This window comes from Plecotus auritus (assembly GCF_963455305.1).
Source record: "Plecotus auritus genome assembly, chromosome: 8".
Lineage (NCBI taxonomy): Eukaryota > Metazoa > Chordata > Mammalia > Chiroptera > Vespertilionidae > Plecotus > Plecotus auritus.
The window spans coordinates 154895100-155039278 of NC_137782.1; the positions used below are offsets into that span (position 1 = coordinate 154895100).

At 42.4% G+C, this 144179-nt stretch overlaps 2 protein-coding genes across 9 annotated transcripts; one reads left to right on the top strand and one right to left on the bottom strand.

Moving 5' to 3' along the window:
• Window positions 1-20359: 20359 nt before the first annotated feature.
• On the top strand, window positions 20360-46398 carry THUMPD2 (THUMP domain 2 tRNA and snRNA guanosine methyltransferase). Of its 2 annotated transcripts, none has more exons than XM_080684715.1 (10): window positions 20360-20543; window positions 24074-24209; window positions 25622-26031; window positions 27102-27179; window positions 29159-29211; window positions 32742-32829; window positions 38957-39028; window positions 39503-39617; window positions 42544-42652; window positions 45603-46398. In XM_080684715.1, exons 1-10 carry the CDS (start codon window positions 20415-20417, stop codon window positions 45925-45927), a joined length of 1515 nt encoding a protein of 504 aa, XP_080540841.1. In that variant the 5' UTR covers window positions 20360-20414; the 3' UTR covers window positions 45928-46398. The 2 variants fall into 2 exon arrangements, with proteins under 2 accessions (XP_080540841.1, XP_080540842.1); XM_080684716.1 differs by having other exon boundaries at window positions 20367-20543; window positions 24074-24199.
• On the bottom strand, window positions 32655-106973 carry TMEM178A (transmembrane protein 178A). Of its 7 annotated transcripts, none has more exons than XR_013961456.1 (6): window positions 106391-106938; window positions 77250-77363; window positions 75457-75594; window positions 62462-64278; window positions 59308-59426; window positions 32655-32818 (listed from the first exon to the last, which is right to left on the bottom strand). XR_013961456.1 is itself a non-coding variant. In XM_080684717.1 (4 exons), exons 1-4 carry the CDS (start codon window positions 106788-106790, stop codon window positions 64037-64039), a joined length of 894 nt encoding a protein of 297 aa, XP_080540843.1. In that variant the 5' UTR covers window positions 106791-106973; the 3' UTR covers window positions 59932-64036. The 7 variants fall into 7 exon arrangements, 1 of the variants encoding a protein (XP_080540843.1); XR_013961457.1 differs by having other exon boundaries at window positions 75457-75599; window positions 106391-106842; XR_013961458.1 differs by lacking the exon at window positions 106391-106938 and adding an exon at window positions 104856-104984.
• Between the last annotated feature and the right edge of the window lie 37206 nt (window positions 106974-144179).

Genomic DNA, 144179 nt, shown 5'->3' on the forward strand with positions numbered 1-144179 from the left:
AGAAACAGTGATTGGTATGGCCAAGTATATAGTAATATGCAGTGATTGTTAAAACTACTGAAATTTAGGAGCCATAGTATACACTATCCTTTCAAACACAGTGATACAGCTTGAGAATTGGCAATATTATAAAGAATGTATACTTGTGGCATGACATTGAACCAACCCAGGCTGCTAGCTCCCTCTCCTGAACCCAACCCTAAAAAAACAAAACAGTAAAAACAAACCAAACAAAACGATAAATAACCAAGAGGGAATCACATACACTTAAAAATCTAACATAAAACCCTTAAGAGACCCCCTGAAGATCCAGAAGGTGGTTATAACCTTGAGATAAGAGGAAATGGAAATCTCACAAGGAGGTCTACAAACCAGGGCTCAAGCTTTGATTCTCTATCTGGATACTTATTAAAAGCCCAGGTAGCAAATATCCCTAAGGGAATATAAGCTCAGAAGGAAAGTGGCACTTGAAGAGAGTAAGTGCTAATAAAGCAAAACACAACACGCCATAACAGATAGCAAGCAAGATAAATTAATGGAAGAAAGACATTAAGAATTTAAAGTCAATGTAAGAATCAAGTATTGGTTACATGATGAAGAAACAAGAATTTTAAAGAATTAATGAAGAATCATGAAAGGCAGTATGGACACAGTGAAACTAATTTAGTGTGCAAAAAGATTCAGTGATCAAGTAACAGGTGAAATATATGTGGGATATTATGAAAATGTGTTAAAGATGTGAGTGTTACCATCTGCATAATAGTATAATGGGAGAGTAAACAAAAGGAAGTAAACATTTGAAGAATTAATGACTAACAGTTTTCCACAATTAAAGATGAAAGGCCTAGATTAAGAAGGTATATAGAGTGCCAAGGGCCAGACAGAAGAAAGAGAAAGAAAACAAAAATCCAAAATTTAGACATCAATGGGGGAAACTAAACTACTTCAAACTCTAAAAGAAAATTCTAAAAACTTCTAGAAAGAAAGAGCAATTCAACTACAAAGAATAAAATCATATTATTAGTCTTCTCAACAGCTACGCTACAGACAATGGGAAAATATTTTTAAAATGCTTCAAGAAAAGAATATTAAGGAGACAACCAAGATGGCGGCATAGTTAAACTCCTGTACTTGCTGCCTCTCACAACCACATCAAAACTCCAACTAAAAGACAAAACAAATATCATCCAGAACCACGGGAAACCTGGTTGAGTGGAAATTCTACAACTAGAAGGAAAGGAAAAAGTGCATTGAGACTGGTAGGAGGTGCGGAGGTGCGGAAGTGCAGAGGTACGGAGGCGTGCACGAAACAGGCTGGCAACTGGGTGCGCTGTTGTCTTTTTCAATTGGGAGAGGGATACAAGCTCCCGATTGTTCTGAACTCCAGTTCCGGGCAAGATTCTGGGGACCCAGACTCATACGGGGAGAAATTGTACTGTCTGGCATTGGGCAGGAACGTGAGGGCGGCTTTCTCTCAGAGGTGCTCGCAGTGAACATTGTTCCTGCATGGGGCCCCAGGACACAGAGACCCGGGGACCTCTCCAAGGGCAGGGCAGACTGGCAGCCATTGCTGTTTGCGCCGCCCTGGTGATTCCCTGAGACCCCACCTCACCCAATTTACAACCCCACCCAAGCTGTGTGCAGCAGCTTTTGAATATGAATGGCCTGTCCCTCTTGCAACCTAAAACCTAACAAACTACAGCTGGGGCAGAGAGCTCCAAAGCGTCCAAAAGAAGGCATAAGGCCCTGCAGCAGCAGCCTGCATTGTTTCACAGCTGGGCCTCATCTGGGCACTTCCAAACCCCAAACAAAGAGGAGGAATCTGCAGATCTCTCTGTAGCTCCTGCTGGGTGGCCGCAGGCAGTGGCTGACTTTGCACCTCCTTGGCCTTGGAGATCCAAGAGCCAGTGTACCCAGTGGTCAGTGTGAGACAATACCAGATTACAACTCTTCACATCCATAAGTGACACACTCAAGGGGCAGACTCAGTGAGCACCAAAGCCCCACTGAAGCAAGTCCTGCCCCATAAGGGTGTCTCCACCACAGCAGTTCTCCCATTGTAGAAAGAGTTGGTCCTCACAACCAATTGGCCTGGAGGTCAATTCCTCCCAGTGATACCAACAGCAATCAAGGCTTAATTACAATAAGATTGTGCACACAGCCCACAAAGGGGTGCACCAATAGTGTCCACATCAGGTAATTGGGGAGGCTGAGCCACTGGGCCCTATAGAACACCTAGCACACAAGGCCACTCTATCAACACAGGGAAGCAGCCAAAATGTGGAGACAAAGAAACATGTCACAAATGAAAGAAATGAATGAAAGCAAACTACTGGATTTGAGTTCAAAACCACAGTTATAAGATTACTCAAAAATCTTCTAGAAACCTCCTAGAAATTTAGTGAGACCCTCAAGGATATGAAAAAGGATCAATCAGAAATTAAGCATACACTTAATAAAGAATACTATACAGAGATCCAACAGCAGACTAGAGGGTCCCAAGAATCAAGTCAAAGATTTGAAATACGAAGAAGCAAAACATACCCAACTGGAAAAACAAAAAGAAAAAATAACCCAAAAATATGAAGATAGTGTACAGAGTCTCTGGGACAACCTCAAGCATACCAACATCTGAATTACGGGGGTGCCAGAAGAAGAGAAAGAGCAAGATATTGAAAACCTATTTGAAGAAATAATGACAGAAAACTTCCCCTACCTGGTGAAAGAAATAGACTTACAAGTCCAGAAAGCACAGAGAACCCCAAACAAGAGGAACCCAAAGAGGACCACACCAAGACACATCATAATTAACATGCCAAGGGCAAAAGACAAAGAGAGAATCTTAAAAGCAACAAGAGAACAGTTAGTTACCTACAAGGGAGCACCCATACAACTGTCAGCTGATTTCTCAACAGAAACTATGCAGGCCAGATGGGAGTGGCAAGAAATATTCAAAGTGATGAATAGCAAGAACCTACAACCAATATTACTCTACCCAGCAAAGCTATCATTTAGAATTGAAGGTCAGATAAAGCACTTCACAGACAAGAAAAAAGCTAAAGGAGTTCATCACCACCAAACCAGTATTATATGAAATGCTGAAGGGTATTCTTTGAGAAGAGGAAGAAGAAGAAAAAGGTAAAGATAAAAATTATGAACAACAAATTGACAACAAATACATATCTATCAACAAGTGAATCTAAAAATCAAGTGAATAAAAAATCTGATGAACAGAATAAACTGGTGAATATAATAGAATCAGGGGCATAGGAAGGGAGTGGACTGACAATTCTTGGGGGAAAGGGAGGGTGGGGGGTGCGGGAAGAGATTGGACAAAAATCTTACACCTATGGACAAGGGCAGTGGAGGGGGGGTTAAGGGCATGGGGTGGGATGGGAACCCGGTGGAGGGGGGCTATGGGGGGGAAAAAGAGGAACAACTGTAATAAACTGAACAATAAAGAGTTATTAAATAAAAGAAAAAAGAAAAAAAGAATATTAAACTTAAAATTTTGTCTAATAAAGCTATTGTTTAAATATGAGATAGTCTTGAGGAAAGGCAGGGGAGGCTGGGTGGGAGGGAGGTAATCAACCAAAGACTTTGTATACATATATGGATAACCCATGGACTCAGACAATGGGGTGGTTAGGGCCTGGGATGTGGGGGGGGGGGGGGGGCGGGTTGGCTTGAGGGCATCGGTGGGGGAAAAGGGAGGACATATGTAATACTTTCAACAATAAAGATTTAAAAGGAAAAAAATGAAATAAATATACGATAGTGATAAGACTACTCTTCGTATGCAAAGCCTCAGAACATTTACCACACAAATACCTGCTGTGAGAACTATGCTGAAAAAGTACTCTAACAGGAAGAAAATAAATAAATAAAGCCAGTTATCAGAGAAGTTAGGGTGAGTGAATGATTCAGTAAAGTTTACTTTATCTAAAAAAGCAAGAGCAAAAATATAAACATACATAATCCAGGACTAAAACAAGATGATACTAAATGATCTTTCTTTAGGGAAGAGGGAAGTAGAGGCTGCAGTCAGAGAGAAGTAAGACTCCATTTTACAGATAAGGAAACTGAGGCACAGATAGATAGGTTAAGAAAATTGTACAAGGACACACAGCCTATAAAAAGCAGTGCCAAGATTCAAACTCAGGCATTCTGACTCATAGTCCAGTCTTCAAGAAGAAGATATAGATATTGATAAAATCAAGAACTGTGACAGGGAAAATAAAATGTAAGAGTAGATCTTGAGTTTTAGGTAGCCACTAGATAAATAAAAATAAAATATGTATAACTGTCTAACCAGCATAAGAATATTTGATTTATTCATTGGAAGAAGAGGAGGAATAATTTAACCAAATGAGAGTATGGTAAAGGAATAATATTAATTAGATGGTATCAATAACTCTAAATGACAATAACTAAACTAAATGTAAATGTTTAAATTAATCAACAAAAAGAAACAGGGTATCATATTGGCTTAAAAACAAAAATAAGATGCAAAACCAAGTTTTCTATAGAAACATACATACAGAAAAGTTGAAAATGAAGGGAAGGAAAAAGATTTAATAGGCAAGTATGAAACAAAAGAAAAGCAGAAAAGCAATTTTAATGTCAGGTGCAAATGTCATCAAGGCCAAAAGAAGCAAGGAAAAGCATAAATATTATATAAAGAGTAAAAGTATATCGAAAGGTATAAGGATTATATCCCTAAATGAACCTAACATCTCAAATAATAATGCTTCACCTTTACTTAGGGCTTATCATATTCCAAGCAGTATTCTAAGAGCTTTCCATGTATTAACTCATTTAATCCTCCGCAATGCTAGGGGGTAAATATTATTATTAACCCCATTTTACAAGGGAGAGAACTGAAACTCAGAGGGTTAAGGGGCACAAGGACACACTCAGACTGTCTAATTCAGGGTTCACATTCTGAACCTCTATTTTCTGCTACTCTTCTAAATTATAAAGTAACAACTGACAAGTTTTTAAGGATGTAAATAAATAATAAATTTATTTGGAAATTTTAATACACTCTACAGAAACTGATAGATCAGGTAGATAAATAACGTAATAGAACATGGGTCAGAAAATTATGGTTTGCAGGCTGGCTGCCTATTTTTGTAAATGAAATTTTATAGGAACACAGCTAGATTCATTCATTTACATATCGTCTATGGCTGGTTTTGCATTACAACAGCAGAGTTGAGGAGTTATGACAGAGACTTTGTGGTCTGCTAAGTCTAAAATATTTACTATTTTTCCTTTAAAGAAAGTTTCCCAGCAATTGCTATAGAAGATTTAAACCAAAAAAATTAATCAGATCAACCACTGATATATAGAGCATTTTACACCCAAAGAGAGTCTACACATCTCCCAAACAGTGCATCAAACTCATTACTGTAAAGCTCTAATTCTATCCTTTTCACACAATAACACAGCTGTCCAAAATATAGCCCTGATCACAATATTAGAGACTAAAATAAACATAAGAACCAGGTAAAGAAGAAGAAAATTAATCCTTAAGAAAGGGCATTTGAATGGGCCAGTAATGTACAGATCTTTAGTACTAATTTAAATGAGTGCAGATCCACACATTAGTAAAATGTCTCAATGCAACTGTGACTATTAGCCAACACATCCCATCTAATAAAGAGGGAATATGGTAAATGACCATCACACCCTCACAAGATGGCAGCACCCACAGCCACAAGATGGCGGCTCCCAGTCCCCTCAGCCCCGCAGGGTGGGGGGGGGGGAGAGGCGGCAGGTGCCGCACGCCTCATCCAGCTGGAGTCCCCTAGTCTCCTCAGCCCTGCAGGGGAAGGCAGTTGGGGGCAATCAGGCCAGCAGGGAAGGGCAGTTGGGGATGATCATGCCGGCAGGGGAGCAGTTACGCATCAATCAGGCCGGCAGGGGAGCAGTTAGGGGGCTATCAGGCTGGCATGCAGAGTGATTAGGGGCAATCAGGCAGGCAGGCGAGTGGTTAGGAGCCAGCAGTCCCGGATTGTGAGAGGGATGTCCCAGATTAGAAAGGGTGCGGGCTGGGCTGAGGGACAACTCCCCCCCACACACACACCGTGCACGAATTTCATGTACCGGGCCTCTAGTTTTAAGTAAGCATGTAATGCACAGTTACTTAAAACATCTACTGCGTGTCCTTTGAAGGAGAAAGAGTGAAGTATAAGAGCCTGGGCATTGAGGTTAAGCAGCAAAAATTCCATTCTCAGCTCTGCCCCTTAGCAATGTGTGTCTTGGGAAAGTCAGTTACCCACTCTGTGCCTCAATTTCCTGATCTGTAAGATGAGGTTAATAATAGTACCCAGTTGATCATAGAGGTATTGGGAGTATTAAGTCAGATAATGTAAAGGAAAATACTGAGCATAGTTCCTAGCGCATAGGAAGTTTTCAGTAGATATATCGGATAGTATCTTTTGGTAAATGTGAGAACACTCCAGAAACAATGCGCTATGAGATTACTTTCAGTTTTAAAAATCATTTTCCTATTTTAGCAGCTGAACTAGTTGTATTTTGAGAGTCCAGGTTGCTCCTATCCACTATTCTCTCATTTACTAAGAATATCCAAGTTTAGAAGCAAGAGCATTGTGGGGAGGAGGTCGGGGAAAGGGCAGAGTATTTGTACTAAGGGGAGAATGGACTCAAAATGCAAGGAAATTCAAGTTTGGGAGGCTGTATTTTACTTAGTTCTGTGAATGTCTCCTAATAATGACGATCACAAATGATGGTCAGAGATGTTTTTATGATCAATACCACAGAAAGCAAGATGTTAGTGCCAAGGTCCTCTCTGATAGGAAATCAATTTTAAAAATAGAGGTGCAAAGGATATTTTCTCCTAACTCTAACTGTACCCATGATGCTGTTGTTCAAAAAGCGATATCTCATTTCAATCAGAACTGAAGATATATAGTAACAGGGTTATCAGACCTCAAGACAGACAAAGCTTCACCAAAATTTAGGGAATCCAATTTATTTTTATTTATTCCATTTTGTTAATTAATCCTCACCCAAGGATATGTTTCCATTAATTTTTAGAGAGAGTATAAGGGAGGGGGAAAGACAGAGAGAGAGAGATACTTCGATATGAGAGAGACACATCAATTGGTTGCCTCCCACAGGAGCCCTGTCCAGGGCCAAGGATTGAGCCTGCAATCCAGGTACATGCCCTTGACCAGAATCAAACCCGGATGCTTCAGTCCCCAGGCTGATGCTCTTCCCACTGAGCCAAACCGGCCAGGGCAGGGGATCCAATTTATATAGGTATCCTATCTAATAAAAGAGTAATATGCAAATTGACCGTACCTCCGCTACACCCACAAGCCATGCCCACCAGCCAATCAGGAGTGAGTATGCAAATTAACCCAACCAAGATGGCTGCAGCCATGGAGAGAGCAGGAGGCTTGAGTTTCCCTGGCAATGGAGGAAGCCAAGCTTTCCGCCTGCCCTGGCGTGCCCAGGCCTCCACTCAAGGCTACAAAGTTTCAATTATAGAAAATAAATAAATCCCAACAAAAATGGTAGCAGTCACGGAGCTGGAGAGAGCAGGAGGCTTGAGTTGCCCCCAGCAATGGAGGAAGCCAAGCTTCTACAGCCCTGGCCTGCCTTGGCATCCGCTAAAAGGCTACAAAGTTTCAATTATAGAAAATAAATAAATCCCAACAAAAATGACTGCGGCCATGGAGCAAGCAGGAGGCTTGGCTCCGCTCAAGACTACAAAGTTTCAATTATAGAAGATAAATAAATCCTAGATACCAGGGCCTCCGCTTGCGTCGCTGGGGGGCATGGCCAGCCTGCTAACCACCACAGGCCCCTTGCCCAGGCCGCCCCACGCCCCAAGGGAACCCCCACCCTGATCTGGGACACTCTTCAGGGCAAACCAGCCGGCCCCCACCCATGCACCAGGCCTCTATCCTATCTAATCCTATCTAATAAAAGAATAATATGCAAATTGACTGTCACTCCAACACACAAGATGGCTGCCCCCATCTGGTCAAAGATGACTGCCCCCATGTGGACACAAGATGGCCGCCACAAGATGGCCAGCAGGGTAGGGCAGTTGGGAGGGACCAGGCCTGCAAGGGAGGGCAGTTGGGGGCGATCAAGCCTGCAGGGGAGGGCAGTTAGGGGTGACCAGGCCGGCAAAGGAGGGAAGTTGGGGGCGACCGGGCCTGCAGGGAAGGGCAGTTTGGGGGGACCCAGGTCTGCAGGGGAGAGTAGTTGGGGGAACCAGGCCTGCAGGGGAGGGCAGTTAGGGTTGACCAGGCCTGCAGGGGAGAGAAGTTAGGGGCAACTGGGCTGGTAGGGGAGCAGTTAGGCATCAATCAGGCTGACAGGGGAGTGGTTAGGGGGTGATCAGGCTGGCAGGCAGAAGCGGTTAGGGGCAATCAGGCAGGCAGGCGAGTGGTTGGGAGCCAGGAGTCCTGGATTGTGAGAGGGATGTCCAACTGCCCGTTTAGGCCTGATACTACCTGGATCAGGCCTAAACGGGCAGTCAGACATCCCTTGAGGGGTCCCAGATTGGAGAGGGTGCAGGCTGGGCTGAGGGACAACCTCCGCCCCCCGTGCACGAATTTTGTGCAACGGGCCTCTAGTCAGAAATAAAAGCAGAGCAACAAAAATGATGGTTGGTGGCCAGGAGTTTAACTTTACATATCTCCAGATGAACATGTTAATTTAATATTCACTCAGAGAACACCCATCTCTGGAGAAAAGGAAGCCTAAAGAGAAAGATTAAAGTATGGTCATCATTTAAGGTCAAGTTTCTTACAAGGTTGTGAATCTCTTTTGTTTGAAATTTCGAATTGGGATTATCATTTATATAAATAGTACCATTTGACTCATGGCTGATGTTGTGTACCATGTGCTTCATGTGATCTGAGACCCTTTATATAAAATGTAGGAACCTCCTAAGTGATCATCAAAAACCTTCAAACTCATCTTTTCTCTAAACCTTTTTTTCTCTTGTGCCTATAAGTCTTCAGAATACACTTGGCCTATTATCTCATCAAGCCTCAATAATAATTATCAAAATTGGTCATCTTCATTTAGACTGTTGTTAAAAAATCTCCAAAATAAACTCTGAAAAATTAATACCTTGAGTAGTTTCATTGTTCTTGTCAAATGTTGAAGTGGTTGAATTAAAACTTGCATTTAAGTAAATACCATCAACTCCAAAGGAAAAATAATTAAAACAAGTTCATCAACACTCCATTTACTGATCCTTTTCCCATGGGAAAAGATTGTCTTTGGTTTCTAAATATTTTTATTGAATTAGGCCTAACCATACACAAAATTTATAGCTGTGTTGACTTTCAAAATCATAGGAGCAACACCAAGCAACTTGGAATTAGTTGTAGATTTCCTTCTGACATTTATTTATTGAAATGCTTGTTGAACAGTAAGAAGGAGAAGGAAGGAAAGAATAATGTCGTAACACAAAAATCTCATTTCTGTAGGCAGTGCTAGGGTTAATGCAATCACATGGAATAAACAGGAAAAGACTTATTAAAAATGTTTCCATTGATGATTACTATTTTTTAAATTTGTTCCTCAGGTTGTATTTTATCACACTTTGGTTTACACTTAATCCAGGATGTAAGATTGGATGCTTTGGCTCTGTCAGATGCTGACGCCTGGGTAAAATAGAGAGTTTTCAGTTGGTGCCATAAAACTTCAGACCAGAAGGCCATCACAATAACTCAGGGAGGAAAGCAGAACACAGACGAGTCCAAATAGAACATTTTTTTTCTCCTCTCACTTACAAAACCAAAAGGGGCTGAAACTACACAGCCATAAAACATCAACCAACCTGGACCACGTCTCTGGAAGGCCCTGACCTCCAGAAACTTGTTTGTTCCACATAATTTTTTATGAGAAAACACTCATGATAATCAGTCCCCCTAAAGAGAGCATGAGGATTCCCATACATGGCTACAGTTTGGATAAAGGTGAACTGTGTCCTTTTCATGGATATTTTTGCACAAGAGTAGCGTTCTCCTTGGTTTTCCATGTTTGCTCCATTCCCTAACACCCTATTACATTGAAAAAGACTCTTCTTTTAAAAAAAAAAATAAGCCAAGGGGTAGTTAGTGAAGAAGTTTTCCCACTGGACTTCCTACAAGAACCTTTACTAGTATGTTTAATTGAGAAATAAGACTAAAGAGTTTATGCAAGAACAAAGGATATTTTTTCATTTATCAAAATCTTTGAACAGCCCAACTACCCTTTTCAGTAACCATCTGTCTCTGCTCTTTGATTTCATCCTTTGTGGCCTGGTCCTGGGACGTCTACCTTGCTCAGAATGTGGCCAGCAAATGGTAACAGCAGTTGCTGCACTCAGAGGCACCCAGAAGGCACCCTCATGGGAGAGGAATCAGAGGCAACAATGCCAGGCCATCAGACCATGGGACTGAGAAGTCTCAAAAGGCTTTAAAGGGTTGAGCTCATGCCTTTTTCCTGTCTTATTTTTTTAATTTTTTTTATTAAGGTATTATATGTGTACTTATCTTACCATTGCCCCCCCCAACCCCACTCCCATACATGCCCTCACCCCCCAATGTTTTACATCCGTTCGTTACTCTTATATGCATGCATACAAGTCCTTCAGTTGATCTCTTATTTCCCCCACCTCTCCCTAACCTTACCGCTATAAATTTCCAGTCTTATTTACAAACAGGCCAGCATCCCACTAATAATCTCAAGGACATATCTAAAGCTAGTTAAGGCTTTTCTTAACCTTCTCTCATTTCAGCAAGCTAGACAATTTCAACTCCTTTCAATCTTTCATGTGAGATTTATTTTCCTTAGGTCCTTTTTATTCTTTTCCCTGAACTTCTCTACTCTCATATCCGTGTCAACAATGAGATTATTGTAATGAATGTCAAAAAATACTATATTAAATAACAGTTAATAAATATATAATTTGTGGTCAGTTTGCAGTTCACTTTTAGTAGTTAGGTTTGTAAATTAAATTTGGATTAAATTTCTGCCCAGCCAGTTTTCTCCATTTTTTCCTTGCATCTGTTCCCATCAGATTTATCTTATTATTGAGATTTTTTTCATGTTTTTTTTTATAAATATATTTTTTATTGATTTCAGAGAGGAAGGGAGAGGGAGAAAGAGATAAAGATAGAAACATCAACGATGAGAGAGAATCATTGATCGGCTGCCTCCTGTACACCCCACACTGGGGATCGAGCCCACAACCTGCCTATGTGCCCTTGACCGGGATCAAATCTGGGACCCTTCAGTCTGCAGGTTGACGCTCTATCCACTGAGCCAAACCGGCTAGAGCTTCAAGTTTTTGAATATCATTTTGACAGCATCTGGTAAAAAAACAACAACTATAATTTCAAGAAGAAGAGCAAGGAATTTCCAAATCAAGCTATCACCTAAGACAGTTTTCAAGCAAGTTATGTATATGAATGTTTTTAATTCTATGTATATCCAGTTTGAAGTAGCAAATACCAAAACTGAGCCATACATTTAAAACATATAGGTGTCAATTTTATCTTGAATTGGTTGGGTTAACAATGGTTTTCAGTATTTGTTATGTGTCTTCAACTCCCTTCCCTGGACACTCAATGTCAAAGTCCCCTTCGAGGAACTCCAATTCTCCAAAACTAGCTGCTATCTTCACCCCACAGAAAACAAGCCTCAAGGTTTGTACCAGCATTCCCGCTGGCCCACACACACACACTTTCACCACTTCAGGAACTCATTACTTAAAGAAGCCAACCTCACCACCACAGGTGAGAAAAATGCTGCCGACTTAAAGAGTGTGTACCAGTATTCCCAGCCTAAAAAGTCTGAGAAAGCTACACTACAATCTATATCCAATGTAAATAACCAATACAGCATCTAGTACAAACTACATGCAATGTCTAGATAACAGATTTAAGCAATTCTGATTAATGATTAATCCATGAGCTAGTACTACTTTAAAGTTATTTTTTTAAAAACTAGAAGAAAAAATATCATGCAAAAGTATAAAATTGAGAATGTTGGGCCTAACCCCTAATTATAACCCCCATTAGTTAATCTGTCCTGTGTTGCCCCAAGACTGCAATGTCTATACCTGGCAACAATAAGTAATGAGCACTTAAATATTAGACACGTGGTTTATATAAAATCTCTTGCTCCAGGTGAGGGATAAATTCAGCTGAACCCAACTGGATTAACTTCATCTGAAATTGGCCTGCATTCCTATCCTCTGTCAGAGATGACCCAGCACCCCTCTTTGTACATTCCCTGGTAACAGACATATACATGTAGGTCTCCCTTACCACCTCTTCTCTGAGTTCTTGCTTTGGTTGAATTTACTCAGATCAAAATTTCTACAATCCATATAGAAGATGCTGTCCCTTTTCCACATCACGATACCCTGATTCTTTGAAATCTAAAATACCTGAATCACAAAGCTAATGTTTTGTCTATTTGTTTTACTAAAAGTTTGGGTCACTGGAGAGGGTTTAGTATGACGGCACCAGAAACAAACTTAAATTGAGTATTGACCACCCTTCTTAGAAGGTCTTAAACACCCACACCACAGGCAATCTCTCTCTCCCTGGTTGCTTACTCCTGCCAGCCCCCAGCCTCAGCTTCCCACAATCCTGACCCACATACTCCCTTTCCTTATCTGATTTTTCATCCTCACTATATGTCCTGTTGACATCTTATACAGAACAGTTTAATTATCTATACATTTCCTTGGTCAGTGACTTGAAGCCTCATTGAACTCCATCCAGGAATTTTCTTAAACAAAGACTATTTTGTACCTACAATAAATTCTGAGGCCAGCTTTTAAGATTACTTTTCCCCCAACCTGGCTAATTTCAATTTTGAAGTTTATGAGGCAGAACAACTGTATCATCTAACTTGATTAGAGTGTCAGGACAATAAAGCAAAATAGAGTGATTAAAGATTCAAATATTATCTGTGATCTATAAGCTCAACTTTCACCAAGTAATTTCTGGCACTATGTCTTATTCCGAAGCTATTTTATGAAAGAACCAAATGATGCCCTACACTGATGCTGCAAGTTGCATGCTTGTATTCTGTATCTATACTGTTTTACTGTTTAGTCAAGTAATTCATACCATTATAAAAAAACATACAGCATTAAATGTAAATAGTCTGTTCTTAATTATTGAATTTCAAACTTTTAATAAGAAAATTGTTGGGTGACAAGCCTGATTATATGTGGCTATATATCAGAAAGAACTTGTCAAGGATGCAAAAATCTATTATTCAAAATAGCACAAAATGTCCTGTAGACAGCAAAGAATTATCACCCATCAACGAAAATAAAAATAGAGATGAATATATAACAAAGTAAGCTTGTCTGTTCCACTTTCAGCTCTTCATGCCAACAATGGGAGAAGAGTTGATGGAATTAAGCCTACATTCAAATAAAACCTTCAGATTCTATTCTGCCAAGTACCATACAAAACACAGTACTATATGTTTCTAAGAAAATAAATATGTTCCTTGGTTGGGTTTGTTTATTTGCAAATCACATCTGTCTGAGTTTCAAGGTGATATTTTTCAATTAGCACAGAAAAAAAAAAACAGGCAAAATAAATAACCATCAACTAGAAAGCAATAAGGCTTACAGAAGTAATGAAAGGGGGAAATGCCAAAATATGGGTATTCTAGCTAGTTTTGGACATAATGGAAGCTTTCTTCAGACTAAGGAAAGATAGGTAATAGCAAACCTCAAAAGGAAAATAATTCACAGTAAATAGACAGACAAAATGGAACATGAGAAAAGGAATATTAAAACAACAGTTTGAGTGAGGTGAGCATAAGTGCAAGAAGAAAATGGCTTTATTTTATTCAAGCAATATAGCTCATTCAAGTAAATTGAAGAAAATTGTAGATTCAGTCATTCGTTCAGTCAGCAAATTTGTTGAAGAAATAATTTCCACACTCTCTTCCAACTGGAACATTATAAGGGTCTATCAAATATAAATATGGTTTTATGGGCTCAAAATATATTTGAATAAATAAAACCACATCAAATATCCTAGTGTTTCAAAACATACATTAAATACATGGCACTTTTTTTTCAAAAAGCACTGGATATACTAGACTCTACTTGTACATCAAAATAATTTCATGCACTGCATAGCTAAAGCAATTGACTTGTCTCGCTAGATTAAAGCATGAAGATTACATCTTTTGAATTTTGATGCTACATTTAAATACAGTAATATTAACACTAATGAATAAATATCACTTTAAAGGCAGTATTTACATCCACAATGCAATAATTTTCTACTAAATTTTCTCTTTCTTAATTGCATGTTCAAGAAGCACCATTCAAGGTGATTACTGTGTGCATATAAGTGGTTTAATCAGCATGTGACCAGGAGCTTTTTCCTAAATTGCTTTTACAGTTGCAGCCATAAAAATATGTTCCTTTTTCTTTCACAATCTGCACTGATTTGGTTGGATTGTATGTTTGACAGACTTCTGTGTCTGTATCTATGGTTTTGCCACAATTCAACTGAATTCTAAAAAAAAATGTACAAAATCCTACTCTTTACAAGTTAATTTGCTGAGTTGTATGAGCAAGAGTCCATCAAACCTCCACGGTGCTTACATATAATATATTGACCATGGGGAGGTGGGCCTCAGAAGGCAGAGAATGCCCCTTCCTGGCAAAGATGCTCCAAGGAAGATGAGAAGTCAAAACATGGAAAATGCTCACTCGACTTCAGAATAAGTCCATTTATTCAACCTTATTAAGTATCTACTATATGCCAGACCCAGTTGCTTTCCTTCCCTTCCCATAGGTCACATTGTATTGTCATTCTTCAGATGTCTCTCTGAGCAATCCAACACCATCACCATTACCTCCCATTAAACTGGAAGTTTCTCAAAGGCTGGGACCTTGTCATATCAGCTGACACATTGCCATGGCCTCAGTAGATATTTATGAATGAATAAAACATGATAAAGGTATGAAATATTTGTTAAGTAAAAGGGTATAAGAAAGGCAGGAGAGAGCATCATGGGAAATGTGACATCGAGCTTTACCTTAAAGAATTGGAAGAGAAAAGGGTTCCCAACAAAGGGAACGGTATAAGCAAAGATCTGGCCTTGGAGGAGGGTAAGAGTGGGCATTTTGGAGAAGCTGGCGGTTGAATTGGTTGGTATATAGCAATGGCTCCTGATTTCCTAGAGAGAAAGGGTCCTGGCTCAACACCAACCCCACTCAACTGCAAAATTGTGAAGAAGTTTATCTTCGGGGTCCTCCTATCCCCTTAAATGACCTCCACTGGCCTCAGTATTCTACCCTTATCTCGGTATCTGGATCACAAAGGCCCGTGCTGATATGGTGGTTATAGCAATTCCTCCTAGCTGAGGGGGTGCTTCTTTAGTGAGTGAATTTCCATTTGATTATATTCCATTCAATTCAGCATACATTTACTGAGAGCCTTCCACAGGCAAGCCAGTGTGCTCTCTAGGAATGTCCTGGGAAATGAGATCATCCCTTCCTCAAAGATCTAACAATCTAAATCATTTGTATTTTAATATCTAAGTATATACATCAAATGCTTTTAAGAATTAAAGAATCTGTCAATTACACCAAAATAGGAAATCTTTGCTCTGAATTCCTAAAACACCTCACTTAAAAGTAAGTCTATCTCCAACTTCCTACATGTTGAATATGCACTATTATCCAAACAGCAAAATTTAGCTGATTATGCTAAACATCTGTAGGGATCAATGGTTCTTTTCAGTAGAGATAATCATATATAATAAAAGGCTAATATGCAAATTGTCCCCTCGGGAGTTCAACCAACCAGGAGTTCAACCGCTCACTATGATGTGCACTGACCACCAGGGGGCAGCTGGGGGAAGGAAGGCTCTGATCAGCCCTGGTCACTAGCCAGGCCTATGAACCTGACCCATGCATGAATTTTGTGCACCGGGCCTCTAGTGTTTAATAAGAAGCAGAAATGATGGAAGACAGAGTATTTGATTAATGGGGAGAGAATTTGAAGCAACTCTCCTCACAGAAACCCAATTATGTTCTCCCTAAAAAGGCAAAACTCTACCTATTTCATCTCATCTCAAGCATTGTGTAAAAGGCATTCTTGGAAGTGCTGTGCTGAAGCAGGGTCCAAGCTGAGCAAATGCACTTGACCCACCCAAGTGAAGGAAAATTAACCCCTGACCTTACTGTCAGCTCCTAGAGGGGGACAGACAACAGAAAGAAAAAGGATAGGATAAGTATGAGGGGAAGATTGGTTGGAGGACTGCAGCCTTGGACTCAGTCATGGTTCTGTCCCCAAGAGAATGTTGCTGACCAGCCCTTGGCTGGAGAAATAATTTCTTCATCCACCTGGGGCAGTACTGTGATAACCTGCTCCCTACCCACCTCTACTTCTCAACTTATAATTTACTAGAGGCCTGGTGCACGAAATTCGTGCATGGGGGGGTGTCCCTCAGCCCAGCCTGCACCCTCTCCAATCTGGGACCCTGGTAGGATCGGGCCTAAACAGGCAGTCGGACATCCCTCTCACAATCCAGGACTGCTGGCTCCCTACTGCTCGCCTGCCTGCCTTCCTGATTGCCCCTGCTTCTGCCTGCCAGCCTGATCACCCCCTAACCACTCCCCTGCCAGCCTGATTGATGCCTAACTGCTCCCCTGCCAGCCTGTTTGTCCCTAACTTCTCTCCCCTGCAGGCCTGGGTCCCCCCCAACTGCCCTTCCCTGCAGGCCTGGTTGCCCCCAACTTCCCTCCTCTGCCGGCCTGGTCACCCCTAACTGCCCTCCCCTGCAGGCTTGATTGCCCCCAACTGCCATCCCTTGCAGGCCTGGTCCCTCCCAACTGCCCTCCCCTGCTGGCCTGATCGCCCACAACTGCCCTCCCTTGCAGGCCTGTTCCCTCCCAACTCCCCTCCCCTGCTGGCCATCTTGTGGTGGCCATCTTGTGTCCACATGGGGGCAGCCATCTTTGACCACATGGGGGCAGCCATCTTGTGTGTTTGAGTGATGGTCAATTTGCATATTACTCTTTTATTAGATAGGATATTCTAATAACACCTAGCTGCTCTTGTCGCCCCACCCCTCCTGCCCCACCCTTCCACCACACACACACACACACACACACACACACACACACACACACACACTAACATCTGTTGTTCTTTCTACTTAAAACACTGCTAGAAACCGATCATTTTCTCACTAATTAGAAAGGTGTGGACAAGGAACCTTGGAAGGCTGGTCAACCCTGAAGCTCTGAAAGGTCAGAGCCAACCACTCCCTATCTAATTGAGACAATGGTAGCTGAAGCAACTTCCCCACCAAATAATCAGATAATCTGCCTGTTACTGGAATTACCTGCCTAAGGGCTATGGGTGTATCCCAAACCTGAATAAAAGGGATGGCAAGGCCAAAGCAAAGGGTAGTCCTCCCACTAGAGGTGGGCTTCCGCCTGGCCCCCATTTCCCAAATTAATATTTTTCTAGTCTTTTTTCATTTGTGTGCGGCCTTCTCCAGAACCCGAACCCTGAACCGGAACCCTGAACCACGCGGGATGTGAAAGGGGTTCCCACAAAACACTATACCACCACTACAACCCTTCCACCACCATTCCCGTGAGTCATTGAACTCATACATTCTTCAACACTTAGCACAAGAGTGATTTTCTTCAGGAAGCTCTCCCTGCCGCCTTTTTTTTGTGCTGCCACACATCCTGCATACATCCTTGATAAATCAATCTCACCATCCTCTAAACCCCTTGAAGTACAGAGCCTTGCATACTTGTCTTTGTATCCTCAAGACTTCATGGTGTGTGGCAGAGAGTGGTGTCCAGTATTTGTTGAACTCAATGGGATACCTTATGTCTGCATGTTTACCATATTGGGTACAGAATGTAGGATGTACTCAGGAGATTTCTTGGGTCTCCCCAGACAGACCTGAGAGTCAGGAACCCCCAAGTATAGAGAAATTGTAATGAGCTATGGCAACTGCTAAGAGAAAGAGAACATAAGTCTGGAGGCAAAACAAGAAAGGAGTTCGCCAAAACGAAAGGATCTGAGAAGTCTTAGGACTGAGTCTTTGAAAAGCTCTTGCTTCGTGGCTCCATAAACATTTTCATGATACTGTCCCATAGACCATGATGCTGCGGAGAGGGTGTGGAGGGGAAAGTACATGGGAAGCACTTGCCAGAGAGATGGTCATTCATTTAATGGTTTCTATTTATTCATATGACTATAGCTAATTTAATGCTGTTTTGTTTTGGAGGCAGTAAAGTTATACCTAGAGCCCTGGCGGGTTTGGCTGAGTGGATAGAGCATCGGCCTGCGGAATAGAGGGTCCCAGGTTTGATTCCGGTTGGGGGCACATGCCTGCGTTGCGGGCTCGGTCCCTGGTGAGGGGCATGCGGGAGGCAGCCAATCAATGATTCTCTCTCATCATTGATGTTTCTCTCTCTCTCTCCCTCCCCCTTCCTCTCTGAAATCAATAAAAAATATTTTTTAAAAATTATACCTAGAAACTGATTCTTTGTTGGCAGTTTATCCGTGGAAATTATAAAATGCTATACAGCATAGTATCTCTTTAACAAGCCAATAAGGAAATAACATACTCCAAACAAATGATAGAGTAAGCACAGTATTGATCCAGGCAAGGGGAGATGAAGGAATAGTGTTCACATTTAATAGGAGGTGTACCTTATTACTCGAGGAGGCACTTCAGGAGAAAAGGCAACCAACCAAGAGCTGATCTCCAGCTGCCAGCTCAGACAGAATGCTGCCTGTTGCTAGAGCATGTTGAGGGAATAAATACAGGAAGACACATGCTTCCATTCTAGAAGGAGTCACCTCACCAACACAGGAGCAACTGCCCCCGAAGATCTTCAGAGAGTTTTAAGGTTAGGGAAGAGTCACCTTGCTCAAACCAGAACTCAAATGGTCCTCACAAAGTCTCAGTACAGCTGACCTTGAACAACATGGGTTTGAACTGTACTGATCCACTTTACACTTGGGTTTTTTTTTTTCAATAAATACAGTTGTCACTTGTATCCTCGAGTTTCCCATCGGTGGAATCAGTATTTTCCATTCCCATCCACAGTTTCCCAACCTCAGGTAGAAAACAGTTTGAAGCCTTGGATGCGAAGGGCCAACTGTAGGTAAGCTTCGGGGGAGTCAGAAGTTATACACATTCTTGACTGTGCAGGCGTCAGTGCCCCTAACCCCCTCGTTTTTCAAGGGTCAGCTATATTTATCGTCTAAATGTCCTCTTGCCTTAGTTGCTTCTCCACATGTTTTTATGGACAAGGCCCCATAGGGGCCCCTCAGCAGCTAAGCTGAGTGCTTCTCAAAGACAACGGATGAGACAATGACATCCTGACCCAACTTACTTCATCCTCATATCAAAACAACTTTACTTCTAGGGTGGGGGCATGTACCAGAATGGAGTGGGGGGGGGGCAATGTGTGTGTGGGGTAATAAGGACACATATGTAATACCTTAATAAAAAAAAAAAACTTTACTTCTAAAAGCAACTTTTTTTGGGGTCTCATCATAAACAAGTGGATTAAAACAACTTACCTGTCATCAACAAATGGGTTTGAAATCATATTAAACCGATACGCAACAAATGGTGCTCCTTTTGTAATATGGATTCTATTCTTCCCAAGAAATATTTTCACTACCAATTAAAAATTCAGAGCTAAAAGAAAAAAACCACCTCGAAATACTGTTAGGAGACCCAATCAAATCAGGTTGCCCAAACTGGATGGTGCATTTGTTCCCTTGATGGTTAAATAAGTCGTGCAGGAACGGTGACCTGTTTCATGAACATGAGGACATTTGGTTGGAGAGCGGGGATTCCTGCTCGTGGTCCTGGGGATTCCCAGCTCTGGCCCAATTCTTGGTCAAGATAGAGCAAGGCTGCTTAGGAGAGGAGAGCAGTGCGGAGGGGTGAAGAGGAGAGGAGGTTGGGAGGAAGGGAGATGGTTCAGTATACCAGGTATCAAGACGTCTACCAACAGGTTCCTGCCTCTCCAGTGCCTGTAACTCGCTGTTTCTTGGCATCAACTTCCTCAAGCTGAAAAGTGAGATGGATGGATTACTCTCGATTCCAATAATCACAGGCTGTTGTTGTTCCTTGTGATTAAGCCCCTTAGATGATCAATTCTATCCCTTCCACGTGGGACTCTGAATCGTTCCAGAGACCTCACCAAGGAGGTTCCAAGCAGTTAACCAAGGTGACTCACTGGGGCTCCCTCTGCCCCGCGGGCCTTGAGCTCCACCCGCCAGTCTAACCCCCGCGCCGTGCGCGCCTGGGACCACGTGACCCCGACTGCGCCGCGCGCGCGCCCGAGGCCACGTGACCCTGCCCGCGAGGCCGTCCCAGCAGCCATGGCGGCGGCGGGGCCCGCAGATCCCCCATCGGGGCCCGCAGCGGGCGCCCGCTTCTTCTGCACCGCGGGCCGCGGCTTGGAGCCCTTTCTGATGCGGGAGGTGCGGGTGCGGCTGCAGGCCACGCAGGTGAGTGGGCCTCGCTGCGCCCCGGAGGGAAGAGGGAGGCCCCGCCGCTGCACCCCGTCCCGCCGGGTCCGACTTAGACCCGGGAAAGCGACGCGACCCCCGCTCTCAGCTGCACACGCGTGGCGGCCGCGGCCCCAATCCTTGGAGTTGCACTGGCCGGTCCTGTAATTGCGGCTGGAAAGGACCCCTGTCGTGTTTCCCTACACGTCTGTTACCGCACATCATTCACAGCTGAAGTTTTTTTAAAAAGGGCTTGAAACAAGTTATTTCCTGGATTCTTTAACGGAAAACGTGTGATAGTGTCTGTAATTAGAATTAGACCTGTCAGAGTTAGAATCCCTTCTCCACCCTTTTAATGCAAATAATCTGCAGGTTCAGTTCCCTGATGCTTTTCAGTTTCCTGCCGGTGATGGTACTTACTTTGTATGTTGTTGGGAGGATTAAATGATAAAAAGTGCACCTTAAACACACAGTAAATAGTAGCTACAAAAATACAATACTTTGAGGCCCCAGCCCAATTTTCAGAGAAAGTTAATAGTTTCGGTATTTATAAGTTATTAGTTTTAGTGAACAAGGTTCTAAACATCAGTTTTGGTTCATTTAGAATAGGCTGAGCTGGTTTCTTGGAAGCAGAGGAAAAAGGTGTAACGGAACCCCTCCTATCCTGATGGGTAATATGAGAGTGCAAATGATGTGATATTGGAAAAGGAAAGCTGAAATTGACGATTCCAGCAGCTCCTCTATTGTTGGAAGCCCACAAAAGCAGTTCCTGCCGTGCGCGGGTGGGGTGAGAGGAGGTCATGGAAATGTCATCAGTCTTACTAGACTACCTGCCATTTGTGGATTTGATCACAGCCTTTAATAGTGTCTGATGTAGCTAATCTAAAAAGCAATATAATAACAACTGCTGACATTAAGCATTTAATGTATGTCAGGCACCTGTTCTTAGGTACTTACTCTGTATTCACTTGTTTAATTTTCACAACAACCCTGGGAGGTAGGCTTCACATTTAACAGAAAATGGAAATAAAGCATAGGTAAATGCAAATACATTGTTCAAGGCATGTAACAGAAAATGGCAGAGCTGGGATTCGAACCCAAGCTGTCAGGCAGGCTGACTCCTGGCTCCAGTCCTTGACCACTATGTGACCATGACATAATGCTGCACTAATTTGTTTTAAAAATATTAACTTAGAGTTCTTGGTATGAAAAATAGAAGGCTTGACCCAATCTGGGTATGTCAGAAAAAAGACGCTCTCTGCTTGTTCTCTATCTTTATATATATATACACATATGTTTATATTGCTTTCAGAGAGAGGGAGAGGGACAGAGAGATAGAAATATCAAATGATGAAAGCCAAACATCCATCAGCTGCCTCCTCCACGCGCCCCCCCTAGTGGGGATCAAGACTGTAACCCCGGCATGAGCCCTAAACTGTGATCTCCTGGTTCATGGGTTGATGCTCAACCATTGAGCCACACTGGCTGGGCATCCATCTTTACAGACAAAAAGAGGTTGGGGGTGGAAATGTATTTTAATCACAGCCACAACATTCACCTTATTATAGGGGAAAACCTTTGGCGTTGAGAAGAATTAAATGCCAAGAGACTTGGGAATTTCCATATTTTGTTACTCTGTCTTAAAGGTAGATATGCCTGGAAATGGGATCTGAACAAATAACCATGCTGTTCATTAGATTCCCAGAACTTGTTAAACTTATAACCAGAAGTATTTGAGTTTTAATTGGTGTCAACCTAGGGCTTCCTCAGCAGAGATTCTTCTTCAAGCTAGAATGTTAAACCCAGACATTACCATCCCAAAAGCTTAATTAGACCATGTCAGATCAAAAAAACAGAAGTACTTGGAGTTCGGCTTCCCACTGAATGGGAGCTGCCTAAACACATGGGTACCCCAAATTCCCTGGTGCTTCAGTTCTAGGAGATGAGTTATAACCATGTAGTCAGGCCCTAGCCACTGCTAAAAGGAGAACTTCAGGACAATCCACATCCATCCTGAATTACGGGAGTTGGGTTGACCCAAAAAGGTTTAGGGTTCCATGGGTATTGAGCACCATTTGCCATACCTCAAGAGACTCCCCATAGTCAGTGCTCTTCATTTTCTTTTCTTCCCTGACTTTTACCACATATCTTACCCTATCTCCAAAGCCTATTTCTGTTTGATGCATATTTCTTTTTTTTTAATATATTTTATTGATTTTTTATAGAGAGGAAGGGAGAGGGATAGAGAGTTAGAATCATCAATGAGAGAGAAACATCGATCAGCTGCCTCCTGCACACCTCCTACTGGGGATGTGCCCACAACCAAGGTACATGCCCTTGACCGGAATCGAACCTGGGACCTTTCAGTCCGCAGGCTGACTGACGCTCTATCCACTGAGCCAAACCGGTTAGGGCATGATGCATGTTTCTTGCTTCCATCCATTTTTCAGTTCCCACAGCCAAGTGTCCCATTATTTCTACCTCACTAATCTGCTTCTCCCTCCAGCATCACATCTACACTCAGTCCTTTCTGCTTTTTCCAAAGTAATTTTTTTCCTACCAACTAATTTGGTGCTGTCAGTTTTCATCAAAAGTCTATAATGTTTGACCATTACCATCTGTGGTACTCCATTTCATGACCATTTATCAGGCTGGCCCGAGCTACACCATCCATCCACCTGACACTCAATCAGCATAACACAGCACATGTTGCCATGCTAACTTACGGTTTCCTTCAGCCAGGTTGTCATCCCACCTCTGCATTTTGCCCTTCGTTCTTTCCTTAGAATCCCTCTTCCCAGATCTTGTAAGATTTTTCTTCAAGACTTTTACTAATGATGGCTTTCATATTCAGTGTTAACATACCATACATACAGCTTATTGTTAAGTTTATTATATTGAAACTTTTTCATTTTCTTCTGGGTTTAATTCACATTACTGTCTTACAAATTTTACATTTTAATTTGTATGTCAGAGTATTGTTATCCATCTTTAGGATATTTGCTTCTGGTATACCACACAGTAGGTGTTTAATAAATACCCATTGACATGTTAACCTTGGGCTAGACATGCCCCTGTCCTAGCCATTATACCTTTTCTTTGCCCACTTTCAAATACTCTGTGAGATGTGGCAATATAATTACTGAGTATTTTGTGTTCTATTTTTCTAGTAGTGTATGTACATGCATATACACATGCACAGTTTGCAAATGGTAGCATAACATAATAAGATTATGGTATTGGTCACTGACTATGTGACTTTATACAAAATTTTTAACCTACCTCAGCCTCAGTTTCCTAATCTGTAAAATGGGGGTAATAAAGTCTACCTTAGAGAATTGTTGTAAGGCTGAGGAAAAAAAATATATTCAGAATGCCTAAACCAGTGTCTGACAAATACGAGATACTTCAGAAATGGTCATTTCTATTGTTAATCTAGATGTTCTGTTTTAATGCATTGAGGGGGGGAAGAGAAATGGTTCTTCCTCTACACAAGACTAAATCAATACCTATTTTTTTTATATCTCTAGGTTGAATATATTTCAGGAAAAGTTTTTTTCACCACCTGTTCTGACTTGAATATGCTGAAAACATTAAAATCTGCAGAAAGATTATTTTTGCTGATTAAAAAGCAGTTTCCATTTAATGTTTCTTCTGTAAGTAAAGGTATGGTGTATACCCACACAATATACTAGTATGTACTCCAGAATTTTCTGCTTGATAATAAGTAGCCATTTGACATTTTTAAGATTCATTCCTATATTGGGGATCATTAGTTATTTATTTTTCTATATTTTCTGAATATTATCAACTCATTGTATTACCACCTAATTGTGTCTCTTCTTTTTACAATCTGCTGCCTATCTTAACTAAGATTTTAGTGTCCTAAGTCACATTTCATCTTTGCGAATTCTGATCAGACACCTTCTCGACAGTTATGTATGGTCAGTTGCATTTATTTAGATTTAGGACATGTAAGAATCCAAAATGCATTGTCTTAATAAATTGTTCAAAACTACCACCTTGTAAATTTTAACTAATGAGTGATATAATTGAAAAAATACTGTGTAGTAAAATATCCTGTTTTCGGGATCTTAGATGTTTGCATAAACTGTTAACCATTTATAAAGCATTAGAATTAAAGGGGGCTTAAGAGATTTTCTGTTTTTATAGATATGCTTAAGGATCTTGATAAGAGCAACAAATAAGGGCCAGACACTGCTGGATTACACATTGCCTTAAACTTCATTTTGATTGCTGATTATGCATAAGAGATCATGTAAGCGTATAGTCTATAATAAATTGTATCAAGGAAGATACAAATGGCAAGAAATCAAAACATGGCAGAAAAAAATAATTTAAAGCAAATACTAAGATGTTATATTGTGCGATCAATATCATTTCATTCCAATAGTCCACACATTCTCATTATTAGAGAAATACAGTAATGGCTCTTGAGTCATCTTGATGACACACATTCTCATTATTAGAGAAATGCAGTAATGGCTCTTGAGTCATCTTGATGACCCTTGTTCGTCAAGAAAAGATTACGTTATTTTGAGTAAGTTAGGAATGGGTTGTGTACCTGAAGTGTTCCTTTATGGAAACTCCTTTGCGATGTGTGCTAATACTGTATGGTCTGACATAGTCTCAAAATTTAGTTGCTCTGTTTCTGAGCTCTGTGTTTTGTAATTCTATTTTTTTTCCAACTTAATTTTATAGGCAAGATTAGCATTATTTCAAAGATTGATATGCATTCTAGGGTATGCTTACATTAAAGAGATACATATATATATTAATATAGGACAGATGATCTTTCTGTATGAATGATATAGGTAATTCTATTGGAATTTTAAAATGGTTTTGATGTTTGGTATAGAATATAAGAATGAACCTATTTGACACAATATTCTTATATTAAATGATATAAATTCCATACGAAAGTGAAGTCATTCTTCATGTAGTTTAAAAAAAACTTATTTTATAAAAATAAAAATAATGGCATTTAGGGGTGATGAATATAATATACTGTCTTTAAAGCTTCGATATAGGATAAACTGAAATTTTATTTTATTTAGGAAAAATATTTTATGAAATGCAAAGATTTATAAATGATGATCCTGCAAGTTGGTTGAATGCCATTTCGATTTGGAAAAATCTTCTTGAACTTGATGCAAAAAAGAAAAAACTTTCTCAAGGAGATGCTAACCCACTAAAAAGAAAAATAGGAGAAAATGACAGCAGTATTGCTAAGAAATTAAAAGCAGAACAAATGCAAGAGACACGAGAGAATGGGGAATGCCAGCTGGAAAAGCCAATAGAAGAGGAAACACTGGAGCGAGGAGATTTTCTCACTGAAAGAGAGAAAGGTCAAGAAGAACTTCAGAATGATGTAGCAAATGCAGGAGATATTCATAACCAGAATGACTTGACCTTCAGAGTTTCTTGTCGCTGTGGTGGAGCCATTGCAAAGACCCTTTCTGCACAGGTACACTTACCTCCACAATGGGTTTCTATTTTCTAGATGAATTAACTACTCCTTCGATTTAAAATGAGACCAGAACCTTTCACAGAATAGGTAACTCGGCTCAGGCAGATAACTTGGCCTAATATAACAATTAAATCTCTTTAAAAATGCATTTTCCATTTTAACTTTATCTCAGATTCTTAATAGGAATAGTATGCCATGTACTGACCTCCTTTACTTACTAAGTTTTCTTAAACTCACAGGTATCTTTTGCATTTGGAAATCCTGATATCATGGTCTTAAGCTTTTTGGGTTTCTCTTCAGTTCAGTTCAGTTCTGTTTATTGAGTGATTACTCTGCACCAGGCCCTATAGGTGTGGTTATCACTAGAACCCACACATAAATACACACAAGGTCTCAACTCTATGAGAGGGTGAACACTACAAACAGTTTCTTTAAAAAACCCATATTGGTGACCCTTACAAAGTTCAGTGATATAAAAGGCATATACCCATAGGTCTGGGTTCTTTGTCCAACCTTAAAATCAAACCCTAAAGTCCGAGTCTAATGTTACTGGTCTGGCCATTTTTAAACATATAGGCTTGCAGTAGGTAAATTAATCTTTCAGTTTGCATCTATTTCCTAAAACCCAGAATGGTTTTATCAGGTCATGATTTGGTTATTTCATGTCTCTAAAATCACAAGAATAGAGATTGCACATAAGTAGATATTAATGCCATAGAATGTGTTGGGGGTGGGGGGATGGAAGAAGGTGTAATATTTTAATATTATAATTTAATATTGTAATTCTAAATTACCATTGGGTAGTCTGCCTTGACTTTCCTACTGACTGTTAGGAAAATCTTATATCTTATTAGAGGCCCAGTGCACGAAATTCGGGGTCCCTAGTGGCTGCTGGCTTCCGGCCAGGGCCTCCCTCCCTTCCCTCGGCTGGCCTCGACCCCTGGTCGAACTCCTGGACGAACTCCCAGTGGAGGGGACAATTGGCATACTATGCTTTTATTATATAGGATACTCAAGTTTTTCATTTATAATGTTTTTATCTTTTCTATAACTTGCTGCTTTTCCAGGAAGTAGGAAGAATAATTGGAATTGCTCTTATGAAACAGTTTGGATGGAAAGCAGATTTGAGGAATCCGAACTTAGAGGTAATGAATTTTTATTTTATATGCTTATTTTATTTTATATGCTTATAACCTAATTCTTTAAAGACAATGTCAAAACTAATCTATTGTACTTTTCAATTTTGCTTTAGAGTTTCAAAAAGCATGTCTGCATGGATCTAGCAGTCTGATTTTTTTCTTGTATAGAACAGTGCAGATAATTATGTTAATTATGGCTTTGTTCGGGTTGTGGGATTGTTTTTCTTTTCTGTTTCTCTATTTTTAAAAATTGATGAGGTTACACTGTTAATTGGAACAAAATAAAACACATGAGGAAATAAATACAAGTTATAAAAAATAATCTTCACTGTTTGAGAATCGTCTTTTCACCATTCATTTGTAAATTCATTGTTATACAGCTGTAAATGAAGTAATTGCTAGCCAAAACAGAACACTTTGTGTTGTTTTATTTTTTAATTTTTTAATATGTTGTTCACTTTTAAAAAGTAATGCCTGGTGTATATCTTTTATACCTGTCATGTAAAATACTTTCACCCCAAGAATATTCTGACATAAGGGGTCTGTCCTTCTTTCATCTCCCCTTTCTGCTCTCTGGTTTCCTCCTCTTCGTCTTCCTTTTGATTATCTCCCTGTCTCAGAATTACAGTTTTCCATAGTTTAGCTCATGAATAAATATAGTTAATTGAATCCCTATCATCCACTTAATGCAATTAATGTTAGCTATTATTGATAAAAATCAACACAAAACAAAATAGGCAACACAAAAATCACACAGTAAAACGTGTGACCAAAATTGGCAGAAGAATCAAATCTTAACAAATTTTACTCTGTGAAATTAATAGAAAAAAATTCATGGAGAGAGAAGCTATTCTTAATAACATTTGCTGTATAAAAATAACAGTATATCATATCTTTACTCTAAATTTTAAATAGAATTAATCCCAATAAATAATTTTGCTAAAGTTGAATATTATAAAAAATTGGAAACTTTAGCTGTGATGATCAAGGAATTAAATTGACTAAAGGGAATTCATTTCAGATCTTTTTTTCCTTGATGAAAATTTATCAATATTGGAATAATCCTGATTAAACTGCATATATATAAAAGTAATCTGGAAGTGAAAGTATTGTGGTCTAAATGCTCTTGAGGTCAGCCAAAACCGGTTTGGCTCAGTGGATAGAGCGTCAGCCTGCGGACTGAGGGGTCCCGGGTTCGATTCTGGTCAAGGGCACGTAACTTGGTTGCGGGCACATCCCCAGTAGGAGGTGTGCAGGAGGCAGCTGATCGATGTTTCTAGCTCTCTATCCCTCTTCCTTCCTCTCTGTAAAAAATCAATAAAATATATTTTTTAAAAAAATAAATGCTCTTGAGGTCAAACAGCTGAATTAGAATATTCCATAAACTTCATCAGATTACAGAAGTAAGATTCTAACTTTTAAAGTTTATTTGGGCTACTAATTATAACTTGAGACATTTAAGAACTTTATGGTTTGACTAAGAAAGAGAGGAAGAAACTCACCTACAGATAGTAGAGAAAAAAGGTCACCCTTGTGTACAATATATTTGACCTGAAGAAAGTTTGCTGTCACACTAATAGTATGTAGCCTGTGGTAGTCTTGTGTGGCCTCAACTCTTATTTAAAGTTAGAATTAGGATGGATTTAGGAACTCTCTAACTCCAAATGCTGAAAAGTCTGATTCAGTTATGATAATTCAGAGAATCTTTAGGAAGAAAGTGGATCTCGAGTTCTTCATAACATGAATCTCCATATAACTTGCATACATAATTAACCTCAAAATTTTTCTATGAAATGTACTTAAAATTTATTTCATCTCTGCTCGAGAAAAATAGTGTGAAACATTTTTCCATATATGACAAATAAGGCCTTGAGATTTTTTATTAAAAATATAGTTACATAGGTTCAAAATAGAAAATTTCAAATTATCAATAATTTGGTAATGCATTTTCTGTTCCATTCTAACTTATGTATTTGTTCTTTCAGATATTTATACATCTAAATGACATTTACTCTGTCATGGGAATTCCTGTGTTCAGGTATTTATGTTCTAAACTTCAGATTTATCCCTTAGGAGAGTTTTTAAAATTAAGAACTTTATGCTTTTCATTTATAGGATGAAACATTGATACAACAGAGGGGGCTAAAGGCAAAGCGTGTGAGTCCTTCACTTTAGCCAGTGAAGTGTTTCCATGGAGCTTAGTGGATATGATTTCATCTGACCAGTAGAGCTGTAAAAGAATTTATCACAATAATGCACTGATTGCATGATTCAGACTGAAAATTATATCTAATTATTTCTATTATTAAATGATTTTCACAGGCCCTTGTTTAAGCTAAAATTTTTAGTCTCTTTGCATCTTGGAATTTTAATTAAAATAAAAAATAAAGCACAATTCTTAAAATTCACTTTGAACATTAACTGTATTCAGCTCTGCCACACCGTACATGTGCAGCATAGTGAATAAGAACTATGGACTTCAATTCTACCTTCTCAACAGATTAACTGCAAGTTTGGGCAGATTATCATATTCCTCTGCTATAAAAGCAGAAAGATAATAGTACCTACTTCATTTGCTTTGTGGTTGGGATTAAATGAGATAACCTGCATGAAAATGCTTGGTATTATTTCTAGGCTACAGTAAGTGTTGAATAAATTTCAACTTATTTCTGAAACAGATCAGTAACTAGGGAAGAAAGGGAGAGACATTAGAGTAAGATTAATTTATTCAGTTAATTTTAGTTGAAATGTCTAATGAATACTTATTATATGCTAAGCACTGTTCTAGTTATCAACATTCAGAGATGAGGAAGATGGTTATTAAGTTCAAGGAATTCAATTTAGTGGAAGAACAAAGGTTGGTGAAAAATGCTTGGCTAGAGTTAGAAAAGAGGACCTGACTCTGATGGAGGATGGTAAGCAAACGAACATAGAAGAGAATCATTTAATGAGTCACTTAAGTGGAGAACACTAAGGAGGAGTTCCCCAACTGGACAAGAGAAGGAAAGGACCTTATAAGCAAAGACTTGCAAAGGCATGGAGGTAGGGAAAGCTTGCATTATGTGGGGACAGCCAGTGGTTTCAGTACAGATGGGACAGAGAATACATGAGGAGGGTGGTAGAAAACGAGACTGAGCAATTAGAAACAAGTCCTGAAGTGTCTTGTAAGCCATGCTGAGCAACTTGGATTTTATTCTAAAAGCAGTAAGAATATGAAGCAGCAGGGTGATGTGATCAGATTTGTGATTTTTGAGATATTACTAAGGAAATTACATTTTTTAATGAAGGGGAAATGAAAAGAAAAAGGAGGTTTAAACTCTTACAATAGTTCAGGCAATAAATGATGAAGAGCTGAACTGTGTCACAAAAAGGAGGGCATGAATTCCATAAAAAGTGAAGGAGCCCAGAATAATTGCCAGATGCCTGATTTGGACAACTAGTAGATACTGGAATCAGTCACTGAGATAGAAAATGTAGGGAAAGTAGTGTATTCAGTGAAAGATGTCTATGAGTAGATATTTAAGTTATAGCTCAGGAGTTCTGGTGACAAGTCTAGGCTGGAGATTTAGATTAAGATACGCAGTATACAGAAGGTTATTTGGCCCGAGAAAATGAAGAAATGTATCAAGATATGACATACAGGGAAAGGAGTGTGCTCAGTTTACACATGTTGAATTGGCAGTACTCTAGGTAAAAAGTGTCCAAACACACATTAAAAAATTAAGATCTGGGATTCAGATGACAAGTCTAGGCTATAAATGTAGATAAGAGCGTCTTCATCTTGGTAATAGATAATATGTAAGAGAATAAAGATGAAACACATATATGTGGAGAGGAGTACCAAAACTACATTTACTTTTATGATTGAACACATTAGCCAGATTCGATGAAAGTGGAGAAGTATTTTTATTTTCAAGGAATTTATTTTTGAGTAATTTCTCCCCCTAAATAATTTTGGACCCTTTTGTTGAAGTAACAGCAGATAATTTTTCCAGGTTTACGAAAAATAAAAACATTTACTTTGGTCACATGTTATTAATAGGGTTGGCTCCCATAAAATAAAACCTCTTTTGGTAAAAATATATACAATAATTGTCAAAACTTTCAGAGGTTCTACATAAATCCCTGATGCTTAAGGCACTTAGCGATATATAGGGTGTTCCCCAAAAATGTATATGCACACTTTGAATAATTATAAAGGCAGTGTTTATTAAAATACATTTTATTTCAAAATTGAGCTATTAGCTATTAAAGCATATATACATTTTTTTGGATTCCCTATATATGGACAAAGACAGTTTTCTATACCAAGTCTATTTTGGTATCTTAAGAGTGAAAAACAATCTCTCAATTCTGGTTTTAATATGTTTTGTAGCAAGACAGTTGCCCAGCTTAGACTGTAGTATCAAGATTCATTGATCAAAATATTTCCTAGTCATTTCACCTGCAAAGTTTATATTCCAGATTCCAAATCTATGCCTATAATACTGTCCGCAATGTGAATTATTTTCTGAAAAACCTTTAAAAAAACAAACTCCCGTGGGTTTACCTGCAGAACTTCTTTATCGTAACAGTAAATATACAATTACACTGTTTTATTTGAAAGAGATACCTCATCTAATAGTAACATTTTAAGAGGCTTACCATAAATGCACACAAAACAGGGTAACTTAGTCAAAGATCAGAAATAAAATGACAAAAGACATGGGGTTTGGAGAACACTGTGACTTTGTACAATATTCAGAGAAGAGCCTCTTAGTGGTTTTGGAACAAGCCTACCCCCAAAACAACCAAGCACTAATCTTCGAAATCCAATAGTCGTATCTTACCAACAAATTATATAAATGAAATAGAAAAGTGCATTCAGATTTTTTAGGAATTTATTCATTGCATTAGACACCATAGAAATAATATTTTGAAAATTTTTATCAAATCTGGAAACACTGATAGCATTGATGAGGTGGAGGATGAAGTATGAAGTGGCAGATAACGGAGACCAGGGAACTCATTTGGAAGATGTCTGCTTCACGCAGACAGTGCAATGTCATGCTTCATTTCATCTTTTGAGAGAGATGCTAATGAACAAAAAACAAACTTACAAAAGGGACTTTTTACAGAAAACGATTTCAAGTGTTAGTATCCATCCAGTCCTGCCTATACTACATCCCTGTCACAAAACAGCACGTGCTTCTTGATGATTCCTGATCAGCACACAAAAGGTCACTTCCATATGGGAAAACAGGGAACTACTAAAACATTTTAGAAAAATCCCCCTCATATGTGATAACATTTTTACAAAATAAACACAATAGGGTTTAAGTTGCTGTTATTTAAAAACTTTACCTTTCTAAAGTACCACACTAGCTAGTTAAACAAGGTGCCAACTAGAGAAGGTATTTCTGTAATAATGTTAAATACTCTCAACTCAGATAATACTTTAGTGTGTGTTGCATGAACATGGTGAGATAATTCACAGACATGAACAGGTTAATCATTTTTATTTATATCAGGTTCTTCTTTAACTTACAGTAGTATTGGATCTAGCATCAGGTTCTTTTTCCTTTGTAGGGTTTCTTTAGCCAGCAGAGCTTACATCAGGACAGCAGGACTGAGGTCTACCATAGCATGGGCAATGGCCTCTGTCGCTGAAATTAAGGTAAGGAAAATGTCTTCATTATTGTTAATACATTAGGGAGGTTCTTTCCATAATTAAAACTTACACAGTCTTTTATTTATGGACATCTTGATTGCTTGCTTTTTTTGTTGTTTTTTTCTTTTATCATTTTTTTTTTTTTGCTAGTTTTGTTTGTGTTTGTCATTGCCGTTACGTTTATGAAGTTCTGCAGTGAAATGTTTTTAAATATTGTTGAACTTCTGAGAGTATTTTGCCTATGAAAAAGCTGGGTTAAAAGATAGCCACATTTTATTCTTCCTAATATTTTGTGTTACAATGACATGGCCTGAAAAACCTCTACTTCTTAAAATTTAAAAGTTTTTCTCCTGTGACCAAATCTTGATCAATTTTTATAAATGTTCCATGGACATAGAAAAAAAATTTATTTTGTAGTCAATGTCCTCGCTATCTTTGCTTACTATTTTACTATCTGCTTACTTTTGGAAGGTATTTGAAATCTCATTGATATTTTGTTAAGTTTCTGCATTTTTATTAATGGTTGCCTTATTCAGTAGTTTGGTGTACACAGTCTGCTATTGCTTCATCATGAGTTATACCTTTTTATTGTTACACTAGAGGCCCAGTGCATGAAATTCGTGCACGGGGGGGTATCCCTCAGCCGAGCCTGCACCCTCTCCATTCTGGGATCCCTCTCACAATCCAGGACTGCTAGCTCCCAACTGCTCGCCTACCTGCCTTCCAGATTGCCCCTAACCACTCCCCTGCCAGCCTGATTGATGCCTAACTGCTCCCCTGCCAGCCTGTTTGCCCTTAACTGCCCTTCCCTGCAGGCCTGGTCACCCCTAACTGCCCTCCCCTGCAGTCCTGGTCCCCCCCAACTGCTCTCCCCTGCAGGCCTGGGTCCCCCCCAACTGCCCTCCCCTGCAGGCCTGGGTCCCTCCCAACTGCCCTTCTCTGCCGGCTTGGTCACCCCTAACTACCCTCCCCTGCAGGCTTGATCGCCCCCAACTGCCCTCCTTTGCAGGCCTGGTCCCTCCCAACAGCCCTCCCTTGCTGGCCATCTTGTGGTGGCCATCTTGTGTCCACATGTGGGCAGCCATCTTGTGTGTTGGAGTGATGGTCAATCTGCATATTACTCTTTTATTAGATAGGATAGAGGCCTGGTGCATGGGTGGCGGCCATCTGGTTTGCCCTGAAGGGTGTCCCGGATCAGGGTGGGGGTTCCCTTGGGGCGTGGGGTGGCCTTGGCGAGGGGCCTGTGGTGGTTTGCAGGCCGGCCACGCCCCCTGTGACCCAAGCAGAGGCCCTGCTATCTATTTATCTTCTACAATTGAAACTTTGTAGCCTGGAGCAAAGCCAAGCCTTCTGCTTGCTCCGTGGCGGCAGCCATTTCTTTTGGGATTTATTTATCTTCTATAATTGAAACTTTGTAGCCTTAAGCGGAGGCCTGGGCCGGCCAGGGTGTGTGGAAAGCTTGGCTTCCTCCATCGCCACGGGCAACCCTAGCCTCCTGCTCTTTCCAGCTCCGTGGCTGCCGCCATTTCTGTTTGGTTTTATGTATCTTCTATCATTGAAACTTTGTAGCCTTGAGTGGAGGCCTGGGCCGGCAAGGGCAGGCGGAAAGCTTGGCTTCCTCCATTGCCGGGGAAACCCAAGCCTCCCTCCTGCTCTCTGTGGCCGTAGCCATCTTGGTTGGGTTTATTTGCATATTCGCTCCTGATTGGCTGGTGGGCGTGGCTTGTGGGTGTAGTGGGGTGATGGTTAATGTGCATATTACTCTTATTAGATAGGATAAGTTTTCTTTATCTCAAATAGTGAGTTAAAAACCTAAATTTTATCATGTGTTATTAATATTTGCACTCCTTTCTTTATCTTTGCATTTGCCTAATATGTCTTTGACCCTCCCTTATTTTCAGCTTTGCTTTCAGTGAGTTTTTACAAACACACAGCTCTGTTTGTATCCCACTCTGATGGTCTCTGGCTGTCCATGAGAGAACTCAGTATAATGACAGACACACCTGATTGAATTTCTTCTGTTTTACTCTGTATAACTAGTTACAGTTTACTCTTTTTATTTTTGCTAGTGTGATTAAGTTACTTTGTAATCATTTCATTGTTCTCCCTGAGATTGTAGATTTTACTTTTTTGTCTAGTTCATGAATGGTCCACTTTCTCAGCTCTCTTAACTAAACACATAGGACTCTACTATTATTTTAAAGCAAGATATCTACTCCTTCCTCTGTCAAGACAGTTTTTACCACCAAGACATTCTAGTCTTCCCCCTTGTTCCTATTATAAGATGAGATCTCTAGAGTACTGTTTTCTCTCCTCCTGGCCCACCTTTACTCCTCCCTGCAGTGAGACCTTTGAAAGATTTCATCTTCTTTCACTCCCAACCCTCAACTACTAGATTGAACTGAATTATTTATCATATATCAGATTTCCCTTAAAGTATATCCCTTCTGTTTCAAAAGTTCTTATTTAGCTCTTATATTACACAGCCTGTCCTTCATTATTAAGATAGAATTGTATGTAGCAAACACATATTTCTGTGCAAATACACAGATATATTGCTGGGTGTATCACTCCTCACCATGGGTCTTCACATTGTCTTTCCCCATTTGAGGTCTCTGCTCGGGTTTGTTTATCGCTTGGTTAAGGTCTTGGCTTAGGTATTTTCCTCACATGTGGTATTTTAATAATTTACTATCTGAATGTCTATATATCTCAGATCTCTCCCTTTCATCCTGGTGGCTATGCCCATCTTGGCTTGAGTTGGAGTCCTTTTCTCTCGGATATCGATAGGTGCTGTCCATTGTCTTTTAACTTCCCATGTTACAGCTGAGTTGTCTGTGCCAATATGGTTTTTTTTTCTTTGGCTACCTTGTTCTTTCTGCTCAGAAGTTCATAAGACTGTCCTCTTTAGTCCTATAAAGTTCAGGAATAGTACCAGGATATACTTCTATAAATGCCTTTTCTATTCAGCCCATAACTCGGTGAGTCTGACTGCCTGGGTTCTAATTCCGGTTCCACCACATACTGTCAGGGAAACCTTGGGCAAGATACTTAACACCTTTGTTCCTCAGCTTCTCATTTGAAAGATGAAAAGAAAAATTTCATAAAGTCACGTGAGAATCAAATGAATTAGCATTTACCAAGTGATTTCAACAGTGCCTAACATGAGAAAGTGTATAAATATTAGCTACCATTATAGTAATAATTATAGTTATACTTACTTGGAATAGCTAATGATTATTAAAAATGTATTATTATTTCTCTAGCTCAGGCACTTTTTCTCATTATTTAATTATTATTACCTCAACTGCTTTGCGTTAGTGACTTTAATCTTAAACTACTCTCTTTTCTGCTTCTGAAATTTTTTCTCTCTTTCTTTCTCTCTCAGGACATTTTGTTTCTTTCCGTCAGGTACCCTCTGGCTTTAATTGAAACCTGACCATCCACTGAGCATTCTGCTTCCTCTGTAGACATATCGAGGGACCACTGGGCCTGGAGGTGGGGTAGGTGTCCTGCTTGCTCGTTCCTTTTGCCTAAAACCTCTCAGTGCCTCTGAGGCGCATGCCATCAGGTTATTGCAGTTACACGTGAATCTCTTCCTGTCATTTCTGCAAGAGTAGGAGGCCTTATTCCTGTTATACTAGTAATTCTCTATGATCCCGATATCCACTTTGGAACCTGGCCCCTCACGGTCCTGGCTTCCTACCTCTAATGACCTGCCTTAGTCGCATCCTAGACCTTCTTATACCCAGAAGGGAATGCCTCCCCCAAATCTCAATTTCATGAGTCCTCTTAACCACCTTTCTTTCCTGTTCACATCCTCCAGTACCCTAACATAATTCTTTAACCTCTTGGACCTCCAGTCATTTGACCCACCCCTGCCCATTACTTACCACCTGCCCTCTTTTCCCCTCACAGCTTGGATTTTATGTTCTACCATTACGATCATTTCCTTGCTCACGCTTTTAACTCTCCTGATTTTTATATGACTTAAATACTAGAATTAGAAGTGAACTTCAACATGTTCTCCTCACCAAATCTACCAACGAACCAGTATCTGTGCCCACATACGTTGCCCTTGTTTCACTCCATTACTTGTGGACTGGATTTTTGTCCCTCTTACCTGTATTAGGACTTTCTCTCTACTGGGTCATTCTACATCAGTGGGAACACTTGCTATATAATATCTTGCAACTTGAAAAAATTCTTCTTCTGAAGCCACATGCTCCTTCAGCTACCACCCTTGTTCTGTTTCCTTTTACGGAAAAACTCATAAAACTAGTTGTCCATACTTGCTGTCTCTCCCTCTTTTCTTCCCATTCTCTCTTGTGCCCACTTCCATCAGGCTTTCAACAGCACTCCCCTGAGACCGCTCATCTCACGCTTACCCTACCGGCACTCTGACGCCTTCAGCTCCCTCCTCCTTGAAGTGGTTCTTTCCAGTTTGTTTCAGGAAGATCACTCTGGTTTCTCCTCCTACATGAGCATGTGCAGCTCTCAGCATGCATCGCTGCATCTTCATCTACCAAACGTCTTCTACTAGTATACTTAAGAGATTGCCAGGATCCAACCCATAGACTTTCTTTTTTAACTTCTCTTCTCTTGGATGACTCATCCAGTTCTGGTGCTTTAAGTACCATCGGTAAACTAACACTGATGCTCCCAAATGTATGTCTGTAGCCTGAACCTCTCCCCTGAACTCCAGACTCGTGTGTCCAGTGACTCATTTGGTCTGTAGTTGGTCTAGGAGTATCTCAAAACTAACATGCCCAGAACTGTGCTCTTGTCTCCTTTGAAGCTTCTCCTCCCCAGTTCTTCCCTCCTCAGTAACAGGCACCTCTGCTCTTCCAGTTGCGCAGGTCAAAGCTTTACTCATTTCAGACTGTTGTCATACTTTAACATTCCACATCTGATCTAACCTGTTGGCTCCACCTTTAAAATATATCCAGAATCCAACCAACCACTCTCCCCACTTCCACCAATACCACTCTTTTTTGTTGTTGTTTTTAATCCTCACCCATGGATATTTTTCCATTGATTTTTAGAGAGTGGAAGGGAGGAAGGAAGCGGGGAGGGAAGAGAGAGAGAGAGAAACATCTATGTGAAAGAGACACATCGATTGGTTGCCTCCTGAACACACCCCAACTGAGGTTGGGGATTGAACCTGCAACCCAGGTACATGCCCTTGACTGGGAATCAGACCCACAACCCTTTGGTGCACAGGCCACTGCTCTAACCACTGTGCAACACCGGCCAGGGCAACCACTCTAAATTTAGGCTGCTGTCATCTCCTGGAACCCCTAACCAGCCTCCCTGTTAACACTCTTACCCTTCTGTTCTACTCTCAACAGATCATCTAGAATGATCCCTCTGAAATGTAATGTTATGTTACTTCTCTGCTCAGAACTCTCCAGTCGTTCCCCATCCTTCAGAATAGAATCAGGATCCTTACAGTGTCTACCAGATCTGAGCTGTGACCACCCAGGGTGGGAGTGATTCGTTTTTTTCACCAGATTTCCTGTTCTCTTCCCAGGTGCAGATAGGATAGCACTTTCCTGGGCCCTTAAAAGTTGGGTGTGTCATGTGACTGACATGCTTTAGTCAGTTAAATGTTGGTGGACATGTGTGTCACTTGTAGGTGGCACCTTTAAGGCCTAACCCATAATTTGTCATACTGTTTTTCCTTCTGCCACAGTGATAGCAGTGCTCCAAATGGTGACCACTTTGTCAATTTGGCTTCCAGAGAAAGGAGCCAATTTGGCTTCCAGAGAAAGAAGCCCCCGGTGCCTTACTGTGGGCATGTAACATGAGGTTTTATGGTGTTTAAACCTCTAAGGTTTGCACATTGTTATTTCAGGCAGCAGAAACCAGCCCATCTTTATGGAATCACCTGCCATCCTCTTTGATATGATCACCACTTTTTCCCTCTCATTCAGTGTGCTTTGGCCATACTGGTCTCCTTTCTAATCTTTAAACATGCCAAGCATATACTTGCCTTAGGGCTTGAACTACCTGAAATTCCTAAAGTGTAAAAAGGAATCTTTACTCTTAAAATATTGATTCCTCAAATGTTAGGTTTCTTTTATGATGCCTATTAGATTTAATAATACCAAATCAATATTTCTGTCTATAGGCTGGTGCATTTGTTTTAGATCCAATGTGTGGACTCGGAACAATACTTTTGGAAGCAGCTAAAGAATGGCCGGTAAATTCTAAACTTTGGTAAACTAAGAAATATATTCACTTTAATTGGTATATGTATGTTTAGTTACCAGTTATTTATAAGTAATTATCTTTTGGGGATTATTATTTTAATTATAAGAGTCACTATTTACTATTGTCAAATGGCTTATGAAGGTTTAATTAAATTGCTATGTTATTTTTTTTAAATAGTATGATAAATTTAGCAGGATATGAGTAATCTTAATAATTAGTCATGACATTATACTAATTCCTAAATTCTTTAGGCATTTGTAACTGTAAAATATTGTTAATAGATTTTTAAATTTTTGCTATTGAGTATCATTTTAAAGAAATACTATAAATTTGTTTCCACCTGAATGAACAAATCTATTGACTTCACTTTCATTATTTGAGAAAATGGCAGTAAGTTTTCTTAAGTACAGGAAATATCTGATAGTTTTATTTATGCTTAAAATCAGAATTTCTTTCCCCATAGGATGTGTACTATGTGGGCGCTGATGTCAGCGACTCACAGTTACGAGGTGCATGTGACAACCTGAAAGCTGCAGGCCTCACGGGTAAAATTGAGTTACTTAAAGTCTCTGTTATAGGTAAGATATTAAAAATGCTTATTAAACACTTGGGAAAATGAGCATATGTAAACATCTTTATTCCTCTGGATAAACCCCTTTTTCAGCCTCATGCAAGCCCTCACTATTTGTAGATGCAAAGACAGGAGAGAGCTATTGGAATGACAGTTGTTTAGAAGCCTTCAGTTTTGGGTAGAGTCCAATGAGAGGATGAGACTCTAGAATGTGAGACTCTTGAGGGCAGAATTAACGGCTCTCTACCCTTACGGGAATACTGAGTGTGTGAGTTAATTGTGTCACGCAGGGTATAGTTATGACAGGGAGTGATGGATTCCCCAACTTATGGGGCTGGGATGCTTCTGTTGACCTGAACATCTGTGCAGGAATCACGCTGGAGCATTGGGAAACTCCATCCCAGCAAGAAACTCCTACCGCCATGTTGGCCTTGAGTCACATTACCAGCTAGAACAGGCCAGCATTAGATAATTTGGCCTTCACCCCAGGCTTTCCCATTCAAAGGCTGTCTCACCTTGAAAGCAACATTTAACCTCTCTGAATTTTAGGGATGATGATGATAATTATTTAAGATGTTAAAAAGATTCAATTAGTCTCAAGTTCAGTTCAATTAGTCGCAACGCACAGTTCCTGAGATCCTTAGGTGCCAGGAAGACAACTGGAGCACAGGGGTTGTTGAGGCATCAGAGGAGTTGGTTTCAGGACAGTGTCAGGAAATTGGTTGTCACTTCAGAGCCCCGAGTTGGGGGTTATGAAATGTCAGCTGAAGGCCATTTGTGCCAATTCAGATGCCAACAGGAACCCACAACTTGGGGTGTGGTGAAGAAGTAGTTTAAAGCAGCACTGCTGTGGAGCAGCTGGATAGTGCTACAGCCGCTGTGGAAACAGCATGGCTGTGAGGCTGCCCCGGGCCAGGCCGCGCTGCTCTCATCTGCTCTGCTCTGCTCTGCTCCAGTGAGAGGTCTCCAGTGACTCAGCTCCAGCCAGGGAAATGCAGTCTTCAGTCTTTGGTGGAAAGTCTGCTCATTCTCAATTCCAAGTTTTCTCATGTACATAAAAATGGGTGGGAATAAAATAAGTAGAAAGTGAAAAGTATCCTCAGAAAATATGGAAGTTAAGATTGGGTGTATTGCCATATGATAATCTCATTTCTGAGACAAAAATGTAAAGATGAGGAAGAAATTTAGATTTCATAATTAAACACCTTAATTTTATTTAGTGATAATCTTCAACTTGTTGATTATTGATTGTTTAGGCCTAGGGCTTAAGTAGATGTTCTTAACATTTTGGATCCCCTTTAAAAATTCAGTGAAAGCTAAAAATAAAATAAATATGCTATAATCAACGTACTGATAATACACAGTGTTTGACTATTCCTGGTGAAATAACTTGGTAAAATATATTCTTCATAGATGCTAAACCTAGCATATTTTATTAGGTCCATATTTACTAAGCCCTTTATCAGTCAGGCAAATTCTCTGTGGCCATACTAAGGGATCTTTTAAATAAACCATAATAAAACAGTATGCCTTAAACCTATATGCCTAGGATTTCTTATTAAAACATTTAAAATTATTTTGTCCTTTTTTATGTTAAATTCAAACATTTAGCATCACATAGCTTTAAATGTTCATAACACATGGAGAAATTTTCATCTGTAATATAAATATAATGTATTACTTTTGAAAAAAGTGTTTTGTGCCCTATCTATTAATCTTATACTAGTGACCCAGTGCACGGATTTGTGCAGTGAAAGGAAATTAATTAGAAGAAAGACTCATGCAGTAATTATGTTACTGCAAAAAATTACATGTCAACCCCTAACCAGTTTGACTCAGTAGATAGAGCATCAGCCTGCAGACTCAAGGGTCCCAGGTTCGATTCCAGTCAAGGAAGGGCATGTACCTTGGTTGCAGGAATGTGCAGGAGGCAGCTGATTCATCGATGTTTCTAACTCTCTATCTCTCTCCTTCCTCTCTGTAGAAAATCAATAAAATATATATATTTTTAAAAATTACATGTCAAAATAGTATATATAATATAGTATTATAAAATTAAAATACAAAATATTTTAATATGCGTGAGTCAACATTTATTTTTAAATTGCCAGTGTGTGTCATATGTATTGGCCGGTCAGTCGGACAGACAGGGTCGGTCACTTAGCCTTTTATATATAGATTATCATCTAAATTCTTCTGATGAAGCAACTGAATTAAAGAATCTCATTCTCCAAAATAAAATAAAATTCAATGAAAGCTATGGCTCATCTCCCTTAAAAATAAAAAGATCTACATATGCAAAAAAAAATTTTTTAAATACATATTTTATTGATTTTTTACAGAGAGGAAGGGAGAGAGAGAGTTAGAAACATCGATGAAAAAGAAACATCGATCAGCTGCCTCCTGCACACCCCCTACTGGGGATGTGCCCACAACCAAGGTACATGCCCTTGACTGGAATCGAACCTGGGACCCTTCAGTCTGCAGGCCGACGCTCCATCCACTGAGCCAAACCAGTTAGGGCCACATGCAAAACTTTATATATAACTATGAAAGGGAAATGGAAGTTATAGAATATAATTTTGTAAAAGGTTTTTCTAGACAATTTAATGGATTTCTTCTTGGATCTGTCTGGCAATTTTCTAGTCGTGTACTATGTTTAGAGAATTGAATTTTCTGGTTAATTTAAAATTCTGCTTAACTTATATTTTATCATACCTGAAAAACCAAAGAACAGAACATAATTGCTATACCATTTACACCTTCAGTGATTCTGAGATCCTTTTAGTAACTTGTAATTTCTTAGAAATAATATCAGCTAACCTAAATCTTATTTAATATGCAAAAATAATCCTGCATATTTTAATTTTCTCATCTTCAGGTTGTAAATACTTGAACTTACTTAATAGGATTCTCTGATTTCTGTATTTCAGAATTGCCATTGCCTTCAGAAAGTATCGATATTATTATTTCTGACATCCCATTTGGGAAAAAGTTTAAGTTAGGGAAAGACATCAAAAGCATTCTACAAGAAATGGAAAGGTAAGGTGTTGAATTTATTTCAATAATTTTGAGCTATTGGGCATTTCACCAAAATATAGCTCTTTAGTTAAGATTCAATTGCATTTTAGTAATTTCCTAGAGTTTTTGTAGCTTAATTTTCTAAGGTTTTAAATCAGAAGTTTATAACTAAGAGAAAAGCAGTGGCTACTTTAGGTAGATAGTGAGAAAAGGCTCTCCAAGGACATGGTAGTTGAACTCTGGGACCTCAATAATGAGAAAGCACACAAGGGAACGAGTGTTAAGTGCAGACTGACCAACAAGGTCAAATGTTCTAGGATGAGAAAACGCTTAAAGGAAGTTCAGTTGCTCAGACCATAGTGAGCAAAGGGAAGCAAGCAGGCAATGGAGTGGCAGAGGTAGGTGAGGGTCAGATTCTGTAGGAGTTTAGAATTTATTTGCAGTATAGTGGAAGAGAGAGTTAGCAGGGATTTACTTTTGTTTTCTATGTGGAAACTGGGAAGGGAGAGTGGGAGGAGCAACAAGAGTGGAAAGGAGATTGTTGCAGTAGTGCAGCTGGATTTGAGGATGGGAGTGATGTAGATGTGGTGTCGTTTAGAGACAGACTTATCTGGATTTGCTGATTGTCCTGACATCTCTGCTGGGTGTGCGGAGATCCTCCTTAACTCTCGGTTCTCTAGCTGCCACGCTGGTTCCTTACCTACACAGCCAAACTGCTTGACTAGTCTGTACTTGACATCTCTGCTCTTCACCTTCCAGTCCCCTCCTGGTTCCAGCAGACCAGCATCTGCTGCTGCCCTCAAGTCAGATTGTTCTCTCCAGGTTCACTGGTGACTTCTTATAACCGTAGTCACTTGTTAGTCCTGTAGCATCTGACACTGTTGAGACCATTCCCTTCTTGAACTACTTTGGCTTCCATGACATTACTTTAGTCTAGATTTCCCATAGGGTTGTGTTTCATGGACTCTCCCCCTCTATCCTTCCTTATTAAGCCTCTGTTCCTTGCCCCCTTTTCTCTTCTTACTGTGCATTGCCACTTCAGATGATCTTACCCACCATTATGGCTTTATCTACCATTTACTATGGAGAACTCTAAAATCTCCTCCTCGAGCCTGGTCTTTCTCATTACCTCCAGGCTGTATATCCAGCTGCCAATTAGAATCCACACTGATATCCAAACAGAATTCTTTTCCTCCCTCCTCCTCCCGTCACCCTTTATTCACCCTCATGCCAAACTACTGTCAGTGTCTCCTCCTCTTTACTCCTCCCGGTCTCTGTGCTTTCTCTGCCTCTAACACCCTCCCTCACTCCATCCCCTAGTTGTCACTTGGCCTGGCTCACCTGCTTATCCTTTAACTCGCAGTGTAGTTTTGGGACCCACTCTTTGCTGGCCTCTCCCCTACTGTTCAGTAATCTCTTTAGCAACTCAGAGGACTGTATGTCATTCATGGCTTTTTCCACATAAGTACTATACAGACTTTGGCCAGAGGATTGAGTAAGTGAATTCTCCTCAACAAGCTGATATTTCAAGGTCTTCCCTTTTGCCAATCCTTTGTTCATGTCTTCTTTCTTTCCTGGTGGTTTTCTTCTGCCATCAGCCGATTGCCTTTCATATATGCTGATTCGTTAGGATTTTTTCACTTGCCTTTCCTTTTGTACAGTCATTTATTAGAATATTATCATAAATTACTTTGAGGCTTGCCTTTTAAGTAAAGTAAAAATAGATAAAGCAGATTTGTACTAGCGATTCCATAATTACTATAATGAATATGCATTTTGGAAGATACTGCCTAATTATCAAAATCTCTGTATTTAAATAGATAAAATTAAATTTTAAATTAAAAACACCAAATATCTACACTAATAAAAGAGAAAGATGCAAATTAACCGTACCTCCGCTACGCCCACCAGCCAATCAGGAGTATGCAAATTAACCCCAAAGATGGTGGGTTGATTTGCATATGCAGGCATCCAGCGGTCTGGGTCCTGGGAACATCCTTGGGACATAGGCTGCTCCGAGCTTGTAGACCCACACGTAGGCTCTGAGTTGCCAGGGTCCCAGAACGCCCCCAGCCACTCCTAGCCTACCAGCCTTGGAGCAGATCGGCCGGGGGTAGGGCAGCAGAGGCTTGAGCAGGGCCTGAGTGGAGCTAGGGGACCCTGCCCAAGCTGAGGCAGAGGCTTAATCTGAGCTGGGGGACCCTGCGCAAGCCACAGTGGAGGCTTGAGCAGAGCTGCAGGGGCCCTTCCCAAGCAGCAGCAGAGGTTTGAGCAGGTGGGGGGAGAAGGGGGTTTGCCAGCCTCGGCCTGCCAGCAGTCCTGCCTCTGCACATGAGCTGCAGAGTTGGCTAAGCTTCCTGTAAGCCACTGGTAATGTTCTTGGTAACTTGGGTAATAAGAATCCAAAAAGGTGACCTAGGTTTTTTCCACCACACTCCTGGAGGAAAAAACGAAGGTCTGCTGCTGGAGGGCTAAGAAATGTCATATCCTGCCCTAGCAGGTTTGGCTCAGTGGATAATGCCTCAGCCTGCTGACCGCAGGGTCCGGGTTTGATTCTGATCAAGGGCATGTACTTAGGTTGCAGGCTCCTCCCTGGCAGGAGGCAGCCAATCGCAGTGTCCCTCTCATATCCTATGAAAGAGACATCTTGAAAATGTCTAAAGAAAGTTGTCATTTTTTCATGGTGAAGGGACTGGACTCTGTGTTGATGAAAACACCTTGGGGGTTGCAGTGGCTGGCAGTGGCTGCAGCAGCAGGGTGATGGAGCTGGCGCCTTCCCCTGATCAGCCCGGTCGCCTCCCGTAGGACATCCTCTGAGGGTTCCCAGCATGTGAGAGGGGGCAGGCTGGGCTGAGGGATGCCCCCCAAGTGCACTAATTTCGTGCACCAGGCCCCTAGTTTTAAATAAAGTGGTATTGTTTATTATCTGAAAAGGAGGAAATGCTCATACCAGTATCATTTTTTGTCACAGAGTGCTTCATGTTGGCGGGACCATTGTATTATTGCTTAGTGAAGATCACCGTAGGCGCCTCAAAGACTGTGAAGGGAGCAACTTCCCTTTGAATTCCAAAGGCAGCCACTCCGATGAACCTGGAGTTGAAAAATGCTTGATTCTCGAAGGAAAAACTGGCATATCAGAGACAGTGTCATCTTCATCTGAAGCCAGTCACCAGGAATACTTACATAAAATGCCACCATTTGGCTCCTTGGTGCCGGTGGAATGCTACAAAGTTAGCCTTGGGAAAACAGATGCATTTATATACAAATATAAGAAGTCATCTTCTTCTGGGCTGTAGCAGGCTAGATACTGTGAGCCAAGTTCAAGGCCTTACATATCAGCCCTACAGAGAGTAGTTGCCTCTAGGGTCCCGATAGTGCCACAGAATAACTAACAGTAGACAGGGCCAGGGGGCGTGGCTGCTGGACACAGGATTTTAAGTTTCTGCTTTAGGCTCTAAAGGGCTTAATGTTTCTGACAAAGAACAGTGAGTACATAATTAAACTAAAATACTCTTAAACTTTGTGTTTTTATGTTAATTCTTTTGATATCAAACTTGATTTTTGAACCTATAATTTTTTTCTCTCTACTGGAATGAAAACGTTATGTGCAATACATTTTGTATGTTATATGTCTCATATTATGTGAAACATCAGTGGGAATAATAACCTGAATTAAGCCAATATCCTCCAACATGGTAGAAAATAGTTGGCTTTTTTTTCTAAACTAATGAATAAACTGTTACCTCACTCTTATTTAAATTAAATGCAGTCCTTGTGTTCACTACTTGAGAAGAAGAAACAGGAGAGAGGAAAATGTGGCTGTAGTAGTGAGTGAGCTGGAGAATGAGAGCTTAAAGACTACGTGAGTGGCAGCTGGGGATGGCAGGTTAGATTCTATAAGGCCTTGAAGGCTGTTATTTTTACTTTGACTCAAAGCCACTGGAGAGTTTTGAACAGGTAGCAATCTAACATACATTTTACAGGATCACTATGACTGCTGTATTGCGGATTGATTGTAGAGGGGCAAGAGTAGAAGTAGAGAGGCCAGTTGAGAGGTTTTTGCAATAATCCAGGCAAGGGAAAACAGTAGCTTGTCCCAGGGTGGTAGCAATGAAGGTGTAAGAGGCGGCTGGATTCTGAATGTATATTCAAGGTAGAACCAACAAGATCTGATGTGTATGTGGTGTGATAGATGGAGAAGAGAGAAACGACTGCAAAATTTTGGCCAAACACCTGGAACAATGGAGTTTCCACCAAATGAGAGGGAAAAGGCCACAAGAAGGACAGGTTAGGTGGGAAATGTCAGAAGTACAGTTTTAGACTTGCTATTTTGAGATGTGTATTACACCAAGTGGAGATGTTGAGTAGGCAATTGAATATATGAAGATGCAGTTTAAGAAAATGTCTGCTCTGGAGATACAAATTTGGGGATTTTCAGCATGTAGGTGCCATGAAGCTGAATGGGATCACCCCAGGACTGTGTGTGGGAGAGAAAAAAGGGGTGTCTCCAACACTAAGAGGTTGGGAGCAGAGGAGGAATGACTGAGGCAGGAGGAAAACAAGAATGGTTACCTGGAAGGCAAATGAACAAGGGATATGGTAGAGACAGTGATGAACTATTAAATACTGCTAGCTATCTAAGTCACATAAGGACAGGAAATTGACCATTGGCTTAAACAATGGGAAAGTCATTCCTGACAATGGGAGTTTTGGTGGAGTGGAGAAGAAACAAAACCAGACCTGATTACGTTCAAAACAGGAAAAAAGCTGGAGGGAGTATGGGCAACCCTTTCACCTAGTTTTGCTAAAAAGAGAGAAAATGGAGGAAGTATGTTGGTAGTGTGTGGAATCAAGACAATGATTTTTTTTTTTAATGTTGACAAGACTGTTCCAGGAAAGATGAAAAACTGATGAAGTAGGAAAAAATGATAAATGCTGCAGAAGTGTCCTTGAATAAGAAGAACACAGTCTGCACAAGAAGGAATAAGCTTTCGATAAGAGCATGAATAATTTCTCCATGGTTACGAGTGGGAAGGCAGTATACAGGCATTTCTGCAATAACATGATAAATGTGCTCCTGAAAATTTTTTTATTCTCAAATTCATGCACTAAAAATAACAATTTATGGAAAAAATCAGGTTGGAGCTGACTGTTCTAAATCTACCTAACTTTGCAACCTTCGTACTAACAAAAACACCAATTGCCATAATTATTTAAACACGGATATATTTATAATAAATACATCAGTAAATAATTTCACTGCCAAGAAAGGGGCTAAGACAGCTTGATAGAATCTGATGGAAGGGTAGAAGCTGCTGAGTTGCACTATAAGCACTTCCAAGACAGAACCTGTGGCCACCCTGACCCAAGAAGAGGAAGATGCGGTGAATAGGCATCGTGTAAAGTACCTCATTCTATAGCTTGTTCATTTGAATTCCTCCACAGGTGTCCCTCACATTAAGCTGCTCTTATCTGGTGGCACAAAACATTAATTGTGCTGGGAGGAAAAGTCACTTATGAACCCACCCAATTTCCACATTACAGTGACATCATCCCCCGACTGAGCCATAATATATGAGTTAACATTACAGAAACATGCATTGTAGAACAGACCACAAGTGGGAGCAGATGCTGGAAGGTGGGCAGATGTGGTGAAGGTAGACTGCAAGTTCTCTTCTGACTGCTTCCATTTTCTCAGTGAAAAATTATGTGGTAATTTCCCCAGTTCCTAAGTCTAAGTGGGAACAGCTCCACTCGGCAATTGCAGAATCCCCACAGTAGCTTCCAACCCATAGAGGAAGGGTGTCCATGATTGGAGGGTCAAGGTCATCCTCCTTAAGGCTTTGCTCTCAACCCAAAATAGCCAAACAAAAGCAACACCATATCTTTGTAGGAACTGCAGCTCTTAGTGCTACTGCAGATGCTTGATGGAACTCTTTGGCATTTGAAAATCTATGTCACCTTTGGGTTTGCTGCTCTGACTCATTTACTTTTAATGGAGGCCTGGGCCAGAGAGGGCTCTCCAGCTGGTCCAGCCCATTGTAAGCAGCTCTGCATTTTTGCCCTTAATGACCTGGGAAGTCTCAGAATGTCTGTAGCTGACCATGAATGCTGTGTGGAGCCTGCAGCGAGTCCTAATAGAGGAAGTACAGCTGCAGCCTCAGCTTTTGGAGCAAAGCCAAGCGCTCTTATGCAAGTAATTATTCTCCTTTTGGAAATACTAATCTTTGACCTGCTCCTGGGGCTTGCTTTTGAGGGCTTGACTGCAGGACGCTAAACTACCTATCTTGAACTGGGAGTGATTTGATCTACCAAGCCAAAAATTCAATGGGCCCAGCCCTGCATCACGCCCTCTTCAGGTGGAAATGGAATATGTCAGCACTGAGCTCCAGGTGCCCTAAGGTCCTGGTGATATGCTGGAGCCGTCAGCATGGTATCCTGCGATGTGCCTCCTGCCTGCCTCAGTGCTACCCTCCCTCAGGACCATTGTCTCACAGGGAATTCCCAATGAGCAGTTTGCCAAGGAGGTAAAAAGTCAAATCTGGTTTACAGACAGCTCTGCAAGTTTTGCTGGAATTTAACTGCTGGGGAATTTCGGCCCCCACGGGCTGAGGGACAGTGGGCAAATGAAACCTTCCCAGGGAGAACTGAGAGTGGTCCACACGGTACACTTTGCTGAAGGAGAGAAGGCCTGAGAGGCGGATGCTCCCCATGTCATGGACACTAGCTGCCTGTCTGAAAGGATGGTCAGCAACATAAAGGATGTCTGAGGAAGAGGACTATGAATGGACATCTGAGAACAGGCCCAAGTATGGAAGGATATTTGTGTCCCACGAATTGTTAAGAGTTCCCACTGTGGGGGAGGTCTAAGTGTGTAGGAAGAAGATTGCCTGCCTGTGTCTTTCCCTTTCCCCAGCCACCCTCGCTCAGTGGCCTCATGAACAAAGTGGCCATGGTTTCAGGGACAGAGAGAATGCTTTGGCCCAATGAGGACTTCTCCTCACCAAGGCTGGTTAATTTTCAGCAGCAGTAACTAACTCAGACTTGTTATAACACCACATCCAGGAGGGAAATTGTAGTGGAGACTCTTCCCTGTGGAGAGGGCAATGATTTGTCCTCACTGGAAAAACTACGCTTTCTTGATTTGGATTCTCAGGTCAGCAACACCTTTCATGGACTTACCAAATTGCCTTATTCACTATTATTTCCTTCCACGCAACAATGCTTCTCACCAGAGTTCACCTACAGTGATGTGAGACAATAGTCAGGCTTGCCTGGAACAGAGGGCCCTGTGGCTTGGTGGAACAGCTCATTAAGCACTCCATTTATTGTGCCAGCAGAGAGAGAATTCCTTGAGGGTGAGATGCCTCCCTACAAGATGCTAGGTGTACTATGACCCAGCGACCAATAGATGGTGCTCTTTCTCAAAGTCAGAATAAAGGGCCAATGGGTGAAAGTGGGAGGGGTACCTGTTGCCAGATCACCTATTAACCAGATCACCTCTAAGCGGGCACCGTAATGGGACCCAGTTTCTGGAAGGGTGACAGCCGAAGCATCTGGCCTTTGGGTCAGCAGGGACAGAGCAGCATTTAGGGCTCACCATCAATGGGGCACGCTATGGTGTGAGTGCCTAGCAGAGGCTGCAATGGGTCATATGGTTGGATGGTGTTTCTGCTCAGATAGCCACCCAGACTTGTTTGCTCGCCCTCTTGAACATCTTAACATATTTTTAAATCAACCCCTTTGTTGCTAATCTTCCTGGAGTAGATTCTGTTCATTGTAGCTGGACACCCTGTCCCACACACCTGGGTTACTGAAGCACACTCTTTTGTGCAGGCCTATTTCATGCTCCGTGGAGTGCCCCCTCCAAAGTACTTTTAATGTTTTGGTCTTACAAAGACTTTGAACAATACATTTTTCTTTTAATTCTGTGTCTAAGCCAACCGTGGGCAAACTACGGCCCGCGGGCCAGATCCAGCCCATTCGGCTGTTCTATCCGGCCCGCGGAGCCAAAAGAACTGAGGGTTCTCTTGCTCTCCCCTCCGCTCCTTTACTTTGAATTTATATTAGTTCACACAAACACTCCATCCATGCTTTCGTTCCGGCCCTCCGGTCCAGTTTAAGAACCCATTGTGGCCCTCGAGTCAAAAAGTTTGCCCACCCCTGGCAAGCCTTACATCTTTAAGAAGAAATAATATGTACGGGGATGAACACCTTTGTGTATGTAACCAAGAGGCAGCAAACGGCAGGTAGAAAAACACGTTTCTTCAGTGACTCAAATGACAGTGGTGGAGATCATTAGAGGCAGTGGTTCTAATTATCTCAGTGTATTTCATAGAATTAAGTCATGGCTTTAGTTTCGGCTGGAATATCTTTAATATCAAGTACATAAGACAAAAAAGCTTTGGGACAATTTTCCAAAATTTAAGGTTATCTTATAGTTGGAGTATTTTATAATATTTTTCCTTTGGCACCAGGTGTGTGTGACACATAAGAACAATTAGTATTTTTCAAACTAATTAAAACCAGCTCCTGTTAGAAGAGAACCAATGCCTGCCGATCTGAGGACAGTGAATCAAAGGGACACTCGGAAGAAAGTCACGCTAGAGATAGCTGTCAAGGAGACAGCGACTTTCTCCATAAGAATGCTAAGTCTCATCAAGGATTCAAAATACATTGATCTTCAAGAGGAGCCCCTCACTTAGATACCAGAGAAATATAATTGTTCAAGGAGCTGTGCAAGAAAGCCTTTGGGCTAAAATTAGGTGAGATGCAAGGTCTTCAGAAAGATATCCTGGTAATTGAGAAATCTCAGGTAAGTATTTTTATGCTTATTATACAAACACCACTTTCCCCTAGCATTTCTGGCCTTTTCCATTCTCTCATTCTTTCACTCGTTCATTTACTCTTTCATTCATTCAGCTATCAAGCATTTACTGAATATTTTGCTATGTGTCAGGCTCTGGGGATGCTCCTTAGTAAACTGGTTTTGCTGGAAATGCTGCTGTGTTGGCTTTTTAGGAAGAGGAAAGCAGGGATGGGAAGGTGCCAGTCGGAAGTCCAAGTATGTGAGAGATAGGATTATTTCTGACTTCTGGAAATGGAGGGATGACACCCCTCTCAAAAATAAAAAATAAAAAAGCTTGACAGAGAAAGATGAGCAGAGCCCAGGAAAATAAGAGTAAAAAGTAAGGGACTTGTTGGGAGTTTAAAGAAACAACTGAAAACTTGCCTAGGTACTTGAAGAGCTTAGCTTTAAGTCAGACAGGCTCATTCAGGAGATCGGAAGTGTAAGTTTGCCACCTGAGTGCCAGTCATTTAATATTGTCAGTTTTCATCAAGTTCCTTCAGCAGGAACTGCCTTCTCAAGGGTGTGACAAATGAGAGCAATTACTCTGGGTCCCCTTTCTGCCTGCCCCCCTGTCTCTTACACTTTATTTCTACCTTTTAATGGTCATTCCTCTGGCTGCCCTTTTGTGACTCCTACCCTTGAGATGTCTGTACTGTTTGAGATTGAGTTTAGCTTGGAAGAGCATGCATATTAACCATGTATTCTGTCAAGGGGCCCCAAATGCCCAGTCCTGGACTCTGGGTGCTAGGACAGAAAAAAAGGGCCTTTCTTTCCTTGCTGAGGCCTTCCACAAGCACCTGGTAATTGAACCCCAAGATTGTTAGCTTCTCTGACTCAAACTGCAAGACAAGACAAGCTACTTTCAAGGCTACATTCTTGCATTCCCCTTTCCCCTGCTGTTTTTACAACTCAGGGATAATTCACACCAAGGAGTCTCTAGTTAGTAAAAAGTTCCCTTCCCTCTCCCCTTCAAACAAGCCTCCTTTGAACTCTTCATAACTTTTGCTCTAAGCATGTTTTACAGGCTTGGGAAAAACACTGATAAGACGCCTCCCTAGGACATCTTCCTGGACTGTTTCCTACAAAGCAAACTTTTCAAGACAACCCCCCCTGATGTCTGCTCAACTTCAGCCCAGGGTTCCTGTCCCTTCCTTGTTGCTTAGCAACAACCAGGGCTTAAAAGGGGAAGCTGCCCTTTGTTTTCTTGCCCTTATATTGATTAGCAATGCACAGGCCTTCTCCCTTTGGGGAAAGTAAAATAAACTTCCTCTCTGAATCTATCTCTTCCCTCAGTTGTGAATTCTTTCATAGCCCACATCACCAGCCAAAACCCTAACACTGGGTATTAACATGGGAACTGAGGGAAATTAATTCACTGGGCCAGAGGATTTTTAGTTATTGTTTTTCTGTAAGTCATATCACGTTCCCGCTCAAAATCCTCCAATCACTTTTCATTTTACTCAGAATAAAACTCTAAGTCTTGATCTGGCTCTTGATCCCCCTCTAATTTCATCTCTGACACTCTCCCTTTTGTTCTGCCCCCTTGCTGACCATGGAATATACACAGCTCAGACCCATATCAAGCCTTTGTCCTTGTTGTCCCCTCTCCCCTGGACACTTTTCCACATACCTGCATTGCTCAGACTCTCTGTTCAAATGTCCCTTATTAGCAAGGCCATCCCTGGCCTCCCTATCTAAATGAACCATCCCCTCACCCTTCACATGCTATTCTAGAGGTCTCCATTTCTCCTTCTAGCACCACAAACGTTTGCTTATTGTCTGTCTCTTTGCATTACAATGATAGCTCTGAAGGGGAATGGCTTTCTTGGTTTGCTCACTGATTGTCCCCTGCACTGAAGTCAGTCTCTGGCATATACTAGGCACTCAGTATAGGTCAGATAAACAAACCACATGCAGATTACTTCTCATGGTCTCCTGCCAACCAAATGAACAGAGACTGAAAGTCCCAGGATGCTAGACTGAGTTCCCTCTCGTTTTGATCAAATTTATGAATTCCAGTGTCACAAAGGAAAAAATAAAACATTTGCAACTGTTAATCCCCAAAGGAAGATTTCTTTTCCCTTTTTTCCTCTGTGACATTGAAACCTGTGGAATCATGCAACAGAGAACCAGTTGCTCAGTCATTACTAGGTAAAAGCTTGACATTTTCTGTGACACCCTTTGTGATTGTGTAGGCGTATCACAGACCCACAGGCTGATTGCTTTAAAAACTAATGAAATTGTACTCAATTTCAGCTTAACCCGTTTCATTCCTCACTCATCTGGCTTCCTGCAGTACCTGTTTTTCTGTGGGGGCTTTGATAAGTTTGTGTGAGGGAGTCCACCAGTCCCTCTCCATGTGGACCCATGTGGCTCCCGGTGGCTCTCTACCCCTGAGCAGCCTTACTCCAGCTCACTTCACTTCGATTCTCTTAAAAACCATTCTCCACTCCTGTGAACACCCTTTAAACTGTTACTTTATTGGGAAAATTTTTTAAGAACTGGCTCATTCTTTAAAATCAATACCGCATTAATCACGTGTTTTATCTCCCCCGGTTTACTTTTCACAGTTGGTTTAGTTTCAATTCCCGGGTCCATTTTATGTGAGAGACATGTTGGTATGCGAGTGATTTACTGTAGTCACAGCAGAGGCACATAAAGCAGGGGCTGCTGCTCCATTGATATGTTTGCAGGAGTACAGATACTTATTTATGCCAACCTCAAACCCTGGTTAGCCCATCAAACCCTGGTTAGCGCATCGGCTGGGGAGTTAGACACCTTGCTAGAGACAGTCTGAGAGACCCTGGTTAATGCTCAGTCTCAGTGTCCTCCATTGTTGACAGGAATGACAGTCAGAACCTTCAGATACCTCCCTGCCTTGAGGTTTTGTTTTGTTAAGTCATTGCATTAGCAATCCATCTCTCAAAGAGAAATATAAAATGAAGTAGTCTTCTTGATGCATAACAAAAAAACTGGGAAGATGCCTTGCATCGACTCAACATCAGATGGCTTTATTACACTGTGTGTGTAATTTACATACTGCATTTTTTTTTAAATTCATGTGCAATTTGGAGGAAAAAATAGAAAGCTTATACAGAGGTGTTCAAAGCATTTTGTGGGCTTTTTAAATGTAGGGTGATCACCAACACCCCCAGAAGGCACATCAGCCCATGATCGTCTCCAGAGATTAGGAAGAGATGAGACTTTCAGGACCACGCAGGAAGACAGTCACTAACCAGGACTAAAATCCACGAGTCTCTGAGTTCTCATTCTCTCTCTAACCACAAAGTGATCTAGCCTCCTTTTTTTTTTAATAATAGCTTTCATTTAATAGTTTTTTAAAAGCCAACAGGAATGCTTTCACAGGGCAAAGTAAGGAAGACCTACCCACTTAAATATTAATCTTTCAGCAGCCCTGGTGACATGGGAATTTCTTAAAATGCTCTGGAGGGGGAGTGCCAAGAAGTTAATTAAAATTGCTGTCATACCTTTAGGCTACTGCAGAGTACAGGGTCTCCTGAAGGTCAGCCACATAAGGAGAGGTTCTGTGCTTATAAAAATAGGTCTGGCATTCTTTACAGAATTCCAAAGGGCCGTGTGTGCTCCGGTTTAGAAACAAAGCAGCTTGATTACAAACTGCAAAGCAGTAACTTCCAAGGGGAACCATGAAAAATGAAGAGGAATGTGAAGCTATCTAGATGTATACAATTTTGAGAAATAAGCTCAGACATTGTTTTAAAATGCACTATTGGTATTTTTCCTGGGTCTCAGGTAAGTGATCCGGATCTTTTACCCGAGAAAGTGGAGCGATTGGAGTGAACAGGCCAGAATCCAAACCTTGGCTCTGCCACTTAGTGCCCGAGGGAAGGTTATGTAACCTCTGTGAGCCTTAGTTCTCCATCCATAAAGTAGGGGTGTGTGTAAAGAGCGTGGCTTGGGAGAGTCACAGAGGAAACGTGGAGTCAGTCCCTTGGGCTTCTCATCAATGCCAAGGGACAGAACTGGAGAGGACTTGAGAATGAGGGCTTTCTTTTCCATTTCTTTGTATCTAACCTTTACAAGAATGAAGGAGACCTAGGAATTGACAGGAATGGGTCTCTCGCACCATCCTCTTAGAATCAAGTGCTTTAAAAGAGAGGTGTGTGTTGTGTGTTTGTTTTGAGCACCCAATAGAGTCTAGAGAACTAACATGGAAAACTAAGGGTTAGGGAGAAATGAAAAGACCTTAACAATTAATGCTGGTCTCTGGATTCCTTTTGCATTCTTATGGTTAACAGCTTCAACAGGTGTGATAAGATGTGATGTGAATTACCTGTGAGGGATGAGTTTGAGGCCCACTGAAGCCACGCAGCTGAGTGAAGTTTAGTTCAGTCATGGCCAAGTTTCTAACGCAAGTATTTGTGCTATCATCACAGTCAACATGACTGACGGGCAAAGCCTTGGGGATAAAAATAAAAGGTGTTTTATGATTCAAGGACTAAAGGTCCTGAGCTTGACTTCTGGTTGTGACTGTGACGGCCCTATTGTGGTCTGGGAGCACGAGTCCCAGACCTCCTTGTCTGGGACAAGATTTAACAAGGCCCCCATGAGCCCTTATAGCAAGGCTTCAATGCACTTTCCAGAATTCCCAGAGGACGGCACTCCACAGATAGAACATTTCCTAAAGAGCCTGAGGGTATAGTTCCTGCACCCTCACAGCCCACACTCACCGTGGTGGCATCATCAGAGTCTTGGCCATGCAAGTGAAGCAGATCATAAGGCAAGTGGTCTGTGCATTTTGTGAGTGTTGGCAAAACCAGCCCTAAGACATGATTGGGGCTTAATGAAAGCAGACAATGGTCTATCAGGGGTGGGCAAACTTTTTGACTCGAGGGCCACAATGGGTTCTTAAACTGGACTGGAGGGCCGGAACAAAAGCATGGATGGAGTGTTTGTGTGAACTAATATAAATTCAAAGTAAAGGAGAGGAGGGGAGAGCAAGAGAATCCTCTGCTCTTTCGGCTCCGCGGGCCGGATAGAACAGCCGAACGGGCCGAATCCGGCCTGCGGGCCGTAGTTTGCCCATGGCTGGCTCTAGCTGGTGGGATTTAAGCTGGGGGTGGGCCGTGTGTGACATCCGCCTTTCCCATTCACTCATAATTACTACATTCTTTCCCCCAGGCCTGGGCTGAAATCTTCCCAGTCACATTCTGACCAAATTCACATTCAAGCTGAATCCTTCTTGCCAACCCTGGTAGAGGTAGCTTCTGGAAAACAACTAGAAACCAAAGAGGGTGAGGCTGGCAGTTGGAAAAGTTAGAGAGAAGGAGCATTGGGGTCATTGGACCATATTCTCAATGACAGCTTTTCAACCCTGAGCTCCACTCAATAAAGGATAAATGTCATCCTATGAGACACTGGATTTACCATGAAACTTAATATTTTTTTCCAAGTTATCTTATCCCCTCTTTTATACAAGAGCCATAATTGCCTTAGTAAATAACCTAATTCTAAAAATTGCTTAGTTGTCATTTTAAATCATGTCCCTACCCTTCTCCCCATCTCTCCCTCTAATTTTCCAGCAGGTCTTGTCAATTCCATCTAGAAAATATATCCACCCACTTCTCTCCACTTCCTCTCTACCTTCTCAGTCCAGTTGTGTTGCCTGGATTTCTATAACACCCTCTTCCTACCTAGCTTGTTCACCTCCATTCTTGTCTTCTTCCAATCCATTCTCTATCCAGTGCAACAATGACATTTAAAAATATATATATATGTATACTAGAGGCCCAGCGCATGAAATTCATGCACAGATATAGTCCCTAGGCCTGGCCTGCGATCAGGGCCATCCCTCCCCCCCCTCTCCCACCTCCCTTCCCCCTCCCCCTCCCCCCACCACCACCTATCCCTGTTCCCCATTCCCCATCGGGCGATCGGAGCCTGCTGGCTGAAAGGAGGGACCAAGAGGTTGTCCATTCCTGCCCGCTCGCCAGCCTTGCCCCCCACTGCCAGTCACCCTCTGTGTGTGGGGCAACCGGCGGGGCAGGGGCCTTGGCATGGCACCGCCCGCATCTGCCACTACCCACCTCCGGTTCCCCATTCACCACTGGGTGATCAGAGCCTACCACCCGAGGGAAGGGACCGAGAGGTTGGCCGAGACATTGGCCAGCAGGCTCTGATCTGGCAATTGGAGCCTGCGGGCTGGGGGCAGCTCCTGTGTTGAGCATCTGCCCCCTGGTGGTCAGCACACATCATATTGACTGGTCATTCTGCTGTTCAATTTGCATATTACCCTTTTATTATATAGGATTTTTTTATTTCAGAAAGAGAAAAGGAGAGGGAGAAAGAGAGAGAGAAACATCAATGATGAGAGAGATTTGTAGATCAGGTGCCTACTACATGTTCCATACTTGGAATAGAGCCCACAACCCAGGCATGTGCCCTGACCATAAATTAAACTGTGACCTCCTGGTTCATGGGTCAACTCTCAACCACCAAGCCACACCAGTCAGGCAACATTGACTTTCTTAAAGTGGAAATCAGATCACACCATGGTCCTTCTTTAAACACTTTCACTGCTTTCCATTGCCAGAATAAAACCCAGCTTTTTTACAGCAGTCAGCAAGCCTCGGCCTATCTTGGCAACCTCACCTATTCCACTGCCCTTGCTCTCTCCACTCCAGCCCCATGGTCTCCGCTGAGTTTCTGTCTGTAGAGAGACTCCAGGAGAGCGCCGAGGGCAACCCATGAGTAGCCCAAGGCCTTACACATAGCAGGGAGTATTTTACAAAACTTACATGCTAATGGAGGAAAATTAGGCAATAAAGTCAGAAAATTATCTTATGTCATAGCCAAGCAATTTGTTTTCCTCTCGGAAGCTTCAAGAAGACATATTCCAATAGTTTCAAAAACAATTAGAAATCTTGCTTTGAAGGCTGGCAAAATATAGGTTGTATATAGAGAGGAACTATATTGGCTAGCCATGTTCCCGGTATGCAATGGGGTCCCCTGAGCATCTCTGAGCATTGGTGATTGCCCTGCAGCAAGGAGAACTTTCTCTCTTTCTGGTCAAAGGACAGGGGCCCGGAGAAATTCAAATAATTCAATTTAAATGAGTTCTTGGTCAGTAGAGCTTTTTGCATTTAAAGGCAGTCGTTTTTGAAGCAGTCCTTTCAGAATTCCAATTAGAGATTTAAAACATACCCGAACCTAAATGGGAAAGCTTTTCAATTGAGGTGTAAAACCACACTGGGGTTACTAACTTAATGCTGTTTGAGCCATCAAATAAATGTTCCATAGTGCTTAGTTCATAACACATTTCAAGTTATATCTGGGTTAGTTTGGGTTAATAGCCCCTTTAATTATTCCAACGAAGCTTACTTGCTTACCACGCTATATTCTCATTCCATTTAGCCTATTTTACTACTGTATATTTTTTTATGGGCTCCCTAAAATTGGTGCTAAGGGAGTGAGTTCTGCCCAGGGAAGAGGAGAGTTTATCTTTGTGACTCTGAATTCATGCACTTGTTCCACAAAGATGTCTGAGCACCTATTGGTTTCCAGGGCGAAGCTCTGGAGACAATATATGAACAGGAGAGTTTCCACCTTCCAAGGGTCTTTGATCCCATTAGGGGTGAACAGGTGACTAGGATGTAGTGTAGCATGTTCAAGGCAGGCTTCCAGGTGGGTTGTGCTGAAGCTGAGGCACAGGGGAGAGTCAGCATGAGCCAGGCAGAGGAGAAGTGGGCGACCCCAGCAGCAGAGACAGCCGGAGCGACGCCCTGGAGGCAGCGATGAGGCGTTAGCATCCACATGCACTGGCCTCCATTGGGTTGTTGACCTTTACCTTGTGGCCTCCTGAGTCTCCAGGATCCCATGTTCCTCTTCACCTTTCACTCAGGTAACTGAGGCTTACCTGTGCAGAATACCTTTGTCGTTCTCAGGTTTAAGTTTCAAATGGGAAGTCTTTAAGAGAGTAAAAAAAAAAATTTCATGTACTCTTTATGCTGCAGATATATGAAATAAAATGTACCGCCAAGGAAAATGTCATTCAAAAGAAACATTTCACTGTGTCAATTTACTTGAATCCTGGATTTATGAAAACATTGAGGGCTTGAAAGATCTCATTTTTCACTTGTACTTCAGTGCATTTTATATTAGAATAAACTTCACCAGGGCAAGGACCCTTGTCTGTTTTGCTTTTTGGATGTTTCCCAAGTGCCTGGCACAAGGTGGGCACTCAGTAAATATTTGTTGAAAGATATCGTAACTTTTATGGAGAAATGACATTCTGTGTAGGTTTCCCACATCCTGGACTCTGGACTATCAAGGGTCCATGGTGCTCTGAAGAAGGAGGTGGGAGGGTTCCCTCAGAGTAGGCAGCAAACAAACCAAGAAAGACATTGTTATAAGGAGGGGCCTGTGGGCCTATAGGAAAGCCCTCTTTTTTTTTTTTTTTTTTTTTTTTTTTGGTAAATGTTGTCTATATATGGCAGGTGGACATGCTTCTTAGTTTACAATCCTAGGAGTTCTGTAAATCCACTTTCTAGTCAAAGCTCTATCGTGCAGCAATGGGGGAATTTGCCCTCAATTATCATTAAGGGCACACATGCATAGTTGTGTCAATGTCTCTGGGCCTTCTGAGGGTCAGACAGACTGGCTATCACTGAGAAACCCTTTATTCCACGGCTTGGTCCCTCCCAACCCACTGCTCACAGCTGGGGCATGAGAGCCCTTGTGCCAAAGGCCCAGCATCCTTGGACACCCCACACAGCCATTTCTCTGAGGTCCTGACATCCCCAGAAAGGGACCAGGCCCAGAGCGGTTATGCCTTGGGCTGGCCTGTGATGTGTAGGTTCTTGACTTTGTGCAGGAGAGATTTTACAACATGAGTCCAGGTGATTTGGAGAGAGCCTTTATTAAAGCGGGGAGAGTGAAACAAAGGAAGGGCCGGAGATAGAAGACGCAGAGCCTAGGTGGGGCTGCTTTGGCTCCCTAGAAACGTCAGAGAAAAGGGGCCTGGGAGACAGGTTCGGGGGGTGAGCCCGGGACAAGCTACCACTGCCCATTGCTCCCCTGGTTGCAAGTCTCGTGGGGATTCTTAGAGTTTAGGAGAAAGAAAAGGCGTGGGCATGCTCCAGAGAAAGCCCACACTGACATCCTTTAAGGCTTCTATCGCCCTTTTTTGGGTAGAAACACTGGGGTGGGGGTGGGGGGAATTAGTGGTCTCGGCAGATTATTCATCAGTTTTCCAGGTGTGTTTTTAAATTACATGTTGATGTACCAAAATGCATGCATAGAGGGACCAGGGTCATTTTCTGGTCAGCTCTGCCTGTATCTTGCATTTGTTTGGTTCTAATTGTTTTGTTTCGTTATTTCACCGCCCCCCCCCCCCTTTATCAGTCCATGGGTTTGGCTGCCACCAATGGTACTAATTAGGTCTCTGTTGTCTATTTACACTCTGGTTAGGGAGGAGAAGTGCAAATTATTTGCTCCCAAGTGTCCTTGGTTTAGGGGAGATAAGATCTTGTGATTTCCTAACTGGCTGTCAATTGTTTGACTTGTCTGGCCCCATTTGTCTAACCACCTGTCTCAGTTTCCCTGTTCTGACTTGTCAAAAATTCTCCTGGCATCCCACTATCCTGCCTCACTGATACTGTCACATCACCGGGCATGAGGCCCACCTAGGCTCGGGGTTGCCACCCTTTTCTCTTTCCAGTCTCTGGGATGCCCTTGAGCTCTGCTAGCCCACAGTCAGTCCTCAGGCTTGGCCTCCCTCCCAGACCTACTGTATCCTCACTTCAATGAGCTCAGCTGCCTCTGCTTTCTATCGGGCAAACAAACAAACAAAAAAAACCCCGAGGCAAAGAAATACAGTCTGGCTACAGGCGTGCAACTAGGGGTGGGACAGAGAGAACAGAAGGAGAAAAACAAACCGTCTCAATAAATTATTCTGCCCCACGCAGGACTGCAGCGGCCATTTCAATCGTCTTCATTCGAAAGCTAATTAAGAAAATAACCCTAAGAGCAGCCCAAGGACTGGGGGGCCAAACGGTAGGCTTTGGCAACATCTGATCACACTTCCTGACAGTAAATAGAAAGGCAGAAACCGTGGGCACGCCGCTCCTTGCTCGGAGCTCGCTCTGGCTGGAAGGCAGAGAGGCTCTGTTCTTGCCAGCGCATGTTTGAATCCTAACTGAACTCTCCCCGCTTCTGGGCAAATCTTTCTGGTGCGTGAACCCTCCCACCTCCTTCCCTCCGAGGCTTTCTTCCATTCTCACCCCCAGCCCCTAGGAAGCTTCTCAGACACTTCAAAAGTCAGTCACTCAGACACTGCTTCGGTGGTTGGAATATAAATGTTCAAGAGTCTCGACATCTTCTATGGGGATCTGTAAAGAAGACTTCAAAGAAACAGCTCTCCTGCTTTGAGAATTTCCCATATAAGTCATAAATAAAAATAACTGCTCCGTGCTGTATATCTCTGATCTCACACAGGGACGGGTTTATTGAACAGGCCTGCAAGATGGCCAGGGATCATACCCACAAGGCCTTGGCGAGCGCTCGTGTAGTCTCTGGGGTCATCTAACCTCTTCCAAGCACTGTCACTTGAAAATCAGGCTTTATTTGTCAGGGGAGGGGGGTAGACTATCGTTAGCCTTTTATGAGTACCGAATCAGTGTTTGAAAAGAAGGAAAACTGTATCTTTTCTGAAATTAAACACTCAAGAGTGTCTTACTTCTGGATAGGGCATTTCCTCCTGTTTTAAAGAGCATTTTTATTACACATTGTGTAGAGGATAGAGGATAATGTTGGAGTGAAGAGGAAAGCTTAGCAGTGAGCTAGTGTCCACCCTTCCAGTTAAAGATAAGGAAACACAATGGAAGGATTTAGACCGTTTGTCCTACATCCACACGCAGGGAAAGGACTGAGGAAAAATGAAGCGAGCATTCTGAGTCTCATCCTCAGCTTCCTCACTAGGAAAATGGAATGAGAGTACCTACCTTAGAGATGGAGAGGATTACATGAAGTCACGCCTGGAAAAAACCAGGCCTGGTTACTGGCACATCGTAAGAGGTAAATAAATGTTAGCGGCTGAGGCGGTAACTTCCGCTGTGGCGCAGAACAGTGGCTCTCAATCCCACCTGCTCCTCAGAATTATCTGCGATGTTTTTTCAATAATACTCAGGCCCAGCTGCAGACATTCTGAGTCAATTGGTCTGGGGTGGGGTCCAGTGTAGGTGCAATTGAAGGAATAGATGACTCTGATGGGCAGCCAAGGTTGAAATCTACTGGTCTAGGTGGTCCAGAGAGAAAGGCAGAGAACCTGTATCCTCAATACTGGCTAAATACCAGGCAGATGGTAAAGAAAGAGAGAGGAAGGGGGTGGGGGTGGGGGGGAAGCACGATTTAAAATACTATGCTAAGGTTTAAAAACTTTTTTTCAGCCCGGCTGGTGTGACTCAATGGGTTGAGTGTTGACCTATGAACCAGGAAATCACAGTTCAATTCCTGGTCAGGGCACATGCACAGGTTTTGGGCTCCATCCCAGTAGGGGGCTTGCAGGAGGCAGACAATCCATGGTTCTCATCATTGATGTTTCTACCTCTCTCTCCCTCTCCCTTCCTCTCTGAACTCAATAAAAAATATATTTAAAAATATTTTTAATGACATCTTCTTTTTTCATAGCAAGTGTGTGGTTGCTACATACAAAAGATAAATCACAATGGCCAACCTAATCGAAATGGAGTGATTAGAAAGGCTTAGTGACAGTCTTATTAGAACGAGGTTCCCATCTGTCTGTACGGCTGGGCAGCGTGCTGCCACGGCTGAAAGACCGGAAAACACGCCCAGATTAACAAGGGGGCAGTCATTTAATGCAGAAATCAGTTACGTAAAGAGACCGCGGGTGGACAACAGATAGGACTTCAAACAATACTGCATAGTGTCACGAAATAGCTCTTACACAGCTGATCTGTTTTCCTTATGGTTTTGATTCCAGTACAAAGACGGAGAAGAGACTTCAATTAAAAAATAAATAAGGCAACAGAAGAAGAATCCTCCTGTGACAAGGAACGTCCACAGACATTTGGTGCTGACACAACGAGACCCCATCAGGACAAGTTCTGAAGAGGCTGTATGAAAATTTAACAAGCATGGTCCAATGACAAGAAAATTATACTTGCTTTGTTATGAATCCTTTTGCAAATAGGAATGACTCTCAGGTAATTGTTATATACAAACTTTCTGCGGTAAGTGGCAATCATACAGATTCTTCCACTACAACCTCCTCTTTGTCTAAAACCTAGACGTGTTCCGTGGCACTGGCTCCCTATTCCTCACAGTCAAAGCACACGTAGTCATTAAAGCACTTGAATCCACAGTAGTCTTGTCCTTAGGAAGGTGGGGAGGTTTTGCATGACTTTGTATCAGTCATCCAGAAACGGCTGGCAGGCAATAGGCTGGAATGTAAAAGACCGCTTTGTGCTTGGGATCCTGATGCGAACTCCACTCCGTTCCCCTCAGGAGTCGTCTGCCCTGTGGACGGGCCACCGAGCGGCGAACGTGAGTGTGGACAGTCATACGGTGGAGTCCCTGCCAGACTTGAGCTGTGCAATCTTGGTCCGGCTAATGAATGGGTAAGCGATGCAGAGACCTCCAGCTGCCACAATAAAGCCTAAGCTGCACCAGGCGCAAAAGATGGACCAGCTGTAGCCGTGTTCCACGTCATCGGGCAGGCTGTAAATCAGCTTCGGGAGGCGGTGCAAATCGTAGGAGATGCTGGCAGCGTAAGTGCAGAGGGAAATGGTGCAAAATATTCCTATAAATAATACAAAGAGAATGAAGGATCAGTTACAGTGTTGCCGGCTACATGCAAGGCAAATGCCAGACTGGCCTTTGTGAAAATCAGACCAACCGATGAGGCGATCACTCCAAATTAAGAAAGGATCTGTAATTTTTTTTTTAATTTTTTTTTAAAAATATATTTTATTGATATTTCACAGAGAGGAAGAGAGAGGGATAGAAAGCTAGAAACATCGATGACAGAGAAGCATCGATCAGCTGCCTCCTGCACACCTCCCACTGGGGATGTGCCCGCAACCAAGATACATGCCCTTGACCGGAATCGAACCCGGGACCTTTCAGTCCGCAGGCCGACACTCTATCCACTGAGCCAAACTGGTTTCGGCAGGATCTGTAATTTTTTTGGACTTGAATTCCTTCACTCAGCAAAGATTGGCAAAACCTTTATGTGCCAAACTGTAGGCTAGGCATTGTAGATACAGGAATGAAGAACACAGGCGACAATTCTAATAACTTGAATTATTCAGAATTCTCTTGCTTGAATGGTATATTTAAATTTATATTTGTTTCCTTTAAAAGTTAATAAAAATGGTAATTATTTTTAAAACTCTTCTATAAAAAAAAATAAAAATAAAAAAAAATAAAACTCTTCTATAACCGCTCAAACCTAATGTAAAAGTTTTCATTTCCCTGGTTCCATACCTGATCTGCCCCATTTTTATATAGCTGCAATCATCCTACAAAACCGGCTTTCTCTTTGAATTACCACCAGCATTAGTGCTTGTCATGTTGCCTGTAAATAATATTTAAAATTAGTTTTTACAAGTGCTAAATCATTTCTTAAGTTACACAGCCTGGCACATACTAGGGCCTCAACAAATCATGTGGGGATTTTGTGTGTGTGTGTGTGTTTCTTTTAATGAATGACTAAAAACTTTTAAATAATATAATTAAATCCAGGAAATTGGAAATGATGTAAAAATAGCTGAGTAAGCAGGTCATATACTTCAACCACTCTGAATGTAGGCGATTTGGGTGATATAAATGGACAGACCTGAAATTTTACTTTTTTATACCAACACATGTATCACTGTCCTTCCACTAAAATCGGGACTCTGATAAAAATCCCCCAAACACAGGCTTTTTAGTATTCAAGTGATGCTTCTATTCCACCACAATGGACCCCCACGGATGCTCCTTTGGATGGGCAGGGGATCAGAATGAGACTGTTGCCGAGCTGAAGATGGGCAATAAAAACCAAGTCTGGTCCCCTCTGACCTATGGGAATGCCCACTTTGTTCCCATTCTTACACGGCTCTCCTTCGTTCTTTGGTTTATCCTGTGTACAGTGGTCACACCTATTTGCTGGGAACTTGTTTTGGTGACTTTAGGGATCTATGCAGCCTCTCCATAGGAAACGGAGGCACAGATTTGGGAATAAAATAATGCCCCCTTTTAAAGAGCTTTGGGGATCAGAAACACTACCAGAAAAATAAACTCAGAGCCGGCAGCAATAGGGAAGAAATAAAGATGACCTGAATGCAATTTTTTAAGTGCTGCAATTCTGCCTCCACTCAAATCATGTAAGAGGACATCGCCTGAATCCTTTTTCCAAATGTTCATTTAGAAAAGAAATGTTTTCAATTAAAAGGATGCGTGATCTGAGATAATTTGATATTTTCTACTCGGCCTAATTCTGTTTTAAACTCTAAAGTGATTGCTTTTCTACAAAGGATAAAATCTTGTCTTCTGAGTCCTTGCTCCGGAATATAAAGGCAAACATGTCACTTTGAGTTCTCCAAAGAAAGATCATCATAGAAATAATTCTTTCATAAAGGAATGAACCAGGCAAAAAAGAATACTCCTCTGCTCTTTTCAAATCTTGTGAAGAGCAAATGTTCTTACATCTACAAGAATGTTCTCCCTGGCACCAACACAAAGACAGTGTTTATATATAACAAGGTCCTTCTAACCAATTCTGGGAATAGAACAATAAGGCAGTTAGAAAAAATCTGATCTTCAGCAGGTACAAGATAATAATAGAAAAATGACCTGTTTGCAGGAAAAGCAACTCCATTCTGCATTTAACTGTCTGCACCCAACTGAATGCTTAAAACAAAGCTTTTTGCCCTGGCTGGGTGGCTCAGGTGATTGGAGCACTGTGCCATACACCAAAAGGTTGTGGGTTCAATTACTGTTCAGGGCAGATAGGTTGCAGGTTTGATCCCCAGTCAGGGCTCATAAGGGAGGCAACCAATCGATGTCTCTCTCACATCTATGTTTCTCTCTCTCTCCCTTCCTCTCTCCCCCCGCCCCCCAAAAAAATCCATAAAAAATATACATCCTTGTGTGAGGATTAAAAAAAAAAGTCTTTTTACAAGTAACATGATTTTAATGACCTCTGAAAGCTTGAGTCCAAACTTAGACTTTTAAGCATCCTTTGATGTCCAAATGCAATAGGCTGAGATGCAGGAAATGCATATTCTGGTCCCCAGATCCACTGCTAATCACTGTGCAACCTTGAAATTACCTAGCCTCGCTGAGCCTTCATTTCTTCATCTAAGAAAAAAAGAGGGGTGGTGGGGAGCTGGTTACTGAAGTCCCTTACAGTGTCAAATTTCTGTAATTCAGTTATTCCAAAATGTGGCGTAGTTCCCAAAACGTCCTAGCGAATCTAGTATCTGGTAATATGCACCTAAATAAAAAAGAGATTGTCACGGATTTTTCTTTCTGTATTGACTCCCTTTGATTTTGCACTAAACGTTGATTTTTTTAGCGCCTCTCCCCTGCCAACTCCATAAAATTGCGTTTGGTGAAATGAAGTTTAGCATAACACCTCTAGTTCACACTGAACAGCAAGGGATGATCAGAAACCATACAACCTGCAGATGTAACGGAGGCTGGTTCTCTCTGCCCTCAGCGTCAGGAGTGGTGGTGCTCTCCCTGGGCACTTGGTCTGTGCTTACTTCGTGGACACTGTGAATGTGTCACTAATAAAATCTCTTTCTTGGACTGAGTTGCCAGAAAGAGGAAGCTCCAGCCAAAACCGGTTTGGCTCAGTGGATAGAGCGTCGGCCTGCGGACTGAAAGGTCCCAGGTTCGATTCCGGTCAAGGGCACGTACCTTGGTTGCGGGCACATCCCCAGTAGGAGGTGTGCAGGAGGCAGCTGATCGATGTTTCTCTCTCATCGATGTTTCTGACTCTCTATCCCTCTCCCTTCCTCTCTGTAAAAAATCAATAAAATATATTAAAAAAAAAAAAAAGAAAGAAAAGAAAGAGGAAGCTCCCTAAAACTAAATCAGGGGCCCACCACGGGCAAATACTTTATGGCATGCTTTTTTTGTTACTAAGCGCACCCTGGGATCCATCATGCCTTGCAAACCTGATTGCTCGTCTTATTTTTATGACTTAGTTGTATTTATTTTATCATAAAATATTATATGCAGTTCTGTTCCATTTAAGTTCTTTTTGGAATAGGGCACTCCTCAAACCTTGATGAAAACCTGCTTTATTTTCTGAGGCCTTGACTCACTCAGCTGACAGTGGTAGAAAGGGTTACCATGAGCCCACAAATATGCCTCTGTCTGCCCTTCCCCCTTCCCACAAATGCCCCCACAGACTGGTCTTTAGTGACATTTTTTTAATCTTTCCAAGGTGTCCTTGAAGTTGTTCTGAATGAGAGGAAAGCCAAGATTAACAAAAGAGTATATCTGAGAGTTCCTCCTTTTTAGAGGCTCACATCTCTAAGAAGTTCCCACATATATCATTTGTGGGATGGGCAGGACTGTTTTTGAAATATTACAAGGAAAGTTACGGAAACTAGACAAAGCATTGTGTCCAAAGCTTTGGTAAAAAGAGGCCTGACCCATTCTAGGTATTTTAAAAAGTAAAAATAAAACCATCTAACTTAAAAGGCACCAAGAAAAAGTGTTGTTTAAATGATGAAAACATCTTTGTTATACCTGGATTGTTAGTCCTAGGCCAATTTTTATACCGTGGAATTCCATTTTGGTTCCATATCTATGATAAAAAAAAAAATCATAATATGCTAATTAGACCGGACAGCCGAACGACCTTCCGGACGTCCTTCCAGATGAAGCCAGGGCTGTGAGGGCTGAGCCCCTTGCGTGAATTTCGTGCATTGGGCCTCTAGTTTTAAATGATGCTGCCTTTTTGTCAGTAGCAATCTAGTTAATGGGACAGGGGCATGAGAAGATAAGGTACCACTCCTGCATTCAAAAGTTCCAAATCTAATGGTCCTCCCTAAAACCCATGAGGAGAGAAGCTGCCTCTCCTCCATTCTTCTCGTAGGTTTTTCCTTCCCCTTTCCTTCTCCCCTGGCCAGCTGGGAGTGACCTGTGGCTACCACGGCTAGCGTTCAGCCCAGCTGGTGGTGCCCAGGGAGGGAAGTCCCAAGCTCAGTCCTGGCTATTGCCGAGAGCATCTTCAAAAGGGTGAATAATTACTGGTTTGAAAAGCCCTGCATGCAAGCTCCTTTTCTTATAAAATATTAAGAGGGTTTCTGCCAATATTCTTAATTAGAAAATACCATGATATCACAAGATTATAGGGCTGGAAGGGATATTTTCGGGTCGAGACAGAGAAAATTTATGCGGCCATCCCAGATCATCAACCTAATTTCCCTCCCTAAAATCTTCATGGTGCCTGTGGCCAGCTGGTAAGATGTAATTAGGGTAACTGGGCCCATTCTTTGGACCATCCTCCTTTGATGTGCTTAAAAGGCTGAAAGAAGTAGAAGTTACTTCACCCTGGTTAGCCTGCTTGATAAATAACATAACTGCAATGCCCAAAGGCATAAACATTGACTCCCCTGCCCTCCTTCCCTCCCCCGCCCCCCCTTTCTTCAAAGAATGACCTGCCCATCATCCTGGTCTCTTTTCAATTTCCAGAAAGAAAAAAAAAAAAAAATGCCTCATGCTACTTTTCACACAGATTGAATGACTGGGCAGGAGTAATAGAGACAGACAAAACTTTATAAACCACCCCCCCAAATGTAAATAAAAAATCCACAATCTGCAATTATTAAATCCCCAAACACCCAACCTTTTCCTGAAAGATTGCAGCAATCTCATTTAAAGGCAAAGCCTGACCTGATGGGACATAGGCTATTTATAGTCCACATCGATCCAGCTCAGGATATGTTTTGCTGCAGACATGTTAATGTATTTGATTACAGACCTTGCTGAAGGTGTTAGATAATATATGCAGCATGTTCCCTTTCTAAAGGAAAACTTTAACATCCGGAATTCCAAAACCTGCCTGGCCCCAAGGGTTTCAGGTAAGGCATTGAGGACTTGTAGTTTTAAGTCATAATCAATGGATAACCCGTCCTAGATAATTCAATACAGCCATGCAGCCAAGTCTTTTTTTTATTTGAATGAATTAGTCTTTTAAAATTATTATTATTATTTGAATACATTGAAGCAAAGCAATGAATAGCCTAATTGGGGTTTTAATTGTTCCTGAGCTTTGCTGGGTCCGCCTGGGCTCGTGTCTCCCCTTTATCTGCTGCCACTGTGGCCACTCAGGGCATAAAATGGACCCAGTGGGCAATGAGACCCCCATTAAGGGAGGACCAGTACATCCTATCTAATAAAAGAGTAATATGCAAATTAACCATCACTCCACTACACCCACAAGCCATGCTCATCAGCCAATCAGGAGCGAGTATGCAAATTAACCCAACCAAGATGGCTGCAGCCATGGAGAGAGCAGGAGGGAGGCTTGGGTTTCCCCGGCGATGGAGGAAACCAAGCTTTCCACACACCCTGGCTGGCCCAGGCCTCTGCTTAAGGCTACAAAGTTTCAATTATAGAAGATAAATAAATCCCAACAGAAATGGCTGCCAAAAGGCTTGGCTCCACTCCAGCCTACAAAGTTTCAATTGTAGAAGATAAATAAATTCTAGATACCAGGGCCTCCGCTGGGGTCGCCGGGGGGCATGGCCAGCCTGTAAACCACCATGGGCCCCTCGCCCAGGCCACCCCATGCCCCAAGGGAACCCCCACCCTGATCTGGGACACCCTTCAGGACAAACCAGCTGGCCCCCACCCATTCACCAGGCCTCTATCCTATCTAATAAAAGAGTAATATGCAGATTGACCATCACTCCAACACACAAGATGGTTGCCTCCATGTGGTCAAAGATCCTGCCCCCATGTGGACACAACATGGCCACCACAAGATGGCCAGCAGGGGAGGGCAGTTGGGAGGGACCAGGCCTGCAAGGGAGGGCAGTTGGGGGCGATCAAGCCTGCAGGGGAGGGCAGTTAGGGGTGACCAGGCTGGCAGAGGAGGGAAGTTGGGGGCAAACAGGCTGTCAGGGGAGCATTGAGACATCAATCAGGCTGGCAGGGGAGTGGTTAGGGGGTGATCAGGCTGGCAGGCAGAAGCAGTTAGGGGCAATCAGGAAGGCAGGCAGGCGAGCAGTTGCGAGCCAGAAGTCCTGGATTGTGACAGGGATGTCTGACTCCCCTGGTAGGATCGGGCCTAAACAGGCAGTCAGACATCCCTCGAGGGGTCCCAGATTGGAGAGGGTGCAGGCTGGGCTGAGGGACACCCCCCACCCCATGCACGAATTTCGTGCACCAGGCCTCTAGTTAGAAGATAATAAGGACCCTACAACAAGACACAAACATTGTATTTAGCCTGGCCGGTGTGGCTCAATGGTTGAGCATTGACCCATGAACCAGGAGGTCACCAGTGATTCCTGGTCAAGACACATGATGGCATTTGGGGCTTGATCCCCAGTAGGGAGTATGCAGGAGGCACCCTATCGATGATGTTTCTCTCTCATTGATGTTTCTCTCTATCCCACTCCCTTCCTCTCTCTCTAAAAATCAATAAAAATGTATTTTTAAAAAAATTGTATTTAAAAATGTTGGCATTGAAATGGAAACACTCATAGATACAGAGAACAGCCTGATGTTGCCAAAAGGGAGGAGGGTTGGGGAATGGGTGAAAAAGGTGAAGGTATTAAGAAGTACAAACTGGTAGTTACAAAATAGTCTTGGGGATATAAAGTATAACAGAGGAAATATAGCCACTAATATTGTAATAACTATGTATGGTGCCAGGTGGACACTGGAAGTATTGGGGGAAACACTTTGTAAAGCATATGATTGTCTAAACACTATATTGTACACCTGAAGCCAATACAAAATAATATGGAATATAACTGTAATTGAAAAATTAAAAAAAAGTTTGCATTGAACAAATTAAGCCTTTAAAATATTTATATTTATAACAACATATTCTCATAATAATATGACTATGGCTACCGAATGGAAGGCATCATTTATCGTTGATGGAAATATTGCTTCCCAGTGCCCTGGAAGCAGTGTGTTCTAATGACAGGCAGCAGGTCACAGCTAGAAGGTGAGTGTCATTCCCTCCGTCCTCTGATGCCTCTGTGACCGCGTGTGTCGCCTCACAGGACATGAACCCAAAGGGCTACATTTGAAGCCCTTGGGGGATGTGAGGCCTGGCCCTGGTCCTTCGGCAGCACCTCCTGAGAGGCCCCAGGAAAGAGGAAGGGGGAGAGAACCTGGCTCCCCGGGGAGAACTGACAGCACTGCTGTTCCACTTGTGGGGAATGAAGGCCTGTCTGTATGCAATAGGCAGAAGGAGGAAGATCTCAAACTGTCACATCACTGATGTTCCTCATTGAAGGTTTGGCTAATAAGTTCAGGTGGAAAATGAAGACGCCAGCACATTAGAAGGGGCTAAGTTTAGCATCAAAAATCTGTGGGCGTGATTCTGACAAGGGCTGCTGAAGATACTTCTGCTTAATTAAAATCAGTTTTTTCTTTTAACCCTTAGGGCTCTCCTGTCCTACTGCAACTCATGTATCTTCTGCAGTGGATTCACATAGTTATTTTGGTGTTTACAGAGGTAACAAAGAGGCATTGGTAGTAGAAAAATAAAACAAACCTCCACAAATCCCACAGTAAAGAAACAGATGGCTACAACACAGCATAGCCACTCCCTGGAAGAACACGCAGCTCTTAAACACTGAGTAGAGGATGATGTAGCAACATGGGGAATGGTGAGGGTATGATGTTAATTGGTAGCCCAGAAGACTAAATACTTTCCATGTGATGATGGTCACAAATGTTTCTCTCTCTCTCTCTCTCTCTCTCTCTCTCTCTCTCTCTCATGAGGCAAACTCATGAGCAAGAAAAATAATTAAACGATCTAATTTTTTAGGGGATGGGATCTATAAGGGAATTTTTCCTTTATTCCAAAAATGTTGTTTGGGCAACCAAAAGCACAAGAAGGAAAACCATGTTGTGTTGTGTCTCTTTGTCCTTCAGGAATGGTAATCAAATTTCAAGTTCATAAGTTTGTTGTTGTTGTTTTGGTTGTTATGGATTTTTATTATTGTGACTGTTGTTTTGTTTTTATTTAACTATTGCACAGGGGCTTTCCGTAACAAAGCCTGAGAATCCCTGAGCTAGTCTGGCCCCAAGTTACAGATCAGAAAGAAGGGCTGAGCAGGGACAGGTGGAGCCAGCTCAGGAAACTTGGCTCCTAGCTCACCTCTGAGTCAACCCAATACTGAACTCCTACCCTTCTTTCATTTAATACCAAACCAGACCCTCAGTCTCCCAAGGAAAATCCACTGGGCCTGGCTTTTATGTCCCTGTGATTTATTTTATTGCTAACAGTTGTTTTATATGCTAAATTATTCATGTATTAACCACATTAAAAGTGTCCTTTAGAAACTGTAGGCATACCTCTGAGATATTGCGGGTTAGTTCCTGACCACCGCAATAAAGTGAGTGTCACAATAAAGTGAATCATAATCTTTGCCAGTAGAGGGTCTTGCCTTCAATTTATAAGAAAAGCAACCTCCGTGAAGTACAATAAAGTGATGGACAATAAAACGAGGTATGCCTGGACTACTCCTCAGGCTTTTGTCATCCACAGCTTCTCTCATTTTCCTGACCAGGGGATGTGATGCGGGCCTGCCCGGGGTTGGGGGGCGGGGGGTGAATTTGCATTTATTTCATGTATATGGGGACAAGAGTCAGGAAAATGGGAGCTCAGCTAATAAAAGGAGGGAGGAAAATGGGAAAGATTTTTTATGCCCAGTGAGCCCCAGCAGAGGCATAAAGGAATTCTCTGGGCAGCACGAGCCTCTGATTCTTTGTTGTCCTGGCCCACTTATTCCATCATTTGGATTTTAAATGAATCCCTCAGGCAGGCACCTGATGACTAGTCTTGAGGGTTCAAATCCTCCTCCAAAACCGCAGGAGCTAGAATTTTAGCCTCCTGTGCTCTTCTGTGTATTCAACAAAATCGGGAAAACCTAAATTGGTTTTCTGCTCACAACTACTCAGGGGACACGTGACTTCTGAATGCTCTGTCAGGATGTTGACATGATGACCCCTATTACTGACGGGGAGGGAAAAGGGGCAGGTGAGAGTTTCCTAGGCTGATTGGCCGAGCACACCAGAAAGCAAAGCGCCACCTACCGGTCAGCCCTGGAAGACGGACAGAAAGAAACCAGTGTCAGCCACAGAGGGGCGCTGCCGCCTCCAGTTAACAAGGCTGGCGCAGGTGACCACTACCCTGAGAAGTGCTAGGAAACCCAGTTGTGGTCACTTGAGTAACAGAACTCCAGGTTAATAGAAATAAGTAAAATTCGTGCAAGAGTAGGCCTTCGCAGCAGCAGCTGCCTTGACCCCACGGCTGCAGCCCCGGCTTCGTCTGGAAGGTCGTCTGGAAGGACACCCGGAAGGACGCCCGGACGGTCGTTCTGCTATTCAGCTGTTCAGTCGATTTGCATATTATGCTTTTATTATTACAGATGGCCACTTATCTAGAGTAATACTAGTTCTAATACTGAGCACCCTTCGTGAAACTGTTAATTTGGCATTCACGAATCATGCATACACTAATATTTTTGTGATTCTTTGCTGTCCTAGCTCATTTATTCTATACCTAGAGGCCCGATGCATGAAATTCGTGCAAGGGGCTTGGCCCTCACAGCCCCGGCTTTGTCAGGAAGGTCATCTGGATGGCCGTTCTGCTGTTCGGCCTAATTAGCATATTAGCTCTTTATTAGATAGGTTAGGATAAGGAACAAATGGGAAGATTTCTTCCCTGCAGTGTTCGCCATCAACTTAGATACTGACTCCTTTTTAGACAAAAATGTCCTTCCCCTGCCAATCAAAAAAGCCAAGTTATGTCTCCACCTCCACCCTCCACCCCACCCCCTTCCAATCTCCTGTTTTAAGATCAAGTCACTCCTCTGCTTAAAACCTTCTGGTGGCTTCCATCACCGATAAATTAAATCCAAGCCACCGCCTGCTTCTCATGTGATCCTCCCCTTTCTTTCCCTGCCCCCAGCCACACCAGTCTGCTTTCTGTGGTGCAAAATACACCCGCCCACCCCCGCTCTCCTCAGCTGCAGCACCCTCCCGACCAATGGTGCTCCTCACAATTCAGCTCAGAAATCGCTGCCTCGGCAAGGCCTTCCGGGTTCCCCTATCCCACTCTGTTTATTTTCTTCCTAGCTTTTATCACTCTCATAAATAGTTTATGTCTCCCCACAACAGAAATGGAGAAGGATTTTGTCTGCCTAATTCAGTGGTCGGCAAACTGCGGCTCTATTGACTAATGAGTTTGCCGACCACTGGCCTCGTTCATTGTGTGTCTCTAGTACCTAGAGCAGTGTGTGGTACATAGTGAGTCCTCAAAAACCATATGTAGGATGAAATGAATGAAGGTTTTGTGTCAAAACATGACTCCAATGACCCCATCACTAAAGATGTCATTGGAGTTGACTTTCAGCCTGGGGGGATGGGCTGTGCCGATCTATGACCCTCTCTCTCCTCAGGGCTCCTTGTTTGCCGAGAGTCCGGCCAGGGCTGGGGTGCAGTATGCAAAAATGGATAGAAAAATCAGAGCTGACTCATAGGAAGTTAAAACCCAGGATATTTCCATCCAACCTTCGAATGGGCCACAATGAAGAAATTGGGGGTGCATTTTGAACACTGTTGTTTCTTTAAATTCTGCATTACCCACCAATGCCAAATGAACCTTCTTCTGGCCACTTTTCCCACAAGTGAAAACAGAATAAATGAAGAGATAACAAAGGGAAGCCAGCGGCTTCCAGAGCAGCCTTCGCTTTGGCCGGGAGAGGCGTCTGAGGGGCTCACATACCTGTCATGAGGAACAGGAGGCCGGCCACGTGCTGCGTCAGGCTCTCCTCCCAGAAGAAACTGACCGTGGCCACGATGCAGCCACAGAGCAGGACAGCCACGGCCATGCCCAGGAAGCCGGCAGTGATTCTTCTCAAATCTAATCTCGAGACACAAACAGACATGCAAAATAATAAGCAGAAGGAGAGTCCTTGAAAATTAGAGAAAGAAGAGCTTTGTATATGTTATGAAAATTAATAAGTTGCACAGACAGGCTTAGGGCCTACAAGATCGAGGTTTAGGGCACTTTCTTCCCATTTCATAAGAGGACAGATGGGGTGTAACACCCCGAGGGGTCGGAGTTACCCTCTGCGAGTCTGTGGAGAAGTCCATACCAAGTAGAGAAGAGACCAGAGGGCAGTGCCAGGGTCAACTTGGATAACAGATAGCAAGTCACTTAGTACACTGACAGCAAGGTAGGTGTGCAAAATATCTGTATTATCTTTACAAGTGCAATAGAAATGCAGGTTTCCACCATGGCAATGGCTGTGATTAATCTGACTTTGGAGAGAGAGCCTGAAAAGCGAGTTATAGTGAAATACGGTTTCACCTGAGCACCACAGATGCCAGTTACTTTCTTTTTCATTTATATCGATTCCTGCCTATTTTCAAAAAGGATTGGAGAAAGTGAGGGCCATTGTGGTGACTGATATAGGGCCCAAAGTGCACATAGGAGACGTCTGCTCATAGCCAACCTCCCCCCTTAAACGTAGACCCTGCCACCCTAGCACTCACTGCCGCAGGTTAAAGAGGGACTATTCCCACTGTATCCACAACTGTCAGGTTTCGTCTATCACAAAAACACGAGTGTGATCACTGGGCCAGGAACACAGCCCCTCCCCCACCTTGTAGGCAAAACCAAGGGACGGACTGTCTACATGTCCCTGGACCCCTTTCCACTCTGATTGCTACGCTACAGCGGCACTCAGATTGTCCTGCTAGCTTTGCTTCTTTCTGTTTTCTTCCTTCCTTCCCTCTGCTTTCTTCTTCTTCTTCTTCTTTTTTTTTTTTAACAAAGCCAATTTTTAAAAGCGTTAGCTTCTTAAAACAATAGGCCCCAAAGATAGGGCTGCAGCCCTTGGGGCCAGGCAACAGGTCTGGAGCTAGGATGAGGGGCACACCCCACTATCAGATGCGTTCCTTTTTGCTTTCCCGAGTTATCTATCACCAGGCAGCATAGATCAACAGTTTTCACGTAAACATCAGCCCTCTTAAGCATCACAGTGCATGATCCTTTCTAGAGTTTCACATTTTCCTAGCAGTGAAAAAGGGTAGCATTTGCCATTGAAATGTAGAGGTAACAGACACCCTCTGAGAAGACTATGACATACGCTCACAAAAATAGTGCAGCAGAAACACCAAGGTCTAAGATAGACACAGCAGCTACAATGAATAGCATAGAAGCAAAACAAAAATGGGACCTAAGGTGTAACCTCTTTGGTTTACTAAGACAAGTGACCCTCGACCTGCAGGTCCTTACACCTGATGACTCAGTAAAGGAAGGACTCAGGAAGCCACCAGGGCACCACGCGTGCTGCACTGTCTTACGAAGCCTTATGCCTGGTTTGCACACATTTGGTGTGTCAACGAGTTGTGACCACGGCACAGTGAAATGACTCCCTGAGTCTCTGACCGAGTCGAGTTGGCCCCGAGGCCCATGTAGGATCAACACAACATCTTTCAGTTCAAACCTACGAATACTTGTTGTTCAGAGAGACACCATTTTCTCTCTGGCCTTTTCCCAGAAATACTCACGAAGCAGATGCCATTCATCTTGCTGTATTGTCTTCGTTAAATTGAAAGGAATGTTTCGTAAGCGGATTGGCTGAGAAAAGTGGTACTTGATCGCCGTGCACCGCTGCGCAATACCTTGAGGCAAACAAGAGATGTGATTTACTAGTTACATCTGTAATCGAGTTCTGGAGGCCCGGGGCCGAGTAACGTCTTCCAAACTGACTGGGATGGGGAGGGCGTAGGAGTGTCTTGATTATTTTCATTAATAGAGGCCAGTCAGAGCAGTAAACACCTAAAACATGAAATAATTTTTTAAAATCGTGTTTCTTTCTTTCTCCCTTTCTTTCTTTTTTACAGTGTGCTACCTTTTAAAAATACTCCACGTTTCACTTTTGAATGTATTCAATTGGATAAAGATCTAAACTCCTTTTATTGCATTTCAACACTGAGTTTGTGTTAACTAAATGCAAAACTCCTCAAGGGGAAATGGCCTAAAAGTATACAGATGGTTGGGAGAAATCAGCTTGAAATAGTAAGTGAACACAGATAAATTGCATAGGTCTGAAACTGGTCCAACCCCTAACTCTCAAATGGGTTGCATCAAAAAGTTCATTAGGAAGTGTGTTTTTTTGGAAACCAGAGACATTTTTCTATAAAGACAACATTCTGCAAGGCGGTTGAGGTGGTGATTAGGTCTTCAGGCAACCGCAAGAGCCTCTTTAACCCCAGGCCACCTGATGTAATTCCTACACATGCATTTCACTGACCCGAACTCTGGGTCCTGGGAGAAAGGGTGATATTGAAAAATTCCCTGCCTGAGGCACAATATTTTGAAATGGGCAAGCGTATCCATTACTTTATCTAGTACTTTCTACCGTCCTCCCTTCCAACCCATACTTTTACTACATAACTTAATATGGGACTATTTTCCCCCTAAAGTCTTCTGAATCCTATAAAAGTATCTACCCTCCCTTCAAATTAAAACACAATAGGACTTCCTTCTTCCATTGTAAATCATGTTGGTCAGTTGTTGGGATAAATGCAATCTGATTAGATTCGTTTTAAAAGAGATGTGAGTGAATGTTCATCCTTTAATCCTGACAGCTGTTAAAAAAAAATCCTTATAAATGCAAAATAATCTGGAATTTCAGTAAGTACAATATCTAATGCTGGTGATGGGGAGAAATTGCTCTAGACTCAGAGGGGCTGGCTCTGGAACAACTCCTGTGCTAGGGAAGGAAGTGCGTGGGTCCCTTTTATATCATTGCAAATGTCCTCAGGGCCCATCTCCTCCCCTGACCCTTGCTGGGAACAGGCACGATCCCAGTGGGCAGGGAGAGTAGCAGAAAGGAGCGGAGCAGCCTGCCCAGTCCCCCCACTCCCCTAGGGGAGTCCAGCCGGTGCCAGGAATGAAGTAAGCAGTGCGCATATCACCGCGTTACCATTCCTTCCCCACCAGGCTCCCAGGCTAAATTTAAACTGCCAGGATCCCCTGAAGTGAGAAGAGAAAGGAGGTGGGGAGAGTGGCAAGGTCTGCCCTGGACAGTAGTAACAGGCAGTCCTCAGAGACGCCTAAGACTCTGATGGTGAGCCCAGGGCTCCTCAGCCGAGTTTGCAAGAAAATGTTCTATGGCCCTGATGCTCCCCTCCCTTGGAGACTATTAGAGACTTCGGGCAGAATTAGAAGAGAAAGTGGGAGTGAAGGACAGATCAGCAGCAGTGTCAGAGGCCTGCCATTTGCTGTTTTATTTCCTTGTTCTGAAAAGCTTGTTCCACTGTCATCGCCGAAAGTCTAACAGATTACAAGAGGAACGTGTATGATTAAGGTCTGGCTTCCTCCAGCACACACGCACAACTGACACAGGAAGCTTAACACGAATCACACAGGAAAAGACCTGTAGTTTCTTGATGGCTTACCAAAGACCAATTAGGTCCTTTTGATAAAAAGACGAGCGTACACATGTACACGGGTGGTTGGTAAGACAGAAGTTCCATGTGATGTTACGGTCAAGAGTGATACTGTGAAAATCCACAAGGAGGCATTAGATTCAAATTTTTTCAAAGCCATGTATGCAGTTGGAATTAACTGGCTTTCCGGGTTTAGAGAGCAATGAATCTGGCTCTCTGAAAAGGAACACAAAAAGCATGATCTCATAGCACCAGATGGCATCACACAATGGGGGGAAGCAACATGCGGAGGGTGGAAAAGAACGAGTTGTGGTGGTCTATATTTAGTGATTAATGAGCTTCTTAAAGGGCCAAGAAGAGCCACTTCAATGACGATATTACCACAGAATCAGATCTATTAATATGCTGCACAGGGGTTAGGAACGGGGTTTATGGGCTGGAGAATGTCTGTTGTTTCTGGTGCTCAGAGAGAGGAATCCAATTCCAAGCTTAGTCATAGAAACCCATATTCTAGGTTAAATGAGGGAGAAATGTGAGAAACAGGACATGCCGTAAAATGTCGTTAGTGCCAATCAAGAAGGAGGCAGTACAGGTGCTAGCGAAAGGCCTGGCAGTCAGACAAACCTGGGTTTGAGTCCCAGCTGTGTGGCTTTGGGCACATTTAACCTTTCGGAGCCTCAGCCCCCTCCTCTGGAAAAGAGCGGGGAATAATGGCAGACACTACAGGGTTATCGTGAGGAATGAAAGAGGTAATTCAAGGACTTAGTACATAAAGTGTGGTCCACTGTCGAATAAATGTCAGCTTTCCATCCTGAGTTAGCTCTAGGGACCTGCCCACATTCTCTGTACAGAACCATTGCCACACACTAGGAGTGTGTACCTGAAATGGGCATCCCAGATGAACCCGGGCAGACACATGCAGCAGCTGCCTGAACAATGGCCCACCCAATGCCTCCCGTTTCCTCTCCATTCTCACTCCTGGAAGTTGGCTAACTGGCCTCCTTGCCACTGTGCTCTCCACCCTCCCCCCGCCTTGCTTTGCCTCTGCTTCATAAACCTGCTGTGTGCAGACGCGGGGCCTCCGGAGCCTCAGTCCCTCGTCTGCTACGTGCAGCGTAAGAACCGTTAGGCTTTACAATACCCACCTGACTTGGACAGTGTCATTAACATCACATGTTTTTTTTAAATTGGCTACTGTAAGTGGGAAATCGTTTTCTCGCCATAATGTGATTATGTATTTATTTTAGAATTATGTCTTTATTAAAAAATAAAGTGCCACAGAGTAAGTGCTACATAATGGTTCATTCCATAGTTTATGGTCCTGCCAATGTGCCACTTTCCACACTTGGGCAGAGAGAAGGTGGGAACTTCTCTGCTGGTCCCTGGGAGCGGTAAGCCCGGGTTTGCCTCGTCCAGCTCTGTCTCACCCCTGTTCAAGAACACACCGTTGGCTTCCCCCCGAGTCAAACCCAGGCTCCAGGTACCTAGCATCTGTCCCTGCCCCCCACCTCACTTACACTTACTTGTGACTGATCCCCAGGGGCTACCCCACACCTCCCAGACCCCTGCCCTGGCCAGGTGGTACCCATTTCTTCCTCTACCTACACCCACACCTTAGAACAATCCAAAACCTACTGCCCCTCCAGGCTGCTGCCTACATTCAAAAAACCCTCCCCAAACACAGCAGCCCCTGCAGCTTCTCCCTTCTCTGGCTTGAGTTTGCTGTTAGAGGCTGAGCCACACCTTCCGGCTTGGGTACTCAGTGTTGGTCATTTCCTCATAGATCAGAAAGTCGGCCTCCCTTTGGATTTCCCAAATTCCTTAGGAGTTGAGACATGTGACCTTTTCCTGGGTTCGTGACAGTTCTGGGTTCGTGACAGTTCAGAGACATGTCAACAACAGTTGCTGACAACAGCAGGGTAACCGAGGCTCTGGGTTCTCCAGCAGATGGAAGGGTCAGTGAACAGTTTCCTAAACATTTCAAAGGCCACTGGGAATTCCAGAACTGACCCGTGGGCAGAAGAGTAAAGAGCGATTTTCCCACCAGCTCTGTCTGCACACCCCCTGATTTAAAAGGAAAGATCAATCGTGGGGATCACAGGGCAAAGTAGCTGCCATGTTCTGGTCAGAAAGATTTGAGTTCAGAGGAATCCGGTGCTAAGCAGGCAAAAGAAAATGTTTTCCTCATCATCTCCTTTCATGGGTGTGAACAGCCCACACTTAAGATAAATAAACCAAGTGCAGTCAGTGTATGGCTTAGTGCTGTCTTTTAAGCCTCAAATGACTGAAATGAGTCCTGAAGCGCCCATCATCAAGACTCCAGAAATGAAAGGCGAGAGGTACAAAATGAGTAACTCTAGGATGGCACTGTCCAGTAGAGATACAGTGCAAGTCACATTTAGATATTCTAAATGTCACACCAGAAACACCAAGTGAGATTAGGTTTCATATATTTTCATTTAACATGAAATCGATATTCTGAAAATCGTTGAGATAGTCTGTATTTCTTTCTCATACGAGGGCTTCGAAATCGAGAGTGTTTTCCACTTACAGCACGTCTCTTGGACAAGTCACATTTCAGGTGCTCAGTCGTCTCATGTGGCTGGTGGCTATTGTACGAAAGAAGAGATTTCCAGGAGAAGGTGTTCAAGGAAAAGCAAGAATGTTTGGTATAGGAAGTACCTGAAAGATGTGGAAGTTATTCTTTATTTAGATTCTCTCTCCACAATATATTATCTTGTTCGAGAATTGTCGGTGATTGTCTCGTATTACTAACGCAGAATCAGCTTCTTAGTAATGTGGAGCTTTAGTATCTGCATTCACTCTCTCTTCTCTGGATGACCACTGGTTTCCCTGAGTTAAGTTTTACATTTCCTTTCATGTACTTTTTTGGGTATCTACACTAAAACATAATAAAAGATTTAAAACCAGAGATTCTCCGCTTCTCAGAACCATCCCAGCACATACAGTCGGTGACGTAGCTGATGGGATGGGTATTCTTCACTGGAGAGGATGTGATTTTATGTGGCCTATGGCGGGGGGGGGGGGGAGGGGGGGGATTTCAGCCCTGCAGATTGCTCTCTGCTTCTTCCTCCCTCCCCATTATTTTTCTCTCCTTCCTTTTACCTTTCCTCTCTAGCTGGAGATGGGAGAACCACAGTGTGGAGACAATTCCTATTCTTTGTCTCCATCTCAAAGTTGCCAGTGTGGGGAAGGGGATATAATTATGGCATTGGATAATGTCATTCCTTCTGTGGGAGGCAGACACAGACAGGAACAGACACCCCGTCCCTTACCTTGTTCCCTCAGCCCCAACCCATGTGAAATTGAATACAGCCATCAACTCAGTGGATGCTCAACCACAACACACTGTGTTATTTCCTTCCCACAGGGGATACCAAGTTACAGGGACAGACCCACAGTGGCTGTTGGTTACTCTAGGTCTGGTCACAACATGCTGACCTCAGAGAGATCAATACAGTCTGAACAAAAGCTGTCTTAATCGCACATGGGTCTAAAGCTGCTGTTAATACACACCTGATGTTCAAATCTCCTGGATTCAGGGAGGCATCTAGTCAGCGTGGGAAGCAAATCTAAGCTTTCCTCTCTCTCCAGCATGACTTTTTCATGTGACCATCAGTGAATATAGGCTGTTTTTTGAATCAAAAGTTTAAGCCTGTATACCCTCAAACACTGGAAGAAACTTGGCAATATGTGTTGTTGTTTTTTCTCCTGCATGTAATATGTGTGTATAAGAAGCAGCAGGCAAGGGTATAAACTAGAATATTGGCTTTGAAACCAGCTGTGTGACTTAGAGCACTAAACTCAACCACTCTGAGCCTGCATTTCCACCTTTGTAAAATAAGGGTATTACAGGCTCACAGAATTGTCATGAGGATCGAATGTACAGTTGACCTTTGAACAATGTTGGGGGTGGGGGGGAGGTTAGGGCTCCGATCCCCTCCCATTTGAAAATCCTCTTAACTGTTGACTCTCCATGGGCCTTTCAAATCCCTGAGTCAAACAACCTCGGACCCAAGGGAAAACAGTATTTTCCACCTGCAGTTGGGAACCCATGTTTGTGAATGTGAAAATAGTTTTCGATCTAAGGCTGGTTGAATTTGCAGATGGGAAACCCATGGGCTGCAGGGACAAATGTACATATGGGGCGGCGGCGGGGAGACCCACATATAAGTGGTCCCGAGCAGTTCAAATCTGAGTTGTTCACGTGCCAACCGTACTTGTAATTTCATCCTCATCTTCAGCATTTGGGAGGAAGTAAGTTGCCAAGTCTCAACCACTACTTTTTGCCATCAAAAGTCAATCATTTATTTTCTTTCATGCATTCATTTATATATTTGTTCAACAAACATTTACTTAGCAAGTGCCTTTTAGACAGAGGACATACTTTCTGCATCTAGAATATGACACCACAAAAACAAAAAAACTGTAACTCTGAAATGGGAAGAAGGGAGGGAGAGAGATGGGGAGGGGTGTCCCACCTGCGCCTTGATGACCTATAAACACTGATGGAATTAGCAATTTCCCAAATGCTCAAAAAAGAGCAACTTAGTGAAGAAAGTCTGCCCCTTTTAGAATGGGCTGGCAGTGTTCCGGGCAAATTATCCTTAAAAACAATGCACTGTCAGCCCCTGCCAGGTGTCTTGATTGAATCCTTCTAATTGAGCTGCACTGTCAGAAGTTTGTTCCCTTTATGAGAATGAGCCCTGGATCAAGTTGAATTGACTAATTACTCCTGTATATAGAGATTGGGAAAGCAATGTTTGGTAGAGCTAATGCATGAAAATATAGGCAAGGGCAATGGCTCTGCTCAGACTGTGAAAAAAAACGTAAACACATTTGCTACTGTGAACAATGTTCTCATGTCCCCTTCACCAGATGGGCTGCTGGATTTATGAGGGGATGTGTCACAGATACATATCAAGATAAATGGAAACTGGGAGCCCCTTTAAAACAGCCTGCAGGATCTAAAGAGAGGGCCTGTGCGGGAGCTGGCTCCATAATTGATAGAGTCGTACCCCTGAGCTTTGACAGGTTATGGAAATCCGCTTAAAAAATATAAACAGATTTTAAACAATATTCCCTACTTTTTCTAAGTCATGATAAAGGCTAAGCCATCATCAAGCTAAACTGACAAGTCTGAATTTCATTTTCTTTAGCTTCTTCAGCTTACTCTCTCATGATTAGGTGGTCTGATAGGTACCAGAGACAAGAAGTAAAATTGCCAAATTGGATGGGTGACCAAGAATTCACTCCAACAAGAGCAGAGAACGGCACTCACCACCTTCCAGTGGCAAGAGCCTTATGGCAGGAAGAAGCCAGATCCCAAAGCCATTTGTAGCAGCTGCAAAAGATTCAGGGGCAGCCTTTATCACTATTTCCCATGTGCTCTGCTTCCTCCAACAGCTCCACGGGCATTGCTAAATCATGACAGAAATCTGCAGCAGATAAGCACACTTTTGAGACCACCAGAATTGCATTAGTGTAGTTCTAGGAAAAGGATAATCACACTCTTATTTATTACATAGCCTCGTAGGCTGTATTCAAAGTGCCTTCTCATATATTCTATAACTTACAAAAGGCACACATTCTTCCCTTTTTACATATAAGGAAAACAAGGCACCAACCACTTGAGGGATCTAAATCAGCGGTCACCAACCTTTCAGACCTCACGGACCACCAGTGATCCACGGACCACCGGTTGGCGACCGCTGACCTGAATAGTAACGATAACCTACTGAGGGCATGCCACATGCCGGACTCTATGCTGAGAGCTTTACTCCCATTTCCCCCCATGAGACAGGTTCTGTCATTACCTCTGTTTTACAGAGGAGGAAATAGGATCAGAGAGGTTCAATAGTCTGCTTGAAGTCCCACGGCTAATAAGTGACTGAGCTGGCATTGAACTTGCATCTGCCTCCAAAAACCAATTCGCAGCTATCTTAACAGACTTTGTCAGATGAGAATCACTATGACTGTATCTGATCATGGCTAATTAGTCCCTTTAAATGGACGAGGACAGAGCAGGCAGGCGAGGATTGACATGTGGCATTGCTTCTATTATATTAGTCTGTGGATTTCCAGTGCTCACACTGCCCTCCACCCACCAGGAAGCAGAAACAGCCTCCAGGAAAGCAGGGTCCAAAGCTTTGGATGCAGACTTCCTTTCCTGCTGGCTGAACAGGTTTTCAGGTGCCTAAATCCCTGACTGAGGCCAAGGAAAACCAGAAGGGGCAGAGGAAAGGCTCTGGAAAGAGAAGAAGGTGCTGGAAGAATGGAGCGGGGAGAGGGACACAAAGGGCAGAGATTCCCCCTCTCTGTAACCCCAGAGCCCTGGACACACATGAGCCCCAGATGGCAGGTTGCAGGTGGGGTGGGGTGGGGGAGTGGTTAACCCTCAAGTGAGGATAGGAAGGGGAAACCTCACCATTCACCAAGTGGAGCTGCCATCTCTGGTGGAGATCTCTCTATTTGTGGGGAAAGAACCTGTCCCACACACCCACCAACTGCATATACTCGAAACTGAAGTCCCCATTCTTCCTACTAACCTAACCACATAGTTCAAACAGTCAAAATAACCATCAGATGCTTGAGCCTGAAATACAAATGTACTCCTGGTCTGGTTCCAATGACAGCATGAAGGGGAGCTGTAATCCTCTTTCTGTTTACCACCTGTGCTTATCACATCCTTGTTGGAGGACAAAGAGAGAACGAGATAACTTGCATATAGTTCAGAGCTATACTGTACTACCGCTCATTGCATCTTATAACACACACACCACCACCACCACATTTCAGCCCACATCTCATCAGAAATGCCCACAAAATGTTTTCCAGCCCTAATTTTACATCAAGCAGCACGAATGATATAGGCAACTGAGCAGAAAGAAGAGAAAGTGCAAATAAGCGGTTTTACTAAGCATCACTTAAATCAGCTATTTGGGGATACAGTGCAAAGAACCGAGGGCAGACAGAATCACAAAAATTAAACATTCACCCAGCGCCCATTCACCTTGTGGGGTAGCAGCCCTGGCCCAGCTGCCCCTCCGGTGCCCCCCATCCTGCCCCCAGGCTCTGTGCCACCAGCTCAGCCCAGCATAGCACATTAGCATTCTTATCACTCCCCTCAACCCAAGGGGAAAAACTTCCAGCTGCCTTGTACTTAAGCATCACCCTCGGCACCATAAGCCTGAGCCTGTGCATAATTGACAAGGAACATGTTGATAAGAAATGGGACTGTTCCAAGTTTCCGAAGGATAACTAGGTAATTAAAAGAAAAAATCTAATTTAAGAAACTTCTGAAGAAATTCTTTTAAGCTCTCTGGCAACATCCTTTATGGATTATTCTCTTTCACCAGTGACTTTTGTTTTGCTTTGTTTGATTTTCAAAGCCTGGGGCTAGATATCTGATGTTCCAGGGTATCCCACAGTCCCGGGCCAACTCTGGGAGTAACTTAAAAAGCCCTGGACTAGAAGGCAAAGGGCACCTCCATTTCCTTGCAGGCTCAAGTACCCGGGTCTTCTGAAGTCTGTGCACCTGGTGACTGCTAGAGGACTGAACACAGTGCCCTCTGAGGACCCTGGCTCTCCGGCCAGCAGCTGTCCCCACTTGTGCAGAGCAACGCAAAAGGTCTCAGGGAGCGCCATTAATTAGCAGGAGCACAAACGTGCAGAGATGAAGTCAGTCTCTGCAGTGCTCTCTGCTGCTGGCTGCACCACTTGGCTGCCTGGCTGGTTTAAGGCCATGCCGTGAGCAACCAGCTGCCAAGATACATCCTGAGACACGCAAATGAACATGTGGGACTCTACAAGCCCCACACCAGGAGGCCCACCACCTCCTAACAAACAGCATGGACCAGCTTGTTCTTCATTCCACATCACCTCCCTATCCTGGAGGTTGGTTTAACATTAAATTGTGGCCCTACCACTGCTACCTTTATGAAATTCTCTCTTAGTTAAAATGGGGCTGGCGATATTAATTTCAAATGATACTCCAAGGACCATGAGAGACCAGGCACTCTTTATGCCTGATCACCTTTAGTCAGGCTTCCTATATCACCCCACTTGAACTAACTGGTCTTCTCCAGCCTGAATGGTGGAAGTGCTTGTCTAATCTTAGTTATTGGATCTTGTGATTTCCCCCCATCCAGTCCCACCTACAAATCGAATGAAAACGAACTCTCTGCCCTCCGAGAGTGTAGAGTCTAGTGAAGGACAGTGGCATTATTGAAATAATAGCAATATTAGATATAAAATTATAGCTCAGGTGGAAAGGAGACCACAGAACAGGAGGCAGTCCAAGAAGGCAGAAGTCCCTCAGATGTACAGGATTATCCTTGAGGGGTAGGAGGAAGGGCAGGTACAGGGCTTTGAAGAGGAAGGCCTGCAGAACTGGGGGAGAGAGCATGAGGGGGTGTCAGGGAAGATGTGTGCTAGAGAGGGAAATGAGGGATAGACCACAGAGGGCCTGAAGGTAGGGTGAGACTTGGTCTCTCTTGAGAGCCTCAATGGAAGTCACCACAGATTGTTAGCTAGGAGAAGACATGATCAAAATTGATTTTTAAAAACAAACACACATAAGACACTTCACTCTTGCCCCAGTGTGGAGAACAGATTGGAGAGGGCTGGAAGTCATTTAAGTGATGGGGGTCCAAGTAGACCACAGCCTCCTGAACAGCAATCCCTGAGAGCAGGGTTCCCAGTGAGGGGGTCAGAGAAGGCCTCTGAATTTGAAGGAGTGTTCACAGGGACTGGCGGGCAGGAGGTTTGGTATGGCTGGCGCAGGTATATAAAGTATGAGAGGGAAAGTGGCAAGAACTAAAGCTCTAAGAGGGAAGGCGGGCAGAGACCAGGCAGGAAGAGCCCCTTCCCCTACACTACAAGGCCTCACTCAGGAAGTTATCAGGAGCCACAGAAGGGTTTAGCAGAGAAGTGATAAGATCAAGTTTCATTTCAGATAGATGTTCTGTCAGTTGGGGAAAATAAAAAAGGCCTATGAGGAGATATGGAAGCAGAAAAGATTTGTTAACTAGAAGGCTATGCATCCACAGTTAAAATATTATGCAAGTGGTTACATGATTAAAATTGGAAAATTCTTTTGGATCAATCCTAGATTCAAAGCAGCATATACTGTATTGTCTCAAATAGTGCTTGTGTATATATTTGCATAAAGACTGGATAAAAATAAATCAAACTTTTAACAGGGTTATATAACTAATTTGCAGGGTTCCGGATGATTTTTGTTTTCTTCTTTGCAGTTTTCTGCATTTTCTACAATGAGCATGTATTTATGAAAGTTCATAATTAGAAAAAATAAAGATGTGAACTACATGAAGTCAGTGTGAATGGCCCTATTGAACTGATAGCAACAATTTCACATTTTGCTAGTGCCTGATATTTAGTGACCCTAAATCTTAAGCCACAAGATAAATATCATTCTCTCTGTGTTCACAGAGAGGAGAATGAAAAACAGGGAAGCAAAATGATTCATTTAACATGACACAAAGGGCTAAGGCAAAGCAGATAGGAACTGGGTGGATGCATGTACTCCTCAGCTGGGTCAATTCTTTTTCCTGAGAAATTATTTGAACAGAACGGATCATGTACAATCCCATAATTAAGAGAGCCAAAATAATTAGAGACAGCCCAACAGACTGCCTGATTATCGGCCTAGATCAATAAAAAAGAAGTCAATCCACAGCCTTGGATAAATAAGGCCGCAGGCTACCCTGCTGTGGGGACTGTAATTCCAGGATCCCGAGCTCAATTACGACAGCATTTTTCTAGGAGCAAAGAGGAACCAGCATGAGGAGGGAAGAAAGCAGAAGTCGCTTCCGCCTGTGCCTGCCCATCCTCACCTTTGGTGATCGTGTGCAAAGAGAGGACAGTTGTGGCACACTTCACTCCCCTGCCAAAAGCTGTAGTACACACAGCCCTGCTTCTTTTTTCTTTTTTTTTTTTTAAATATATTTTATTGATTTTTTACAGAGAGGAAGAGAGAGAGAGAGAGAGAGAGAAACATCGATGAGAGAGAGACATCAATCAGCTGCCTCCCGCACGCCCCCTACTGGGGATGTGCCCGCAACCAAGGTACATGCCCTTGACTGGAATCGAACCTGGGACCCTTCAGTCCGCAGGCCGACTCTCTATCCACTGAGCCAAACCCGTTAGGGCTAGCCCTGCTTCTTTACTTACTGGCCATTTCCCCACATCTTGCCACCACCCTCAAGAGCTGAATGAACACAATCCTGGATGAGGCCGCAGCTACAGATATTAGACCCTCCTGGCTCCCTCCTGTCTGGATGAGCTCCTGTCCCCCTCCTGAACAAGGGAGCTGTGGTTACAGGAGAGCACAAGGCTTTGCTTCCATGTGAACCCAGAAAACACAGCAAAGATGGCCCCATTGGGAGACTGGCCTATGTGATACTTATTTTTATTTACTTATTTTAAAACTTCAGAAAAGCTTAGAGAGGAATCTAGTGGTATTTTTATAGCCTAAAATACCATTCTTGGCTTTGTTGCATGGGTGAGGTGAGACTGGGGAAGAAGAAAGGAGTAGGTGGGAGGCTTCCCCAAATTGCTAAGCTTGCGGATTAAACAAGTGCAAATTAGTCAGTGTCCAAATTTATGCTGAAATGGACAATACTGTATTTTGCAAGTCAATAAAGTGGCATTTACATGTAAATACACAGAAAATGAATAACCAATTTACATGTTCTTAATCTACTGCAAGTGGCCCTGAGGATCAATAAGATAACAATTAACTAGAAGTTCAGCGTCCATGGGTTCTAACTGAACCTTGCTACAGCCAATCCCCTGTATTTGCTTTTTCTAAAAAAGGGATTAATAGGCTGTTATGGGAAAGTCTACCAAGGCCATGAACAGGATGACTGAGTGGGATGCCCTGCAAATGAGACCTGGCCGTGTCTGTCAATCACCCGGGCACTCTCATAGACACGCCCATCTGCCCTCCTGGTGACCCCTCTCTATTTCTGAGCCTTCTTGTAGTCCCTTAGGCAAAGTCATTCTTACCCTGCTCTCTCCTTTTCTCCTCTAGTAAAGATGGTCACAACTTTGACATCATTTGGTAAATCGGAAGTGCCATATTCCTTGATACTGTGCTTATTGCAACACAGAAGAACACCCCAAAGGCCTCAGGCAATGACAAGCTTTGACACAGAGAAAGGTAGGTTTTAGCTATCTGGAAAACTCACCCTTTACTTTCCGATGCTCTAAATAAATCATAAATGTAATAATTTGGAAAATTCTTAGAAATCGTGAAGTCTGACCTTCCCCTTTTACAATGAGAAACTGAGATCTAGAGAGGTTTAAATGACTTGCCAAGCTCCTGTCTGTAGCACGAAGAGCCAGGACCAGGCCTGTAGCTCCTGGTGCCCAGGGTGCCTCGTGTCCCCCCACCCTACCACATGGACACATGACCCTCTGTATAAAAATGGTAATTACCAGCAGTCTCCATGTTATTCTCCTCCATCACACATGCTTAGTCAGGGAGCAGGGCTCCTTTTCCTCTTTGTAAAAACTGGTCTGAGATATGTGGAAGAAACGTGCTGTGTGCATTTAAGGTGCTTTTTCTTATATTCCATGAGTATTGCACTCCTGGTCATATGGCCACTCCAGAGTAATTTCACTTCCCTAGTTCATAATCTCCCATGGATTTTGTAAGGCTCTTCCCTATTATTACTGTTTGTAAAAGGAAGCAAACAAACAAAATCCCTAGAGAACGAAGAAACTTTGTAAGAAGTATATTCCATATCAAGAGACCAAAGTTAAGGCCATTATGTGATGTTCTCCTCTCATTCTCCATGGAGTTGCCTCTCCCCATCTTTCCCATCACTGTTCATTGTGGGTTAACCTTCTTTAACTATGTTTATTTCCTTCTCTTAGATAATCTTCTAAATAAGTTGTCCAAATGACCAAAATGCTTATGACAGGCAAAGGCTCAAAACCTTGACCCTATTCAGTCTGTCTTCTTAGAGTCACACTCTTGCTCTCTCAGTAAGAACCAGCCCAACCTTGGTGGGGATGATGCAGATGACTGACTTGTCTACTGAATCTCTGCTTTGTGTGGAGAGATCTAAGTAAAAACAGCTGGTCCTCTCAAGAATCAGAAGTTGAGCAACAGACCTAACATGATAATCATCACCAGCGATGACTGAAAAGGCTACCTGGGTTAAATCCTTCCCTCTGCATAAAGGAGGAAATTTGGGGTCAAGAAAGTCATAACATGTTCAAATGTTTTAAATAGGGCTTTCAATGAAATTAACTATTATGCCAATTACACTATGGGACAAGCCACCTAAAATACCATTTAAGGAAACAAAGAAGAAACTGAAATGAATAATCAAGATTCACAATACAAATTAAATGAAAGTGATCAAATATAACCTCTAATGGATTATTACCTTCAGAAGGCACATCTCCAAAACTTTTGAACAAAATGAAGCATGACACATAATTGTAGACTTCACATTTACCTCACGTAGATTATGCGTATTAAATACTCTTATGAAGGAAAGAAGAAATAAACCTAGAAATTTTTCCTGTAGTAACAAAAAAAGTATATTTCTTTCTTTCATCAAGATCTTTTCAAAACTTCTTCAAAGAAATTTAAAATGAGCAAGTACGGCAAAATGTAAATTATACTATGCAATTTTCTAAAGGGTACTCCTTTTTGCTCTCTATTATAAACTCTACCTCCAGTTCCTAAAACCAGACATAACTTACTATTACCGATTCCCTGGGAAATCATCTAAGAAGAAAAAAAAATTATACAGTTGAGTCCTTCCAACTAAATGGCAAACCTTGCTCCCACAGAAGAGAATTGCTGGAATAATGTAGAGAGTCCTGCTTTCTCCTTGGAAACCCTCAGGAAATGAAAAAGAAAATTAGCAATAAGAAATCATGTCACATTTGAAAGGGCAAAGGAAAGGCATATGGGTGAACAATTTGAAAACAGGAAAGGACTCTCAAACTTGGACTGTGCTAATGCTTACCTGCTCCGACAGAGAACTGACCTTTTTCTCTCCTTACATTTTGCAGAGTTAATTAAGCTGCTGTTTTCTGGGCATCCTATAATTACAGCTGGTTAATGCTGCCAGAGACCCAACAGGTTACACGGATCCAACCTCTATATTTACAAATGAGAAAATGAAGATCTGGAGAGGGGAGGGGACGTGCCCAAGGTCACAGAGCTAGTTAATAGCGGAGGGAAGAAGATGCCCCAAGTCTGCCGATTTCTGTCACCTCAATAAACTGCAAAATAAACGTGCTGGGAGGGAGATCACTTCAGAATGCCAGCAAAGTCACGGGTCTCTTGGAGAGCTGGCTCTGTTGGAAGAGTCTGAAGAGCACTCTGGCTCCCCATGTGACTCTCCAGGCTTTCTCAGCGTAGGAGGACCCCCCCGCCCCCCGCCCCCCGCCCCCCGCCCCGAAACAAGGCCGACACCACAAAACAGCTCAGGGAAGAGCCCCAGGAAGGGTAGCTACCAGCTACCGGAGGCTTCCAGCAGTCATCCCAGGGATGCTGCTCTCTGGCCAAAGGATGCCATTGGAATTGCAACCATTTTATTGAAAATAGAGAATATTTAATGTGCCAGGACTGCACATGAAAATACTTAGAAGGAACTCGACAAAACATCACCTATGTATTGAGTTACTAGTATTTGAAAAACCGCCCTGTTAGGGCTTGTGAGAGAACAGAGACAAAGGAGCAGTTCCTTCAAGGCAGGGACTGCCTATGGAGATAAGCAGGAAGACAAGAAAACCTCAGTAAGAATATAATCCTTTAGTTACGGATTCAGAACATTGTATGAGGAAAATCCCCCATTAAGAAGCACTCTGTTAATTTTACACCGATTTTTTTTTTAATACTTCAAAACTAAAAGTATACCCAAGTGTTTTTTTTTTTATTTCTACTATTATTGCTACTTTTTTTTCAAATGCCAAGCACTTTGTCTTTTTTGAATTAATTATTAATGGCCTACTCTTTGAAAACAGAATAATTCTTGTCTACTCCTTGCCCTAGAATTGAACCAAAAACTGGAGTGAGTGAGAAGAAAATGGACCAGATATGACTGTGATTTGAATCAATCCAATGTAATTTTTTCAGCAGCCAATCTATAGAAAGATAGCCATGTGTCTGATACTGGCATCTGTCCCTGGCCTTAAGGGAGAAAAATGGATAAGAAAACAAACCACAGTACAATGTAGAAAATACTGTAATAGAAGTACATATAAGGCACACTGGGATCCTAGCTAATAAAGCAGTTAATTCTGCAGGGAATGAGGGGGCTAAGGAGAGAGTCAAGGAAATTTAGAGAGAAAATAACAATAGAAGTAAGCTTTCAAGGAATAGTGCCCAGATGGACAAGGGCGGGGAGGGGGAGGTATTCCAGGCATAGGAAATAGGGCACACAATGACAGAGAGAGTGAAGGGCATATGCTCTGAGGGAATGGCAAATGGGCTGGTGTAGCCTGATCCTAGATGTCAGGGAAAAGTGACTGGTATACATAACCAAAAAGGTAGCTATAGCCACACAGTGAAGGCTATTTTATGACCTGATGAGAAATTTAGACTTGTAGCTGTAGGCAGTGGGAGACCATTATAGATTTATTTTTTTATTTTTACCCTTTTAGCCATTTTAAAGTGTACAATTCAATTTTATTTAGTGCATTGTGCAGCCATTCCCACTATCTATTGTCAGAACATTTTTATCAACCCAAAAAGAAAACCTTGTACCCATTCAGCAGTCACTTCCCATTCCTCCCTCCTTGTTTTCTGTCTCTATGGATTGGATATTCCTATAAATGGAATCTTATAACACATTGCCTTTTGTGTCTGGCTTCTTTCACTTAGTATAATGTTTTCAAGGCTCATCCATGTTGTAGCATGTGTCAGCACATCGTTCCTTTTTATGGGTGAATAATGTTCCATTCTATGGATATACCACACTTGGTTTATCCATTCACCTGTTGCTGGACATCTGGGTTGTATCCACCTTTTGGCTAATATGAACAGTGATGCTATGAACATTTATGTAGACATTGTTTGCGTTTCTGTTTTCAATTCTTTCAGGTATATTCCTAGGGACGGAATTGCTTGATCATTTGGTAATCCTCTGTTTAACTTACTGAGGAAACCATCAGGTAGATTTATAATAAAAGCAAGGATTTGATTGTATTTTAGAAATATAAATGTACTGAGTAGATGTTAAAGAAATAAGATCCCATAGAAATGGTGCCCCAAATATCCACCAAATAGTTGCTCATTTGCTCCTTCCTGCTTTCCTTTCTTTCCTGCCGGCTCTCTTGTGTTCTTCTTGGTGTTTTTTTTTTTTTTTCTATTTGAACCTTCAAATTGGCATGCAATCTGGTGGCCCAAATATATGTCCACCCACATCCCTTGTGGCTCTGCACCATCTTCTGAGGCTTCTGTGCTAAAATCCTGCTTGCTCAGCCCATCTGCAGCAGTTCAGATTGTTTTCTTGCTTTGATCTCCCTGCTCTAAAGAGGCATCAAGCTTTAATAAATAGGCCTCTCAGTTTCAAATGGAGGTCCCATCAGGAAATGTGAGGCGCCCCGGACTGGTCTAACATGAACATTCCTGCTGAGATGTCTGGGCTTCATCTTAATGCCCTCCCCCTCCATCCCACTGCTCCAAACACAGAATCAGCCACTGCTAAACAACCACTTTCTCAGGTGGCCTTCCAAGGTTGTAATTTCGAAAGCAAACACAGTTCTTTACAGAAATTTCAAGTATTGTTCAAGCCCAATACAGACACAAGTGAAGTGGCTTTTCTTCCAGCTAGAATTGGTTAGTTTCTCAGGTTTTGAATATGTGCCTCTGTCCACACATCGGGCAATAGCAAAGAGCGATTTGCTAATGTTCTGTCTCAAAGTTGTTACAGTTACAGGTGCACTTGGAAGTCATAATGATGGTCACTCAGTTACCAGTCAAGGGATGGGACTGAAATATGGTATTGTCACTCTTGTTTTCCTACAAAAAAACTAAAACAAGTCTTATTTTGGGGTAAACAGATTTTATAAACTGGCTTGAGCGGGGAGGACATGTTCAGAATAGTGATTTCCATGAAGCTGTCCCTGGAGTGCACTGTCCTGCCCCTGAAGGTCTGGGGACACTGGATGAGCAGCTGGGAAGTGCTAAAGCCCTGAGCTCACCAAACCAGGGTGTGTTAAATTTACAGTAACTGCACTAGCAAATCTTAGAGTTCATTGATATCCCTTAAAATGCACTATTTAGAACAATTTACATTCCATTTAAATTTAAAAGTACAATTATAAATAAGCTTCCTTAGAAACAGCCATGCAGCCTCTGGGTCACTAGAGATTACAGAGTCACAAAAGCAAAGCACAGGACTTTCAGGGAACGTCCATGTACCCACGAAGGGTAGCAGAATATGCCACCCCAAAATAGGACACTTTGACATAAGTGTTATTGTGAGCTGAAAGCGATTGAGAAGAAGTAGGTACAAAAAGCTCTCTGCCCCACTCCTACCTGGCTAAAAGCAGGACATAAATTTGTAAAGGTGCCCCCACCCCTCCCCTCTCTAAGAGTAAAGATAGAAATGAATCATTGGAGACAACTCTAGACCCTTAACAGCCCTGAGAGAGTACCAGAGGAATCCACATGAAAACATTGCTAAAATTCACCCTCACCTATACCATTAGTTTCCCCCATAGATTTACCTTCCCCAAATTGGCCAGCCCGAGACACTCAAAGTCCTTTTCCTTTGTCTTGTCACTTCTCTAAAAATGTATTGGTCTTTTGTTAAGATGCTACAAAAGCCCACGCTTTAACCACCTCTTTGAGGTACTCATCTCTGAGTGCTCCCTGTACATGGGTCTTATTTTCCTCTTGTTCATCTGCCTTTTGTCAGTCTAAAGTACAGGGTTCCAGCCAGGGAACCTGGGAGTATAGAGGGAAAAATATGTTCTTCCTCCCCTGTATCAGGGCAGGATGCGGAGCGAAAACATAGTAAATCTGGGACGGGTTGCAGAAAATCTGGGTTCTCCTCTCAGTCCTGTTTTACCTATGGAATCACACAGGAGGGACAGGACTGCCTGAGGACTTCCCTGCGGTAGCAGCACCAGGGTTCTTTCTGTACACAATAGGCATGCTTCCCTTCCTGAGCCCCCAGAAACCAGACTTCGTTCCGGTGTCAGGCAGCCAGCCAAGTGCTTCCTGGGGAGACAGGGCCCTTCCCCAGCACTAGGAGGGAAGCTTGATTGGTATGAGGGAATTATGATGATTCCATTCCAATTGTCAGGGATTGGTTTAGGAATGGTCATGTGACATAATTTTGACCAATGGGATGGTTGCTGGGAGACTTCTGGGAAATTAGATTCATTGTAAAAAAGGTTCACAAAAAAGGGGTGGGGGGGGGGGCATGGCCTCACTGGCTTCCTAGCCTTTGCACTGTTGCTGTGTGAGGCAGTGGCTCATGGCCCTGCTGTGAGCAGAAAGAGACAAGCCTGAAGGCAAATCACCCATGTTAGGACTATTCAAGCCCAACAGCATTACATCTTTCATCAGCCTGAGAGCAGGCTTCCTCCAGACTTCTTGTTATGGGAGATAACACATTTTTCTTGTAAGTCCATTTTTATTTGGGTTTTCTGTTATTTGGCATTAAAAGATCTTTCACTGATAAACTCACCCACATGAGTGGATAAGTGTTTATCAAGCACTTTATTAATTGCATTTAAAAAGTTAGACCCACAACCCAAATTATAATGTTTCATACCTAATCAGAAATGCTGCTGTACCTGGCTTTTCTGGAAATAATAGCAACTCCAGAAAACTACATATACAGAATACCTGGGGGGAGGGAGGGGAGCAGGAAGAAAACAAGTCTACCATTTCAACCTGCAAACAGAACTAGAAGAGTGCTAAAGCAAGAACTCTGTGATAATTTAGAAATAAAAACACGCTCTTAAAGAACACCCATGCCACAAATTTCCAAAATGAAAATCTGGAGCCTATTAGTAAGAAGCAATTTCCCTCATGGCATAATCAAAATATTACTGAACTACTCTGTTTAATGCCTCTCGTACATAGTTAGTTCAATAACTCTGTCATGTTTTGTGACCTTTTATGATTTCCCCTATCATTAACGTCCCCCCCCCCCCCACACCAAAATCAGGTATGTTGGGATCAAAAGTCTAATAGGTAATAAGTTATTTTATAGCTTCCAGTTTTCCAAATCAATGGTACCTAGGGATGACTTTGGGCTGTGAAGCACCCATACTCACAATACCCATCAGCTCCCCTTACAACTCCCACCCCTAAAAAAATACACAGTCTGGATAAAGTCCCATCCACGTTGCCAATCAGACTGCTGTCTCTAAGCCTCTTCTGTGCAAGATTGAGGGCCACCCCTGTCCAAATGATAGACTCTGTTTTATAAATGCTTACCCATTTGATTTTATATATGCTTACCCATTTTCCTCCTACCAATTTAAGTTTCAGGAAGAAAAGGTAACCCTTGAGAAAATAAAGAAATATAACATGACTTCGATGCTTCTTTGGTGGACATCTTCTGGCTGTATTTTATCTTTTATTGCTGAATAGTAAACAGTTTCCTTGTGTCTTTTGGTTTATTTCAAACACCTGAACAAAAAGATAGTATTTTTCAGAAATGTTCATGTGAGTAGTTGTTGTTGTTTTTCCTGTCACTCTTTAGTTTAGCTTAGTTTTTATTTGCTAGTACTTGTTAGTTTTAGGTTCCTTCAATCAATACCCCTGCTGTCTGCATTTTTTATTTTATTTTAGAGGGGAGGGACGGGGCACATTGATTTGTTGTTCCACTTATTTATGAATTCATTGGTTGTTTCTTATATGTGCCCTGACCAGGGATCAAACCCACATCCTTGGCATATTTGGACGATGCTCTAACTACCTCACCTACCTGGTCAGGCCTACTCTGGCTCTCTGAACACCAAACAAAAGTTTTTCCTACAATATGTTAGATACTAAGGATTATATCACCTGAGATAAATGATTTTAAAATACCCATGCCATAAAACAAATACTGGGCTCCAACTGGCCTAGACTCAATTAATCCCATTGGCCATTATATTTTTTGTTTCTTCCCACCAACAGTTTATCTTCTATGTCAAATTGTCACTCTGATGATCTGCTCCATAATTTTTCAATCACATGGAAAATGATCTGTTGTTTTTCAGGATAATTTCATTGGAGTACCATTTAACAGGATGCACATACTTAAAATTCCATGACAACTATACCCATTACTATAAGCGGCTTTCAAAACTGTGAGAAGAAATGGCATTCAAACTCAAATTGACCAACAGCCCTCTGCCACCTACTCAGACAACCCTTCCTCACTGCTCTGGGTGTGGTCAGGGGAAGTACAACCCTATGAGACCGGAAGGACATGTTTTTCACTAAGCAGCCTCTTATTTTCAAAAATATTTCTTTTCCAACATCCAGTAGTAACATGGGTTGGCCGATGGTTGAGTGAAACAAATACTCGCATCCCCTATGCCAAACAAAAATTCCTTAAAATGCAGCTCAAAGAGACCCAAATCAAGTATAGCCTCTCCCTCCCCCAAATTCCTCTTGCCCTACCTGTTCAGATGTTATAGACCCTAAATCTGCAAATCAATGCTTATTGGCAAGGCAGATGGAAGCATCAGTGTTAATTTGTAGTTGAGCGACCTGTTCTAAAGGGACAGTTAAGCCTTCTAGAATTACCTATACACTTGTATTTCTGGGATCTCTTCCCTGTCTACCTGCATAGTGTCAAACAACTTGGAGAACCCAAAGGGAGCATATTACATCCTTTTGATCCTTCGAGGAGGAATGAATTGATTGATTTTTGTACCAATGAACAAAATATTAAGAAGTCTAAGCACTGGGGGACAGCCTGCAAGTTATAGAAAATAATTCAGTGTGTTGTCAGTAATTCAAATAATGGGAACTAAAATCTGGTTTGCAGTGTTCCCCTTTTTTCACTTGCTAATGAATTCCCTGATGGGTGTCCCCATGACATTATTGTTTGGTCTGCAATCAGCTTATCTGGCTGAGTCACAAGAAAGATGGAGTGCAGCATGCAGTTTCCCGGTACTCTGCAGCAAACAAAGGCTGTCAGCTTCATGCTGGCTCGCTCATGCTCCAAGTTCAGTTACTTCCTTTTAGTTAAAACTTGCTATAAAACAGATTAATCACTGCAATCACTTTAAACCACAGGGAAACACTATAAAAGAGCAAGGGGGAAAATGAACTGTCATGAATTTTACCAGGTTTTGAAGATAAAGACCATTTTCTATTTACAAACCCCTTTATTTTGATAACAATCTTTACAACCAGTTGTGCAAAGCTGTATATCAATGGTGTGATGGTTTTAAAAAATAATAACTGTAGAAAAACAATTTTTTTTTAACTTAAAGCACGTCTACATGGTTAAAATGATCTCATCTGAATTAGCTCCAAAACATTGAGCTCATGTTTTACTCCAACATAGGTATATTGGCTATTTGTATTATTTGCCAATCCTCCAGTTTGGTTGTCTTCAACTATTTCCTTCCATTTCACCAGTTGTTTTTGCAAGAGGGTGGGAATTGAGGAGGATGACCAAATCTGATTACTTTTATTCTTTTTAACCAGAAAAAAAAAAAAAAAAAAAAAAAAAAAACAAGAAAAAGAGCCCCAGATGTTCACACAATTGAGTATTAAAAAAAAGGAGAGGGGATTGTCCCTGAAACGTAGGTGGGCACAGAAAGACGAGCTCAGGAAATAAGGAGATAGTCCATCTCGAGGTCACGGCTTGCTTGGCAGAGGTCACAGATCAGTAACCTAGGGTATACTACAGGTGTACTCAAAGATGGAAGGAAGAGTTCATTCTTGGTCACTGGTGGGAAAACCCTATGACCAGCCTAAATTCCTTCAATGTTCCCACTCCTCCTGGTCTCCCACTTTGCATTGACATTGGGAGTCTGGGTCATTCCTTCTATGGAATGTAACATCCAGATGCTCCCCCAACAAAAGCTTATCTTCTATGGCAATCAAGAACACTTGCAATTATGAGCAGTCTGCCTGATGGAGTCTGAGGGCTCTTTTTTGAGCTTTGAAGGAGAAAAATCAGTAGCTATGGGAAAAAAAACACATAGCAACTTGGGTATAATTGGATGTGAACTTTCTATGACATAGCAAAAACTCTTCTTCTTTTCCCCTCAAGGCCATGGTTGAGTGTTATCCATGAAACATGCAGGATACAAATGTCATTTATTCTGGCAATTGAGATCACAAACCACTTAAAGCACCATTCAACTTTTGTGTTTATGAATTACTTTTAAAAGACAATTCTTGTATTCAGATGGAAAGAATGGGAGCAAGTATTGTCTTCTGAGCACAGAATGGCAAGTAAGAATTTAATTTCTGTTCAACATAACCTTCAGGAGTGGTAACAGTAGAATGTGTTGAAACACAGAGTATCACACGTGGGTATAGTGAGTCTCAAAACACTTCAGGACAAAACTACAAATCCAATCATTTGTACTATGAGTTGGCAGTTGTTTAAATGAAAAGGGTTCGTTTAATCCTGTGTCTAATGTCAGAAAGGATACAGAAATAAAATGCATCTTCTTCTCTCCCCTGTGCAAGATAAATGTGTGTGATGTAACAGTGCACTGGGGGACCCACTATAAATTTCAGCCATGATAGGAACAATCACTCCTTCCTCTGCTCAGATGAGAAACTTGGCTCTTCTAATAAGCAGTGAGAGAAGCCATCTTCAAAGTGTGTACCTGCCCGAGAGTACACAAGCAATCCTTTGGAATGAGGGGTGAAATAGTTGAACTGCCACTTATATCTATTTATGACCACATCCCTTCAAAATTTGCTTTTGTTTCTGATTAATGATGTCTCTGTTAGCACAATCTAAGCACATGATTTAAAAATGAATAAATATAAACATAATAAATGATATTCAAAATTATTTCAGAGAGCCCTTCTGGTGTGCCTCAGTGGTTGAGTATCTACCTATGAACCAGGAGGTCATGGTTCAATTCCCAGTCAGGGCATATGTCTGGGTTATGGACTCGATTCCCAATAGGGGGCGTGTGGGAGGCAGCTGATCAGTGATTCTCATCATTGATGTTTCTATCTCTCTCTCCTCTTCCTCTCTAAAATCAATTACATATATGTATTAAAAATAATAATAATTTCAGAGACCACTTGCCGTAAGAAGTAAAGAAATAAAAAGGAAGTCTTAATGATATCCCCAGCACCTTTGTCAGCAGCATCTTCTGGTCCAAGAGAAGGTTAGAGAACAGTACATGAACGAGGGGATCAGAAAGGAGAAACAGTGCCTCGCCTCTCAGATAGATCTGCTCTTAAAAGATAATTATTCCAACACAAATGATACTTTGGTCTACAAATGAGTTGAAGAAAATCATCAATCTATTTCTGTGTCAGGTAGAACTTGGTGGGTCCTATACAGGCTATTAATTTCATGGAAAATAAGCAACAGGGGAAACAGATAAATCATTGGCAGAGTGAAGAGCAGACCCAGTGAATTCCTACCAATTTCCCCTTCTTTTTCTTGCAGAGAGCACAATGACAAAGTATTTATGTCCCACTGTCTTTGACATCTCTGTTTATCTCATTAGAGGAAAAATGCTTCTGAAACTACAAGGACATGTTTTATCTCAAGTTTCAAGAATTCAATCCCAAATGACTTATACAAGTTAACGTTAGGCATACAGAACTACATTTTTCACATTTCTGGAATGCTTTCATTTTAAATTTCATAAAAACAAAATACTACAGCATTAATTTTCCTTTTGTTTATTGCAAGCAATATGTAATATTAAAATTTGAATTACATAAATAAGGTACACCTATTTGGAAAGTAATGTTAATTGTTTTAATGAAAAATTTTAATTAAAAAATTTTTAAAGTCTAATATTAAGGCTAGCAAGAACAGTTGGAACTTTTGATATAATTTCAATGACAAATTCCTATTCAAAATTAATTTCTCCTCTACTCACTAGTCTCATCAATGTTTATTTATTAAAGTCAGTGTTTTCAGTAACTGAAAGAAGCATTATATAATGTTTCCATCTGAGTCTCTTTCCATCTGTCCTCTTATTTTACTGTTTATCCAGGAGTTTAAACGTAAGAATTGCACTTGGAACAGAATGACTGAGCGTCCCCCAAAGCACTCCATCATTTTGCACTATATTTTCTGTCATTTGCCTACCAATGCTAGCAGCCTTCCCAAAGTGCTCATCCAATAACCTAATAAGAGTAGTTACTGTATAATAACTCCACTACCTGACATACATTCTACGAGGGCAGGGATTTTTATCCGTTTTGTTCACTCCTGTATCTTTTATGCCTAGAACAATTCCTGACACTCAATATATATTTGTTGAGTACCTAAATTGAGTGAATGAATGAATAAGTGTTATCAGTCCCATTTTACAGATTAACAAAGACTCAGGGAATTTCATAAAGGTAAGGCCATAATTTAATGTTAAGCCAACCTCCAGGATAGGGAAGTGATGTGGAATAAAGAACCTAACTTCAGGTCACCTCCTCTCATATCCTGGGCTCCTTATACAATCCATACCACCTTCCTACTTGTCTGCCTTTCTGTAGCTTCTATATATAAAAGCTTCTTTCAAACCCCTGTCGGCCCCAGAAGCACTAAGGGGGCCTGCAGCTCCAAAGTCCATTCTCTCAAGTTCTTACCACTAGGCTCCCTCAACTTTTCTCCCCTTTTATAGCTGAGTAGAGGATAACTTCATTTGCATACTTATCAGAGACAGTCCTTACTCTGACCAGCAAAGCTTCCTTAGCACCAAAAGTCAGCCTGGTAGAGTAGCATAGGGTTCTAGTCTTGGTTCTTTATAGGTTTATCATAACTTCACCTCTATTCTCATTGAAGGTCCTGGGTGAAGGCCCAATCTAGACCTTCGAGGGTCACTCTGGGCTAGAAGTGAACAGGAATCATAATGAAAGGCTAACAATCAGGATTTGATTATTATTCCCAAATACTGTATTTATCCCATTAAGATCAATGCTTTTCTGGCTCATGTGATTTCTCTTAAGTGGATTAAGACTATAAAGTCTCCATATTTTCTTTCTAAACTAACCTCTCACTATCCATATTGACTATTTGTATCTCCTCTACTATACATCTCTCAAAAATACTTGCCTCCAGTAACGGGAAATGCAACCAATTCCAATTGTGAGAATGTTTTCCATAGTATCAACTCTGCATTTTCCGCTGCAATGTTCACTCACCTCCTGGCGTCGCCCTCTGAGTCTAAATAAGGAAAGGCTGATCTCCTTTCATCTCAAGAGCTCAGTAAATACGCCAGGTGGTTCTTCAAGCCCTTTCCCACCTCTCCCCACTCTGTCATCTGAGTCTATTTTTTTGAATTCCTATTATTAAAATTTCTAAATATTAGGACTCATAAACAAGGTAATTCAGAGAAGAAAATAAGAATGGAACTTGAGACCCTACTTACCAACTTTTTAATTGGATGTGATGTCAACTTCTAATCATATATGACTCATTTAAAGAAATTCATACCACAGCCACTGATGTCAGATGTCAAAACAAAGGTGATACTGTTTACCTAATACAGGTGCCAAAATCATCTGTTTGAGAAAGGAAAATGTCAGCAACATTTGCCTTTCTCAAATTATTCATATAATTTTAAAGCTGCTCATTTTATCCATTCACTTCACAGGTGAACCTGAGATCCAGAAGACTTGGGTTACCTAAGTCTTAGACTTAGACTTAGGTAGCCTAAGGTAGGTTAGCAGCAATGTTGAAAGTCCTTGAGGCATTTTTGGCCATCTCCCAAACAACAAATTATGATTCTATAATGTACTGATGTCTTGTCATTTTCTCCAAACTCCTTATGTCTTAATAATGTCAGCTCATTAATTTCCCAAGAAGCTAAATTTACATTGTTATTATTACAACAATGATAGCTTTCAGAACTACTAAGTGCCCTAAAGAATAGACAGCCTTCCTAATACTATAGATAAGAACTGAAGACCAAGGGGGCCTGGCCACCTGTTGGAGGCTATACTGCAATTTAACAGCAGAGCCAGCAATGGAGCCCATGTCTTCTGATTACAAACTAGGACTTCTTAGTGTTCTGCACAAAGGATTAGCTACACACCATCGATACTATAAACCCAAGATTGTTTTAACCTAAAACAACCATACCTAGAACAATACAATTCTTCAAAGTATATAAATTCTGTCTTATGAAAGCACTAGGCTAGACAACCATTTGTCAGAAAGATGGTAGAAGGGAGTTTGAACAATGGATGGAAGGTTGAATTCAATGACCTCTAAAGTCCCTCTGTCTCTAGGTTTATTTGATTCTGGACTACCCAGGAGCTAAGCACCTCAGTGAGCCAGGGCACCTGCAGAGGCGGGGACTATGCCATGTCCTGGAGGGGTCCGTCTCCTGCAGTTGGGTTGGACTCTGCCCTGATGGTACAGGCATTACTCTATATCCAATCTACTTGCAACCAAATACTCTAGGCATAGAAAGAGTGTAAGGAAATGCAGCTCTGTCATTTCCAAAGACAGACTACACTGCTTATCTTTCTAAATTGCCTTGCCTAAATGAGCATTCCGTAACTGAGCCTCCAAATCCAGCGCTTACCGTTTGTTCACGTGCTATGCTACTATCAGACTTAATTATGCAGCATCTTCATGAGGAGAAATCAGATTTGGATGCAAGTTAGGAGAGGAAAGAAAAAGGAGCACTTTCCAAAGGAAGGTTACTGTATATGATCCCCCAAAGCTCTGGAGTCCTTCCAGGAGCAGACAGGTTTCAGATGGCAGCCCCCAGCTGAGCTAGCCATAGGAAGCAGGAAGTCAACACATTTGAGAAATGAAGACTATGCCAACTAACAAGATTCTGAAGGCCAAAATATTATTAACCTCCTCCTTTCTAAGCAATTCCATTCCAAAGTGGAATTCAACACAAGTCTGTTCATTTGTTTTCCTGAATGGCTACTAAATACAAGCATGTGCTGATTTTAGACTTTCGTTCTTTCTTTTCTTTTCTTTTTCTTTTTTTGCTAGTCCAAGAGAAAGGTTTATTTATTTTTTGCATCTCTAAAAATGTTGTATTAAGGCTGGAGCTCTGAAAATTAGAAATGAGCTTCCCCAATAAGATTGTCTCATTGAATAAACGAGATTATTTTTTAAAATATGTGATTCCATGCATAGGACCCAGGTGTTGCATAGATTTCAGAGGAGCAAACTGATGCTCTACAACTCGGCGCCAAACTACAAAACAGCGACTGACACAGCCTTACAAGCTGGCACACAAGTGAAAGAGAGTGATTATGCAGAGATTCCACGCGCAGATCCTGGAAGCTCTACTTTCAAGGGTTTGGGCAGGTTCTCTCCTCTCCTCACCCGGGCTGTCTAGACACTGAGGATGGTGTGCAGTGTCATCCCCGAGGCGGAAAAAAAGTAGATGTCCGATCTTTGTTCCCTTGAGTCCCACCAATGCCCTGAGGATGTATTTGAGGTCTGATCCCTACGGACCCGGCAACTGAGGAGGTTTGGGGGACGGTTCCTCGGGCCTCCTTAGCTCCCCATTAGCCTGCCAGCTACCACATCAGTTCTTTCGGCCACCAGCATCGGCTCCATACCAGAAAAAGCCCCTCTCCCCCTCCTGCCAGGTCTGCACCACTTTTCCTCCAACCGTGTTTCTAAAAGGGAAGCACAACTTGAGGGAAGGAGCCCACTGGGAGCCCAGGGGGGAGGCCGCTTCCAGAAAATGGACACGCGTTCCAAGTGAGGCAGGTGTGCAAGACAGGGGAGGAGGAGAGGGAAAGAAGAGGGGACTCAGGGGGCAAAGGACGAAAGCAGCGGAGGAGGGGGTGGGGGATGGCTAAAGCACGGACTTGAGGGAAAGAGAAAAGGAAGAACAGGATGGGGAGGAAAGAAGAGTTATGGAAAGAATGAAGTGCGAGAGTGGGAGAAGAAAGGAGAAACGGGGAAGAAAGGGGAAAGGATAAAGAGAGGAGGCGGCTGGGAAGGATGAAAGAATGTGCCGGGGAGCGGAGCCCGGGGACTGGGACGCAGAGGGGAGGTGACCCCGGGGACCGGCGCGCCCCAGGGGAGCCGCGGGCTGCACCGCACGCGCGGGCGCCCAGGGAGCGAGGCGCGCCCGCCGCTCACCTTTCAGGATCAGGGTGTCGATGTCCCGGTCGATGCCCAGGAAGTAGCACTTCCTCCAGAGGCCAGAGTAGGTGGCGAAGAGCGGCCGGCCGCACTCGGCGTCCAGCCCACCGAGCCCCAGCAGCGAGCGCCAGGACTCGGGGTCCGCGTGCCCGGGGCGGCCCGGGAGCAGCCGGCGCCCCAGCGGGGGCAAGTCCCGGAGCGGCAGGTGCGACAGCGGCATCAGGCGGTTCTTCTGGTCCGGGGGGTCGGCGCCGGCGCGGCTGCGCTCGCAGCTCTCTTTGTGGCGCCGGGGGTCCGTCTCGTACCAGTGGTCGGTGAAGATGGCCGTGACGAGCAGCCCCAGGGAGCAGAGGCTGAGGCCGAGGCTGAGCGCCGTGACGAGCGCCCGCGGCTCCATGGCTTCCCGCCCCGCCGCAGCCCAGCCGCCGGTGGGCTCGCGCGCCGCCGCCAGACACAATGCACTTGGCCACGGCTCTCCTCCGCGCTCCCTCCCGCGGCCTCCCCGCCCACCCGGCTGCTGGCCCCGTGTCTCCCTCTTCCCCTTCTTATCTCTCCTCCCCACCACCCTCCGGTCCCCTTCCCGGCCCAGAATCCTCGCCCCCTCCTCCCCCCGCCCTGCGATCGCACTTTCTTGCCCTCCTCCTCCAGCCCCTCTTCTCACTCTCTGCGCCCCACCCCGCGCTCACGCCCCTCGCCCCTCGCCCCTCGCCCCTCGCCCCTCCTCCGGATCGAACTGTCGGCCCTTCTCTCCGGCGATCCCCCTTCCCTTCTTAATCCCTCCTCGCCGCACTCACTTTGCTCTCTCATACCCTCCTCTCTCCCCTCACCCCTGTTCCTACTTTCCCTTTACTTTTCTTCAACTCTTTCCCTCTTTCCTCCTCCCATTTGTCCCTCTTTTTACCGGCTCGCGGCCCTTTTTGTCCCTGCCCTGGACTGGCTGAGCACACTGCCTGCCTCCTGTCCTCTGCCCTCCAACAACGTGAAAAGACATCCACCAACATCAGACTCAGTCTTGTCACTTGTCCCACTTGATTTTGATCAGTGTCCTGTTTTATACCCAGAAGCAAATCCCACCCAGGCCGGGCTGCTTGGTAGTATTTAACTCTTTGGGATCTTGATCTGGAGCTGAACACCCTTTCTCCCGCCCTTGGCAGCGCTGTCGCCTTCCTCCTTGCCTCTCACTTGCCCATTGCAAGCTCAGAGTTCCCTCAGCTCCAGCCCCTCTTCTGAAAGAAGAGACACCCGAGTGTCACTGGAGCCATAGACCCATGGCCAGAGAGTTTCTTCCACTTCACTGCAGCCTGCTCAGAGGACTTCTTTTTCGTTAACCATCTCCATCTCTTGCTGGAGTGGCATCCTCCTGGGATTTCTAGGAGGGCAGGGGATCCATAAACCCTTGCTATGGCACCTGCTCTGTGAGGTGGTTATTGCCTCTGAATCAAGAAAGCCCTGGTAATAAATCAAAGTAATGCTTTTTCTCCGGTGCAGGTGTCTTGCATGAGCTGGGAGGGTCAACGACAAAGCAATGCTACACACCGAAGTCCCCAATGTCAGCTGCCTTCTGTTCTCCAGGGCACCCAGGAGTCACTGATGTTAATTCTGAGAATGGCAGGCAGATGCACAGTTTCTGAAAGGAGGAAATGTTAGGACCCAGGGTACTGAAAGAGTTCATTGCTTCTGCTGTGCATTCTCACAACAGAGGTGCAATACCCTTAGTCCCTGTGCCACTTGGTCCCCTTGGGGCCATGTCAGAGACCGGACGGCCATGCTGCATGAACCCAGGGATGCCAGTTCTTGTGTTCTTATGCTATGAAATATGAATGATCAAAAGATTATGAGGCAGTCATTAGACGCTAAATGTCATTACTCCACCATTTAATGGGGCTTATTAATTAGTGCCCCCACATCAATTGGAATTAATGTGATTTATATAGTTCCTCTAGAATGACATCTGCAAAGGTGGTATAAGAATCTTGCTCAGATTTTTTTTTCATTGCTGTTTGTACTCAGTACCCTCAGAGGGTATATTTCCAATGAAGATTTGTACCCCTTCTGAGCTGTGCAGTTAATAGATAGATCACTTAAGCAAATCTTTCAGTCATATTGGACCCCCGTGCCCATTTCTGCTGACCTGACAATGTGAATTATTGCTTGGATTTTCTCACAGCTTCAGCAAGATCTATGGTAAGCTCCAGTCTAATTAAGGAAGACAAAGAATTATAATTTTAGTGTTCCTCTCACCCATAAGCTCTCCCTTAAAAGGAAATGCTAAGCTCATCAAAGGCGTCTTATCTGGACTTACACAAAAATGATGAGACTTAAAACTTCCTTTTACTTATTCTCTTTAATATGTGTAAAATCCTAGATCTTTGTGGATACGCAGAGAGAATACCTTTAACAGTTGACATCTGAAATTCACTCAAGTTGTCATGTGTCCTTTTATTTTTTCAAAATGTCTTTTGAGATAAAGTGATTACAAACCTGTAGCAAGCCTTCACTCCCTTTTCAAACACTGACGTTCCACAGGAAAGAAATAGTCTGGCACATTTCAGAGTCACCTGATTCTTTTTACACAATGACCCTGTCCTGGACTGGAGTAGACAAAAGGAAACCTCTTTTTCAGGCACATCTGATGAACTTAAAAGAGCATTATGTTCAGCCGCATTTTCCTAGCCAGAACCTTTGGATCATACCCTCCTTAGGAAACAGTATTATCCTCAAAGTTCAATGTGTCTATCTATGTGTAAGACCAGTCTCAGCATATAATCCAAAAGTTACTATATGATGAATTACCCTTGACAGTATTTCATTAAAAAATGTCACACATTACAAATATGGGCCAGCAGCATGTAATGAGCGCACTGCCTCTGCTGGTGCAGCATTAATGCCATCAGCAGGGATGTGACATATGATGCGTACACAGGCTTCGCTACGGCAACTGCACATTGCTCCATCCGTGTCCTTAAAATTTCTCTTTTGGGTATTTCCAACAATGAAATGCCACCCACTAACCCTCACTGTGTTAGGGAAGTGGGAAATACACAGATAAATCGTTCCCATCTTCAGGATGCTCCCAGTCTAGTGGCAACCCATAGACACATAGACTGTTCCATGTGCTCTAGTAGAAATAAGAACCAGGAGTTGTGGGACTATGGAAAATGAAAAAAAAATTAACTGTTGGGGGAGTCAAGCAGCTGCTTAGAGACAGTAACCTTTGAGTTAGTTCTCGAAGGATGAATTAAACTTTATCAGGAGGATTAGGTCAGGCATATTGTCATTATGTCAGAATATTAACTCTTTGATTTACATGTCTACCTTGCAAATTTGGAGGCTTCAATATTTCGGGCCACTGTAAAATAAGGATTTTTTTTCCTACATTTAAAAAATTCTAAAGTTGTCATGTTCTAATGCCTGACTACAAGCTAAGTGCTTATAGATGGGTAGAAACAGAAGTCTAGGCCCGAATACAGTCAATGGCGTTTAGCCTGGCAAGGAGGCAGCATGCTGTGAGATCAAATACCCAGCCAGAACACTGTAGCATGTCTCAGCTGTGGCTGTGCTGTGACCTCAGCGTTTTCAAACTTAGCTTGTTCTTCAGTTGTCTTAAATATCTCTTTGCTGTCTCCAGATCTGATACCCCCGTGCATCCCTCCGAGGACAACAATGTCCTAAAATAACAGGATGGAGCCAGAGAATTTCCATCTAGGAGTCTCACTGTATGATTGAACTCAACACGTCCAAAAGTAAACTCATATTTCCCTATGGTTCAGCTACCCCTCCCTGTGTATTGACACATCACTCAAGTCACTCAGACTCACTATTTTAGAAATATCTATCACATTCACAAAGTCGTGGGGATTTTTTCTTTCACGTGTCTTTTATAGCCAAAATTCCCTCTGTGTATCTACTACTTGCTGTCACTATGCCTCTCTCACCTCACATCTGCATTCTTATTACAGCTTCCTCCTTGGTCCCCACCCTTCCAGGAGCAACCCTGCCTGCAGTTATCCTGTATACTGTTGCCAAATGCATCTTCTTCAAATGTTACTTTGATTATGTAATCCCTCATCTCCCACTCTCCTTTCTAGGTTAGAGAGAATTATCTACTATCTTGCTCCAAAGTCCTTCTTTGTTGCTATCAGTATTCCCATAGCATTTTAACATCCCAACTAATGTGTTGGCTATGTTTAAATATTTAGAAAACAAAACACTCTGCCTGCTCTAAACACACTTATCATAATATATAGGTGCTTTATGACATTCATTGTATTTCTCTTTACAGTCAGGAAGTTTTTAAATAATATTTCTTTATAAAAATGTCGAGAGAGAGCAAGAGAGAGAGAGAGAGAGAGAGAGAGAGAGAGAGAGAGAGAGAGAGAGAGATCGGATCATCAGAGAGCTATGGCCATGATTTATTGACATAACTATGCTAAGCTAACCATGAATATTCTAAAATATTTCACCCTTTGCCCCAGTGCCAAGACCAAAAGCAACACCACTCTTTATTTCAAACATTTGGATTCCACAAAATTTACTCAATGCAATTTAACCTAAACCACACACTGGCTTTCATAATGAGTGGAGATTTTTTTTTTCTTGGTAATTTTTTTTTTTAGCATTGAATGTAAGGATATAGTCCATTATGTTCTTGATCTACAGTGTGTCATATCGATAAATAATTGAAGAATGTTGTGTTACAGTCATGATTCTAAATTGTTTTCCTAAAATAATTTTATTTCTTAATTCAAAAAAAAGTATATTGAGCACCTCCAGTGTGATTGTGCTAAGTCCCACTGAATGATGCCAAGATGACAAAAAGCATGGCTTGTGCCCGCAGGAGCTGTGGGTTAGTGGAGGAGGGAGGCAGAACTGCAAGAGGCTAAAGAGGGATGGCCTGGGATGGGTGCTAGCACAGAGGCGCGAACACGGTGCGACAGAGAGATGCTATCCGTCAGGAAGAACAGGTGTAAGCCAAGCAGAGCGGATGTTATGTCAGTTGGCTTTGGAGGAAAGGGGTGTTTTCTGTGTGTGTGTCAAAGTTAGTCCAGGGCAAAGCCAAAGTAACTTTTAGAAGTGGCACCTACCCCAGTGCTCTTCTCCACCCCACACATGTGCTCCGTCATCTTGGCAGTGCCATTTTGTCACTAACTGGGAGCCTGGAACCAGAAAATACCACAAAACCCCCGAAATAGACAGTGCCTGATAAGTTTCTCATTTCACTGACACACTACAGAATGTCACCATTCTTTTTCACATTCCTGGATTAAGCTGCTTCCTTTTTAGAGACTTTAAGCACATATGGTGGGAAAAAAAATGTTCAAAGAAACCCATAACCATGTTAAGTCCCACTCAGAGTGTGATGTTTAGCAGATGGCAGCTTATTAATTGTCATACCTAACTGTATTCCCACCTTATCTGTGTGTATGGATACTGGGTTTTGAAGTTGGGGCCTGATTCAGCTCCTACAGGCCATGTTTGACAACCAAGGCAGAATTGGATATAACTAAGATGTCCAGTCTCTCCAACTCACAGCAGCCGGTGATGCTTCCCATGTGAACAAAAAAGCCAGTGTTTCCAGGTATGTGTCCTTTTTCTCACCCTCAAACCTCATCTCTCAGCTGTGTCTGCTCCAAGGCACCAGGACCTGGGGACCACACATGTTTGCTGGAGTCAGACCACCTGTAAATTCCAGACCCATTGCCTCTGACCTGCTCACCCTTAGCCAGTTACTTACCTAACCTCTTCTAATCACCTGGGTTCTGAAGAACAGGGACATTAACATCTGTCTCACAGGATTAATGATTCATGATTATCGCATGCTAATTATGTTTCCTCCCATTCCCACTCCTGCTCCCTTCTCTTCCCTACTCCATTCATGTAAACATATAAACATGCTTTAGAAAACTCATTGCTTAATTATGTTAAGCCCATATAATTTAAATGTCATCAATACAAATGGCTAAATAAGTTGATAATAACATTTTTAATGTGCTTATTATTTATATTATTCATATAAGGAGAGGCAATCTACTATTCTCAGTTGTTCATCTAACATTTGAGCACTCATGGGCCAGGGAGTTCTACTCCAGGCAGCGAAAACCTCCAGGACAAAGGTCCTGAGGCGTGGAAGAGCTTTGTGCCACTGGGAACTGAGAAGAGACCACCAGAGGCAGAGAGCAGTGAGTGAGGCAGCAAGTGGTATGAGATTGCGTTGCAGAGTCAGCCAATGGCCAGATCACACACGGTCTTGAAGGCCATCTGATGGAGTTTGGACTTTAGTCAAAAGAAAACCTTTGAAGAGTTTTAAGCAGGGGAAGGGAATGAATTGAGTCATGTTTTAAATGTCACTCAGAAGACTGTGTGAAAAATGAATTGAGACTAGGGGTGGAAAGCAGGAACACCAGTCAGGAGGCTACTGTAATAGTCCAGACAGGGGTATTAATCGTTTAGACCAGCGGTCGGCAAACTCATTAGTCAACAGAGCCAAATATCAACAGTACAACGATTGAAATTTCTTTTGAGAGCCAAATTTTTTAAACTTAAACTTCTTCTAACGCCACTTCTTCAAAATAGCCTTGCTCAGGCCGTGGTATTTTGTGGAAGAGCCACACTCAAGGGGCCAAAGAGCCACATGTGGCTCGTGAGCCGCGGTTTGCCGAGCACTGGTTTAGACTAAAGAGCCTGCAGCAGAAACAGAGAAGAGCAGAGATCGAAATCAGAACTACTGTGACTTCACCTCCTAAGAGAAAGGAGAAATGAAGAACCGTGCCTACACGTCTGGTCTGAGTGCTTGCATGGTGGTCTCATGCACTGAGAAGTGGAACATGCTTGGAGGAGAAGTAAAAAAGAAACTCTGTTTTGAACTTAATTTTGAGATGCCATTTAGAAATCTCAATTGGATTTATGAAACTGAGAGTGAGGGAAGCAGTCTGGAATGAAGATTAGATTTTAGAGATGTCAGTGTAAAGGTGTTATATGTATCCTGATATTTAAATTCATGGGACTAGATGAGATTGCTTAGGGGAAAGTATAGCTAGAAAAAGAAGAGGTTCAGGTCAAGGCAGGCTCTGAGGCACTCAAGTACTTAAGGGGAGATTGGGAAGGAAGGTAGGAGGAAATCCAAGAAAATGCACGTACCCAAAGCCAAGACAGGAGTCTAATGATATATAATGATGACAGCGACAAGACAATATGAAGTCTGGGATGTGGAGTCATAGAGAGTTTGGTTCAAATTTTAGTGTGGGGAGAGGGATTTACTTAGTCTCTCCAAGCCTCTGTTTTCTTGTTTGTGAAATGGGGATAAGAGTAATAATATCCTTCTTAAAGTCTCTGTGAGAATCAATATAGAGCACTTAGCACAGAGTGACCATAGAGGCTGACATATAAGTGCTCCATATATAAATGGCAGCTGTTGTCATTGCTGTCATTTATCATCACCAACAATATCTGGTGACTGCTCATATGTGCCAGCCATGATCTCAGGTGCAGTATAGAACATTATTCTCCCAAGAATTATGCCCTAATGAAAGCATGGAGGCCTACCATAAGGCCCCTAAAAACATAAATTGTCTATAGTATTGGTGGAATGGTGGGCATTCTAAAGTATGAGAAACCATTACGCTCTCTCAATAGGTTGTTATGAGCCCATAAAAGAGGTTTAATACTGCTTTGTGAATAGCCGAAATAAGCTGTCAGAGTGCGATGAGGTATCTCCATTTCTCAAGGACTTTAAATGGACTAGATAGAAAAGCCTGTGCAGAAAATGCCCACTCATAGTTACTGCATTTTGGGGGATGCAAATCATGTTAGGGGAATATAGGGAGTGCCTGACCTTCCCCACCCCATGCAAGGGGTTGGGGAAGCCCTAAGAGGGTAAGGGGACGCTAAGCCAACTGTGGATAGCATCTACGTGAGAGAAGAAAAAGAGACAGCTTCCTTCTTAGAAGGGCAGGGAGAAAAGGGACTCAGGAATGACCCAAGACTCAGCCAAGATGCAGCTACTAGAACATAGAAGGCAGCTCTCCAGGAATAAAGAGAAACCCAAACTTTACCCACATGAGCTAGGTCAACATTCCAGATTCCCATTGTCAATCAAGACCAGGAGACAAAGATTGAGTCAGATGTCCCTAAAAATGATGAATTCAACACAGGTCCTCCATCACAGCAAGGCTCCCAACCTGGACAACTCTGTTTTTATCTTCAATTCTTGATTTGGATAAACCTCTTGAAAAATTACTTGAGTCCAGGTAATCATTCATCAGTATGTGAATAGCCAATATAAGTCCAATACTCTGAAGAATACATAACAATGTGTTATGTTGTTTACAGCTCTCAGCATGCCAAGATTTCAGCAGGCCCCATGGAGTGTGATCATCTGATGTGCACAGTGCTTGGAGAACCATCCTGCTCTTTTGGAAGGAGTATCCAGTTTGGCAGGACTTGGCACACACCTCCCCACAGCTGCACCTGAGCCCCTGTAATGAATGGGTGTCACATGGCATTGACAGTCACTCAAGTGGAGAAGTAAATGAAAGCTTGAGGACAAATTACCATCTCACCTCCACTATTGGTATGGAGAGGTAGGACCTTGTCAGGGTCAGATTTATGAGGCTAATTAAAAGAGAGAGAGAGAAAGGAAATGCACCAAAGGCCAAAAAGTAATCCAAGTAGGTAGCTTTGATGTATGAGTTCCATCTGCCTAATTTATCTGGTGTCTGCAATCTGTATGTGATCAAGAGCCTTAGAATATGTGTGTGGCTAGTCAGAGAAGGGGCTGGCAGTGGGGGAGATGTCTCTTAGTGTTTTCCAACCAGATCACCATATGCCCTTATGAATCCTGCTGTACAAAAGTACAACAAACAGGGATTTTCTCCTAAGGATCCTTATATGTAGCCAAAATAAATCCTCAAAGTTTTAAACATTGAAGTTTCATCCTAATTTCAAGAGGTTACTTTCTGGATATTTAGGAAAATTCTTTAGTTTCTCAATTTCCTTTTCTGGAAGCTGTCTGACTCTTTTGTCCTACATTTTGTGGGCATGGTTTTACGTTGTGTTTGTGTGTTTTTTTTTTAATTCCTCACCTGAGGAGTAAGGATATTTTTTCCATTGACTTTCAGAGAGTGTGTAAGGTAGAAGGGAGGAGAGAGAGAGAGAGAGAGAGAGAGAGAGAGAGAGAGAGAGAGAGAACATTGATTGGTTGCCTCCCATTTGTGCCTTGAGCAGGGCCGGGGGTTGAACCTGCAACCTAGGTATGTGCACTTGACCAGGAATTGAACCCAAGACCCTCTAGTCCACGGGCTAACACTCTATTCACTGAGCCAAACCAGCCAGGGCAGGGTATAGTTTTAATTACTTGCTTTTTTCACTCTCACTCAGCAGTTTACCTTTTTCTATTTCAGATTAACCACTTCTGCCAAGAAACCCAGTTTCTTTGTGTCAATAAAGTAAGAACCTAAAACAGCTCTCACACCAGTATTGTTAACTGGGTTTATAGAGCACTCATTTAAATATTATATTTGTAACAATGACAGCAAACTCAATATAGAATCCTGAAAGCAGGAGGTCAGCCCAGAAGATAGCCAGAATCAGGAAGAAGACTGTCTGAGATTCCTGGGACTTGAAAGGATGTTTGGAGAAGAGGAGCTATAGAAATTACTCCTAAGACAAAGGAAAAAGAGATGACAATAGCAAATAATACATGACCAAGAAATGTGAGCTACACTATAGTTGACCCTTGAACAACACAAGTTTGAAAACAATGGGATTTTTTTTTTCAATAAATATACAGATGGCCTTCCTTATCCCTGGTTCTTGCACTTGCAGGTTCAATCAATCACAGATTGAAAATAGTATTTTCCATCCACAGTTAAGAGTCTGTGAATGAAGAGACTCTTATGTATTGTTCTATGCCATTTTATATAAGGGACTTGAGCACCTGTAGATTTTGGTATCTACAGGAGTCCTAGAACCAATCCCTGGTTGATATCAAGGGATAACTGTAGTTAACTTTGGGGGGTGTCAAAAGTTATATGTGAATTTTTGACTGCTCAGGGGTTGGTGCCCCTAACTCTTGGGTTCTTCAAGGGTCAACTGTATTATTCTCGAAATCTATAAGTAAAAGCTGTGCAAAATAAGCAATATACTAAGCAGTAGGCACAAATCAGAATGGGTTGGAAAGATAATTCCATACCTGGTTCAGTGTGGGTTTGGGTATTGAAAGATTTGGATGGCATATGCTTAGGAGAATGGCTATTTCACATCTCCCTCATCTTCTTGTCTACTACTTTCCACCTATTGTCATGGAGTTTTTATAGCTTTATAGATTAATAGCATGTGGCTAACATTTGCTGATCACATTTGCTGAGTACTTTTGCCAGGCACTCTACTAAGCACTTTATGTTTTTCTCACTTAATCCTTGTAACAATCATAGTGGTATTATTATTATTATTATTATTTTACAAATGAGGAAACTGAAGCATAGAGAGGATAAATAACTTGCCCAAGGTTATACTCTTAGGAAGTGTCAGATGGGGCATTGAAGCCTACAAGATGTGACTCCAGGGCCTACACTCTTACTGTTACTTACATCATTTATACAGAGATGGCAGAGATCAGATGATAATAGTGGAGTGACAACAGTGGTTTGGATTCTGGATAGATATTGAAAGTAGAGCCAACAAGATTTTCTGATGTGTGCATTGTGTGGTGAGAGAGGAAAAAGGGGGGCTGGATAGAGTATCTTTTGTGGGGGGAAGACTCTATAAAGTACAGTAGCTCAGTTGGGGTGCAATAGATTTAAAGTGCCTATTGTATATCTAAGTGGAGATGCTGAGTGAGCAGGGTAGAAGTTTAGGCTAAAGGTATAAATTTGAGAGCCAACAGGATCTACATATAAATGGTACTCTAAACCATGAGACTGGATGCTGTCACCCAGGGAGTAACTGTTTATAGAAAAGAGAAGAGGGCCAAGGACTGAGACATGGAACTGCTACTAGTTGAGATGTAGGAGATGCGTAGGAACCAGCAAAAGAAGTTGAGAGTGAGTTGCCAGAGAGATGGGAGTCCTAGAAGCCAAGTGAAGAAAGGGTTTCAAATAGGAGAGAGTCATCAAGATCTCAAAGTTTCTGATTGGTCAAGCAAAGTAAGAAATGAGAATTAAGCATTGAATTTAGCAAGGTGGAGGTCTTTGGTGAATGGGCAAGAGCGAAGGGATCTGGTAGAGGAGAAGTTGTCTTAGGCAGAGTTTCTCAGTAGTAACAGTGGAAAGAATTGAGGAATTGTGACAGTTGCAGGAAGTTGGGTGGGTGGATAACTGGACCTTCTAGAAATTCTCTGCTAGTCTATAATGTGTGCAGCAAATGTTAATGTGTTCAAAGGAAGGAGAAATCTTATAAGTAGAGATGGCCAAAAAGCATTGATTGGGGAAATTGGAACTTGAGCTTTGAAAGATTTATGAGAGCAAATTGATAGAGAGAAATGAAGTATTCCAGGAATGTAAAACCATGTGAACCCAGAGATAGTAATGAACAAGGCATGTTCACAAGACAGTGAGCACGGAGAGTTTGGAGAAATTGAAAAGTTTAGGATAAATTTGGAAATATTGATTTGATTCAGACTGCAGAGAGTTTAAACAATATTGGGTCTTAGGCAATTGGGAATTAATCTAGCAGTGGTGATAAGGTAATTGGTGAGGAGAACTCCAGATCACTCAGACCTGGATGATGAGAGTCATGATGACAGCATTGGAAGGAAAGGAAAAGCTGCCAGAAACAGTTTGAATGAAAATAGTGAATACGTCAACTAAAGGGGGAAAAAAGAGTCAGACACAAATGCTGGAGATTCAGATAAGATGATGGCGGATTTGTTGAAAAATAAATAAAAAAATAAATAACCTTCATATAAGCAAGTATGTAAATAAATTAGAAGAGAGGACAAATTTGGAAATTTAAGCTAACACCAGATAGTTAGGAAAGTAGATTTGGTAGGTATCCACATAGAGGCAACTATGTAGAGAAGTCTGTGAAAGTTAGTGTAGAAAAGAAGAGCAGAGGCCATGTGTGGAGGCAAGGGCTAGCAGCAGGATGGGGAACCAGGGTCTGGCAGCATGTTGTGAGTGAATCAGGAGAGCCACACAAGGCAGCAATGGGGAATTTCAAGATGGGCCTGGTCAATGCATGGAGAATTGCAGGAACATCCAATTGGCAGCAGAAGGGAGAGATGGGGCCTCAGTGACATGACCCCTGGGACTTTCAGCAGGTCAGTGCCAATAGAGAGATTAGGACACATCAAACTTTCAATGTCTGAGGGATGAATAGAAGGTGAGGGGGATAAAAGGTAATACATGTTGATTAATTTCTTGAGAACTTTGTCAGTCAAAGAAAGGAGAGAACTCATTCTATACTTAGAGAGGTCAGGAAGATTAAAAAAAAATTTTTTTAAGAGGAAGGTCATGTATATTTGAAGAAGAGACATGGAGAAGAAAAGACCAAAGTTACCCCTAAAACTGAAATTAAAGTAATAACTTGAATAAAGAAAAATAACGTTATTATTTGCGTTTAATCAAATTTCATTTGTCACAGACTGGATGATGTCAAATAGACAATTAAAAAGAAAATCTATGAATATCTCATTAGATATGAGGGAAACAAAAAAGATAGTTCTAAATGTAGAAGCTTCTATTTTCTATCTCAGTGAGGACATCAACTTTGTGCTTGTGGTAGGATAGAATAATTCCCCTCATCTCTCAACTGGTGAAAATGTTACCTTATACTAGAGGTCCTGTGCACGACATTTGTACACTGGTGGTGGCGGGGGAAGGAGAAGGGCTCAGCCCTCTTCCAGTCCTTAGTGCTGCCGTGGAGGCGGGAGAGGCTCCCGACACTGCCACTGCGCTTGCCAGCCTTGAGCCCGGCTTCTGGCTGAGTGGTGCTCCCCCTGTGGGAGTGCACTAACCACCAGGGGGCAGCTCCTGCATTGAGCATCTGCTCCCTGGTGGTCAGTGCACATCATAGCGACCGGTCATTCTGCCGTTCGGTCGATTTGCATATTAGCATTTTATTATATAGAATGGCAAAAGGAACTATGCAAATGTGATTAACAATTTTGAAATGAGGAGATTATACTGGATTATCCAGGTAGGTCCAATCTAATCCCAAGCATTTATTTATTTGTTTGTTTGTTTATTATTATTTTATTGTTGACACTATTACAGATGTCCCTCCATTCTCCACCCTTTACCTACCTCCACCCAGACCTCATCCCCCCTTCCCTCTGGCCATCACCATACTGTTGTCTGTGTCCATGGGCTATGCATATATGTTCTCTTTTATTCAGTCCCTCCCATCCCCACCTCCCCACCTCTGTTAGTCTGTTCCACGTCTCTGGTTCCATTTTGTTTATCAGTTTATTTTGTTCATTAGATTTCACATATAAGGAAATCAAATAGAGAACCTCCCTGGCTATAGTCAGAGAGAGGTGTACAATGGGAAAACGGGTAGAGATGCACTGTTGCTGGCTTTGAAAATAGAGGAAGTAAGCTGAGGAATACATGAGCCTCTAGAAGCTGGAAAAGGCAAGGAAGCAGATTCTCCCCTAGATCTTTTAGAAAGGAATTCAACCCTGCCAATGTCTTGGCTTTAGCCCAGTGAGACTAATTTTGAACTTCTGACCTACAGAACTATAAGATAACAAATTGTCTTGTAAGTCCCTAAGGTGGTGGCAATTTGTTATAGCAGCAATCGGAAACAAATACAGTGGTTAAACTGCTTCCTTTCCCAGACAGCTCACCACTACTTCCCCTCCTCCCTCTTTAATCATGCTCCAAGGGTCTACTGAGTTCCAAAAGATATGACAATTAAAATTCCTAACAGCTGGAGAGTGAATGTCTGAGCCAATCCTCCTGAACTCGAGGCTTTCTCTTTCTTCAGGCATTTAGTTCAGCCGGGCACTCTTCCCTCGCCCAAGGTGCTACTCTATCTGCCATCCAGGAATAGAAATGATTGTGGTGGATGCTCCAGGAAGCCACAGAGAAGCCTGAGTACAAATGATTGTGTCTGTTACAGTCACAGGCAAGGTGCCTTCGGTGTGTTCTTCAGATGTGTGCAGAACCATGAGCTGTTTCCTGTAACAATGAGCTGAGAAGATTGTGTTTTTTTTTTTCTCTCATCTTCACTTTGAATTCAATCAGAATGAATTTCCACCTGGCAGTTAACAGAATGAAGCATATGTAGCTATCGCCCTAATTACCTGAACCCAAATTATCACCTTTGGACTCTGAAGATGGACTCTGACAAAAAAAAAAAAAAAAAAAAAAAAAACCAACACCAAGTTCTCTGAGAGTTACTTATAAGGCAGGTACATACTGAGTGAGCGTATTGATCAGAGGAGGAATTTATTGTACAGGAGGAAGAAAAGATATCAAGGTTAACTAGTAGAAATAAAAGGAGCTAAGTTTAATAAATTTAGGGGAATGTGGAGAGGTCATGAATGCTTTATGCAGAAACAGCCAAAACAAACACACACAAAAAGGAGAAACTGAATAATGTTTATATTCTTAGCATCATAAAAGTGAAAGGTGTTAAGAACACCATTGAGGTTCAAGCATAGAACATAGAGTGTTCACCTGAAGCTACGTTACACCTACCCCAGTCTCTGTTGCCCCAGCATTGGGTCTTATTCCCCTTGTTAATGATGTTCTGATGAGAAACTAAAAACATTAGTTTTTAGAAGTTGAGCGACATGTATCTAATTAACACCATTCTGAGAGGAGATCTGAGTAGGGTTTTGGAGGAATTGCATGAGGTCATTAGTTATGTCTAAAGGTTAACTTGGGCCAGCATGTGTGGGTCAGATGGTTGAGCATTGACCTATGAACCAGGAAGTCATGGTGGGAGATGGCATGCAGGAGGCAGCTGATCAATGATTCTCTCTCATCATTGATGTTTCTATCTCTCTCTCCCTCTCCCTTCCTCTCTGAAGTCAATAAAAATATATTAGAAATAAAGGGTTAATTCAGAACCTTCCAGCAGAGAGACCTATTGCTTCTCTAGTTGAACAAGCAAATGGGTATCGGTATTAAACAATGTTTTTGTATATAAGCCTTGTCTTGCCCATCCTGCATGGAAGGAAATCCTTGGCACACAGGCCAAGAAGCAGATCAATGCCCTAGTGCCTGTAGAGTCCAGCCCAAGAAGAAAGCATCGGTGGCAGCCTGTAGCTTGCCCTGCCTCACTGGTGTTCAGGAGGATGTCCCCACCCAGGCACTTGTATAGAGGAGAACAGAGTCAATGCAATCAATCATCATTCATTGTAAAAACAAAACCAATGTTTAATTGTTTAATTTTTGATGGAACTTGCTTAAGGGTACCATAAGGTATAGCAAACAAATCTATTTATCTCAATGATATCTTAACATAAATCATTCCTGAAAAAAAAAAAAGAAAGATGTGTGCTTCTCTGTACATTTTTCAGGGACCTTTTCTCTCTAATTAAACAAGGGAAGGGGCAGGCATGGGGTGGGGTTGGAGGGGCAATAATGTGATATATCTTTTTCAATTGTAAGATGCGTTTTTGTTGAAATTCCATGGCACCTTTCTGTCCCTTAAAGAAAGGTAGGCAATGAAACTTGTGTGTTTACATCAACTTGCACTCAGTTATACACATTTGTAAATATATACTGCTTCTCAACTTGACAAGGGAGTTATATATGTTTATATATATGAAGGTATGATGGGAGAGGCTAGAAAATCCCACCATTAAGAACTCACTGCCACCTGGTAATTGTATAGCTTAATTTCAGGAAAACCGAAAAAAATAAACTGTTTCAAATGATAAAGTAATCTAGTGATTTTGGAGGAAAAAAAGACATATAAATGTTCCCATACTTATTAATGCCAAACCAGTGATCTACAGTGAAAGTGTAATATGTTAGTTCACATAATATTATACAGACTAATAGGTTATATATCCAATTTTTAAAAAATATATATTTTATTAACTTTTTACAGAGAGGAAGGGAGAGGGATAGAGAGTTAGAAACATCCATGAGAGAGAAAACATCGATCAGTTGCCTCCTGCACACCCCCTACTGGGGATGTGCCTGCAACCAAGGTACAGGCTCTTGACAGGCTCTTGACCTGGGACCCTTGAATCTGCAGGCCGACACTCTATCCACTGAGCCAAACCAGTCAGGGCAATCCAATTTTTATTAACTCTCCTACTTGCCAGTTCTTTGCTTTCTTTTAAGTCTAACTGCATTTATATCCGCCAGTATTAAGCATGTCTTTTTATTCTGATGCTTTGACATCTAGGGCCTTTGACTCTGGAGGGGCTGGCTGACTGCCCTTCCCATGGCTAATCAATTCCTAGAGATGGTACAGAACTCCCCAGGGAGCACACCTTTCATATGCAAACCAACCGATCCAGATCCCAGTCCCACCCGGTCCTTTACTGAGCTTTCACATCCTGAGCCACTATCGCCCTGCTTTAAGAGCTATGTATGGCCCAATAGACAGTTCCTGTTCCCTAGAACCCACTGGTATTATTCAAACCAGCCAATCCTAAACCTGTATCCCTGCCTCACCTGTTTCTTTCCTGGAAACCGCAAGGACTTCTGCCCAAGTTTTTCCTTTGCGCCCTCTACCTGCTGGCTGATCCTGGTGCTGCCCTATGCTCCACATCCACCCCAAGGCATGGCAGAGGCCCTCCCCTGGGGAACTGTGAGTACAAACTATCTTTGCCATGACAGTCATGTCTTGATCTATGGGCCTTAGCATACCTGAATAAAAACAAAACCTCTTAAACATCTTGAAACACAGCTCTGTGGGTGTAGGTTCAAGAAAATTGTGTTGATTAAAGATTAGGATTTAGTTGTTTGGGAGATGGTACTAAGAAAGCCTACGTGATGTCATAAGAAAGGCCTTTTTTTTTTTTTTTTTTTTTTTTTTTTACTCAATTTACCCATTGCCCAATATTCACACTGCAAATTCAGCTATTTGGCAAACGTTTTAGAGCTACCATGTACCAAAAAGATCTGCGTAAAGCCATCTCTCTAATTAAAATGGAATCTTTATATAAGCAAGCTGAAACTACCAAGGCCAGGAAAGAACCACAATTCACCTCTGGTGGGCCATGACCACCTGAGTTAGTACAGATGGACAATGTCCGGGAGCTTCCCAGTTTCCTGTCTGTGCCACAGCAGGAATGATGTGACCATATCACCTTCGGTTCCTTTCAACCAATCTGCAATAATTTGTCCTTTAAATCATTCCACAAATATACAGACTTTTACCTTACACCTAAATGTACTAAAAGAAAGAATGTCTGCCCTGTCTTTACAACATAAGTTTTGTTTGTTTTTTTAGTGACAACGTAAGTATTTTAAATACACCCATGGAATTGGTCCAAAGTTCAGTGTGTGTGTGTGGGGGGGGGGGGGGGTTGGAGGGGGGATAGGAAGTGCCTAAAAGGTTTCATTTAAATAATTGCATACTTTTATCCTTAGAAAACTTTCCCATCCCAGTTTTATAGTTGAGAATCCTGAGACCTAGAAAAACAGTAATTTATCTAGAATTAATGGCTAACTGGGGATGGAGTTCCTATCTGCCTTCTACTGCAGTTCTGCCCCAACTAGTTGTGTGATTTAGAGCACGTCGACTAATTTCCCTAAACCTCATTTACTTTTCCTGAAAATGAGGATAATAGTACCCCTTCACAGCTTTGTTGTATTATTCAAGATTCAAGCAAAAAGTGCTTTGTAAACTACAAAATAGAAAATGAATAATGTATATTATTAATAGTATCATTAAGCCACTAGAATAAAGGAGCCCCCAATAAACAATTCTGACTTATAGTCCTACTTTCTTTCAGAAGACAGAACACATATCCTAGAAATACACTTGGAAAAAAAGCTTCATCCAATAGCCTAGAGCTACTAGAGAACCTCTGCTTGTAATTATGGATTTATTCCTTTTGGCTACTGTGTAATCCCAGAATTACTGTGGGAATCTTGACTGGAAAGCGTTTAAATTATTTTATGTCCTTTTGCAAATATAATATGTTACAGAAGTAATACATGTTAATTGCAAACTTTCCAGTAACACAAACATGGAAAGCCAGATCCTTCCCTCAACTTCCCCAACTCCAAACCCCAAAGGTAGCACTGTTACATACACAGTTTTTAAAAAATACATTTTATTGATTTCAGAGAGGAAGGGAGAGGGAGGGAGAGATAGAAACATCAATGATGAGAGAGAATCATCGATTGGCTGCCTCCTGCACACACCACACTAAGGACCGAGCCCACAACCCAGGCATGTGCCCTGACCAGGAATTGAACCATCACCTCCTGGTTTATACTCAGTGCTCAACCACTGAGCAAAGCCAGCTGGGCTACATATACAGTTTTTAACACAGAGGAATGGGATCATATTTTATATACATAATTTAATGTTTCTGCCTCAGCAATCTATGATGGACAACTTTATCTATAGAGAACTGTCTGGCTGTTTTTCCATTTATATAATATTCCATTGCATGAATGCATCGTCATTATGGCCCCCTCCCATTTAGGTTGTTTCCAATTTATCATTCCTATATATGGTGCGATAATTAACTTCATTGTTATGTATTAGTGGACACGTGTTTGAGCATTTCTGTAGAACTGATTCCTGGAAATCAGAGGGTAGATACCTTTGGGAGGGCTCAGAGAACCTAGACATTTGTTTTCATTTTAAGAAACTGTCCTGCCTGACTTTTAACAGTCTTTTGCCACCCACTGCGCCTGCAGGCAGACAATTATGTACAAGCCCACGGCAGATGCAGTCTAGATGGTGCAGAGTCAGTAATGGCACTAGAATAGAACCCGTTGCATAAGAGGGGTTATCTAGCAGCCTCTGCAGAATGACTCAGCCCTCACATCGTTTGCCTCTCACCCTGTCCAACTCCACATTCCTGCTAACTTGTGGCATCTGTGTGTACAATGAAACTTTTGACAGCACTAGCCTAGGTTGCTTTAAATATACCATAGAGGTCATGTCACAGTTATAAATAACTCTCTAATGAATAAAAATAAATAACTCTCTAATGAATAAAAATAAGAGGAAGACAAAACTCCCATTCTGCAAAAATGTCAGACTCAGTCTATTTGGAGACAGAGAATATCGACCACTCATCAGCCCAGCACACTTCTACCCCACGGGCTGCTCCAACTCCAGCGTCTCAGCTCCCACAGTCCAAGCTTATTTATCTGAACTCTAATGCCTGGGAAAATGCTGGAACAATTCCCAACTTTTGGAGTAGTCCTCAGTTTCAAGAAAATATTTTCAGGAGTCCATTTGTATTTACTGAACATTCATGGACCAATTCCGATGCATCCAGTTTTCTAGATCAACTGTAATTCACCTGTTACATTTGGACTTTTGGCTCTGCTATAGTTTTTCTAAATTGAAATGTTCCTTATGTTCAGAGATCTCCCTGGTGTTCAAAGTAAAATTGGTTTCCTATAAAAGCTTGGCATAGCTGTCATTAATTAACAGAAAGCAGAATGTCTCTGTGTGTTTACCTTCACAAAGTGTATTCATGCGATGCATTTCTTTCCCACAGGCCTGGTTTATTCCAATAGATCAGAAATTAAGAATGTATTAAAAAATAAAGGCATATCTTTCACCAGCAGGGAAGTTTTGAAAAGTAGACTACAATATTTCATGAAAAGACATCAGACACAGGGGTGTGAAAATTAAATAGAGCCTCTCACTATAAGAAAGTAAATTATGTTAAATCATTCACTTTATCTGAGACTACTTTTCTGTGAGTTGATCCACTTTGCCAAGCAATGTATGGCCTGATCATTCAGCTAGTCAGCAGTTATTCATTGGCCAGCTTTATGGCTGATACGACTTGTTAGAAGTGTGTGTGTGTGTGTGTGTGTGTGTGTGTGTGTGTGTGTGTGTGTGTAAGGACTCATTGAACATTAGAACTTAAAGTTAGAGTTCTTGTAAAGACTGATGCTGGAAAGTAAGACTTTATAAAACAAAGGTTCTCACACAGACACCAGGGGGGTGAGGGTATGAGCGGGGGGGGGGGGTGGTAATGAGGGGATAAGGACACATATGCAATATCTTAATCAATAAAGAAAGAAAAAAAATCCCTACATATATATATATGGTTCTCTGTGTGGTTTCTTTTCAGTTGACGTAACTGGAGTCATGGTATACCAACATCTTTGAACCATATTGAAATTTGAGTTACATTTCATATGCATTAGATGATTGTAAGTTATAATGACTTTTGGGTATACCCTTGAAGTTTGGAACCACATTTTATGTTATTTTTGCCTCTGACTTCTATAATAGGGTTATAGATGTAAGTAATACTGATAAATACTAGACATTTAATAAACACTTGCTGAATTCAATTAAAGATTATCTCATCCCTCTGCTACCTATGCTCTCTGATAGACAACATAAAATAAAACATTTTAATTCAAAAACCCTACTCAGAATCTTTTCAGGCTTGTCGCTCATAAGAAGCAGGAGGCTCAGTGGGACTTATGGTTGAAGGAAATGGCCATGTTGGCAGTCCTTTTTTCTTTTTCCCTTCTGTTGAAATCAGGGCCAGAGCCAAACACAGCAATGCCATGTGTCCTGGGAGCACTGGGTAACATCAATTCTATTAAACTGAAAATGGGACAGAGCCCAGACTCTGGCAGGCAAGAGGCTCGCGGAGACCTTGGCAGCAAAGGGCAGGCAGGAATGGGCATCGTGAGCCAGAGTACAAGCAGGGCCAGCTGCAAACGTGATGATCCGGAGTCCAGTCTGACAGCTGCACACTTGCCCACATGCAAAGGGTCAAAAGGCCACAAGATTCACTCTTCCCACTCATCTCCACCCCACCCCACCCCTCCTCCTGCCAGATCTCAACTGTCTTCTGTGCTCGCCAGCCATTCATTTCAGCCCCAGTTTCAATCTGGGCGCCTCTGGGCACCTGTTCTTTTGTACAGCAACCCACTCCTTCACCTCTAGGCTGATGGCATTTCTTCTCCCTCATTTGGTGATGCTTAAACGGCTTTTCTAGAATCGTGGTCCCTCAAGCCTGTCTTCAGAACTCACTCCTGTAACTACTCCCATAGGCAACAGAGCATTCAGCCCAACCTTCCCAGCTCACTGGTACACTTGGCCCTTGGCGCTCGGCAGTGAGAGTCAGTCTTGAGGCATAATCATCCAAGGCCATAATGAAGTCAGGCACAGGTCAGAGTTCGTGGCCACGTGGAACTTCAGCCCAAAGGGAAGAACACAGTAGCGAGAGATTCCTAGGGCAGGCTCAGGGGTGATGTCAGGCAGGAGGTTGCTACTTGGTACTGGGCGATGAGGAAGAACGTGGAGCCGACACCAGAGCCTAGCCTTTGTGGCCTGTCCCTGGACACCCAGACTGGAGATGTGAACTCATTTCAAAGCGAGGATGATACACTTCCTGCCAGAATTGATTTTGGAAGGGAAGTGAACATGAGGTTGGAATTGGGACCATTTAAAATCCAGCTTTAAGGAGTCAGGGAGGACAACATCAGAAGAAGAAAGGTAGGTACAAGAAGTAAGTGTGTCTTGGAGGAGACAAAGACTTAAAGATTACTCTTTGTAATATAATAAGACCAACAGAAAAAGAGCTTTTATTTCCCGACTCCCCGCAACCCTGGGCAACCTTTGTCAAGGCCTCACTACGACGTTCCCACCTGGTAGGCGCCCCAATTGGTCGACCCCGATAGCTCTGACCTCTGATCGAAACTAAGTCCAGGACCAGAAGAAAAAATGGTGCAATAGTTAGCAATTTTAGGTTTTCCAAACTAATAGAAAATTGTTCAGATAGGATCTACAGGTTTACTCACAAACCAAGAGCATTTATTTACAGTGGGCATGCACCTTGGTGAAGGAAAAAAGGATAAATTTCCCTTTCAGAACTCACCAGTTCCAAGTGAAATGACAGCTCTCTCAACAGAGCATGTAGTTCAAAAGAAATACTCAGGCTTGGAGAAGGCCTGCTGGTTATAAGGCAACATCTGAACTCACATACCAAGATCAAAAGGTGTCCTCCTCAGAGTGTGTGTCAGTAATGAGATTCTTCTCACTGTGTAATCTGATTTGTCACTATAACTCAATGCAATAATCATAGCAGCAAATACGAAAATATATGCTTCAAACCTGGATAATTGCCCAGAAACGAAATGCATCCAAAGATCCAATATTCTGACATTTAATAAAAGTTTGAATTATATTTGCAGTCTGCTGTGATTTAATTTTCTTGAGTTCAATATTTAATAAAACAATAGAAAATTATTACAAGTATCTTTTTTAATTGATTTTAGAGAGGGGGGGGAGGAAGGGAGAATGAAAAAGAGAGAAGAGAGAAGCAATAATTTGTTATTCCACTTATTTATCATTCATTGGTTGCTTCTTGTATGTGCCCTGACCGGGGATTGAACCTGAAACTTTGGTGTATCAGGATGATGTTCTAATAAACTGAGCTACCTAGTAAGAGCCTACAAGTATCTCATACCATTCAGAAACTACTGGATATGAGCCTGATTCTGGTCAGATTGCAAGAGATTAAATCCCAATTTAGCCATGTACTGGTTGTCTGACTGGCAAATTACTCAACCTATCTGTCCCTTGGTTTTTCTCACCAGCAAAATGATCCTAGAATCCACTCACTATGGCTGTTGTGGGGATTAATGGATTTTTACACATAGTGAGTGCTCAGTATTACTTCACCACATTTTATTTTTTAAAGTGGAACCCAATGGCTCCCTCTCCTTTTGTTTGTTTGCGTGCTTGTTTCAAAAAACTGTACAAACATCTGCACATTCCCCCAGTTTATTCCAAATACTTTTCCAAATTAACTCTTTTTTTGAAAGAGAAGAATTCTACCAATTTTAAACTTCAACACGGGAGATCTGAAGTTGTGTGGACTGAGAATATAAGCAGTGACACATCTGAACCAAAGGCGATCACAGAGAAATTTGACTTTGGGGCAACTTTAAAAACTGGCACCAGCCTCTGAGTTCCAAATTTGAGTAGATTTCCACAAAGCACAAGGAAAGAAAGACCTGGTGAACAAGGTAATGTGACAATATCGTTTAAGTCCACTTCTGCCCTCTCTACTATAAGCCCTGTAATATCAAGAAAGATGTCATATTTGCTTTGTTATCTTTGAGGCCAGTAGAATGTCAGGAACCCAGAAGACATTCAGTGAATGCTGAATGAAATTAGAAATAAGCCATAGACTTGGCACTGAGCTATTAATGCATCGTTTCCTCATGTATGTTAGCATGACATCAGAGCAAAGTACTTTTGAAAATAATGTTACCTGAGGACAAGTATTTTGCTTCATTTTTTCTATAAAATTTTGTCAAAAGCTTTGTTTTTCTGCCTATATCTCTATTTGGTTAGGTAGAATATGGTATTAAGGGTAACAAGAAGACATACTTATAATATATCCCATTTATTGAGAGTATAAATGTGCCAATCATTATGCTAATCTTATGAGACATTTGGGCTGCAGCTATTACTATTGCACTAGTTTTACAGATGACAAAAATGGAGAACAGAAAGCCTGAGTTTTGCAAGATCACACAGCTAACAAGCAGCTGACACAGGCCTAAAACCAGCTTTATCTGATTTTGAAAGACTCTGCTTTTAACCACTGCATTGCATTAAAGCCTCTTAAAAATCACAAAATATCAGAGACTAAAAGATCTTGCATATTTTATAAGTAAGGAAAGCGAGATTCAGAGGTATACGTAAAGTGCCTTGCCAAATGCCTAGCTCATCAAAAATATAGCCTGGGACTTGAACTTAAGACTCCTGTCTGACATTCTAAAACACTTCCTCCTGTCACTTCTTTTTTAACAAAAGCAGCCCTATTCTATCTAACCTTAGTAAACTTCAGTAGGTCTCTTTACTGAATGCTAAAAAGGATTTCCCTCCCAGAAATGACTTACTCTTGTTTCATAAGCTCAATCAATTCTTTTGTAATCCAAAAAAAAAAAAAAAAAAAAAAAGCATCACAAATAAATTCACGGTGTAGTAGTCTAAGCACTATTTTTTTTTCCCCCTGCCTTCAGAATCGCCACTCAGGGCATGCTATCTGACACAGACTCCTCACCTGGGATGGAGACTGAAGGAGAAAAAGGAGAGGAAAAAAAAGACAAAGTCTATATCTATTTTCACAATCAGATCTAGTATTCACCAGATGGTTGTCAAGCAATACGTGTGGGTGACAACAGTTACCTGATGAGGGCCAGCATCTTAACTAAGATGCCCATTGTGTCTAATCCATTTGTTAAAGATGTCCATACTACACTGACCACATGATGATTTAAGGCAGTGGTCGGCAAACTCATAGTCAACAGAGCCAAATATCAACAGAACAACGATTGAAATTTCTTTTGAGAGCCAAATTATTTAAACTTAAACTTCTTCTAACGCCACTTCTTCAAAATAGACTCGCCCAGGCCGTGGTATTTTGTGGAAGAGCCACACTCAAGGGGCCAAAGAGCCGCATGTGGCTCGTGAGCCACAGTTTGCCGACCACGGATTTAAGGCCTTGTTCACCAGACCAGGCATTACAAACGATGTAAAAAAAGGGCACCATATATGAAGAATGCAAATCTGATTACAGCACTAAGAATGCTTTCTTTTGATTCAAAAGGAGATGCCCCTCCAGCGTATGTATGGACTGTTTTACTCTAGCAGTGATGGAGGATCACACTCACACCCCTGTTCGAATCGGGGAGTGTCTCTATGACAAAGAGGGAGGAGAGGATCCAGTGTATGAGTCCCCCCAATGACAGTGTCCTTTTCCCACAGCTTATGTGGCAAAATGTGGGTAACTGTCAGCTCCGGGGGACTGGCAAAGGGGTCTATTGTTCTATTTTCAGTTTTTTAATGAATTTGAAAACTTTCACCATCAACATGTTTTGTTTTTTTCTTAAAGTAATCCTTTTCTTGGGAAGAAGCTTCACAGAGCCTTGTCTTAAGAAGATACCCTTCCAGGAAGCAGGGGTTAGTAGAGGGCACTGGACTTGCACTGAGAGCCTGACTACACAGGGATTCAGCATTTCCTGACTCCCAGTCTGTTTTAGAGTCTCCTCTCCATTTGCTGCCATCATGCTCTGGCTAGCCATTGTCCTTGTATTTCCTTTGTCTTTTCTCCCATCCCCCTAGGATTACGGCCTATCTGACAGTGAATCACCAGCACCTAGTACAATGTCTGCATGTAACCAGCACTCTGTAAATCCTTGCTCAGTCAAGGAAGAAAGCAGCTGATGTTGATTAGGGATACATCAATTAGTAGTACCTCCCTCCTACTGTTGCAAAGATTAAGTGAGATCACTTGGCACAGTGGTTGGTGTGTAGTAGGAACTCACTTAATGATAGCTGCTTAATAATTATCATTATTATTACTATCATTATTATTATCCACCTGTCATATGCTGTTTAATCATCACCTGAAAGAGACTGACTGCACAGGGAGTTCCCAATCACACCATTATGAAGTGGCAGGTTTGGGACCTAAGACCATTTGACTCCAAAGCTCATGTTCTTAGCTCTGCATCATTCTGATTCTCAAGTCACTGCCAAGTCTAGCATAAATCAGTCTGTAGATTGGCCTGAAAAGACCCAAAGGATCTCAGTTGTGGATTCACAGATAGGCTGTCAGATTCTGAAGGCAGGACACCTGGCACCTTCTGTGGCTGAAAAATGAGTCATCAAACTGTTCCAGGCTGCTTAAACTCAATTTAATCCCTGAGTGAACAGAAAGAAACAAATAGCAGCCACTATAGTTCATGTGGCTGAAATAAATGTATATTGCACTTGAGTCGGTAGTTTTCTCCCCAAATATGCATTAGTGTTACTATGCTGTACACATCCTTTTTGTCTTTAGACTTGATTTAATCATGACGTTATTAAATCACGAGGGCGCTGCTAATCCAACAGCATAGGTTTGGAATTAACTGTTAAGAGAACACTGGATTGAAACGGTTTCTTTTTCCTTCATCTGCATTTGAATTTCCGCTATCCTCAGAAACTATGAATGGCAGTTGTCATGGAAGATAAAGTGTGGGGGTAGACTGTCTGGGCAAAGGATGGGGCAGGGTTAATCAGTCTGTCAGCTCTGCCTACTGCACTAACTTGGTGACCTCAGACAAGGCATTGCCTCTCTTTATGTTTGCCCAGACATCTATTAGAAAAATAATGCACAGATGTAGTGAGAATTGGGAGTTCACATCTGCAAAATATCCTGAAAATCTACATAGGGTTACTAAAAAGGAATTTATTATACATGCAAATCTCTGCATATGTTCACGCCACATCAAGAAGGTATCATAAAGCACAGATTTTCTAAGTTTCATTTTCACAGGCCTTCCCAAGGCACAGCAGAAGAACCACTCAATGTCAGGGGCCCACAGCCAGCCATTCTCAGGCCAAATGCAGCCTCGGGGTCCTTTTGGCTCCAAGAGATTAGCCATGTCCTCCTTGCAGTGTGTTTTCCCTGTAAACTCAGCCAGGGATCTAGGAGTGCATTTCCAAGACCAGCCCTCAGACATTCCTTTTCTAAATGTATCACACAGATCATCCAACAAAATGGTAATTGTATCAAACAACCTAGACTAAGCTCATACTTTTAGCTTTCTGGGGATTTTAGAGTGAAATTCAAAATTATCTCCCTGGCACAGGAAGGGAAGCCCTTAAAATGATGAAATGAATCATTGACATGGCAATAAAAGGTTAAAGGCAGGGATGTATCAGATTCTAAAAGGTTTGCCAACATCTTCAAAGTTCAGTGGTTTCAACTCCTTCTAAGTTTTTCAGTCTTTCTTTAAAGAAGAGCAATGTGAAGAACCTTTTCCTGGGAAGTCAGGTATTTCCCTGTTCAACTGCAAGCCTTCCTGGGAGATAATAAAATCTCCCCTCTCACATGCTCCACATATCTATAATAATAAAAGCATAATATGCTAATTAGACCGGACAGCCGAACGACCTTCTGGACGTTTTTCCGGATGAAGTCACCACAGCAGGGGCTGACGTAGAGGTGGTTAGGGGCAATCAGGCAGGCAGGCAGAGTGGTTAGGGGTGATCATGCAGGCAGGCCAGCAGTTAGGGGCGATCAGGCAGGCAGGCGAGTGGTTAGGGGTGATCAGGAAGGCAGGCGAGTGGTTAGGGGTGATCAGGAAGGCAGGCAGAATGGTGAGAGGTGATCAGGCAGGCAGGCCAGCAGTTAGGGGCGATCAGGCAGGCAGGCGAGTGGTTAGGGGTAGTCAGGAAGGCAGGCGAGTGGTTAGGGGTGATCAAGCAGGCAGGTAGGTGAGCGGTTAGGAGCCAGCAGTCCCGGGTTGTGGGAGGGATGTCTGACTGCCGGTTTAGGCCCAATCCTGCAGGCCTAAATCGGCAGTCAGACATCTCCTGAGGAATCCCAAATTGCGAGAGGGTGCAGGCAGGGCTGAGGGACCCCCTCCCTTGCACAAATTTCATGCACTGGGCCTCTAGTGAAATAATAAAGAGGAGAAGAGTGAGGGAAACAAGAGATAGTAAAGTCAAAAAGGACTAAATGTCTAGAAGGCAGAAGAGAAATTTCAGGAACCAAAAGGTAAGCTTTTAACAACTTTTTGACTCTGTAGGAAAGTCTAGAAATTGTGATAATAATGGAACTCTGAGACAACTTCCTGGAAGAGTCCATAAGCCCTTTGATCATGAACAAAAAGGGACAAAGGATCAAGATACACAGATGAGATATGCATGCAGCCCTAAGAGTTAGGGAACTGTTGCCAAATCTCTGTGGAGGAATTTGTCTTGTCCTTGCGTGATGAACAAAGCCTAAACATATAATGTGCAATGTATTAACTAGGTGAATGAACACTGTATCGATCAACTGAGTACATGGAGTTATCTTCAAGTAACCCATCCATGCTTTTAAACTTTGATTCCAGAATCCTAATCAGGTATTATTTACAGCAACAAAAACAATCTGACAGATCCTAAATGCCATGTTGACATCCACGCTATGTCACAGATGGTGGACAGATCAGCTGAAATAGAAAATGCTTGCACACTCACTATCGCAAGGAGAAAAAGTGTACATACCACATAGAAATAAAATCCAATCTTCTCACTCCCTGATTGGTCTCTAAAACCATTACTGTGACTCAGTCCACTGACCAATTTTTCCCTACAAATAACACTCCTATTCCCTCAGTTTGCACCAATCTGGTTGAAGTAATTTATATTGTTATAAATGTTTGATAGCCTTAATCTTTCCAGAAGAATTTGCACTTTAAAAATAGAAGACCTATTAACTTCAATTGATCTTCAACCTAAAGGGTCTAGTAAAGTGTAGTGTTTTTTTTTTTTTGTATTTTGTTTTGTTGTTGTTGTTTTTTTAGTTTGTGGAGAGATCATCTGACCTGTACAGCCTGGCTCCCAGCATGGCCAAGGACTTAGGGGTGACATAGTTCACTCATCAATGCTAGGGTCCTACCTAGGGGTGGGGAGTTGTGTTGGTGAGGATCTTATAGGCTGCATGGGCATCCTAAAAGCTGGCTCCTATAAGAGGCCTTCCCACAGACCTTTTAAATTGGTATTTTCCAAACTTCCCTGGTGTAGAATCATCAGACCCTCTCCTGAAGAATCTAAATTAGTGGGTCTTGGATGAAGTGGAGCCTGGGAATGTCTATTTTTAGTAAATGCATCAGATGGTCTTTATCATAAGAGGAGCTTGGGAAACCCCACTGAATCAAATCACAGAGGCTACCGCCTACACAGAAGGACATCTGCACTGTGCAGCCAAGCTGTACCATCGTGCATTCCTCAAAATGCTTTTGCCTGTGATTCTCCGTGAGCCTAATCTCTCCTCAATCTGATATCTGGGGAGTCTTCTATCCGGAATCATTTAAAAATCTCAGGAAATAATTGTAAGGAGACTCAAAATTACCCACAGTTCAACTTTAATAGGAGGCAGGGGTCCATCCTTTCAATGCTAGATGTAAAGCAGTCAACTTCCCATACAGATTTCTCTCCCTTTTCCTGAGACCAGGGTGGTAAGAAAAACTCTCTTCCCTTAAGAACTTCAGCTGCCTTGGGAGTGGATAAACTTGACATTCTCTCTTCACCCCAACCCCACCATTCCAACCTACATGGGTGTCCAGGCATTTTATCACATCACTTGGAAGATCAATTCCCCACTTCTAGAATATCCCTATAAAGATTTGATGGGACAGTGATGTATAACAAACTAAAGGCTTATCCTTATGTGTTGTTTTAAGACTCAAATAACATAGAAGCAGGGAACAGATTGACGAATCTCAGAGGGAAGGTGGGGATGGATGAGTGGGTGGGAAGAGATTAAGCAGAGAAATTGTATTCATATATACATACCCCATGGACATAGACAATAGCGTGGTGAAAGCCTGGGGAAGGGGAAGGGGAAGGGGACAGGCTAGATAAGGGGTCAACGGGGGCAATAAGGGGGACATATGTAATACTTTCAACAATAAAGATTTTAAAAAACAAACAAAAGACTCAAATAATATTATCCTAAGGGAGACAAAGTAATGGGGTTTATCTTTATGTGGGGGTAATCAAATAAAATAAGTCACAAGTTGCAACTAAAGTAAGGATCAAGTAGACAACTAATGACAACTGCTGAAATATTTTTCATGTGTAAAGTACAGTTGAGTTTTTAAAAAGAAGTATTTTGCACAAGAAGAAATACAAAAGGCCAATGAACATGAAAAAATTGTTCTACCTCAGTGAAAGAATAGAAAATAAAAGAACAATAGGCTTGGGTTTTGCCTATCAAATTGACAAAGATAAAAAAGAATAACGCCCAGCTCTGGGGATGGGGTGGGGGGGAAGACAAGCACTTTATATTGCTGGTAGGAGTATGAACAGGTACAGCTTTTCCAGAAGGTATGTATTTCTAAAGCTTTAAAAATGTTCCAACTTCTTAACCAAACAATTTTGCTTTTTAAGAATCTATCCTAAAAAAATGATTAAGACTGGGCACAGATTTATGACAAGGCTGTTTATAACAACATTGACCATATTGTCTAATACCCAGAGGAAAGAATAACCAGCAATAATAAATGGTTGAGCAAACAGGCAGATGCATACAATGGGTACTACACTGATGAGGTACAGTCGTGTTTATAGATAGGGAAGTATATTGGCAAAATATTAAGTGGAAAAAAATAGTTACAGGAGGGATGATCTCATTTTTATATTAAAAATTGTAGTAGACACATTTGGACATGGTTGCCTAGTACACCATCCATTATTTGGAATTACCCCACCCATAATCACTACCAAAAAGGGGGACTTTCTGGCTGTATTAATTACAACTTGATTTTGGCTGATGGATGTGAGGAACCAGTTAATAGCCTGTATTTCTCAGACTAGAGAATTGGAATTAAGAGATATAAACCATGGTCACACGATTGTTGACGTGTGAACTGAAGGATGTTATCAAATCAGGACTGGAGTGGCCATTTTTATTCCCTGCAAGCAGAGAGAGCCTCATCCATGGAAAGGAAAAGAAGAGAACAGAGAATGGGTGTAATGTGAGACTGATGGGTGGAAGGAGGTATGTCACTGTATCCCTCCTCTCCCCACCTTTAGTTGAGCTATCCTGAATCATATAATAGTAAACTTCATGCTGTAGCTGATTTGGCTCAATGGATAGACGCCTGCATACTGAAGGGTCCAGGATTCAATTCCCGTCAAAGGCACATGCCTGGGTTGCAGGCTTGATCCGCAGTAGGGTGTGCGCAGAAGGCAGCAGGTCAATGATTCTCTCATCATTGATGTTTCTCTCTCTCTCTCCCTCTCCCTTCCTCTCTGAAATCAATAAAAATATATATATATTTTTAAAAAGAGTAAACCTCCTGATTTCACAGAGATTACTTCTGAAAGATAGCATTTCAGATCAACTTTATAACCTCAGTTTTCTTTCTGGTATTTTCTTTTTATTGTAACACATAAGGTGAAAAGTCAGAAGGCCTGTACTCCAGCCAGGACTCTGCTATTTAGAGTGACTTTGGGAAGTCATTTCACCATCTAGATTCTGTGGGAATTTCAGGCAGGAAACTCGAGGCCTTCTAGAGAAGATAAAGAAAACTCATGGTGGTAAGACCTCAACACCTCAGTAGGAAAGGCTAAGTAATGTCCTGTAACATAAGGCCAACAAATGGCAGCCTAGATGTGAATCCTAGCTTAACTACGTAGTGTTTGTGGGTTTGGGAAAATGGCTTAATGGTTTTGTAACTCAGTTTCCATATCTGTAAAATGGGATTAATTTTCATTCTGCCTCCATGGGACTATTAAATGAGATGTTAATGTAAAGTTCTGGCAGGGGTGGGGAACATCCAGCCTGAGGGCCTTATAGAACCCGCAGGCCCCACGTTCCCCACCCCTGGGCTAGAACATAAAATACGTATTGAGGAAATTGTGGTGGTGCGCAGAGGTCTTGTTCAGGGAAAAGGGGTTCCTCCTTTTCCAAGAGAGTGTCACTCCCCTAGGCCAGTGCTTCACACTTCACTGTGCCCATGAATGCCCTGGAGACATTGCTAAAATGCGATTCCTTTCAGCAGGTTTGGGGTGGAACCTGAGAATTTGTATTTCTAGTTAGTCCCCGGTAGACCAATGCCGCTGGTGTGAGTTAACTTTCGCCTCAGAGGATATCTAACACACACAAGCAAGAGAACCCTCACTGAACTGAAAAACTTTAAGAGCGGGGCCTTTTGGTTATGTGGATGTGGGGTTAAACACTGCCATGTTTTTAGTTTTAGCTCCCGGAGAGCTATTTCTAGAAGATATGATTAGTTCACTTTTTGGCTCTGGGAAGGATGGGAAATAATTTAATCTCTCTTTGATGATTTGTGAGCACTTCAAACCCTTGCGGTGCCTCAGGTCATTTTTTAGAACATTCGTTTCATTGCCCAGTTCCATAGACTCAGGAGTTATAGGATAAGAAACTGCACTGAATTTGCTCAGACCCAGAGCAGAGGCCGAACTCTGTTCAAGGGTTTTACGTGTTTCTATTAACTTGAGAATGTGTGTCTTTTCTCGCCTTGAAGTGAAATGAAGGATGCTATTCTGGTTAGTGCAAGGGCCCAATTATGCTCCGGATAGTTAAGTTACATACAATTCTGTATAACAATACCATACCAGGGATGTAGCCAGGGATGCCTTCAGACCAGACACCCTGACCTTCGATGAAGAGAGCGAAAGGAAATGTCCAGACCTTGAGGACCTCCTGAGCCACTTTATCTCATCACCTATGCAAATGCTCCTTTCTCCTCAATCCCGTCTTAACCAAGAGCAGGGCCGCTTCACAAAAAGTAAACTCGAGACTGCTGCTACTGGACACCCAGGAAAGCTGACTGTTCCTTTAGCTTGTGGTGCTTTTACAGAGGATTTCTTTCCATGGAGGGGTTGTTTCTCAGGCTGTTTCAAACTCACAAGATCTATTAGAAACCACCATGTCTAGTCTTGCCAAGCTGTTTTTCTCAATTTACTTCTGTGTTTCCTTCTTTCTTTCCCATTCTCCTCCTTTTTGCCTTCTTTCCCTCTCTCCCCTCCCTCCCAGGCATTCTTACTGAGGCATAATAACCCGGGTGGTTACGCCCAAGAGAAGGCTGCAGTCTCCCGATCCTCACTGTTTGTTTCCTATCCTTGCCCTCTGAGGTTTCTTATAGGAAGACTTGGTCTCCTTTTAATATGTTTAAGCCAGGCACCATTTCTCCCAGATGTTTCCCTGATTGTGAATCTTTCTGAATGTCTGCAGCACACACCATACTTACCAAAGGCTGCTGGCAAGTGCTCCTTTGGGGGCCTAAGTTATATCAAGTCCAACCCTCCCTTCCGTTTTGGCCATCAACAGACATGGGTGTGCGTGTCTGCTTGCACAACCTTGTGGCACCCCCACACCAATCCACAATAGATACAAACCTAACTCCAGAAGCTCTGAAGAATGGTGCAGATCAGTGCTGTCCAATAGAAACATAATGTGAGCCACATCGGCAATTTTAAGTTTTCTGGTAATCACATTTTTTTTTTAAATAAAAAGGAACAGGCAAAATTAATTTTAATATACTTCAACCCAATATATTAAAAATATTATTGTTCCAACGAGTATTCAATTTAAACAATCATTGGTGAGATATTTTACATTCTCCCATGCATACCAAGTCTTTGCAATCCAGTGTGTATGATACACTTACCACACCTCTCATGAACCAGCCACACTTTAAGGGCTCAACAGCCACATATGGCTACTGACTCCCACACTGGAAAGAGCAGAATATAGATCTCTACTGTGAATTTCTTACTTAAAGTAGCAGGGCAAGAAGTTTTACACAGCAAATCATAAAGGCATAAAGTCTTTTACATATATATATATATATATATATATATATATATATACACATATATATATATATATATATATATATATATATATATATATATATATATATATTAGAGGCCTGGTGCACGAATTTGTGCACGGGTGGGGTCCCTTGGCCAGGCCAGCAATCGGGGCCGATGGGGGTGCCAGCCAGCCAGGGGGAGGGACCGTGGGAAGTTGGCCTCAGAGCAAGCTAACCCATGGCCAGTTCCACAAGGAATGGGCTCCCTCCTCCCTTCTGTCTGGGTCCGGGGTGCAGGTGAGCTAGATTCGGGGCTGTCAGGGCCCCAGCAGCAAGCTAACCAACAGCCAGTTCTATGAGGAATTGGGCTCCCTACTCCCTCCTGTCTGGGTCCAGGGTGTGGGTGAACCAGATTTGGGTCTGTCAGGGCCTCAACAGCAAGGTCTGGGTCAGTGCGCGTCATAGCTACCAGCTGGTCGCCCGGTTGTTCCAGTTGTTCAGTCATAACGGTCGCTTAGGCTTTTATATATATACTAGAGGCCTGGTGCATGAATTCATGCACCAGTGGGGTCCCTCAGCCTGGCCTGTAGGATCAGGCCGAAACCAGCTCTCCGAGATTCCCTGAGGGATCCCAGATTGCGAGAGGGCACAGGCCAGGCCAGGGGACCCCACCAGTGCACAATCAGGGGCGGGGAGGGACACGGGAGGTTGGCCAGCCAGGGAGGGACCGTGGGAGGGCTCCAGGGCATGTCCGGCTCATCTTGCTCAGTCCCAATTGGCCGGACCCCAGCAGCAAGCTAACCTACCAGTCAGAGCATCTTCCCCCTGGTGGTCAGTGCATGTCATAGCAAGCGGTTGGGTGGCCTTAGCATATCATTAGCAAATTACGCTTTGATTGGTTGACCAGACAACTGACACATATTAGGCTTTTATTATATAGGATAGATTATTGATTTCAGAGAAGGGAGAAGGGGAGAGAGAAACATCAATGATGAGAGAGAATCATTGATCGGCTGCCTCCTGCAGGACCCAGACTGGGGACTGAGCCCACAATCCGAGCATGTGCCCTCACTGGGAATCAAACCTGGAGCCCTTCCACGGCCCCTCCCCACTGGCCAACCTCCCGCGTCCCTCCCCGGTCCCAATGGTGACCTCCTGGTTCAAAGGTCAATGCTCAACCACTGAGCCAGGCCAGCTGGGCCTTAAAGTCTTTTTTAAACAGCTCTCTGCACCCAAGGCAATTGCTAAGAATCTCTTATCCCACTTACCTTCAGTCCCTTTACTCTCTGTCTCACTTTCCCTTTATCCTCCTCCCTCTCAACTTGCCATTTCTACCCCAGGCCCCTGACACTGAAAACCCTTTCTGGCTGCTTCCCCCCCCTCCCCCGCCCCAATAATATGTTCTCCTGGAATTGTAATGAATAAAATTATCTATCTTATTTGCTTCTTCTTAAGGGTTCACAGTTCTGCCAGCACCAGTCCACCAGTTCCCCCCACCATCTGGTTTCCTGGGACCATGCTTGGGTGAGCACCAGTGATCCCCAGCTAGGAAACAGATGAGCCACTCTTCAGATTCATGGGGACTTCACCAAGGCAACCAAATCTGCCTGCGGTGAAAATGCTCCTGATAACCAGCCCACTTTCCAAAGCCCGTCTCAGGACCACTGCCAGCACTGCAGCTCTAACAGGAGAGTTAATGGGAAGAGAAAAGATAATGCTCCATGGCAAACCTCCCTATGGTGCCTGAGAGTCTTGGGCGTGAGAGGGTGGGAGAACACAGATGCAAAGCAACACTCCATGGACCCCCGTTTTATTCTCTTCAGCTGTAGGGGGCTACCTAATCAATCATAATTTGTTTGTACAGCTTTTCTGTCAACACCAATTATATCTACTCTCGCTTCTCTCAGACTCAAATGTGCTGTCCCTCAAAGACAAGGCGGGTGAATTACATTTTCCCGTATTGGGAATGGATGTGCTCATGTTCGGCCCTATCTTCCCTAAGATGCCTTATAAACTCTTAGTTTTGAATCAATTAGTTGGGATGAGATAGCAAACTTTGCCCATAGGATAGATTCTCTATCTATGGACAATAGACATGCATAATAACATCTAAATAAGCAGCCTTGAACTTCTTAAAACACTGTTGAATCTAACTGAATGAACCCTCATTACTATCATATCCATATAAAAGATATGATTGGACCATGCAAGATCTACCCCAAAATGACCCACATTTTCAGAGGGATCAGAATCAGCCCAGACTACCTAGGTAATTCAGGTCAAGAGAGGCCTACATCTACATTATTAAATCCCTGAAGTTTTCTAAAGCAATGCAGTAGTGGCAGAAATGGGTCATCCAGGGATAGCATGGATCTGAATAGTATACAGTTCAGCATCTTGCACCTCATATCCATCACTCAGAGAAACCCCAGGCTGAAGACCTGGCTACTCTTTTTTTTTAATTTTTTTTATTTTAATAAATCTGTATTCAGATTATTACAATTGTTTCTCCTTTTTCCCCCCATAGCTCCCCTACACCCAGTTCCCACCCCACCTTCTGCCCTTACCTCCCCGCCACTGTCCTCATCCATAGGTGTATGATTTTTGTCCAGTCTCTTCATGAACCCCCCATACCCCTTTCCCCCTGAGAATTATCAGTCCACTCCCTTTCAATGCCACTGATTCTATTATATTCACCAGATTATTCTGTTCCTCAGGTTTTTAACTCACTTGATTTTTAGGTTCACTTGTTGATAGATATGTATTTGTTGTTCATAATTTTTATCTTTACTTTTTTCTTCTTCCTCTTCTTTAAGAATACCTTTCAGCATTTCATATAATACTGGTTTGGTGGTGATGAACTCCTTCAGCTTTTTCTTATCTGTGAAGCTCTTTATCTGCCCTTCAATTCTGAATGATAGCTTTGTTGGGTAGAGTAATCTTGGTTGTAGGTTCTTGCTATTCATCACATTGAAAATTTCTTGCCACTCCCGTCTGGCCTGCATAGTTTCTGTTGAGAAATCAGCTGACAGTCGTATGGGTGCTCCCTTGTAGCTAACTAACTGTTTTTCTCTTGCTGCTTTTAGTATTCTCTCTTTGTCTTTTGCTCTTGGCGTTTTAATTATGATGTGTCTTGGTGTGGTCCTCTTTGGATTCCTCTTGTTTGGGGTTCTGTGCGCTTCCTGGACTTGTAAGTCTATTTCTTTCACCAGGTGGGGGAAGTTTTCTGTCATTATTTCTTCAAATAGGTTTTCAGTATCTTGCTCTCTCTCTTCTTCTGGCACCCCCATAATTCTGATGTTGGTACGCTTGAAGTTGTCCCAGAGTCTTCTTACACTATCTTCAACTTTTTGGATTTTTTTTTTTTGCTTTTTGCTTTTTCGGTTGAGTGTTTTTTGCTTCTTTGTATTTCAATTCTTTGACTTGATTTTTGTGTTCCTCTAGTCTGTTTTTGGGTCTCTGTATAATATTTTTTATTTCAGTCAGTGTATGTTTAATTTCTAGTTGGTCTTTTTTCATATCTTCGAGGGTCTTGTTATATTTATCGGCCTTTTCTAGGATATTCTTGAAAAGCCTTATAACCGTGGTTTTGAATTCTATATCCAGTCGTTTGTTTTCCTCCATTTCTTTCGTTTGTGATCTGATTCTTTGGCGCCGCATTTTCACTGCTTCCCTGAGTTGGTAAGGTAGATTTGTGTGCTAGGTTTCCAATATGGCCCAGTGGGTCTTCCTCCCCAGTTAACCTGAGGTGGACACTCTTGGTGCACCCCTTTGTGGACTGTGTGTACAGCCTTGTTGTAATTAAGTCATGATTGTTGTTGGTATCACTGGGAAGAATTGACCTCCAGGCTAGTTGGCTGTACGGATCAGCGGTGTCTATGCTGGGAGAAGTTCGGTGCTGGAGACAGCCTTATAGGATTAGACTTGCCAAATTGCAATAGCCTCTGTGCTCAGCTTGGATGGGGTGGAGTCCCAGTCTTGGCTTCCAGTCAGCCTTGCCCTTGCGCGCACGTGCGCGCCTTCAGACTTTTGCCTTCCCCAGCTCCCGAGTCTCCGCCCGAGAGTCCAGACTCCCCCCACAAGAGCGTGGGTCCCCAGGAGCTCGCCTGGAACTGGGGTCCAGTGCAGTCAGAACTGGGGCTCAGTGCAGTCAGGAGCCTCTGACTCCCTTCCACTAGGGAAAGCCTGTGGCAACCTCCGCAGCCTTTGTGCGCACTGGCACACGAGTGCCTTCAGACTTCTGCCTTCCCCAGCTCCCGAGTCTCTGCCCGAGAGTCCAGACTCCCCCCACAAGAGCATGGGTTCCCAGGGGCTCCCCCGGAACTGGGGTTCAGTGCAGTCAGAACTGGGGTTCAGTGCGGTCGAAGGCCTCC

What these genes read in the sequence shown, in the direction of transcription:
- THUMPD2 (XM_080684715.1), top strand. Translation starts at nt 20,415, where the DNA reads ATGGCGGCGGCGGGGCCCGCAGATCCCCCATCGGGGCCCGCAGCGGGC. An exon ending in CAAAGACCCTTTCTGCACAG is followed by an intron (nt 26,032 to 27,101) that starts GTACACTTACCT and finishes CTGCTTTTCCAG; the next exon opens with GAAGTAGGAAGAATAATTGG. An exon ending in AAGCAGCTAAAGAATGGCCG is followed by an intron (nt 39,029 to 39,502) that starts GTAAATTCTAAA and finishes CTTTCCCCATAG; the next exon opens with GATGTGTACTATGTGGGCGC.
- TMEM178A (XM_080684717.1), bottom strand. Translation starts at nt 106,790, where the DNA reads ATGGAGCCGCGGGCGCTCGTCACGGCGCTCAGCCTCGGCCTCAGCCTC. An exon ending in CGACACCCTGATCCTGAAAG is followed by an intron (nt 77,364 to 106,390) that starts GTGAGCGGCGGG and finishes GTTTGCCTCAAG; the next exon opens with GTATTGCGCAGCGGTGCACG. An exon ending in AGATGAATGGCATCTGCTTC is followed by an intron (nt 75,595 to 77,249) that starts GTGAGTATTTCT and finishes TCTCGAGATTAG; the next exon opens with ATTTGAGAAGAATCACTGCC.